Genomic DNA, 144179 nt, shown 5'->3' on the forward strand with positions numbered 1-144179 from the left:
ATTGGCTGCAGTGGTGATGCTTGCTATTAATGTTAAGACACTGCTGCAGCCAAAACATAAAGATCAGAGCAGTCAGGGAGAGCAAATGCTGGACCATAGGAAGATGATTAGCATTTGACTTCACTATGTTATGCCTTTGCAAGACTTTTGGGTCTAGTTTCTTGAAAGTGGAAACCCCTTTTAGTTCTATGGCCATTTTAAGTAGAACTGTTGTAGAGATACATTGTATTTGCCACATATTTTAGATTCTAACATAAAAATAGTTGTCAGATTTATAAAACACTTTTGCAATCACACTATTAAGGAATTTTTGGTTAATGGAAAGTTTACCATCCCGAATATCCATCAATTGATATGCAGTCAAAGTGTTATACTGCGAATTTAAAGGCCAAATAAAAATGATAAAGTGTCTATATATTTTTAAAAGAAGCTTGTATTTTAGGTGTCAGCTAAATTCAAAATCTGCCTTTCAGTGTTGCAGACTTTTGAAAAGATAGATGGTTTATAGTGAAGATGAATGAGGGTTTGCTCACAAGTACTATATTTCTTGATGAATGAGAGTTTTTGTAGATTTCCGTAAACCTCATACTAAAAATAACATTATACATCATATTTAATACTGTTTTTCAATACTGCTTTACTTGGTGATAAATATGCCCTTGTCCAAGGCTGATAACAGCAGAAAAAAAATACATTTTGGCTCTAGGGAACGGACTGCAATGACCATCTTGTGGAGATTTTGACTATGATAGATGAATATAGAAAAAGTTTAAGGTCGGCATTACAACTTCGCATTAGACAGGCAGATGAAATCAAATAAATCACTTTCACTATTTAGTGGTAAAACAGTTGACCAACGTGTGTATCTGACACTCTAGATATCTAATAAATATCTAACTAACAAACATTCCGGTACAAAAACAGTCAAATAACCCATCACTACTAGTGATAGACGAGCCCAGACTGTAAAAGTTTGGATCTGCGCGGGTAACTAGTACTCATGCACCGATCCCAGGCTCGGAGTTCTTAGGGAACTCTGGGTAACTATCTGGATCCGGCCACCCAGGTAATTAAAAAAAGAAAAAGAAAGGAAATAAGAATAAAGCATGCTCCATATACTTACCAGTATCCAGGCGGTGGTAACGCTACTTCCAGGGCCGCTCATCACCCTCATGCATATGCGCTGCTTCCCCCATCCACTGACAGTCCCAGCATCTGTAATTAATTGCAATACTAAAAAGGATAACTGAAGTGAGCACCAATATGTATATACTGTATATATAGAGTGCAAGCCAAAAATACATAATCAACAATGAAGGCTGCACATCAACTAATTTGATAATAGTATAATGCTATAAGCATGCTGAAAAATGCAATGAAAAATGCAATTTGCTAACTAGAAAGTGAAAACGTGAATAATGATATGCATACCTGCCAAGAATATTTGGAAACAAGAGATAGTTAGCAATTGTATTGATCAATGTAACCGAGCCCTAATACCTCGCCAAGATATATCTCTATATTGGGGTCCCTAGCTCTGTGACCCTAACTCTGTGTCATCTCAATGCAATTATAAACTGCTGTGTGTGGAGAGGGGTAACCAAGGACTTACTTATATATAAGATGGAAAAAACATGGCCGAAAGGGGTCAATGCAATTACTAAATATCCTTTTTCCAAATATTCTTGGCATGTATGCATATCATTATTCACGTTTTCACTTTCTAGTTAGCAAATTGCATTTTTCATTGCATTTTTCAGCTGCTTATAGCATTATACTATTATCAAATTAGTTGATATGCAGCCTCATCTTTATTGATTATGTATTTTCGACTTCCACTATATATATATATATATATATATATATATATATATACACACACAAACTTCAGTTATCCTTTTAGTACTATTAAGTTTTTTTCTGAATGTGAACACAGCTCCGCCCCTTTCGGCCATGTTTTTTCCATCTCCTATATAAGTCCTTGATTACCCCTCTCCACACACAGCAGTTTTTAATTGCATTGAGATGACACACAGTTAGGGTCACAGAGTTAGGGACCCCAATATAGAGATATACCTTAGCAAGGTATTAGGGCTCAGTTACTTTGATCAATGCCATTGTTAAATATCTCTTTTTTTCCAAATAGTCTTGGCAGGTATGCATATCACTATTCACGTTTTCACTTTCTAGTTAGCAAATTGTAATTGGTTGCAGTCAGACTGCGCCCTCACCCTGTGTGACAGCATGTCTGACTGCTTGCAATTGCAGATGTTGTGTGTCCCCCTATATTATTGTAAAAATAAATCAATAAATTAGTTTAGGGTTCCCCCATATTAGGATAAAGCATACAGCTACAGGCTACATCCCTAAGCCGTGTGCTTATCTTGGCTGTGTATCAAAATAGACGGACCCCCATGCGGCTTTTTTAAAAATTATTTTAATAAATAATTTTAAAAAATGTCTTGCGGTTACCCCCCCCTTTTATTGATAAACAGACATGATAAAGCCGACAGCTGGGGGCTGGTATTCTCAGGATGGGGAGATCCATGATTATTGAGCCCCTCCCAGCCTAAAAGTAGCAGCCTGCAGCCACCCAGAACTGTTGAATCCATCAGATGTGAAAATTCCAACACTTTACCTGGCTCATCTCAATTGCGCTGGTGTGATGGCAATTGGAATAATAAGGGATTAATGACAGCTCACAGTTGCCACTAAGCCCTAGATTATTAATGGGACGGGTTTATGAGACACCCCTATTACTAATCTGTAAGTGAAAAAAAATAAACACAAAGCGAAAAATTCCTTTATTTGAAATAAAATACAAAAAAACTCCTCTTTCACCTATTAGCCTCAAACACCCAGTTCCGACATAATCCACATGAGCTTCCATGATGACTCTGACTCTGTTACATACTGAAGACACAGCACGCAGGCACAAAACATGTCTATATGCTGTGGGCTTAAGGCAATGACTGACAGCCTCAGTGATGAGTGCTGACGTCACTCAGTTTGTTTGTGGTCACAGCTGGAGGTTCCCCTGGTACCCAACCTGTGACCACAGATAAACTGACCTCAGGTGGCCTCATTTAACTCAGTGACCTCATGCAATCTTCAACTAGGGGTCTTCACAAGTGACATCCTGTCTGCTCGGCTTGACAGCTCAGCCTCAACTTGGGGGTCTTGAAAGGCAACGTCTGTGGGGTGTTAGTAGTCCCTCTTTCTTCCTGGGCAGGATGGTTAACGTTCAGCACTCCTGCTCACATGTCTGAACTCTTCTTCTGTTTGGTGCCAACTCTAACCCTTCTTTGACATCCCAAGCTTTTATATTTTGCTGCTGCACCACTGCTATCACCTGACACCATGTCTCTCTGAATCTGTTCTTCGGAGGAAATGGTTGTGCTGTTCATTCATTTTGGATATTTTTTTCCACTAGCAGAGGACAGTGTTCTCCTACCAGCCTTGTTAGATCTGATGGAATCTGATGGAAGTGGCGGTTATATCCACTTCCTTACGTTGCGCCCATTGCAAAAATGCCCCCTATTACCCTATACACAACTTGTTTTGAGTAGTGATCATGTGACCACTGATATGCATTTTACACGCTTACATTCACGTGCCTGTAGCAGAGTTGAAAGTTACCTCCACAGGGCAGAGTTCATTTATGGTACAGGAGAATACGATGCAGAAACAATGTAACAGCTTTATTAGTTGACAGGAGAAAAAGATGCAATGGAATTGTAAGATCTGATATGTCAACAATATTGCAGGTTCTTGCTGGGCAGCGCAACACTATGTCACCCCTATTACAGACATAAACACAACAAGGAAACTTTGATACACTAATATGGCTGGAAACTACACTACAACCTCTGCTATTCTGGCACCACGGCCACTGTGCTCTGGCTACTGAGGCCTACATTACACCCTATTGAAAGTGTGCAAAGGGACTCAAGGTACCACTATGGAGATCCTAGTCCGCTCCCAGGAGCACAGTTTTGCAGCGTCCAGGTAGCTTATCGGTGTATGCTTCTTAGTCACGGACCCAGAGTGCATCTCGCCTACTGTTGGCATCTTTTTTCTTGATCTCTTCTAACTTTGGACCTCGGAAACTTCACAATCTGGTACTGGCTCGGTGGACACCAGGGCTCTGTCACGGTACGGCTTGCAATGACTTCTACAGCCCGGCATCATACCTGTCACCCAACCACCATTCTCAGATAGTCTCACTGGTAAGGTTTCCTTTCTTAGGTGACCCGACTTATTCTGTTTCTGCCGTAAGCTCTTCTCCCACTCTTTCTCTGCCTCCCGCACTTTTTTGGGCAGGTTTAGTCCAACTGCACAGTTCAGAGGGGAGCGCCAACTCCTCTGGCTAGTCCACAGCAACACAGAACGCAGGGGAGCACTGTCTTTTAAAGGTGTAGCACGTTTAATCGTTCATAGGGGCGACATCCCTACATGCCAACGAGCTGCTGTTCCTAATTCTCTTAATGTTCAGTGAAGAACTACAACCTCTGCTTTACTGAATGAAACAACAAGAGAATCTAGTCAGTACATAACTATAAGTATGAAAAAGATCCAAGAGGGTAATATTTCTCCTTGTGGAGAGTGATGTGTGTAGCATGCCTGGTTGGGGAGCCTTACAAGCCATACAATGCTCCTCTGGGAAATTAGATACGCAAATTCATGATGTCTGCAAATTGAGATTATAGATTGGCTTTTATCCTAAGGGTGCCTTCACACTTTAGCGATGCAGCAGCGATCCGACCAGCGATCTGACCTGGTCAGGATCGCTGCTGCATCGCTACATGGTCGCTGGTGAGCTGTCAAACAGGCAGATCTCACCAGCGACCAGTGACCAGCCGCCAGCCAGCAGCGACGTGCAAGCGACGCTGCGCTTGCACGGAGCCGGCGTCTGGAAGCTGCGGACACTGGTAACTAAGGTAAACATCGGGTATGGTTACCCGATGTTTACATTAGTTACCAGGGCACACCGCTTAGCTTTGCTCTCCTAGCTACAGTACACATCGGGTTAATTAACCCGATGTGTACAGCAGCTACATGTGCAGAGAGCCGGAGCCGGCAGCACAGGCAGCGTGAGAGCTGCGGAGGCTGGTAACTAAGGTAAATATCGGGTAACCACCTTGGTTACCCGATGTTTATCTTGGTTACAGCTTACCGCAGCTGCCAGACGCCGGCTCCTGCTCCCTGCTCGCTTCATTTGTCGCTCTCTCGCTGTCACACACAGCGATCTGTGTGTCACAGTGGGAGAGCGCCTTTGAAGAAAACGAACCAGGGCTGTGTGTAACGAGCAGCGATCTCGCAGCAGGGGCCAGATCGCTGCTCAGTGTCACACACAGCGAGATCGCTAATGAGGTCACTGCTGCGTCACAAAAAGCGTGACTCAGCAGCGATCTCGGCAGCGAGCTCGCTGTGTGTGAAGCACCCCTAAGTCATATGGAAAGGTTTGTTAAAGGGTCGATATTGACTTTTAGGATTGCTACTTCCAATATATGGCAATAGCATTCAATCCCTTTTCCTCTTTGAAGAGATAAATTGCATATATAAGTATGAAAATCGCATATAAATAGTTATGTGATGACCACTGCTGCTGGCAAGTAGAACCGAATCTTGACAGTGATTATAATACACTATTTTAGGACCTGGTATGCTACTAACATAACTACAGAGATAGTAACCCTTAACTTGTCAGATGGCACAATACTTTATTAACATGGACATGTATTACATTATCTGACTAGTTATGGATTATTACATGTGTACAAAATCACAACCTAAGACAGAAATACATTATCATAAACACTAATAGTACAGAAATACATCACCAGGCCCACCAACAGCACAGAAATACAGCGTCGCAACCACCATCAGTACAGGAATACCTCACCAGAACCAACAACAAAACAAATAGATCACCAGAACCACCATCAGTACTTAACTTCATTAGCTGTTCACCACCCTCCTCTTCCTTCTCAGTTCCTGACAGTGCTCTTAACATCGTAACATAATTACAGTCTGTCCCCCATAACCCATTACTTTGATCGGGTGTTTCATGCGCAGTTCTCCTAATCAAGACTTTCAGTTTTCTGAGCCATGTCCTTCTTCAAAAGCTCTGTTATTAGAAACATGCTAATTAATCTGAGTGGAATTGAGTTTGAATCAAATTTTACAAAAATCCACTTTCAACAAAAAAAAATGTTTTTTTTTTATTCAACAAAATACCCTGAATATTCTGTGTGAACAGGCAAATTAGAATTTTGCCTGATCCACCCATCTCTAGTTGTTATATGTATATGTAAATATAGTGATAAGAGTGTACACTTCAGAACAAACACTTGTGGTAGGGCATACTACAGCCTGGCTAATAAAAATATAAAAAACTCACCTTTTCTCTAGACTTAAGGCCCCGTCACACTAAGCAACATCGCTAGCAACATCGCTGGTAACGAACAACTTTTGTGACGTTGCTAGCGATGTTGCTGTGTGTGACATCCAGCAACAACCTGGCCCCTGCTGTGAGGTCGTTGGTTGTTGCTGAATGTCCTGGGCCATTTTTTAGTTGTTGCTCTCCCGCTGTGAAGCACACATCGCTGTGTGTGACAGCGAGACAGCAACAACTAATGTGCAGTGAGCAGGGAGCCAGCTTCTGCTGAGGCTGGTAACCAATGTAAACATCGGGTAACCAAGAAGCCCTGTCCTTGGTTACCCGATATTTACCTTTGATACCAGCCTCCGCCGCTCTCACTGTCAGTGCCGGCTCCTGCTCTGTGCACATGTAGCTGCAGCACACATCAGGTAATTAACCCGATGTGTGCTGTAACTAGGAGAGCAAGGAGCCAGCGCTCAGTGTGCGCTGCTCCCTGCTCTGTGCACATTTAGCTGCAGCACACATCGGGTTAATTAACCTGATGTGTGCTGTAACTAGGAGACTGGGGGCTTGTCACTGGTTGCTGGTGAGCTCACCAGCAACTCGTGTAGCCACGCTCCAGCGATCCCTGCCAGGTCAGGTTGCTGGTGGGATCGCTGGAGCGTCGCAGTGTGACAGCTCACCAGCAACCTCCTAGCAACTTACCAGCGATCCCTATCGTTGTTGGGATCGCTGGTAAGTTGCTGAGTGTGACTGGACCATTAGTGAATAGTCCTTTGTAAAGTCTATTAGAATGGATAAGTTATGTGTCAGTCCTTTGTATTGACCAGAATTATATGCTTGAAACTGAGTATGGCAGCTTCGCTTAATTGTAAAATACCCAAGTTCTTCTGTTCTTATCTCTTAATTATTTTTTTTCCCAAATGCAAGTAGTGTCCCATTGCACTTGTGTCTGAAGCTTCTGTTCAAGTCTATTGTATGCTACAGTACCAAATGCCTTTGCAAAGTCCAGATATAGCACAACAGTTTCATGACCATCATCTAGATTTGCTGTTGCTTCTCAATGAAACCCAGCATGTTGGTGAGACACAGCTTGTATTCCATGTAACTATGCTGGTTGTCAGTTATATTCTGTTAAATTCTCTGCAATGCACTTTTTTGCAGGTCATCCCTTATAAGGCCTTCAAATGCAACGATCAACATATATTAGTTTAACCCTTTGAAAAGAAAGATTTTAATCAACTTTTTTTCATTCTTCAATAACAAACTCTTTTAGAGCCTGGATGCTGGATGAAGAGTGATGGTCAATTGTCTCTTCACAATTCCCCATAGGTGTTCAATTGAGTTCAGATCAGGAGACTTAGCAAGTGAACAGTTTCACCTTATTTTTCTTCAGAAATGCAACATTGGCCTTATTGATGTGTTTTGGATCATTGTCAGGTTGAAAAAGTGCACGTCTACCAATTGCACAGAGTGATCGAGTATCTTCTCTTTCAGTATATGGGAGTACATCTGTGAATTCATGATACTACCAATGAAACACACCCCGACACTAGCAGCACTGTTGCAGCCCCACATTGGGACACTGTCAGAACTAGCATTTACTGTAAGCACCATGCATTTTCTTTGTACTCCTCACATTTGTGATTTAAATACAGTTTTGAATCTATCAGTTCCAAAAACATTTATTTGGGTCTCATCACTCCAAAGTATAGAGTTTCAGTAGTTTTCATATATTTTAGCATGGGCCCTGGCAAATTGTAGGCAGGCTTTTTTGTGTATGGGCTTTAGGAGAGGCTTAATTCATAGAGAATACCCATTCATATGTATCCTCTGCAGTGTATGCTGTATTGAGTCACGGGAAACACATCGGCTTGGCTTTCTACATCTTTAGTAGAGATGAGCCACCACCCTAGTGTTCGTGTTCGAGTTCGGTTCGGTTTGTCGAACGGCGGGTGTGTTCGTCGAACACTTTCGAACACCATTGAAAAGAACAATAATAATAATAATCTTTATTTCTATAGCGCCAACATATTCCGCAGTGCTTTACAATTCAGAAGGATCATATACAAACAAGTAACAGTTATCGAAAATACAATATTTAAAAGGAAAAAAAGACAACCCTGCTCGTGAGAGCTTACAATCTACAGTGAGATGGGGGGGGGGGGCAAGGTGCAAGTGCTTATTTACAATGACAATCCAGCCATCTCAAGAAAATGGGGGATAGATAATGGCTTCGTGGATCAGTTGGCCAGGACCTTGAGATGCATTTGGGTGCCATGGAGTTTGACGCGGGGTATTTATCTGAGAAGTTGTGGAGGGATTAGGTGAAATTAGTTTGGCTAGGGATTGTGATAGGCCGCCCTAAAAAGATGCGTTTTTAGGGTGCGTCTGAAGCTGAGTAAGTTGTGATTCGTCCTAACTTCTTGGGGTAGAGCATTCCAGAGGTTTTGTGCAGCTCGGAAGAAGTCTTGGATTTGGGAGTGGGAGGTTCGAATTAGTGTGGATGTTAGTCGAAAGTCATTTGCAGAGCGTAGAGAACGGGTGGGGTGATAGACAGAAAGGAGGGTGGAGATGTAGGGGGGTGCCGCATTGTGGAGAGCTTTGTGGGTGAGAACAAGCAATTTGAATTGGATCCTGTGATATATGGGCAGCCAGTGCAATGACTGGCACAGAGCAGAGGCATCCGAGTAGCGGTTAGCCAGATAGGTGACCCTGGCTGCTGCATTAAGGATGGACTGTAGAGGCGAGAGTCTAGTTAGGGGGAGACCAATTAATAGAGAGTTACAGTAGTCAAGGCGAGAGTGGATCAGGGCCACGGTGAGGGTTTTTGTCGTTTCCATTGTGAGAAAGGGGCGGATTCTAGAGATGTTCTTGAGATGCAAGCGGCAAGAGCGGGTAAGAGATTGTATGTGGGAGGTGAAGGAGAGATGAGTGTCAAGTAGAACACCCAGACAGCAGGCTTGCTGCCTAGGATTAATGGCAGGCAAACACAAACACATACAAACATGTACAAACACGAGCGCACACACACATATTATGCTCACCTTACCTTCCGATCCATCGCGGGCCTCCTGGGACTTGCAGTTCACCGGCAGAAGATGAGTATCGGGTAAACATTGCGACCGATGCCGGAACTTCCGCTGACAGAGCGCTGACGTCAAAGGCAGGTGCCGCTTACCTCTGATTGGCCGGCGCGCTGCCTTTGAGTAGCGTCTGACAGAGGAAGTTCCTCCCTCGTCGCTATGGTGACCCAATACACGTAGTTAGCCGCTACAGGATGTGTATCGGGTAACCATAGCGACCGATACTGGAACTTCCTCCCTCTGTCAGACACTACTCAAAGGCAGCACGCTGGCCAATCAGAGGCAAGTGGCTCCTGCCTTTGACGTCAGCGCTCTGGCAGCGGAAGTTCTGGCATCAGTCGATATGGTTACTCAATACACATCTTGTACTAGCGAACTGCAAGTCCCAGGAGGCCGGCGATGGAACAGAAAGTAAGGTGAGCATATGTGTGTGTGCGTGTATGTTTGTGTGTGTTTGTGCATGTGTGGAATGGCACAATAGGGGACCAGGATGGGACATTTAACAAGTTGTGGAAGGAATTGTTTGCATTGCAATGATTTCCTATGGGAAATCTTGCTTTGCTAAACGAGTAACTTGGTTAACAAGCACACTCCCAGAACGGATTGTTCTCGTTAACCAAGGTTCCACTGTATTAACATTGAACGACAGTATTACTGTGAAAAGCCAGTTACGCTTTTGGTGATCGAACCGTTATCGAACATAACCTCGAACTATCGAACTTGAAGCTAAGTGTTCACGTTCGTCGAACGACTCGAACATCACCAAAAGCAGGTCGAACTTGAGATTAGCACTTGAGATTGAACACCGCTCATCTCTAATCTTTAGCTAACTGCAGTGAGCTTACATATCTACATACTTCACTTTTTATTCTGTAAAAAAATATTTTCTTTCTCAGGCATTGTGACATTTCTCTTCCATGTGGTGCCATTGCTGATAGCAGGAATTGGAAAGGTTTTTTTTTTTATTAAGCTATGTCCTTTTACAATCAACTGTCTGTTGGACACCTGTATTTATCACATTGTTAAGATCATTAATCCTGCATGTTTCTGTCTGAAATTTCCTCTGTCTTTCAAAATACCTAATGTGATTCATAAGTCCCCCCTGAAGTTATATAATTTGCCGTTTTGCTCTTTTAGAGATTCTTCTCCTTCAATGGTAGTTAATGGCAATTTAGAGTATGAGGTGGAGAGTATCCTGAATTCTTGTGTGGTGAGAGAGTCCTTATCATATCTAGTGCATTGGACAGGCAATGGATCAGAAGAGAGATCCGCGGTTCTGGAGAGTAATAGCAACGTCTACAACCTAATCAATGCCAACTACCTAATCAGGAAGTTTTCCCGCCTTATAGTCAGCGGTGGACGGTGCACTAATGTGTTGTTGCACACAGATGTCTCCTGGCTATACGTACTGATGAAGGTCCGGTTGTGACCGAAACATTTATTTTGGATTGCAGACACCTGTATGATAAATACACCATGTTCCAAATTATTATACAAATTATATTTTTCCCTGATTTTCCTAAATAGTCGGTGCAAATAACAGTAAAGGCTACTTTACACACTGCGATATCGGTCCCGATATCGCTAGTGTGGGTACCCGCCCCCATCTGTTGCGCGACACGGGCATATCGCTGCCCGTGCCGCACAACATCGCCCAGAGCCGTCACACATACTTACCTGTCCGGCGACGTCTCTGTGACCGGCAGCGTGCAGCGTCACAGCAATGTCACTGAAACGTCACTGAACCGCTGCCCAATAGCAGCGGAGGGGCGGAGATGAGCGGGACGTAACATCCCGCCCACCTCCTTCCTTCCGCATAGCGGCCGGGAGGCAGGTAAGGGGAGCTTCCTCGTTCCTGCGGCGTCACACGCAGCGATGTGTGCTGCCGCAGGAACGAGGAACAACTTCGTTACTGCTGCAGTAACGATTTTTAAGAATGGACCCCCGTGTCGCCGATTAGCGATTTTGCACGTTTTTGCAACGATGCAAAATCGCTTATCGGTGTCACACGCAACGGCATCGCTAATGCGGCCGGATGTGCGTCACAAATTTCGTGACCTCAACGACTCCGCATTAGCGATGTCGCAGCGTGTAAAGCCCGCTTAAGTCTAATAAAAGTCATCATCACCCGTTCGAGCATACATCGAACTTCATTGAAGAAACCTCCCAATGATAACAGTATAATCTTCAAAATTAAAAAAAAAACTCAAAATGCACTGTTCCAAATTATTAGCAACAGTAGAGTTTCTAAACATTTTATGTTTTAAAGAACTGAAAATGCTCATTTGTGGAATTTGCAACATTAGGAGGTGACATTCACTGAAATAAAAAGCTATTTAAATCCAAAACATCCTAACAGGCCAAGTTACATGTTAACATAGGAACCCTTCTTTGATATCACCTTCACAATTCTTGCATCCATTGAACTTGAGAGTTTTTGGAGAGTTTCTGCTTGAATTGAATTTTTTTGCATGATGTCAGAATAGCGTCCCAGAGCTGCTGTTTTGATGTGAACTGCCTCCCACCCTCATAGATCTTTTGCTTGATGATACTCCAAAGGTTCTCTATAGGGTTGAGGTCAGGGGAAGATGGTGGCCACACCATGAGTTTATATCCTTTTATGCCCATAGCAGCAAATGACACAGAGGTATTCTTTGCAGCATGAGATGGTGCATTGTCATGCATGAAGATGATTTTGCTCCTGAAAGCACGTATCTTCATTTTGTACCATGGAAGAAAGTTGTCAGTCAGAAACGCTATATACTTTGCCAAGATCATTTTCACACCTTCAGGAACCCTAAAGAGGCCTATCAGATGTGTCATTGGCCATCCATGATTCCGGCCCAAAACATGACTCCTTCACCTCCTTGCTGACGTCGCAGCCTTGTTGGGACATGTTGCCATCCATCTACCATCCACTACTCCATCTATCTGGACCATCCAGGGTTGCTCGACACTCATCAGTAAACAAGACTGTTTGTTTAGTCTTCATGTATGTTTGGGCCACCCTGCAACCGTTTCTGCTTGTGAGCACTGGTTAGGGGTGGCCGAATAGTAGGTTTATGCACCACAGAAAGCCTTTGAAGGATCCTACACCTTGAGGTTTGAGGGACTCCAGAGTAGAGTTGAGCGCGGTTCGTGGTTCGTGGTTCTCCAGTTCGCGGTTCGAGTGATTTTTGGGGGTGTTCTAGATCGAACTAGAACTCGAGCTTTTTGCTAAAGCTCGATAGTTCTAGATATGTTCGAGAACGGTTCTAGCAGCAAAAAGCAGGGCTTTTTACAGCTACAGTGTGCAGGAGCCATCGCTGGCAGCCTGCCAGAAGCTGGTAACCAAGATAAACATCGGGTATCCAAGCAAAGCGCTTTGGTTAGTAACCCCATGTTTATCCTAGTTACGTGCAGGAAGCCCACACTTCCCCGCTCAGCTCACTCCGTCCCCTCCTGCACGCGGCATGTACACATACATACACACACACACACACACTCACACACGTCCCCAGCCATGCAGTCCACGACACTGACGTCTTCCTGTCACTCTGCACACATGGTCCCGCTCGGCTTACCTGCGGTGATGAAGTCCCAACCTCAGCGCTGTCACTGTCCTCCATGGCCGCAGCTTGTCACATCACCTTCTCTCGCTTCCGACCCGAGACTGACTAGCGGTGACATCACGGGCCTCTCGCGATACTTGGCTGTGAAGGTCATTGAACTCAGTGACAAGTGCTGTCGGCAGTGCAGGAGATCAGCGCAGGTAATGTACCTCGCTGACAGCAGCACTTGTCATGCCATGCAGTGACCTGGGCTGACCCATTGATGTTAGCTCAGGTCACTGCACTGGTCTCCCAGCCAATGGGGAACATCCTGCTCTTCATTGACTGGGACAGTGTGGATCGTCATGGCAACCCCTTGGATTACACCAGACCTGGATTTGTTTTTCTTTCTAATAAATTGGTTAAAGAGGGAATGTATTGGGGAGTGTTTTTTCAAATAAAAATGTGTTTGTCGTCTATTTTTTTTATTACTGACTGGGTTGGTGATGTCGGGTATCTGATAGACGCCTGACCTCACCAACCCCAGGGCTTGGTGCCAGGTGACATTACACATCTGGTATTAACCCCATATATTACCCCGTTTGCCACCGCACCAGGGCGCGGGATGAGCTGGGGCGAAGCAACAGGATTGGCACATCTAATGGATGCGCCACTTCTGGGGCGGCTGCGGCCTGCTATTTTTAGGCTGGGGAGAGTCCAATAACCATGGACCTCCCTAGTCTGAGAATATCAGACCACAGCTGTCTGCTTTACCTTGGCTGGTGATCCAATTTTGGGGGACCCCTACGTGTTTTTTTTTTAAATTATTTATTTAATTTAAAATAACAGCGTGGGGTGCCCTCAGTTTTGGATTACCAGCCAAGGTGAGGTTGCCAGCTGTGGTCTGCAGGCTGCAGCCGTCTGCTTTACCCTAGCTGGCTACAAAAATAGGGGGAACCCTACGTCATTTTTTTTTTCATTTTTTTGGCTAAATACAAAGCTAAGCACCCCTTAGTGCCACATGAAAGGCACCAAAGGGTGCAAAATTACAAAATGCAGGAGAGTGGGACATTAAGTGTCTTTCTGCCATTATAATGACAGAAAAGACTGATATGAAGTGCACAAGCACAAGAAAATCACCAGAGTGCTCTACGCTGTGAAAAGCAGTAGAAAATGGCACTGGAGTGAACATGTGACCGCCTCATGTAGGATGAAGCTATGGATCCTGGGTAAATTTATGCATTTACCCTTTTTCAGTTTTTTTGCAGTACACAAAAAAAACGGAAGGCACACGGATGACAAACAGATGACATACGGACCCTCTACGGAACGGAAACGGATGCCACACGGATGCACCCGTGAAAAAAAACGGACTGTTTTTTGCAGACCGCAAAAATGGATCGGTCATAGCCTTATTCTGATCTGCCGTTTATAAACAGCAGGCAGAAATAAGTGAATAACGCCCCCCAGCGTCAGAAAATCTCCGGGGTTTCAGGGCTAGCTGAGACCCTGGAGATCATGATTCAGGACGGTTTTTCTGGTCCCCGCTCACGTGATCACAGGTATACACCGTACACTGATGATCACGTTACAGTAAATGACAGCGCCGGTAAAAAATTATTTATCTCCCATCTGGCATGAACAAACACTTCTCCACTTCTCCACTTTTTCTCCACTTTTTCTCCACTTTTTCTCCATTTTTTCTCCACTTTTTCTCCATTTTTTCTCCATTTTTTCTCCATTTTTTTCTCCACTTTTTCTCCATTTTTTCTCCACTTTTTCTCCACTTTTTCTCTGTTCTTTTTCTATGGTCAGTCTACCCATTAGCTCTGCCATGCATAGTGTAGCTCTACACCTACTGCACATGTTACTTTATGATTGACATCTCTTTCGTACCAGAGCTGTCTAAGCCTACTCTGACCCCATATTTGTCATTACTATATTGTCCTTGTACTGTATTATGACATTTGTATCATGTGTTTCATTTCTTGTTGTGTTGCAATTTTTTTGCTGCATCCCAATTGTACCTCTACATTGTTCGAGTTTATGTTATTGTTCTCTCACTCTTATATGATACTCATTATTGTAATTTTTCATGATTACATGCAGATAAGTCCAATCTGACGAAGGCTCAGGCCGAAACGTCATTTGTAACTTGTTTTGGACAAAAACATATATGCTTATGAAAAATTTTTTTTTCCTAATACGGACCAATAAAGAGTGATTTTGCATTACTATCCGTTGTGACTTACTGACTTTCTGGGAGATTTAGAGTGCCGATGTTACTCACTAATTTTATCTATTATTACCTCTGAGCACCTATATACCAGTGAGAAGAGCTTCCTCTACAGTAGTTCTCCTGATTAGGCATGCCCTTACCTCATGAGCAGGGCATGGCAGCTTTGGTAGCAACTATTATGACATGGACTCTGCTGCTGTGGACCCGGGGAGAGTGAGTGCAGATTCATTGCACCCACACTCCTCACATGAAGGGTCCGCACTCCTAGAAAATGGGGGATACGTTCCCTGAGTGTCTCCCCCCCATATTCTAGACGGTCCAGAGTCGTCGTGGGACCCCTTTATTTTTTTTCTTACAATAAATTGGTGAAAGAGGAAATGTTTTGGGGACTGTTTTTTCAAATAAATTTCTTTTGTCGATTTTTTTTTGTTAGTACTGACAGTTTATGATGTTGGGTATCTAATAGACGCCATGACATCACAAACTGCTGGGCTTGATCTCAGGTGACTTTACAGCTAGTATCAACCCGATTTATTACCCCGTTTGCCACTGCACCAGGGCACGGTATGAGCTGAGGTGAAGCGCCAGGATTGGCGCATCTAGTGGATGCGCCACGTCTGGGGTGCCTGCGGCCTGCTATTTTTAGGCTGTGAAGGCCCAATAACTATGGACCTTCCCACCCTGAGAATACCAGACCACAGCTGTCCGCTTTACCTTGGCTGGTGATCCAATTTGGGGGGGACCCTACTTTTTTTGTGTAATTATTATTTATAAAATAATTATAAAAAAAGAGCCTGGGGGGACCTCCACATTGGATCCCCAACCACGGTAAAGCTGCCAGCTGTGGTTGTCAGGCTACAGCCGTCTGCTTTACCCTAGCTGGCTATCAAAAATGGGGGGACCCAACGTCATTTTTTTTTAACTATTTTTTAAATAGAAAAAATTAATGGGCTTCCCTGTATTTTGATTGCCAACCAAGGTAACGGCAGGCAGATGTGGGTGGCAACCCATAGCTGTCTGCTTTATCTGCGCTGAGAATCAAAAATACCGCGGAGCGCTACGTCATTTTTTTTAAAGATTTATTTTTACAGCACTGTGATGTCCAGCAATCAAAATACAGGGAAGCCCATTTTGTTTTTAGTTATTTAAATAAATAATTAAAAAAAATATATATGGGCTCCCGCTGCATTTTTTGTATTGCTAGCTAAGGGTAATCCAAGCAGCTACTGGCTGCTAACCCCCACTGCTTGGTGTTACCTTCACTGGCAATGGAAAATCCAGGGAAGCATTTTTAATTTTTTTTGCCAAAAAACTACAAAAAAAGGACGTGAGCTTCGCCATATTTTTGTATGCTAGCTAGGTGTCTGGTTGCAGTACCCCGGCCGGTAGTAGAGCAATTATTAAATCTAGTATAGTATATTAAGTGATGCTTCAAGGCATATGATATTTAATGCCAATTGAAACTATCACTGCAATATGATTTTTCAGATACCTGGAGAGTTTTTTTCAATCCATAAGCAAAAAGGTTTTTAATAGAGGCTTAAATTATAAGCAGCAATTTCAGCGTTCTAAGTGCCTTTAAATGAATTGGAAGAAACTGCACTTCAGGATTGTAGTGAGGATTGTAGTGAGGATGAGTTGCCCCAGCTCATCACTTGATGAGCTGGGGCACCTCATCCTCACTACAATCCTCACTAGTGTAGTAGTAGTGACGATTGTAGTGAGGATGAGGTGCCCCAGCTCATCATTTGATGAGCTGGGGCACCTCATCCTCACTACAATCCTCACTAGTGTAGTAGTAGTGACGATTGTAGTGAGGATGAGAGTCACCAGCTCATCACTTGATGAGCTGGGGCACCTCATCCTCACTACAATCCTCACTACAATCGGGAAGCAGCGTGCAGCCTTCACTCCGTGAGAGATCAGTGCTGCTGGCTGTCAACGGTAACAGCGGTAACGCTGACAGACGCGTTACCATAGCAACGGTGCTCTCGGAGCCGCGGTTAGCGGTGACGTCACCCCTAACTGCGTTGCTATGGCAACGGTGATCTCCGTTAATGACCGGCTGTGTCAGCCGGTCCCTAACGGTACGGGGAGTCGACCGTGTGCCAGAGCATGTCGCCGGTACACGGCGATACACATATGTGCACCGTGTACCGGAGAGTGCAATGACAGGTCCTACATGACGCGTCATAGTCATGTGACCAGTCTGTAGACAATGAGATAATAGCCACGTGACTGGTCACATGGCTATTTTGATATCACGATAGGTCCTGCATCGCTGCTGGCAGTGCTGGTCACCGGGAGGATTCAGCGATCATCGGATGGAATAGCGGCAGGAGACAGAGTGCAGGAGGGATCGCGGGGAGGGATCGCAGTTTATTAACTGTTTGTGTACATTTATCATGCATTTTTATGTGTTTGTGATTGCCTCCCATTATAGCCTATTGGTTCGAGTTCCGTTCGTCGAACGTTCGACGAACCGAACTCGAACGAGACCTCCGTTCGACGAACCGAACTCGAGCCGAACCACGACCGGTTCGCTCATCTCTACTCCAGAGGCATTAGCAGCTTAAAATATCTGTTTTCTGGTTTGTAATGGCTTTTAGCAGCTGCTCTCTTAATCTGATGAACTTGTCTGGCAGAAACCTTTCTCATTCTGCCTTTATCAGGACAAACACCTATGTGCTCAGAATCAGCCACAAATCTCTTCACAGTACGATGATCAGGCTTAAGTTTTCGTGAAATATCTAATGTTTTCATCCCTTGTCCATGGCATTGCACTAGTTGATGCTTTTCGGCAGCAGAGAGATCCTTTTTCTTTCCCATGTTACTTGAAAATTGTGGCTCGCTTAATATTGTAGAAGATCCAGTTTTCCGTTTCTTGGGCTCATCTAGCAAATTAATTATCACAGGTATCTGAGATTGATTTCAGTGATTCAAAGAACCCTGAGACATAATACCATCAATGAGTTTCATTGAAGAAAAAAAAAATTAATCACTATGACACTTAAATCCAATTTGCATAATAATTTGGAACATGGTGTATTGGAAATCTTCTTGGAGTGCCAAATAATTCCATCTTTGCAGTTTGTTTCCTGATTATTCCTTTGCTTCTAGATTTTGTACCAAGCTACCATCATGGTTCTGACCTGGCGACCTGACCATTCCTACCAACTTACACCATTGGCTAGCATCTGACTTAGTGGCTCCAGACCAGGGACACTTATGTAAGTATAGTTCACTGTAAAGGGTTAAACGGTAAAGGCCAGAACAACCTCTGGGATCTTGTAAATGACGTAGCTTGAATTAAGCTTGTTCGTGGTAGCAATTTTTAGAGCTGCTAAGTGAGCACTGATAGAGGCACATTATATTATGCCACAGTTGATTTAAAAATCCTCTTTTTGAGGTTTAATTGATTACAGTACAAGCCACAATTCACAGATCATTTTTTTTATTTAGATTGTAACAGACTCATTCAAAGTATAAAAATAAAGTAATACATAAATATTAGAAGACATTAACCATCTGAAATGTACACCAAAACTCACAGTATAGATGAATATATGTAAATAAGTAACTTTAAAAAAACTCTAATGATGACTTGGTGTCATTGCCTCCATAAATTTGACAAACACACAGATGATGTCTGAGCAGAGTAGGATCCGACACGTGGTTTCAGATTCCCGATCCTTTTGTTCGGCACAGAGATGAGCCAGTAGTAGAGTAGCTCTTATTGAGAACACAGGTGAGATATCTGTCGGCTGAACAATCATTCAGCCAATAGTTATCTATTATGTATAGGGTACTTAAGTCATTACCAGAAGTGCCGGGCAGCATCTTATGTCCAATGCGAACAAAAGTATGAAGATCCTGATTCATTAATGTTTTTTCACCAGTTTTCTTCACACCAGTGCCAGCCACCTTTGCCAAAATGGCTGAACATGGGTGGGATGGAGCATGGTTACACCCATTTATCTAATTCATGGAAAGTTATGCCACAGTAGATCTCTATTGAAGGTGCACAGTACTTGTAAGAGGTCCCTAATTCATTAAGTGGAAAGTGACTTTAATGTATTAGGCACATCTAAAAGCCGCTTTACATGCAGCGACCACAACAACAACAACAACAGGATTTCACATTAGCAGGGGGAAATACAAGTTGTATGGTCAGTCTCCAGTAGGTTGGTCATAGATAACTATGAAGGTTGGCCTTAGAGAGCATATAGCTATCCAAAAGATATGCTGAGGTTATATATTTAGCCAGGGCAGACCTGCTCATTTTCAGGAGAGACTAATGGGCAGACAGGTCCAGACCAGAGCATGGGATGCTGCCGATTAGTTGAGATACTGAACTGTAAAGCTTGTGTTAAAAAAATTTAGGACTTTGAAAACTTTAAAAGTAGAAGGAACAAAGCATTTATGGAATTATTCTAAATTAGAAGTTATTTTAATAAAAGTAATGCCCACTTACTCCTATTGGTAGCGTTTCCTGTATTCACTTGCTATACTACTTCTTTACTAACAGGTGAAAAAAGGTGAATACATTAAAATCCACTGTAACAGAAGGAATGGAAATACAGTAAAGCATTAATGCCTGGCGGAGTATGTTGCAGGCTAAGCTCTGATTAGTTTTACATGTAGCATTAATTTTATGAGCCCGATTTAATAATTTGAGGGGTTTTTTGCCAGAGGTTTGGGTTAAACTACCTTGAAATGCTGCAAAAATTTAACACAACGATGTTGTAGAAGTTGCGGAAAGATTTTTAGCGTTGTGGCATTTTCACACCACGTTTGGCCAGTTAAGCTCATTTTCAGACAGGTGAGCTGGTCTGAGGCTAAACAGGGAATGAGCAAGTGTATTCTAAATAGGTGTAAATTACACAAGAAATTAACTCCATTCTTTGGCTGGAGTAACGTTTCTGATGGTGACACATGGCAGATGAAAGATTCCACAAATTAATGAATTAAGCACATCTTTCTGCAGCACGCAATTCGTCAAGACTGGCTTACAAAAGGCTATTCTTGGTTGATGGAGCACTATGTAATGATGTTAGGAGTTGACCATAAAATAGAGGAGGTAGTCAAAAGGAGGCAGTCCACAATAGCAGCAAAAAAGGAAGGTGCCCTATAGACAAAAGTTAACAACACAATGAAACCCAACATTATATAGCCCTAAGACACGGTAACATGAGTAGGAAGAAAAGACTTTAACAAGTGGCTGTATATCTGTATTTTAGTCATGTCATGCTGGAAAATATTCTAAAATGCTGTATATAAGGGTTGACTGATGGTGGACGCAGCTTATAAGGGAGAAACCTAGTGATAGGTTCCCTTTAAGGAAATTGTTAAAGATGGCAAATAGGTATTTATTCACTCCGTAATGTTCTAAATTCAAGATCATATTCCTCAGAATATTGTTGCTTTAAATGTTTCAGTATTATATGGGATAAGAGATGTTCTGGAACGTCTTCACCCTTTGGGCAATCTGTAAGGAAAAAAAAACAGTCCTTAGTTGTAAAATTAAGATAATTTATTTTAAGTACAGTATGGATATCTGTACATCTAGTGTAAAGGTGACATTATTGCGTTATACATGCAACAGCTAAGGACACATTGTATAGAATTCCCTAGTTTCGTAAGTAGCCCTCTGTGGGAAAGCAGCCAAACAAATAGTAAATCTATGCATTTACTGTGGAGGTGGTCTTATATGGCATATAATCATAGATTGTGTGACATTTGTATGTTGCTATTGTACCGCCCTGGATAACCAGGTAGATGTACACATAGACCCCCGCATAACACCAATCCCACATAGGGTTAAATCAGATGACCTGAAACACTAGTCACCCCCCCCAGGGAAGGACAGACACACCAGTGGGCGGGATCAGGTGAATTTGGGAACGCCCACCTAGGGGCCTCTGAGAGCCCGGGGCGGGAAAACAGTCAGAGTCAAGTATCGGTTTCAGTTTGAGTTTGGAGTGAAGGTGAAGCTGACAGGTGCCAGGGTCGGAGCCCTGACACCTTGGCTAGGTGGCAGACGGTAGCCAGAGTCTGCAGGAGACGGGAAGACGGCCGCCGGAGGTGGACCGGGGCAGGGTTGGAGCCCGCCGGTACCGACACCGGAGACCCGACCCGGAAACCGTGTGCACAGAGGGGGTACTTGGACCTGAAGCCAGGACTGGCACCGACGGCCTAGCTAATTAACCAATTGAGGGCAGGATTTTAGGTCCTGTCCCAACCTAAGTCCCGAAAAGTAGACAACAACCCACCAAGAGGCATCGGGCAACTGCCAGGGTCCGTAGATCCCAAGGGTCAACGTCAGACAGGTACAGCTCCCAACCAAAGGACCAGGAGTGGACTCTCGTGTTTCAAAACGGGAAGTCCTATGTAGAACACACTGAGTGCAGAGGAGAGAGACTTTGACTACCAACCCGGGTGTGGGATTAGATACACCCGTCTGCGGTGGCCGGCCACCATCACCTTGGTTTACCATGAGACTTGTGTGCTTTATTCGACCGTGAGTAACATCCCCGGCCTGGCCGCGTGCGCCGACCCCTGCAATTACCATTCTCAGCATAGAGACACTGGGCCCCGGGATATACATCCCTACCCACGGAGGGGTTAACATCCAATTGCTAGCCCAATGTCCCCGGGAGCCCCACAACGGCAGCGGTGGTGCTGCATCTCACCACACACCGTTGGTGGCGTCACAGACATTTTACAACCAATCCCATATAAATACGGCCACCTTTATTCGGAGTGTTCGCGTGACACCCGAGTCCGGAGAACTCCTCGAGCCGTAACGTAGCCCAGTGTCTTCTTCTCCGAGAAAGGGCGCAAAGCTGAAGCCCTGCCCCCTGGGAACAAGGACAGAAGGAAAACCCTGAGGCAGAAATTGAAACTAGCAAGCCGCATCAGAGGACCGCTCCTGAAAAACCAGGGGGCGGGAGAGAATAGCGGCATGTGATCCGAGGAAATAAGAGGCAGGGACACCAGGACTCTGCCATCTTCCGTTCCTGGACACCACCTTGAGAGGAAGTCTGACCGGTCCAGCAACCCGAAGATGGAAGGATTTGCCCCCAGGACTGCCGACTAGGTCGAAGCCCAGACGGAACGGATGTGCCAAAGAATCCAGGCCCAGGCCAACTTTCTACTAAAGAGATAGACGGCCGAGATGCAGGAACTGACTGCAGCTGTCCGGACCCGCAAAGTGGAGATGACCTCAGAGGAGCGGGTAAGCGACCCACGCCCATATGTCCCACCGGGACCGGCCCAACAGGCTGAGGAGCTCGGTCTGCCCCCATCCGCCACGCCACCACTCTCGCTGCCTGTACCTCTAGCTGGCGCCTTGCTCGGTCCACTGCCACAAGCCACGGCAGCAGTACCCGTTCCATCTGCCTGTGAGGACCCGGCAATTGAGCCCTCGGGCCATGAGCACGCCACCTCTCCGGCACCCGTAACAGCCCCGCGAAAGACCAAAGCCCGGAAGACATCCCCTCCGGCCCCGAGCCCGGCCGCACCAGAGATGACATCATCCCCGATCCTGGAGAAGGCAGCGGACTCGATGACGTCGACCCCGGCAATCCGCCCGGTCGCAGCAGAGGCGACGCCTGACTGGAGGTCAGCAAAGATGGCGGCCGCTCCCCAGTACCCGGTCCCCACTGAGGTGCAGCTGGGATGCACCTGCAGGGCAGCAGAGCAGGCCGCGGATCAACGGAGCCCTCTTCCACTTCACGTGAGCCCGGTCGTAGCCGGCAGTGACTGAATAGGATAACTGAAGTGAGCACTAATATATATATTTTCTGAGTGCAAGCCAAAAAAAATACATACTATACAAGGATAAGGCTGCACATCAAACTTAGATAATGGTATAATGCCTCAAGCATATGGAAAAATATTGGAAAATACAATGAAAAAATGCTACTTGCTAACTTGAACATGTGAATAATGAATTGCATACCTGCCAAGAATATTATGAAAAAGGAGATATTTAGCAATCGCATTGATCAATGTAACTGAGCCCCAAGACCTCGTCAAGGTATATCTCTATATTGGGGTCCCTAGCTCTGTGACCCCAACTGTGTGTCATCTCATTGCAATTAAAAACTGCTGTGGGTGGAGAGGGGTAACTAAGGACTGTCTTATATAGGAGATGGAAAAAACATGGCTAAAAGGGGCGGAGCTGTGTTCACATTCAGAAAAAAACTACATATAACTGAATAGGATAACTGAAGTGAGCACTAATATATATATTTTCTGAGTGCAAGCCAAAAAAAATACATACTATACAAGGATAAGGCTGCACATCAAACTTAGATAATGGTATAATGCCTCAAGCATATGGAAAAATATTGGAAAATACAATGAAAAAATGCTACTTGCTAACTTGAACATGTGAATAATGAATTGCATACCTGCCATGAATATTATGAAAAAGGAGATATTTAGCAATCGCATTGATCATGTAATACTATTGTATGTTTTGAGGATTTCGATAGCGTTAGGGCAATGACAGCCAGAGACGAGTTTGTGGTACAAGATGTTTATGATATGTAACCACGGTAGATACACAACGGAAATACACAGTATAACAAACACATGAAAATACCTTTCCGAAACGGAGCGAAGGGGATTCCCGGGGCCACGCACCGGACTCCCCCAGGGAGACCACCAGAGCGAACCCCTATACTGGGACTGTCCGGCAATCAACCCCGGAAGGCCTAAATGCGCCGCAGCCGGGACACAAGGGGCAAGCGGTAAAGTCCAGAAGTGTCCGTACGGGATGAAAGTCCAGAATGGTTATGAACCGGAAGAAACCGGGCAGACGTGCTGACCAAAGACGGCAGACGGAGTCCGGGCACAGTTTGAAGAAACCGGGTGTGGTCCAGAGTCGGTCGGTAGATTTTCAGGAGGATCCAAAGGTAATCAAGTAGCAGCAGCAGCAAAGCAGGAGCACACAGCAAGCAGTATACTCAGGCACTGGACTAGGCTTAGAGGCGGCCTTTTAAGCAGCTGGACAGGAAGTAGGGCAACAGAACATAAAACTCCATGTTAACCGAGGGCAAGCTCTTTCAAAAGAGGACTGGAAAACCCGGAAACCTGACATTACTCCCCCCCCCAGAAACGGCCTCAGGACGGGTCAGGGCCCGGCTTGTCCGGGTACCGTCGATGAAACTGAGCGATCTTCCGGGGTGCTCGAATGTTACCCACCGGTTCCCAGGAATCGTCCTCGGGGGCGTACCCCTGCCAACGTACCAGATACTGAAGCCGACGACGATGGAGCCGGGAGTCAATAATGTCCTCAACCACGAACTGCTCCTCGCCGTCGACCATCACAGGCGGAGGAGGAGGCACGACACGACCATGAAACGTATTGGGAGAGACGGATTTGAGGAGAGAAACATGAAAGACCGGGTGTACCTTTAGATGGTGCGGTAACCGCAGCCGACAGGCCACAGGGCTCACGATCCCGGTGATCTTGAACGGACCGATGAATTTTTGTCCCAGCTTCTGCGAAGGGACACCCAATCTCAGGTTCTTGGTGGATAACCATACAGAGTCCCCTACCTTATACATGGGTGCCGGTTTCCGGTGAGCGTCTGCCGACCTCTTGTAACGCTCCTGAGCTGTAGCCACAGTGTCCTTCAGAACCTCCAGATTTTGTCGTAGCTCTGTCAATCTGTCCTCCACCGCAGGCACTGAGACCGCAACCGGTGACCTAGGCAAAATAGTCGGATGGTAACCCAAGTTAGCAAAGAAGGGCGTTACCTTAGTGGAGCTGCTCTGAGTGTTGTTATACGAGAACTCCGCCAACGGAAGCATCTTTAACCAATCGTCCTGCAGATGGCTGACATAACAGCGAAGGTATTGTTACAGGGTTTGATTGGTCCGTTCGGTTTGCCCATTTGTCTGAGGATGGTATGCAGAAGACAAACAGACATCAATCTGGAGTGCCGTACAAAACCCCTTCCAGAACCTAGACGTGAACTGCACGCCCCGGTCAGAGATGATCTCGTCTGGTACCCCATGCAATCGGAATACGTTCTGGATAACCAGATCCACTGTCTCTGCGGCTGAGGGAAGACCGGCACACGGAATAAAGTGAGCAGCTTTAGTCAACCGATCCACCACCACTAAAATGGTATTGTGACCGTCTGAGACGGGCAACTCCACAATAAAATCCATTGAGATAGACCCCCAAGGGCGAGATGGCACGGGTAACGGTTGGAGGAGTCCTGTAGGAGCCACACGAGGGACCTTGCACCGGGCACAAACCACACATGAGTGGACATAGTCCTTTACGTCCTTTAAACAGGTAGGCCACCAGAAAAAACGGTTCAGAAATTCCTGCGTCTTCTGTACCCCCCTATGACCAGCCAACACGGAGTCATGGACCAACTTGAGAACCCGAAGTCTTACGGCCTCCGGGACATAAATGCGTCGCTCTCTCAACCACACACCATTCCGAAGAACAAGAGTTACATCATTCGGGGGGGCAGCAAGAAATACGTCACCATCATAGGCCAGCTTGATGTCCTTCCACAAGTCCTGGTCCTGGATTACTCCAACGAAATTGGCATCCGATAACACGGTCTGAGACGGGGTTCCAGGCACGGAGTCCACGGCGTGGATTCGGGACAAGGCATCGGCTTTCCCATTACGTGAACCTGGACGGTATGTAACGACAAAATTTAACTGGTTAAGGAATAGGCTCCAACGGGCTTGCCGTGGAGACAGGCACCTGGCAGACTTTCCAGATTACGATGATCTGTGAGTACTATCACTTGCTGCGCGGCTCCCTGTAAGTGGTGTCTCCATTCCTTGAAAGCGGAAATAATCGCTAACAATTCTTTGTCCGCAATGTCATAGTTCCTTTCTGCAGGGGACAACCGGCGGGAAAAGAAAGCACACGGATGTAAGAGACTCTTGTCCCCAGTCCTCTGAGAAAGGATGGCCCCTAATGCGTAGTCGGAAGCGTCGACTTCCACGATAAAGGGAAGTGCGGGATTCGGATGTACCAATATAGGCGCTGAGGTAAAACAAACCTTGAGACGATGGAAGGCTTCCTGGGCCTGGGCGGACCACACAAACTTCTGTCCTTTCTTGGTTAACAGAGTGATGGGACGAACGATCTCTGAAAAATTACGGATAAAACGTCGGTAAAAGTTGGCAAAACCGACAAAGCGTTGTACCTCTTTGATGTTTCCCGGTTCCGGCCAGTCTAGAATTGCTTGTATTTTGCCAGACTCCATGTTCAGTCCCTGAGGAGAGATGACATAACCTAAGAATTGTATCTGTGAGCAATGGAATTCGCATTTCTCCAGTTTGATGTACAGGTGGTTTTCCCTCAGCCGGGTAAGTACGGTCTTGACGTGCTCCTGGTGTTCCTGTAGGGAATCAGAAAAGATTAGGATATCGTCCAGATAAATCACCATGAATTGGTCCATGATATCCCTAAAAATATCGTTAACTAGATGTTGGAAAGCCGCGGGAGCGTTACAAAGTCCAAAAGGCATCACTAGGTACTCAAAATGTCCATACCGACATCGGAACGCGGTCTTCCACTCGTCTCCGGGACGTATGCGGAGTAGATTGTATGCCCCACGGAGGTCCAATTTGGTGAATATTTTTGCCTGTTGGACCCTCTCCAATAGCTCAGGAATCAATGGTAACGGATACCGGTTCCGGATGGTTATTTTATTCAGTTCCCGGTAGTCAATACAGGGTCTTAGAGTCCCCTCTTTCTTTTTCACAAAAAAGATGGGTGCCCCTGCTGGTGAGGTAGACGGACGAATAAATCCCTTAGCTAGACTTTCATCAATGTAGTTTTTTAGTGCTTCTAGCTCAGGTGCCGCCAACGGGTAGACATGACCAAACGGGATCTCCGCCCCTGGGAGTAAGTCTATGGGGCAATCATGCGGTCTATGCGGGGTAAGCCGATCGGCTTTTCTTTTGTCGCATATGTCCGCAAAGTCGTTATACACCGGGGGTAGAACAGGTACCTGTACAGTGCCCTCCGCATTCGGTGTTACTGGAACCGGAACAGTTGGACTAATGGTCAGAATACTCTGCGGTGGGAAGGATATTTCCTTAGTTTCCCAATCGATGACCGGATTTGTAGACCGTAGCCACGGAATACCTAAAATAATCGGAAAATGAGGAGAAGAAATTAGCATGAAAACAAGGGTCTCCTGCTGACCTGGCTTCATGACGCATTCTAGCGGTACGGTTTCCCGATCAACTGGTCCAGAGATTAACGGAGATCCGTCTACCGTCTCCATGGTAACCGGTGAGGCTCTTTGCTGAGTCCGGATACCGTGTTTCCTGGCAAAAGAGGAGTCCATGAAATTTCCCCCTGCCCCAGAATCTATCATTGCAGAGGTAGGTATTAGCTGTCCCTCCCACCGGATCTGAATGGGGAGCGAGCAATGGGTATATTTCCCTTCCGAGTCCTTCGGTGAGGTTGACATTACAGTCAAGGGAAATACCGCATCCAAGTGTCCACTTGCCTCAGAGATATCGGACTCTGCGTCCGTGTTGTCACACTCTGCCATGGCTGCCAATACCTTATTTGGGCGATTCGGACGTTTCGGGCAGTCGATCAAGAAATGGTCCGATTGACCGCAATAGAAACACAAACACTCACGGAGCCGGTGTTCGCGACGTTCATTGGTCTCTCGCTTTTGCAGAGAGTCCACTTGCATAGGAACGTCCTCGGCCTCCCGTGGCGTCCTGAGAGCGGGTTCTCTGGAAGGAAATGCAAAGTTGTTTACACGGTTTACAGCTGCCCATTTTTCCTGTCTACGTTCCGTCAAGCGGGTATCAATACGCACACAGTGCTGGAGAAACAGTTCAAAATCCCCTGGAGATTCAGAACGAGCTAACTCGTCCTTGATGGTACCGGACAACCCCTTTCTGAAAACAGACAATAATGCATTGTTTCCCCAGTCGGTGTCTACCACTAACCTCTTAAATTCAGTGGCGTATTCAACGACAGAACGCTTTCCCTGACGTAAGGAAAGGAGAGCCGATTCAGCGGTAGCACGGCGATTCGGATCATCAAACATCTGCGCCATTGCGGTCAGAAAATCATCTAGGTGATTTAAACGGATGTCCCGGTTCTCTATCATAGGATTAGCCCAAGCCAGTGCTCGTGAGGTTAATAACATAATTATACATAACACTTTGGACCGGTCAGAACGGTAATAATCGGCATGTACATCAAAAAACAGTATACATTGGTTCACAAATCCACGAAACTGACTACGGTCACCATTGAAACGGAATGGGGGTAACCTAGGCATACCGGCAGCTGATACGGACGTAGTGGGGCCGGCTTCCTGAGCCTCCACTCTGACTTGCAAGTCCTGTATAGCCGGACCCAGTACCTGGTGATCATGGCCCAGCTGTGCCTCCACATCTCTAAGTTTAGTCTGCACCACCTCCATCTCCTGCTGCAAGGAGTTAATCATAGAAAAGAGCTGATCTACTCCTCGTGTCTCAGTCATTGCCCCAGCGAAATCCTCTTATGGCCTGAGTATAATGTAATACTATTGTATGTTTTGAGGATTTCGATAGCGTTAGGGCAATGACAGCCAGAGACGAGTTTGTGGTACAAGATGTTTATGATATGTAACCACGGTAGATACACAACGGAAATACACAGTATAACAAACACATGAAAATACCTTTCCGAAACGGAGCGAAGGGGATTCCCGGGGCCACGCACCGGACTCCCCCAGGGAGACCACCAGAGCGAACCCCTATACAGGGACTGTCCGGCAATCAACCCCGGAAGGCCTAAATGCGCCGCAGCCGGGACACAAGGGGCAAGCGGTAAAGTCCAGAAGTGTCCGTACGGGATGAAAGTCCAGAATGGTTATGAACCGGAAGAAACCGGGCAGACGTGCTGACCAAAGACGGCAGACGGAGTCCGGGCACAGTTTGAAGAAACCGGGTGTGGTCCAGAGTCGGTCGGTAGATTTTCAGGAGGATCCAAAGGTAATCAAGTAGCAGCAGCAGCAAAGCAGGAGCACACAGCAAGCAGTATACTCAGGCACTGGACTAGGCTTAGAGGCGGCCTTTTAAGCAGCTGGAAAGGAAGTAGGGCAACAGAACATAAAACTCCATGTTAACCGAGGGCAAGCTCTTTCAAAAGAGGACTGGAAAACCCGGAAACCTGACAGATCAATGTAACTGAGCCCCAAGACCTCGTCAAGGTATATCTCTATATTGGGGTCCCTAGCTCTGTGACCCTAACTGTGTGTCATCTCATTGCAATTAAAAACTGCTGTGGGTGGAGAGGGGTAATCAAGGACTTATATAGGAGATGGAAAAAACATGGCCGAAAGGGGCGGAGCTGTGTTCACATTCAGAAAAAAACTTAATAGTACTAAAAGGATAACTGAAGTGAGCACCAATTTGTATATATATATATATATATATATATATATATATATATATATACAGTTAGGTCCAGAAATATTTGGACAGTGACACAAGTTTTGTTATTTTAGCTGTTTACAAAAACATGTTCAGAAATACAATTATATATATAATATGGGCTGAAAGTGCACACTCCCAGCTGCAATATGAGAGTTTTCACATCCAAATCGGAGAAAGGGTTTAGGAATCATAGCTCTGTAATGCATAGCCTCCTCTTTTTCAAGGGACCAAAAGTAATTGGACAAGGGACTCTAAGGGCTGCAATTAACTCTGAAGGCGTCTCCCTAGTTAACCTGTAATTAATGAAGTAGTTAAAAGGTCTGGGGTTGATTACAGGTGTGTGGTTTTGCATTTGGAAGCTGTTGCTGTGACCAGACAACATGCGGTCTAAGGAACTCTCAATTGAGGTGAAGCAGAACATCCTGAGGCTGAAAAAAAAGAAAAAATCCATCAGAGAGATAGCAGACATGCTTGGAGTAGCAAAATCAACAGTCGGGTACATTCTGAGAAAAAAGGAATTGACTGGTGAGCTTGGGAACTCAAAAAGGCCTGGGCGTCCACGGATGACAACAGTGGTGGATGATCGCCGCATACTTTCTTTGGTGAAGAAGAACCCGTTCACAACATCAACTGAAGTCCAGAACACTCTCAGTGAAGTAGGTGTATCTGTCTCTAAGTCAACAGTAAAGAGAAGACTCCATGAAAGTAAATACAAAGGGTTCACATCTAGATGCAAACCATTCATCAATTCCAAAAATAGACAGGCCAGAGTTAAATTTGCTGAAAAACACCTCATGAAGCCAGCTCAGTTCTGGAAAAGTATTCTATGGACAGATGAGACCAAGATCAACCTGTACCAGAATGATGGGAAGAAAAAAGTTTGGAGAAGAAAGGGAACGGCACATGATCCAAGGCACACCACATCCTCTGTAAAACATGGTGGAGGCAACATGATGGCATGGGCATGCATGGCTTTCAATGGCACTGGGTCACTTGTGTTTATTGATGACATAACAGCAGACAAGAGTAGCCGGATGAATTCTGAAGTGTACCGGGATACACTTTCAGCCCAGATTCAGCCAAATGCCGCAAAGTTGATCGGACGGCGCTTCATAGTACAGATGGACAATGACCCCAAGCATACAGCCACAGCTACCCAGGAGTTCATGAGTGCAAAAAAGTGGAACATTCTGCAATGGCCAAGTCAATCACCAGATCTTAACCCAATTGAGCATGCATTTCACTTGCTCAAATCCAGACTTAAGACGGAAAGACCCACAAACAAGCAAGACCTGAAGGCTGCGGCTGTAAAGGCCTGGCAAAGCATTAAGAAGGAGGAAACCCAGCATTTGGTGATGTCCATGGCTTCCAGACTTAAGGCAGTGATTGCCTCCAAAGGATTTGCAACAAAATATTGAAAACAAAAATATTTTGTTTGGGTTTGGTTTATTTGTCCTCCTAAAATGTGGAGTGTTTGTAAAGAAATGTGTACAATTCCTACAATTTCTATCAGATATTTTTGTTCAAACCTTCAAATTAAACATTACAATCTGCACTTGAATTCTGTTGTAGAGGTTTCATTTCAAATCCAATGTGGTGGCACGCAGAGCCCAACTCGCGAAAATTGTGTCACTGTCCAAATATTTCTGGACCTAACTGTATATATATATAGAGTGCAAGTCAAAAATACATAATCAATAAAGATGAAGGCTGCATATCAACTAATTTGATAATAGTATAATAATAGCCGGCAGTGAGGCCGTCTGGATGATCCAAGCCCCTGAGCAGGAGGAAGCAGTGTGCGGAACCCGTACTCCATATTGGGAGCGGCAGCAGCTGAAGACGGAGATCGCGGCCAGGGAGAAACGGAAGGCCAAAGTACTAAATAGAACATACCGGGAGAAGGAAAACCTCCGGCAGGCAAATTTTCGGGTGCCGGGCCCGACGTTCCAAGGACAGGTCCAGCACTTTAACCCCCAAAAGGGATGGGGCTTTATTTATGAACCGGGCCTGGAGGCCGAGATTTTTGTATCCCGGAGGGATGTGGCCCCCCCATTTGCCTACGGGTCACCCGGATCGTGACCTGGAGCCAGGAGAGCTGGTCTCCTATACCCGGCATTGCGGAGAGAGGGGGTGGGTTGCCCTCGACGTAAAGAAGTGGGGTAGATGGATGAGCAAGTGTGCCCCCACTCCCCTCCGCCGTCTTCAAGCAAGGAAGTTTGTTAAGGTAGCGGTTCCCGGCTACCCCAGTTAATGTTGAACCCCGTTACTGTTTGCAGTTTAATGGACCATGGCTTTCGACTGGAAAGCCAACCCAAAAACTTTTGGGCCTTGTAAATAATTTATGGCTACCCCTCTTGTTCATGTACAAGAAAAGCCACAGTCACTCCATAATTTACCAGGAAAATGTGTGACAATATAGTAAAACCATAGTGATCACAACTCACAACTCCTGGATGGGGACTAGGACAAGTCGTTTATACTTAAATGCAAACAAGAGAAATATACGACGAGAGTCCAGGGTACAAAAGGTGAAAACTTTATTAGATGGATAGGTGCAGGGCGGCACTAACAAGTGTGGACATAGGCAATAGATCTTTAACAGACTGCTGACAAGCCATAAATATCAATACATATATTAGGCAATGATTACATGTGAACCGATATACCTATGTGTACAATCAAGTAATCAACAGTCCACCAGGAAAGCTGCATAAAGTATATGCTATTGCTATAAACGGGTCACAGACCAAAAAAACCCCTGTATGGATCATGGCAATCACATATAATATATATAGAACAATCAAATTCAAAAGGATTGCACAAGGTTTGATTGGGGGAGTATGGAAGGGACCCCAGCGCCCCAAACATCAAGGGGACAGTAGTTGGATAATGCAGCTATTACCTGGAAAAGTGTGGAGATCAGACGGAGCCTGCGTCCAACCCGACGGCCGTTTCGGCTGTGAAGCCTTCGTCAGAGGGCGTGGTACAGTGAGGGGAAGTGTGAGTTAAAAAGGAGGCGTCCGCCAATCGGTGTGGATCACAAAGAATTAGCGTCTCCATGACGCGCGCAATGTCCAGGGCAACCAGGGATGCTTGTCGCGCGTCGCGCCGCCCCCCCGCCTGACATTTCTCATACTCATATGGATAAGAGTGCAGTCACATAGAATATTGTATTATGCATTAGTATTCAGTATTATTTAGGAGTTATAGCTCGAGCCATATCTCATATTAGAAATAAGAATAGAAGTACAATTAAGACTTCAGATAGATGGTAATATCCAACAGGGCAATTACAAAAGGACATATAACAAAATAACAAAAACACCAAGTATTGAAAATGTTATTATACAGAGCCACGGTGTTCCATGTGAATATGCATGTGTGCGCATACAACCCACACACCCATGCATACATAAGCACACCCACACACACACATGTGCTCACACACTTTCTCACGTGTGCGCATGCACACAACACACGTGGTCATACACACACACACACACGCACACACACACGCACACAAACATACACACAAACACACTCTGGGCCACATGCTCACATTGTACACATGCCATACGTGCACGTGGGCATGTGCACACACACATGCGCACTAAACATGTATGCTGCAGATAGAAGATAGAAGGACCCCTTGAAGACAAAAAAGTTGTTTTGTCTTCCAGGGGTCCTTCTATCTGCAGCTCCAGGGAACAGCTATGGGGGCCTCTTTTGCCCCCTCCTATGCCAACCTGTTCCTGGGGCTGTGGGAGAGGGACCTCTTCCTGTCGGATCAGCTGCCGTCGATGGACCGTGTCCTCTTTTGGACACGGTACATCGACGACATCTTTTTGATCTGGCAGGGTACGGAGGCTGAACTCCATGAGTTCATGAAAACTCTCAACTCCAATAATTTGAATATCCGCATCACCTATACCCACCACACGCAGTCCATCGATTTCCTTGATGTTACAGTCAAAAAGGATCTTAATAATACCATTCAAACCGAAATCTATCGGAAAGAGACTGCGGGGAACATGCTATTGCATGCGTCCTCATCCCATCCTGGCCATATGATCCGGTCCATTCCAGTGGGCCAGTTCCTGCAACTCCGTAGGATCTGTTCCACTGATTTGGACTTCGAGAAAAGAGCCGTTGACCTTAAGCAGAGATTTTATGCAAGGGGTTATAGTAGGCGATGTGTCAAGAGAGCCTATAACAGGGCAAGACATTCTACTCGTCATTCCCTGTTATACGCTCCCAAGAGATCTCAAGTATGTGATACTTTAAGATTTGTCACAGATTATCATGGTCAATTTCCAGCGATGAGATCGTGTCTGCAGAAATTTTGGCCCATCTTACAGGCCGATCCGATCTTGGCCAAAATAATTCCAGACAGGCCCATGTTGAGTATCCGGAGATCTAGAAATTTACGCGACCATCTTGTTGCCAGCCACTATGAGGGAGTCGCTCAGCCTTCTCCATTTGGCCCTGTGACCCATCGTACTGGTTGTGCACCCTGTGGCCGGTGTGTAGCCTGTCCAAATGTGGACAGGACCAATTCATTCCCCGACTCCATGGGGGCACATACTTTTTCCATTAAAAAACACATCACCTGTACTACGACGGCGGTGGTCTATTATGCCACCTGCCCCTGCCCCAAAATTTACGTTGGTCTGACGACTAGGCAATTTAAGGTGCGCATTCGTGAGCACATAAATGGGATTATTGCAGCAGCAGATTGCCAAGACATTTCATCTCTAAAAACTATCCCACGTCATTTTAGACAATATCATCAGTCTAATCCAACGTTGTAACGGGTCAGGGGTATCGACCATCTTGACTCTAATATCCGTGGTGGCAAGATTAGCCAGAGACTGGCCAGGATGGAGGCTAGATGGATTTGGACTCTAAAAACTCTTCACCCTATGGGTTTAAATGAAAACATCTCTTATACCTCATTTTTGTGATGGTCGGGGTTTTTTCTTTTTGAGGGGGTTTCTTTTCTTCTGTTTTTATTATTATATATTTATATGTTTTTCTTTTATCATTTTATTAGGAGTCTTCTGCTGGATACGTCCTGCATGTGTTTTCGGTTTATCTATATGTTCGGCCGGAGGACTTTGAATATTCATCAATTTGATATCGCCAGATTGATCAAGAACTATGCTTTGGGATTTAACCCCATAGCGACGGCCTAACGTCTCAAGACGTCGGAAAAAGAGGGTACTTATTCTGTTCCGACGTCTTGAGACGTCAGGCCGGAAAAACCCTGTAGCGCCCCCCAGTGACGAAAAATCTCGGGGGTTTCAGCTACCGGGGGTAGCTGAGACCCCCCAGATTATGAATCGGGGTGTTTTGTATGCACCCCGTTAATGCGATCGCCGGTATACACCGTATACCGGCGACAACATAAAAAAAAAAAATGGCTGGTAAAATTTATTTATTTCTCATCTGACGTGATCAAACATGTCAGATGAGAAATAAATGTGAGCCCTTAGTGCCCCCAAAGCCCCCGGTACCGGAGAAATCCATCCAACCCCCCCCCCCCCCCTCCGGAAAATCCAAGATGGCGCCGACGCGCGCTGAAAACTCCCGCCGCCGCCGCCTCTGCATTCATTTCCCTCCGATCTGAAATGATCAAACATTTCAGATCGGAGGGAAATGTCCCCCTCCTGACCTCTCCTCCGGTACACCGGAGCTCTTTGGTCCCTGGAGCCCCCTCCAGTTCTTCAGAGCCCCCCTCCGGAGCGTGCAAGATGGCGCCGACGCGCGCTGAAAACTGCCGCCGCCGGCTCTGCATTCATTTCCCTCCGATCTGAAATGATCAAACATTTCAGATCGGAGGGAAATGTCCTCCCCCTGACCCCTCCTCCGGTCCACCGGAGCCCTCTGGTCACCGGAGCCCCCTCCGGGTCTCCAGAGCCACCCCCCCTCCCCCGCATTCATTCTGCTCTTTCTGCCGCATGTGACACGTCACATGCGGCAGAAAGGTGTCCCCAGGTCCCCCCAGGTCCCACTAGGTCACCCCCCATCACCCCCCATCACCCCCCCCCCAGCCCCCGGTCATACGTTACCTGTCTGGTGATCCGTCCCGCGATCACGCCGCCTCCTTCTTGAATGCTGACGGCGCATGCGCAGACAGCGGCTGTCAGCTGGATTCCTCCCCCGGTCCACAGTGGAGCAGCCTGTGCATCAGCGACGTCAGTCTTGCAGGGACGCTGACGTCGCTGATGCACAGGCTGCTCCACTGTGGACCGGGGGAGAGTGAGTGCAGTAATCAGCAGTCTCTCCATGTGAGGAGTGTGGTCCTCACATGGAGAGACTGCTGTTCCAGAAAATGGGGGGTACGTTCTGTGAGCGTGCCCCTCATATTCTGGAATGAGGTTACTGCAGGTCACTCTGCCCTAAGTTGGACCGGGGCAGTGTGAGTGCAGTATTCTCAGATTACTGCACCCACACTGCTCATGGAGAGCTTGCTCTTCCAGAAAATGGGGGATACGTTCCCTGAACGTGCCCCCCATATTCTAGAAGATCCAGAGTCGGCGTGGGACCTCACGGATTACAGCGGATTACAGCGACCGTAATTTCTTTATTTTCAATAAATTGGGGAAAGAGAAATGTTTCGGGGAGTTTTTTTTTCAAATAAATTTTTTTTTGTCTTTTTTTTTTTGTCTATTACTTGACTGGGTTAGTGATGTCGGGTATCTGTTTAGATGCCGTGACATCACTAACCCCAGGGCTTGATGCCAGGTGACATTACAGCTGGTATCAACCCCATATATTACCCCGTCTGCCACCGCACCAGGGCGCGGGATGAGCTGGGGCGAAGCGCCAGGATTGGCGCATCTAATGGATGCGCCACTTCTGGGGCGGCTGCGGCCTGCTATTTTTAGGCTGGGAAGAGTCCAATAACCATGGCTCTTCCCACCCTGAGAATACCAGACCCCAGCTGTCCGCTTCACCTTGGCTGGTGATCTAATTTGGGGGGGACCCCACGTTTTTTTTTTTTTTTAAAAAAAACGCCTGGGGAGCCCTCCAAATTGATCACCAGACAAGGTGAAGCTGTCAGCTGTGGTTTGCAGGCTACAGCTGTCTGCTTTACCCTAGCTGGCTATCAAAAATGGGGGGGACCCCACGTCGTTTATTTTAATTATTATTTTTTTGGGGGACTAAATACAAGGCTAGGCACCCTTTAGTGCCACATGAAAGGCACTAAAGGGCGCCAGCTTAGAATATGCAGGGGGTGGGACGTTATATATGTTTGACATGTATCCATTCATCCATTGTAGCATTTTAGGCTGTGCGCCCACAATCGGGATTTGCAGCGTTTTGGGCGCAGAGTGTTTTCCCTGCGTCCATAACGCTGCATTGTGCAGTAGAAGCACAGTGGAAGGATTTTTAGAAATCCCATGCCCAATGTGCTTGCCCAATGTGCTTCTTTTCTCCGCCACATAAACTGACCTGTGGCGCAGCTTCCCGAGCCTCAGCATGTCAATTTATGCTGCGGAGATGAGTGTTCTCTGCAGGTAGCATAGAGCTCCACAGCGGCCTGAACCCAAATCGTGGGCATGGGCAGCTGCGTTCTCCCGTGGACAACACTCACATCTCTGCAGGAGGCTGACACTGTGTACTAGACGCCGTGTCGCTGGCTCATGGCCACATAGCCTAAAAGTGAGACATTGGTTGCTACAGCAACATTTTTGTGAAGTACCTGTGGATTCAAAATGCTTATTATACTCCTGAATAAAATCCAGTTTCCAAAATGGGGTCACTTGTGGGGGGTTTCTAATGTATAGGTACCCAAGGGGCCCTGCAAATGTGACATGGTGCCCGCAATTTATTTCAACTTTTCCAGAATTCAAATGGTGCTGCTTCCATTCCAAGCCCTCCCATTTATCCAAACAGAGGTTTTTGGCCACATGTGGGGTATCCCTGTGCTCATAAGACATTGGATAACAACCTGTTGGGTCCACGGTTTGTTGTTGTCTCTTGAAAAAGTGAGAAATTTGATGCTGAAGCAACATTTTTGTGAAAAAAATGAAAATTTTCAATATGGCAACCTAAGCTTATCAAATTCTGTGAAGTATTCGTGGATTCATACTGCTCACTATACACCTAGATAAAAGCCTTGAGGTGTCTTGTTTCCAGAATGGAGTCACTTGTGGGGGACCTCCACTGTTTAGGCACCTCAGGGGCTCTCCAAATGCAACCTGGCGTCCGCTATTGATTCCAGCCAATTTTGCAGTCAAATGGCACTCCTTCCCTTCCGAGCCCTGCCATGCGCCCAAACAGTTGATTTCCACCACATATAAGGTATCGCCAAACTCAGGAGAAATTGCACAATAAATGTTATGCTGAATTTTTTCCTTTTACTCTTGTAAAAAAAAAAGCTACCTGGTTGAAATAACAATTTTGTGGTAAAATTTTTTTTTTTTTTTTTCATGGCTCAACGTTATAAAATTCTGTGAAGCACCTGGGGGTTCAGGGTACTCACCAAACATCTAGATAAATTCCTTGAGGGGCCTAGTTTCCAAAATGGGGTCACTTGTGTGGGGTTTCTGCTGTTTAGGTACCTTAGGGGTCCTCCAAATGTGACATGGTGCCCGCAATCTTTTTCAGCCAAATTTCCTTTCCAAAATTCAAATATTGCTCCTTTCGTTCCAAGCCCTCCCATTTGTCCAAACAAAGGTTTCAGACCACATGTGAGGTATCACCGCGCTCATAAAAAAGTGGTTAACAAACCTTGAGGTCAAATTTTTGGAATTACCTCTTGAAAAAGTGAGAAAATTGATGCTAAAGCAACATTTTTGAGAAAATTATTAAAATTTTCAATATGACAACGTAACGTTAACAAAATCTGTGAAGTACCTGTGGATCTAAAATGCTCACTATACCCCTAGATAGAGGCCTTGAGGGGTCTAGTTTCCAAAATGGTGTCACTTGTGAGGGGTTTCTTCTGTTTAGGTACCTTAGCGGACCTGTAAATGCAACATGGTGCCCGCAATCTATTTCAGCCAAATTTGCTTTCCAAAATTCAAATATTGCTCCTTCTGTTCCGAGCCCTCCCATTTGTCCAAACAGAGGTTTCTGACCACATGTGGGGTATCGGCGCACTCATAAGAAAGTGGGGAACAAGTTTTGGGGTCCATTTTGTTGTGTTAGTTCTTCTAAAAGTGAATAAATTTGGGTTAGAGCAACATTTTTAGGTAAAATTTAATTTTTGCTTTTTTTCATTCCACATTGCTTTTGTTCATGTGAAGCACCTGAAGGGTTAATAAACTTCTTGAATGTGGTTTTGAGTACTTTGGGGGGTGCAGTTTTTAGAATGGTGTCACTTTTGGGTATTTTCTGTCATCTAGGCCTATTGAAGTCACTTCAAATGTGATGTGGTCCCTAAAAAAATGGTTTTGTAAATTTTGATGTAAAAATGAGAAATCGCTGATAAACTTTGAACCCCTCTAACTTCCTAACAAAAAAAAATTTTGTTTCCAAAATTGTGCTGATGTAAAGTAGACATGTGGGAAATGTTATTTATTAACTATTTTGTGTCACAGAAATCTCTGGTTTAACGGTATAAAAATTCAAAAGTTGAAAATTGCTAAATTTTCAAAATTTTTGCCAATATTCAATTTTTTTCTTCAATAAACGCAAAACATATTGTCCTAAATTTGGTACTAACATGAAGTCCAATATGTGACGAAAAAACAATCTCAGAATCACCGGGATCCGTTGAAGCGTTCCAGAGTTATAACCTCATGAAGTGACACTGGTCAGAATTGCAAAATTTGGTCTGGTCATTAAGGTGAAAATTAGCTCCGTCACTAAGGGGTTAAAGATTGGATATATGCACTTTTTGACCCTTTAGACATAATGTCTAATCTGTAACCTTGGTGTTCTGTGTATGCGTATGTGCATACACGTATGTATGTCCAGCGTATGTGTGTGAGTATATGTGTGTGGTTGGTTGTGTGTTAGTGGGTGTATGTGCACGTACTTGTATGTGCACATATGTGCATGGATGTTCAGGGCAGTGTATGTGTGGATGTATGCCGTGTGTATGTGTGCATATGGACGCATGTATGTGTTACATGAGCACCAGCTCATGTACGAGTGTAATTGTGTGCATGTTTAGTGCGCATGTGTGTGTGCACATGCCCACGTGCACGTATGGCATGTGTACAATGTGAGCATGTGGCCCAGAGTGTGTGTGTGTGTGTGCGCGTGTGTGTGGGTATGACCACGTGTGTTGTGTGCATGCGCACACGTGAGAAAGTGTGTGAGCACATATGTGTGTGTGGGTGTGCTTATGTATGCATGGGTGTGGTGGGTTGTATGCGCACACATGCATATTCACATGGAACACCGTGGCTCTGTATAATAACATTTTCAATACTTGGTGTTTTTTGTTATTTTGTTATATGTCCTTTTGTAATTGCCCTGTTGGATATTACCATCTATCTGAAGTCTTAATTGTACTTCTATTCTTATTTCTAATATGGGATATGGCTCGAGCTATAACTCCTAAATAATACTGAATACTAATGCATAATACAATATTCTATGTGACTGCACTCTTATCCATATGAGTATTTCCATCCCTTATATGGTATTATGGTATATCCCATAATATTATGTTTTGGCCATATACTATTCCTATCCTCTAATATCTCCTATAGCTCCGGCTGATGTATGCACATGCGTGTCATGGGCGCCGGGACGCGGTCGCGGCGCCGAATTACCCTGTGTGACGTCCGCTCGCGTGACTGCCATGTGATGCGCACACGTGGTAGTCATGTGACCGGAAATGTCGGGCGGGGGGGCGGCGCGGCGTGCGACAAGCGTCCCTGGTTGCCCTGGACATTGCACGCGTCATAGAGACGCTAATTCTTTGTGATTTACACCGATTGGCGGACGCCTCCTTTTTAACTCACACTTCCCCTCACTGTACCACGCCCCCTGACGAAGGCTTCACAGCCGAAACGGCCGTCGGGTTGGACGCAGGCTCTGTCTGATCTCCACACTTTTCCAGGTAATAGCTGCATTATCCAACTACTGTCCCCTTGATGTTTGGGGCGCTGGGGTCCCTTCCATACTCCCCCAATCAAACCTTGTGCAATCCTTTTGAATTGATTGTTCTATATATATTATATGTGATTGCCATGATCCATACAGGGGGTTTTTTGGTCTGTGAGCCGTTTATAGCAATAGCATATACTTTATGCAGCTTTCCTGGTGGACTGTTGATTACTTGATTGTACACATAGGTATATCGGTTCACATGTAATCATTTCCTAATATATGTATTGATATTTATGACTTGTCAGCAGTCTGTTAAAGATCTATTGCCTATGTCCACACTTGTTAGTGCCGCCCTGCACCTATCCACCTAATAAAGTTTTCACATTTGTACCCTGGACTCTGGTCGTATATTTCTCTTGTTTGCATTTAAGTATAAACGGCTTGTCCTAGTCCCCATCCAGGAGTTGTGATCACTATCGTTTTACTATATTGTCACACATTTTCCTGGTAAATTATGGAGTGGCTGTGGCTTTTCTTGTATATTAATATTACTGTGTTTTGCACAGGCATTTGTGGTTCAGCCATGGACTATAAGGCTAAAGAAAAAAGTTGGCTGGACCAGGCCAACCAGGTATATGGTGATTTGGAACGCGGTACTCCATCTACAAGTGACCACAATCTTGAGGAAGCATTCCAAGCCATTCAGCAATTACATCTTAAGAGGTCTAAATTATGGTGGAACCACCTATTTTTACAGAGATATACATCTAAAAAATTAATTCCCCGTGGGCTAAGGGTTCGTGTTATTCCTACGTTTTCTATTGATGACACATCATTCATCTCTAGATGGGAAGATGCTTGCAACGCTTGCTGCTCAATCTTTATGGAACTATTGATTGAGTTAAATACTAAAAGCATCACCAGTATTGACAGTAAGTTGGATGAAGCACAGTCTAAATTTAAGGAAGATTGTCCTCCGGATCAAATGTCAGTTTATGACTCCAAGATGGGTGTGTCAAGAAGATACACGACACACAAGCCAGGAAATGAGCTCGAGATCAACGGGACTTCCTTCAGAAGTCAGTCTATTTTTGGAGAGTAGATCCTTCTGGGTCACCCAGGGCTGCTCGTGCCTCCTCTTTTTCATCCCTTTCCTCAATTAGCGACCAATCAGATGCATCATTTCTTCAGTCTAGTATTACCACCCGTTCTGGTATGATGATTGGGAGACCAAGAGAGAATATGACATCCTCTACTAAATTGAATAACTATAGGACCTCTGGCTACAAGCACTCCAATAAAGTGATTAACCTAAGTCCACACATTCTATCTCCTTCTGATATTTCTCTCTTGGAAAGGGGATTCTCCTTCTCACCGACTGCCAGATTTGATAAATTTATAGCCACTAAAGATCTGATTCTGTTTGCTCGCTCCCTAATTTTTAAAAAATATTTTTTTGACACTAATTTACATCAACTTTTTCCTACAGAGGAGGAACAAGTAGCCCTGCGGGACCTTGAGGAGCTCGCCATTGAACACAATTTGTCTGAGGGAGGTAAGATCCCCCCTTCAATACGCCCACGCTCCAGGAGATTCCCTCCACTTTCGTCCTGTGCCAATGTGGAAATGTTTGTTAATTTGGTTTCCAAAGAATTTGATAGTATTCCATCTGGCATTGTACAGGACAATCTCACTCGGCAGGAACGGATTAGGTTGCGGGAGTTGCGGTCCTTGCCTGATGTGCTTTTGAAGCCAGCAGACAAGGGTGGGAACGTTGTCGTCTGGCCAAGGGATCCCTATGAAAAGGAAGCATTGAGACAATTACGGGATAGGGTTTGTTACAAAAAACTGACCTATAATCCCTTGTCTGCTTTTACTACACTGCTTCAGAGATCCCTTAAAGTAGCACTAGACGGCAATGTTGTCACCAAGGAGCTGGCTTTGGCACTTCAGGTTATCGAACCAGCGATTCCCACTCTATACCTCCTGCCGAAGATCCATAAGGATATTAACGTGCCACCAGGGAGACCGATTGTCTCAGGCAGAGGAAATTTCTTGGAGCATGTGAATCGCTGGATCGATACCAAACTTCAGCCACTTGTGGAGGGCCTACCATCCTTCATCAAGGACACTGGCGAGTTCCTTAGGAAGGTCGATGGACTCTGTGTGTGGGGGGTGACACATTACTGGTGACAGGAGACGTTGAATCCCTGTACACCAGTATTAAACACTGTGACGGACTTCAGGCCACTCAATTCTTTTTGGAAATGTCCAATACATCAATGGACATGGTGGCCCTAATAATGGAGTTGTTGGAGTTCACCTTAACTCACAACTTTTTTGTCTTCAAGGGGTCCTTCTATCTGCAGCTCCAGGGAACAGCTATGGGGGCCTCTTTTACCCCCTCCTATGCCAACCTGTTCCTGGGGCTGTGGGAGAGGGACCTCTTCCTGTCGGATCAGCTGCCATCAATGGACAGTGTCCTCTTTTGTACACGGTACATCGACGACATCTTTTTGATCTGGCAGGGTACGGAGGCTGAACTCCATGAGTTCATGAAAACTCTCAACTCCAATAATTTGAATATCCGCATCACCTATACCCACCACATGCAGTCCATCGATTTCCTTGATGTTACAGTCAAAAAGGATCTTAATAATACCATTCAAACCGAAATCTATCGGAAAGAGACTGCGGGGAACATGCTATTGCATGCGACCTCATCCCATCCTGGCTATATGATCCGGTCCATTCCAGTGGGCCAGTTCCTGCGACTCCGTAGGATCTGTTCCACTGATTTGGACTTGGAGAAAAGAGCCGTTGACCTTAAGCAGAGATTTTATGCAAGGGGTTATAGTAGGCGATGTGTCAAGAGAGCCTATAACAGGGCAAGACATTCTACTCGTCATTCCATGTTTTACGCCCCCAAGAGATCTCAAGTATGTGATACTTTAAGATTTGTCACAGATTATCATGGTCAATTTCCAGCGATGAGATCGTGTCTGCAGAAATTTTGGCCCATCTTGCAGGCCGATCCGATCTTGGCCAAAATAATTCCAGACAGGCCCATGTTGAGTATCCGGAGATCTAGAAATTTACGCAACCATCTTGTTGCCAGCCACTATGAGGGAGTCGCTCAGCCTTCTCCATTTGGCCCTGTGACCCCTCGTACTGGTTGTGCACCCTGTGGCCGGTGTGTAGCCTGTCCAAATGTGGACAGGACCAATTCATTCTCCGACTCCATGGGGGCACATACTTTTTCCATTAAAAAACACATCACCTGTACTACGACGGCGGTGGTCTATTATGCCACCTGCCCCTGCCCCAAAATTTACGTTGGTCCGACGACTAGGCAATTTAAGGTGCGCATTCGTGAGCACGTAAATGGGATTATTGCAGCAGCAGATTGCCAAGACATTTCATCTCTAAAAACTATCCCACATCATTTTAGACAATATCATCAGTCTAATCCAACGTTGTTACGGGTCAGGGGTATCGACCATCTTGACTCTAATATCCGTGGTGGCAAGATTAGCCAGAGACTGGCCAGGATGGAGGCTAGATGGATTTGGACTCTAAAAACTCTTCACCCTATGGGTTTAAATGAAAACATCTCTTATACCTCATTTTTGTGATGGTCGTGGTTTTTTCTTTTTGAGGGGGTTTCTTTTCTTCTGTTTTTATTATGATATATTTATATGTTTTTCTTTTATCATTTTATTAGGCGTCTTCTGCTGGATACGTCCTGCATGTGTTTTCGGTTTATCTATATGTTCGGCCGGAGGACTTTGAATATTCATCAATTTGATATCGCCAGATTGATCAAGAACTATGCTTTGGGATTTAAAGATTGGATATATGCACTTTTTGACCCTTTATACATAATGTCTAATCTGTAACCTTGGTGTTCTGTGTATGCGTATGTGCAGACACGTATGTATGTCCAGCGTATGTGTGTGAGTATATGTGTGTGGTTGGTTGTGTGTTAGTGGGTGTATGTGCACGTACTTGTATGTGCACATATGTGCATGGATGTTCAGGGCAGTGTATGTGTGGATGTATGCCGTGTGTATGTGTGCATATGGACGCATGTATGTGTTACATGAGCACCAGCTCATGTACGAGTGTAATTGTGTGCATGTTTAGTGCGCATGTGTGTTTGCACATGCCCACGTGCACGTATGGCATGTGTACAATGTGAGCATGTGGCCCAGAGTGTGTGTGTGTGTGTGTGCGTGTGTGTGTGTGGGTATGTCCACATGTGTTGTGTGCATGCGCACACGTGAGAAAGTGTGTGAGCACATGTGTGTGTGTGGGTGTGCTTATGTATGCATGGGTGTTGTGGGTTGTATGCGCACACATGCATATTCACATGGAACACCGTGGCTCTGTATAATAACATTTTCAATACTTGGTGTTTTTTGTTATTTTGTTATATGTCCTTTTGTAATTGCCCTGTTGGATATTACCATCTATCTGAAGTCTTAATTGTACTTCTATTCTTATTTCTAATATGAGATATGGCTCGAGCTATAACTCCTAAATAATACTGAATACTAATGCATAATACAATATTCTATGTGACTGCACTCTTATCCATATGAGTATTTCCATCCCTTATATGGTATTATGGTATACACCATAATATTATGTTTTGGCCATATACTATTCCTATCCTCTAATACAGTGCCTACAAGTAGTATTCAACCCCCTGCAGATTTAGCAGGTTTGATAAGATGCAAATAAGTTAGAGCCTGCAAACCTCAAACAAGAGCAGGATTTATTAACAGATGCATAAATCTTACAAACCAACAAGTTATGTTGCTCAGTTAAATTTTAATAAATTTTCAACATAAAAGTGTGGGTCAATTATTATTCAACCCCTAGGTTTAATATTTTGTGGCATAACTCTTGTTTGCAATTACAGCTAATAATCGTCTTTTATAAGACCTGATCAGGCCGGCACAGGTCTCTGGAGTTATCTTGGTCCACTCCTCCATGCAGATCTTCTCCAAGTTATCTAGGTTCTTTGGGTGTCTCATGTGGACTTTAATCTTGAGCTCCTTCCACAAGTTTCCAATTGGGTTAAGGTCAGGAGACTGACTAGGCCACTGCAACACCTTGATTTTTTCCCTCTTGAACCAGGCCTTGGTTTTCTTGGCTATGTGCTTTGGGTCGTTGTCTTGTTGGAAGATGAAATGACGACCCATCTTAAGATCCTTGATGGAGGAGCGGAGGTTCTTGGCCAAATTCTCCAGGTAGGCCGTGCTATCCATCTTCCCATTGATGCGGACCAGATGGCCTGGCCCCTTGGCTGAGAAACAGCCCCACAGCATGATACTGCCACCACCATGCTTGACTGTAGGGATGGTATTCTTGGGGTCGTATGCAGTGCCATCCAGTCTCCAAACGTCACGTGTGTGGTTGGCACCAAAGATCTCGATCTTGGTCTCATCAGACCAAAGAACCTTGAACCAGTCTGTCTCAGAGTCCTCCAAGTGATCATGAGCAAACTGTAATGAGCCTTGACATGACGCTTTGAAAGTAAAGGTACCTTACGGGCTCGTCTGGAACGGAGACCATTGCGGTGGAGTACGTTACTTATGGTATTGACTGAAACCAATGTCCCCACTGCCATGAGATCTTCCCGGAGCTCCTTCCTTGTTGTCCTTGGGTTAGCCTTGACTCTTCGGACAAGCCTGGCCTCGGCACGGTGGAAGGCTGTCCAGGCTGTGGAAGGCTAACAGTAGTTCCATAAGCCTTCCACTTCCGGATGATGCTCCCAACAGTGGAGACAGGTAGGCCCAACTCCTTGGAAAGGGTTTTGTACCCCTTGCCAGCCTTGTGACCCTCCACGATCTTGTCTCTGATGGCCTTGGAATGCACCTTTGTCTTTCCCATGTTGACCAAGTATGAGTGCTGTTCACAAGTTTGGGGAGGGTCTTAATTAGTCAGAAAAGGCTGGAAAAAGAGATAATTAATCCAAACATGTGAAGCTCATTGTTCTTTGTGCCTGAAATACTTCTTAATACTTTAGGGGAACCAAACAGAATTCTTGTGGTTTGAGGGGTTGAATAATAAATGACCCTCTGAATAAACTTTTCACAATTTAAAAAAAAAATAAAAAAAGAAATAACATTCTTTTTTGCTGCAGTGCATTTCACACTTCCAGGCTGATCTACAGTCCAAATGTCACAATGCCAAGTTAATTCCGAATGTGTAAACCTGCTAAATCTGCAAGGGGTTGAATACTACTTGTAGGCACTGTATCTCCTATAGCTCCGGCTGATGTATGCACATGCGTGTCATGGGCGCCGGGACGCGGTCGCGGCGCCGCGCCGAATTACCCTGCGTGACGTCCGCTCGCGTGACTGCCATGTGATGCGCACACGTGGTAGTCATGTGATCGGAAATGTCGGGCGGGGGGCAGCGCGGCGCGCGACAAGCGTCCCTGGTTGCCCTGGACATTGCGTGCGTCATGGAGACGCTAATTCTTTGTGATCCACACCGATTGGCGGACGCCTCCTTTTTAACTCACACTTCCCCTCACTGTACCACGCCCCCTGACGAAGGCTTCACAGCCGAAACGGCCGTCGGGTTGGACGCAGGCTCCGTCTGATCTCCACACTTTTCCAGGTAATAGCTGAATTATCCAACTACTGTCCCCTTGATGTTTGGGGCGCTGGGGTCCCTTCCATACTCCCCCAATCAAACCTTGTGCAATCCTCAGCTTTCCTGGTGGACTGTTGATTACTTGATTGTACACATAGGTATATCGGTTCACATGTAATCATTGCCTAATATATGTATTGATATTTATGACTTGTCAGCAGTCTGTTAAAGATCTATTGCCTATGTCCACACTTGTTAGTGCCGCCCTGCACCTATCCACCTAATAAAGTTTTCACCTTTGTATCCTGGACTCTGGTCGTATATTTCTCTTGTTTGCCCTCTTGTTCATGGCAGCCACTGGAGAGGCAGATTGGAAGAAGGGCCTGTGTTAGAGTCGTCCAAGGCCCAGTCACTACCAAAATTGGTGACTAACCTCCAGGCCAGGGGTCCCCGGACTTGGGAACCCGTGACAAGGACTGCCGGGTAATGAACTTTTTACCTGGCCCTTGTGGGTGTCACCTGGACCCGTTCCTGGACTTGGGTAAAGGGGTGTGCACCAGTGTTTAGCGGTGGCACTAGGGAACTGGTTGTTTGGGTGGGAGCAACAAGACGGTGGCCCGGTCCGTCCTGTTCCGTTTGTATGTGCAACGTTTAAGATCTGTGCCTCACGTAAGGGAAGAAATTGTTTACTGTTATTATAATTGTACTCTGTTTTTACCCCTTTTTCTAGTTCCGGTTAAAAATAAATGGTGGTGGTCGGACAGCCCGTGGACGGTCTGAATTCAACCAAGGGGGAATGTAGCTCCCTGGAATACCAGGTAGATGTACACATAGGCCCCCGCATAACACCTATCCCACATAGGGTTAAATCAGCTGACCTGAAACCCTAGCCACCCCCCCAGGGAAGAACAGACACCAGTGGGCGGGACCAGGCGGATAGGGAACGCCCACCTAGGGGTCTGGAGAGCCTGGGGCGGGAAAACAGTCAGAGTCGAGTTTCAGTTTGAGTTTGGAGTGGAGGTGAAGCTGACAGGTGCCAGGGTCGGAGCCCTGACATCTTGGCTAGGTGGCAGACGGTAGCCAGAGTCTGCAGGAGACGGAAAGACAGCTGCTGGAGATCCGAGGTGGACCGGGGCAGGGTTGGAGCTCGCCGGTACTGACACCGGAGAACCGACCCGTAAACCGTGTGCACAGAACGGGTACTTGGACCCTGAAGCCAGGACCGGCACCGACGGCCTAGCTAGTTAACCAATTGAGGGCAGGATTTTAGGTCACAAAAAGTAGACAACCACCCACCGAGAGGGATAGGGCAACCGCCAGGGCCTGTAGATCCCAAGGGTCATCGTCAGACGGGCACGGCTCCCAACCAGAGGACCGGGAGTGGACTCCTGTGTTTCAAACCGGGAAGTCCTACCTACAAAACACACTGAGTGCAGAGGAGAGAAACTTTGACTACCAGCCCAGGTGTGGGATCAGATACACCCGTCTGCGTCGGCCGGCCACCGTCACCTTGGTTTACCACGAGACTTGTGTGCTTTATTCGACCGTGAGTAACATCGCCGGCCCCTGCAATCACCATCCTCAGCATAGAGACACTGGGCCCCGGGACATCCATCCCTACTCATGGAGGGGTTAACATCCAGCTGCCAGCCCAACGTCCCCGGGAGCCCCGCAACGGCAGCGGTGGTGCTGCATCTCACCACACAACGTGGGTGACGTCACAGACATTTTACAACCAATCCCATATAAATATGTCCCCGTTTATTCAGGGTGTCCACGCGACCCCCGGGTCCAGAGAACCCCTCGAGCTGTAACGTAGATCTGGATCCGAGCAGCGCTGGCTGCTGGCACGGGGGCGGCACACCATCACAAATAACACTTCATACAAGTGTTGTCAAAAGAATACTGTATCTGGGATTTGTTCCCCAGATTTATCTCAAATAACTTATATACCAGTTAGGATGATTTTTGGAATCAAGATATATGGTCTGATTAACGAAACGTTGACCTCTTTCCCTTCAAATCCCAAGTATTTGGAGATAAAAAGCTTCTCAAGAAAAGAGACACCTTCTCAGCTGTCCCAGTGAAGAAACCAAAAAGAACTTGACTGTTTGAATGAAACAATCATGCTGTACAAATTACAATATAGACACAAATTGCTCTAAATACAAAAGTTTTTGGAAAGTTCTTCACAGGCAAATAAACTGATAAATCATATACAAATTGTCGGTGCTTATTTTACATGCAGAAATCATCATCAGTGTGTAGACTGTATGATGGAATTGATAGTTTTATTCTTTCACAGTTTGTATTATTGTTTCTTGTTTTTGTCAGGACACGTTTTTTTAATCATCCCAAACCATCTCAATTGGGTTGAGTTAAGGTGGTTGTGGAGGCCATGTCATCTGACACAGCACTCCATCCTATCCCTTTTCGGTTATGTAGCCCTTACAAAGCCTGGAGCTGTGTTTTGGATATAAAACTGTTTCAAAGAAACATTAAATAATTTCCCATAAAAATATAAAATTTTATTAGAGATGTTTAAAAAAAAAAACAAAACAGGAATAAACCTGAGAATAGACAAGCCAAAATATATAGACAAACAAAAATATACTAGAACATAACCATAGGTACAGGACAGGAAAGGGTTAGTTGTCGCAACAATAAGACAAAGAGGCTAAAAAGGCCACAGAGACGCAATGTTAATGCAGCCCTGTATAACCTTGCTACTTCCTCCCTAAAATAGACCCAAATATAGAGGGTGAATATAAAGGGGGGGAGGAATAAAGGAGCATGACTAAGTGTGCAAATCGCATATGTCTGTGAGTGACTGTGCTGTGGGCAGAGTTTCATCGCACATCACAGCCCAGCATCTCGCGCGCTCTCTCCTTCACCGCAGAGTGCTGCAAGCACGAGTGATGCTCCTCCCACAGCCTAGTCACTCACAGAGACTGGGTCCCGCTTCGGTGATGCCGGTTCAGCTTCCTATTCCACAAGTTGAAGTGACATCACCGGACATCAGAGGTCACTGCAGCCTGGGTCATGTGATGGGGATCAGTGGACAGCGATAGCGCCGCTCACAGGCAGAACTGACAACAGAAGGTATTTAGAAAAAGCCTTCTGTCTTTGCTTTACATCGATGTGGCCATTATACTTTATAATACAATGGGATTAATAAATGGCTCTAACAGAGGCGCTGCAAACCAAAGGGTTAAAAAAATAAGAAAAAATATACAGGGATGCACAACCAGTTAGGTGAGCAGTATTTTACTCTTTATCTTCTAAATCCATAGCGGATTCACACAGGAGCGCCTCTCTCTTTTCTTTTTTATTTTGTTTATGCTTTGTAATGGACCACCTCTTTAAATGCCTTCATGATCGTCATCCTCTCTAGCAGTAATATGTACGGTATATATGGAGTAACAGCTTCACAGCAGGCCAATTCAAGTCACTTTTTTTTCTCAAAGGGATCTGTCTCCAATTTTTTTGCTATGCCATATGGAGCAGCATCATGTAGGGTAAGATCCTGACTTCAGCGATGTGTCACTTAAACTGCATTTACAGATAATTGTGAAAGAATGTTGTTAAAGGGACTCTATCAGAATGACTGTTTAAACCAAGTACAGACACTCATGCATCACAGTGGTGCCAATCATTTCAATACACCTTCCCACCTATTTACACCTTTCTCTGGCTCTATGAAGCTAAAGCCATCAATCAAAGAAGAGGGGAGGGTGGAGATAGAAGGAATACAAGCAGGTGGGAAGGTGTATATAAATGATTAGCCCCGCCATGATGTACGAGTGCCTGTACTTGGTTTGAACAGTCATTTTATGCTGACAGAGTCCCTTTAAAAATTCTTGTTTCACAAATATTTTTCAAAGTAACAGACTGAATCTGTGTTCTTTGGGTGAAAAGATTTTTGCATAGTGCAAACAATTATTGTTCTTGGCAGTGCATTGTCCTGTTGTCCAAGTTGTCTTGCACTGGCAAAAACCACAATTACAGAGTGTAATCCCTTCACGGGGCCTCCAATGGCAGTGGTGAAAGACGATTTCCCTGCCGTGGCCATTTAAATTGCGCTGTCACATTTTGACAGCGTGATCTAAGGGGTTAACAGGTGCGGGTGGATCACGCCTGATTGCCGTACATGTCTGCTGTTCAAATCAGCCGACATGTGCAGAGATCACAGCCAGTTCATTGCAGCAGCCGACAGTGATGATCACCCCTTTATGATTTAGGACGTACCGATACGACCTCAGTCATGAAGGGGTTTAGAAATCTCATAGAATCCATGACAAAACTACCTATGTGTGTTTTTTAGAATCTGACATATATGGAGATAAGTTATGCACCTGTATAATTCTATCTTGAGTAAGCCATGGGTCTAATTAGAACTAATAGTGGAGATAAAGATAGACATCTCAGCTTTATAAACTGGCCTTGTATTTTTTTTTCTATGCTCCTTTGTTGCCATATTAAGGACAAATAGTATTCTAAAATAGCATTAAATATCACAAACATTATTAATAATTCCCTGTCAATTTGCATATTACGCTTCAAACCATAAGGCCACCCCTTTCTTTATGGCTCCTTTATCTCTTCACTCTACGTTAGTCAGTATAGTCTCTTCATTAGCAGGGATGCAGAATCTGGACAAATTACATCATCAAAGTGCCTAAAATAGGATGATAGTGTCAAATAAATGACCATAACCATATAAAATTAATAGTTATTCCTTTTCTCTGAACACAATGAATGCTGCTGTTTAGGAGAAAATATAATGGCACAAAACCCTCAAGATTTGTGGAAACAGGAATGATTTCCAGATGTTTCACAATGTGAACCAGGAAGAAGTATCCATAGAAAAGCAGACAAATGCATTTTGCTTTCACAGTGTAAATAGTGACAAATAGTGAGATAAAGTTAGAAGAAATTAGAGGAGTAGTTTCTTACCGTCGTATATCACTAAACGAAACGTATTGTGGCATTCCAGTGCACTTTCTAGGATATCCTTTAGGGTTCGGTAAAACAGTTTGGCTTGCTCCATGCGATCCTGTTTGCTAAAGCCAGCACTGGCGATATTTGACATATCATATAGAGATGCGAGAGGTGTAGCATACTCCGCTATACAGTAATATGGCTGTGTGATGTAAAGAGAAATACAACATGAGTTAAGATAAATGCTGAAGTGCTCAGTCTTCCAGCAGTCATGACATTCATAGGACATTTAAAAGTGAACTACCTGAACCACCACTTTTGTGGAGCATTATGACATTGCACTTAAATCCAATGAGCGATTGATACACTCCTTAGTGAAATTGCAACAAGAAGAAAAAGTAATTTAATTATATACCTTGTATTTTTCCCTATGACTAAGGTTGATGTACAGGGTGGGCCATAAATAAAATAAAGTTGGATCCAAAATGTCCGACTTCAAAATGGCCGCCATGGTCACCACCCATCTTGAAAAGTTTCCCCCCTCTCATATACTAATGAGCCACAAACAGGAAGTTGATATCACCAACTATTCTCATTTTATTTAGGTGTATTCATATAAATGGGCCAGCCTGCAGTACGCTAAAAACGCGTAAGGCGGTGACAGATACAATTTTTAACATGTACTAATAAATTATTCACTTTTTTATCATTACCATTGTGTATGTGCCGAGATTTTTCTTCTTTTTTTGTGTTATTTCTGCCACACTGCGGCTTCGACAACACCCATCGTCTATGTACGAACATGGACTTGTGATATGCAGTGTTTTCAGCTCCCTATCTATCTACTACCTTATAGTCTAGCTACTGAATATTATACCAGCCTACACTTTAATCCCGGTAGTAGGACAACTGTGATGTTCCTTTGTGAAGGCCTCTTCAGTGCGTTTCCCACATGTTAACCAGGTAGAGATTGGAGGCTGTAACAAAGCAATTTGTCTATAATTGCAGGTCTATCCTCTGTAGCGATGATTCCTTCTACTGTTTTGGATGCAATGATAGCTGGAGATTGTTCTGGAAACATATCCAGACTTCTCTTCCATCAAGCACATGTAATTTGTCATTGACAGGCAATTGCAAAGGAAGTTTTTCTCTGAACTTGGTCTAGGTTTTCTATGTTATTTTTAAAATAAGGTTCACAGAACTGAACACAGTATTCCAGATGAAGTCTGATCAAAGAAGAGTAGAGAGGGATAATTACTTCAAATGATATAGTCTCTCCGATTCACTTAATACATCCCAGAACTATGTTTGCCTTTTTTGCTGCTGCATCACGCTGTTGACTCATGTGCAATCTGTGATCTATTAGTATACCCAAGCCTTTTTAACATGTGCTGTTGCTTAGTTCTATTCCTCCCATGCTATAGATGTTATTATCGTTTTTGCTTGCCCAGATGTAGAATTTTACATTTCTCGCTGGTGATTACCATTCTAGTAGCCACTGCCCACTATTCCAGCTTATCTAAATGCTTCTGAATCTTTTCTCTATCTTCTCTAGTGTCAGCTATCCCTACTAGCTTTGCATTATCTGCAAATTTGATTTGTTTACCTACAGTTCCCTTACCTAAATCATGTATACAAATGTTGAACAACACTGGAGCCAAGACAGAGCTTTGTGGTACCCCACTTGAAATACTCTTCCAATTGGATGTGCAACCATATATTACCACTCCTTAAGTATGATCATTGATCTAATAATGAATCCACCTAACTGTAGCCTTATCAATCTCATACTTGATCATTTTGTCAATAAGAAGGCTGCAGTCAATCTAATTGGTAGCAGTGGTCATGTAACACCCCCTGGGTGGTATTAATGCTGACAGGTTGTCTGAAGATGTATTAGTGAGTGCAGATCAGCAGTTCAGGTCCATGAGGTATTATATAAAGAGGATGAAATAAGTATTGCACACATCACCAAACAACTCATTCAATTAACACAGGCAAAGAAATCAAACCATATATGTCCTTAAATAGATGTACAAATATCCATGGAAAGTAATGACACAAGCTGAAATCTATCCATAATTAGAAAGCAATCCTGTCACTTACTGAAAAATAATACAGCTGGTTCAACTAATGGCCAATATAAATGTGTCTCATTACCAAGGTGCCCCACAAAAAAAAATCTCATGATGGGTAAAACTAATGAGCTGTCTCAAGACCTTCGCAACCTTATTGTTGAAAACATACTAATGATATTGGTTACAGAAGAACTTCTAAACTACTGAAGGGGCGAGTGAGCACTGCTGAGGCCATAATCCAAAAGTGCAAAGAACATAATGGCGCTCCCTGCAAGATTTCAGACAAAACAGTGAAAATAATTATCAAAAGATTTGTACAAGTACCAAGGACCACTTATGGTGAGCTACAACAGACACAGAATCAGCAGGTACAATTTTTTCAAAGAAAACGATAAGTAATACACTCAACCTCCAACTTCCATGGCCTACATGCATACTTACCACATAAGACTCCATTGCTGAACAAAAAGCACTTTCAAGCTTGCTTAATGTTTGCTCAACAACATGTAGAGAAGGCTGGGAAATACTGGGAGAATATAGAGTGGTCAGAGAAGAAAAAAGTTGATCTCTTTGGATTCCATTATACACGCTATGTATGAAAACCATGCCTAAAACTCCATACTAACAGTGAAGTTTGGAGGTGGGAACATCATGGAGTGGGGCTGTTTCCAGCATACGGCACTGTAAAACTTTATTTAATTGAAAGAAGGATAGATGGACAAATTTACCTACACATTCTTGATAAAAAGCTACTGCCATCTATCAAGAAGATAACGTTGAAACGAGGGTGGACATTTCAGCAAGACAATGATCCCAAACACACAGCCAAGAAAACTCTCAATTGGTTTCAGAGAAAATAAAGCTGCTAGAATGGCCCAGCAAATCATCTGACCTGAATCAAATTTGAAGAGTGTTTGTGTGGAAGAATGGGCCAAAATCACACCAGAGCAATATTCTTACTCATCACTAAATTTATGGACATCTATGGTTTGATTTCTTTGTTTTGTGGATTGGATGGGTTGTTATCAACATCTGGTGAGAAATTTATGTCAATACCATCTTTAGAAACATATTTACTTAGAAATTTGTTGACGTATAAAATACTTATTTCACATGTTGTATGCATTAAGGATAACTTGTAAAGTGGGAATAGCCTCTTTAAGCTACTTACAAAGAGTATCCAAAAACACTGTAAGATTAATGATAATATAATTTTCACTATAGCTACATGCATACTAACATGAGAGGTACTTAGTTTATAGTTTTGATAAAAATTGTATAAGCCTACTACTGTTATACATTCTGCCAACCAGGAACAATTTGACCTACTTTTGGATGGGACCCTAAATTCTTCCGACTCATCTCCCCACGTGCCTTGGCATCAAATGAACTGTGAATGATAGGGATGTAGGAAAACCTTTACTTCAATTAAAAACAGACATGGAAAGATGAGTGGGTAAAAGGATTCACATCCCTGAAGGTGGCCACAAACCCCAATGTACAGCCCCTTTAAAGATGGCACCAGGAGAACCTTTCAATTAATAGAATTAAAATAATCAAAGAAGAGATGAGTCTTTTTGATTCTCCTTGTACTTTCTTGAGCCCCTTGCACTTCTCTATCTCATAAATTATACTGAATAATTTGTTTGTTTGTTTTTAGTCTAAAAAAGGATTAAAAACATACATAAAATACATAAAGTCTACTTGATTCCTACAGTATGAATAGAATAAATACCAACACTGGTGTAGTTTGGTGTTTACGTCTCATTTTGTTTAATAGGCTTTGCGTAAAGGGCTTTAAGCTATTTATCTCTTAAAAAAGTACTGTATATACAACACATAAATGTTTATAGAATTGGGTGACGTATGCAAACACATGCCATACTTTACAAACATGTGCAACATACATTATATTAAGAAGTCACATTTACGTCATACTTTTGGCAAAATCAAAGTTGTTTTTATACACGTACAAAATTGTTCACTTACATAAAACATAACTTGCCAAACACAATATACAAGAACTTGAAATATTAACCCACAATCCAATAATTGACCCTGAGGAGCTTTGCAAATTAGTTAACAGTCTAAAAGTATTTTGAAAAAGATTTATAACGATTATGAAAAGATTATTTATGAGCTCTAAGCATGCACTGCTTAACGTGTAGCTATAGAAATCAAGGGATACATTCAAGATGCAAATACAAAGCTTAAGTTTATAAAATAGCTGAAAATTAACAAATAGTTGATTAAGATCCAATATTTTATTACTAGCTATTATTGTACAAACCAAATTCCACAAAACTATATTGCTGTGTAAGTTATAAAGTTAACAAGAATGCAATTATTTGGAAATCTCCTTTGGCCCTATTTTATTCAAAACAGAACATAGAACACAGATAAGAAGGGAAAAGTTAGATATTTTTTACATTTAATTTAAAAAAATTAACTAGTTGAAAAATTAATGGGAGCAACACAATTCAAGAATGTTGGGACAGGGTTAACAAAAAGCTAAAAAAGTACTACTACTACTACTGGACCATATATAACAAGCTTCCCCCCCCATTCACCTTTTGTGCCTCCTCTATCTCATCATAGACTGTAAGCTTACGAGCAGGGCCCTCACTCCTCCTGGTATCTTAATTTTGTTATTTTGTATTGTCTCATATTGTCCCCTCTGAATTGTAAAGCGCTGCGGAATATGTTGGCGCTATAGAAATAAAAATTATTATTATTACTACTAATATAAAGCAGATGAAGGGTCACGTGTGTGGCAGAGGCAAAGTTTCTCAGAAGCAAAGATGGTCAGAGGTTCACCAATCTGTGAACAGCGGCATTTAATTTTTGAAAAATGTTCCTCAAAATAAAATAAGACTTTGAATATCCCACCATCTACATTATATAATATAAAGAGATTCAGAAATTCTGAAGAAATCCATGTGCATAAGGGACAAGTCCAATGGTCAATGTTAGATACTTGTGACCTACAGGCCCTCAACAGGCATGGTATTAACCCCTTCACGACCGCGGGCAGTAAAATTACGTCCTATTTTAACGTGACTTAACGACTAGGGACGTAATTTTACTGCCTAAACTTCATTTGATTGCCGTGGCCATAGCAACGTCTTTCAAATTATGTCCCCTGCTGTTTCTTACAGCAGGGGACCTTTGCTTGACCCCAGGGGGGCGGCATCACCACCCCCTATCGACGATCGATGTGATTGGCTGTTCAAATCTGAACCGCCAACCACATCGTTCGCACTAACTTCGGCAAAAATAATGCCCGAATTAGTGCGATACTGTGAGATCCAGCTATGAGATGCCGCAGCTGCTGCAGCATATCATAGGTGGACCTCAAACATGTCGCCCCCAGCCCCTGCAGCACTGATTGGAGCGATCGTGCTATGACGCGCAATCGCTCCAATCAGTGTGCAGTGGGGCGGTCTGATCTGCCGGTGGCCGCCTCCCCAGGCCTGTGCTGGCCTCTGAGCCCTCCCCCAACATGTCTGCAGCGTTCAGTGGCTGGTACTTGTGGTACCACGCCACCGCTGCTGCTGCCGCGCCGCCGTAGCTGAGGTCACTGTTCCTGCTGCACGTGAGTACTGTGCTCACCTTGCAGCCCATGCGCGCTCCCGTGGTGCCCCTGCGCGCTCCCGTGTTAGCCCCTGCCCGTGCCCCCCTGCGATCTGCCCCCCCGACATCCCGATCTGCTCCCCCCCGACATCCCGATCTGCTCCCCCCGCGATCTGACTGCCTCCCCCATTATCTCTATTCTGCTTCTGCAGCTCCCTCTCCGGTCTCCCCCTCTGCTCTCCCCCCTCCTCCTCTGCTCTCCCCCCTCCCCCTCTGCTCTCCCCCCCCCTCTGCTCTCACCCCCCCCCTCCCCCTCTGCTCTCCCCCGACGTCCTCTTACCTGTCCTCACCGGCCCGATCACATCTGCCTCCATCGCTGGGTCCTTCCTGGGCATTCTGCTGATCTGCCTGCTGCTCCTGTAAAGCTGTTCCTCCTGCAGCACTTCTGGTCAGTGATCATCTGGGTACTGTGAGTATAACTTTTTTTTTTTTTTCTGTATCCCCTGTCCATTTTTACACCTCATCCTTCCATGCGTCCCGCTGAGCGCTGATCAGGGATACAGATAACGGATCTGCATCCCTGCTCAATTTTTGGCGTGACTTTTTTCCGTATCCGCAACGCTTTTTGTATCCCATCCGTCCGTGCGTCCCGCCGAGCGCTAATCAGGGATGCACATAACGGATCTGCATCCATGGTCAATTTTTGGCGTGACTTTTTTTTTTATCCCCGACGCTTTTTGTATCGCATCCGACCGTGCGTCCTGCAGCGGCCGATCAGTGCACTGCGTCTGTTCGTTTGAAAAGTCAAATAGCGCTCCTTCTCTTCTGAGCCCCGCCATTTGCCCAAACAATTACTTTACACCACATGTGAGGTATCTACGTACTCAGGAAAAATTTCTCAATACGTTTTATGGTGCATTTTTTCCTGATAGCCTTGTGAAAAAAAAGCTACCTAGTTGAAGCAACCGTTTTGTGGTAAAAAAACAATTTTTTCTTTTCACGGCTCAACGCTATAAACTTCTGTGAAGCCCCCAGGTGTTCAAACTGCTCACCAACCATCTAGAAAAATTATTTGAGGGCTCTAGTTTCCAAAATGGGGTCACTTGTGGGGGAGCTCCATTGTTTAGGCACCTCAGGGGGTCTTCAAACCCGACATGGCATCCGCTAATGAGTGCAGCTAATTTTGCACTCAAAAATTCAAATGGCACTCCTTGCCTTCCGAGCACTGCCGTGTGTCCAAACATTTGATTTCCACCACTTATAAGGTATCTGCGTACTCAGGAGAAAATGCACAATACATTTTATGGTGCATTTTTTCCTGTTACCCTTGTGAAAAAAAAGCTACCTAGTTGAAGCAACCGTTTTGTGTAAAAAAATTTTTTTTTCTTTTCACGGCTCAACGCTATGAACTTCTGTGAAGCCCCCAGGTGTTCAAAGTGCTCACCAAACATCTAGAAAAATTATTTGAGGGCTCTAGTTTCCAAAATGGGGTCACTTGTGGGGGAGCTCCATTGTTTAGGTACCTCAGGGGGTCTTCAAACCCGACATGGCGTCCGCTAATGAGTGCAGCTAATTTTGCGTTCAAAAATTCAAATGGCGCTCCTTCCCTTCCGGGCTCTGCCGTGCGCCCAAACAATTGATTTTTACCACATATGGGGTATCAGCGTACTCTGGAGAACATGCACAAATTGTATTGTGCACTTTCTCTTTTCTCCCTTGTAAAAATGAAAATTTTATGGCTAAAGTAACATTTTTGTGTTAAAAAGTAAAATTTTCATTTTTTCCTTCCACATTGCTTTGGTTCCTGTGAAGCACCTTAAGGGTTAATAAACTTATTGGATGTGGTTTTGAGCAGTGTGAGGGGTGCAGTTTTTAGAATGCGGTCACTTTTGGGTATTTTCTGTCACCTAGGTCTCTCAAAGTCACTTCAAATGTGATGTGGTCCCTAAAAAAAATTTTGTAAATATTTTGTAAATTTTGTTGGAAAAATGAGAAATTGCTGATGACCTTTGACCCGTTCTAACTTCCTAACGAAAAAAAAATTTGTTTCGAAAATTGCGCTGATGTAAAGTAGACAAGTGGGAAATGTTATTTAGTAACTATTTTGTGTGACATATCTCTCAGATTTATGGGCATACATTTTCAAAGTTTGAAAATTGCGAAATTTTCAAAATTTTCGCAAAATTCCCTACATTTTCACAAATAAACGCAAAAAATATCGGCCTAAATTTACCACTGACATAAAGTACAATATGTCACGAAAAAACAATCTCAGAATCGCCAGGATCCGTTGAAGCGTTCCAGAGTTATAACCTGTCAAAGTGACACTGGTCAGAATTGCAAAAAATGGCCCGGTCATTAGGGTGTTTTAGTGGCCGGGGGTGAAGCCAGGGCTGTATTTTGCCTTCGTGCTGCCCTAGGCACTTTAAGTGGCCCCTTAGTGACAACGTAACACTGAGTTTTCGCACACGACATCTGTTTAAGGCAGATCTACTCTGTAAAACACTTGAAAAAGTATCAATGAGAAACGAAGGGCACTAACCCCCCCCCCCAATGGGGATCACCACGGGCACATCAAAACATAGCATGAGTATAAAATATTCCCACCACACCGCCCCCACTTATATACTGTGACTGTCACACTGCCCCTAATAAACTACACACTGCCCTCCCTTATAAATTATACCCACCACACCTTCCTCAATTATGAAATATGATCTGCACATTGACCTCACATCATGCTGCCCCCTCCTCACAATGTCCCATGCATGCTGCCCCCTCCTCACACTGTCCCATGCATGCTGCCCCCTCCTCACAATGTCCCATGCATGCTGCCCCCTCCTCACAATGTCCCATGCATTCTGCCCCCTCCTCCCAATGTCCCATGCATGCTGCCCACTGCTCACAATGTCCCATGCATGCTGCCCCCTCCTCACAATGTCCCATGCATTCTGCCCCCTCCTCCCAATGTCCCATGCATGCTATCCCCTCCTCACAGTGTCCCATGCATGCTGCTCCCTCCTCACAATGTCCCATGCATGCTGCCCCCTCCTCACAATGTCCCATGCATGCTGCCCCCTCCTCACAGTGCCCTATGCATGCTGCTCCCTCCTCACAATGTCCCATGCATGCTGCCCCCTCCTCACAATGTCCCATGCATGCTGCCCCCTCCTCACAATGTCCCATGCATTCTGCCCCCTCCTCCCAATGTCCCATGCATGCTGCCCACTGCTCACAATGTCCCATGCATGCTGCCCCCTCCTCACAATGTCCCATGCATTCTGCCCCCTCCTCCCAATGTCCCATGCATGCTATCCCCTCCTCACAGTGTCCCATGCATGCTGCTCCCTCCTCACAATGTCCCATGCATGCTGCCCCCTCCTCACAATGTCCCATGCATGCTGCCCCCTCCTCACAGTGCCCTATGCATGCTGCTCCCTCCTCACAATGTCCCATGCATGCTGCCCCCTCCTCACAATGTCCCATGCATGCTGCCCCCTCCTCACAGTGTCCCATGCATGCTACTCCCTCCTCACAATGTCCCATGCATGCTGTCCCCCCTCACAATGTCCCATGCATGCTGCTCCCTCCTCACAGTTTCCCATGCATGCTTCTCCCTCCTCACAATGTCCCATGCATGCTGCCCCCTCCTCACAATGTCCCATGCGTGCTGCCCCCTCCTCACAATGTCCCATGAATGCTGCCCCCTCCTCACAATGTCCCATGCATGCTTCCCCCTCCTCACAATGTCCCATGCATGCTTCCCCGTCCTCACAATGTACCATGCATGCTGCCCCCTCCTCACAATATCCCATGCATGCTGCTCCCTCCTCACAGTTTCCCATGCATGCTGTTCCCTCCTCACAATGTCCCATGCATGCTGCCCCTCTCCATGAGCTCCTAATGCTGCCTTCCTCTTTTTCATAATGACACCTCCATGCTGCCCCATTCATCATACTAAGACCACCACACTAACGCTTATGCTGAGACACCCCTCCCACACACACACACACACACACACACACACACACACACACTACCCCACTCTTGATATTGACTCCCCTACATTGCTCCACTCCATACTGAGCCCACACATGCTGCCCCTTCTCCATAATGAGCTCCCAATGCTGCCCCCCTCTCATTCTGAGTCCTTACACTCCCCCGCCATCGATTTTGTCATTGCACTATCCCTCAACCCTTGTCCTCTGTCTCTAGGATTGGCCCCTCTCTCCCATTCCCCCAGCAGCAGCCGCTCTCCCCCACCTTCACCAGCAGCCTCTCCCCCAGCATCAGCCTCTCTCCCTCCAGGCCCCCCAGCATCAACCTCTCTCCCCCAGCTTCCCCCAGCATCAGCCTCTCTGCCCCCAGCATCAGCCTCTCTGCCCCCAGCATCAGCCTCTCTTCTCCCAGCCTCCCTCAGCATCAGCCTCCCTCCTCCCAGCCTCCCCCAGTATCAGCCTCCCTCCTCCCAGCCTCCCCCAGCATCAGCCTCCCCCAGCACCAGCCTCTCTCCTCCCAGCCTCCCCCAGCATCGGCCTCTCTCCTCCCAAACTCTCCCAGCATCAGCCTCCCCCAGCATCAGCCTCTCTCCTCCCAGCCTCCCCCTCTCTCCTCCCAGCCTCCCCCAGCATCAACCTCTCTCCCCCCAGCGTCCCCCAGCTTCAGCCTCTCTCCCCCCAGCCTCCCCCAGCTTCAGCCTCTCTCCCCCAGCTTCCCCCAGCATCAGCCTCTCTCCCCCAGCATCAGCCTCTTTCCCCCAGCTTCCCCCAGCATCAGCCTCTCTCCCCCAGCTTCCCCCAGCATCAGCCTCTCTGCCCCCAGCATCAGCCTCTCTTCTCCCAGCCTCCCCCAGCATCAGCCTCACTTCTCCCAACCTCCCCCAGCATCAGCCCCCCCAGCATCAGCCTCCACCCTCCCAGCCTCCCCCAGCATCAGCCTCCCCACTCCCAGCCTCCCCCCTCACAGCCTCTCCAAGTATCAGCCTCCCTCAGCATCAGCCTCTCTCCCCCCAGCCCCCCAGCATCAACCTCTCTCCCCCCAGCGTCCCCCAGCTTCAGCCTCTCTCCCTTCAGCCTCCCCCAGCTTCAGCCTCTCTCCCCCAGCTTCCCCCAGCATCAGCCTCTCTCCCCCAGCATCAGCCTCTCTCCCCCAGCATCAGCCTCTCTGCCCCCAGCATCAGCCTCTCTTCTCCCAGCCTCCCTCAGCATCAGCCTCCCTCCTCCCAGCCTCCCCCAGCATCAGCCTCCCTCCTCCCAGCCTCCCCCAGCATCAGCCTCCCCCAGCACCAGCCTCTCTCCTCCCAGCCTCCGCCAGCATCAGCCTCTCTAATCCCAAACTCTCCCAGCATCAGCCTATCTCCTCCCAGCCTCCCCCTCTCTCCTCCCAGCCTCCCCCAGCATCAGCCTCCCTCAGCATCAGCCTCTCTCCTCCCAGCCTCCCCCAGCATCAGCCTCCCTCAGCATCAGCCTCTCTCCTCCCAGCCTCCCCCAGCATCAGCCTCCCTCAGCATCAGCCTCCCTCCTCCCAGTTTCCCCCAGCATCAGCCTCCCCCAGCATCAACCTCTCTCCTCCCAGCCTCCCCCAGCATCAGCCTCTCTCCTCCCAGCCTCCCCCAGCATCAGCCTCTCTCCTCCCAGCCTCCCCCAGCATCAGCCTCTCTTCTCCCAGCCTCCCCCAGCATCAGCCTCACTCCTCCTAGCCTCCCCCAGCATCAACCCCCCCAGCATCAGCTTCCACCCTCCCAACCTCCCCCAGCATCAGCCTCCCCCCTCCCAGCCTCCCCCCTCACAGCTTCTCCCAGTATCAGCCTCCCCCAGCATCAGCCTCTCTCCCCCCAGCCCCCCCAGCATCAACCTCTCTCCCCCCAGCGTCCCCCAGTTTCAGCCTCTCTCCCCCCCAGCCTCCCCCAGCTTCAGCCTCTCTCCCCCAACTTCCCCCAGCATCAGCCTCTCTCCCCCAGCTTCCCCCAGCATCAGCCTGTCTCCCCCAGCTTCCCCCAGCATCAGCCTCTCTCCCCCAGCTTCCCCCAGCATCAGCCTCTCTCCCCCAGCTTCCCCCAGCATCAGCCTCTCTCCCCCAGCTTCCCCCAGCATCAGCCTCTCTGCTCCCAGCATCAGCCTCTCTGCCCCCAGCATCAGCCTCTCTTCTCCCAGCCTCCCTCAGCATCAGCCTCCCTCCTCCCAGCCTCCCCCAGCATCAGCCTCCCTCCTCCCAGCCTCCCCCAGCATCAGCCTCCCCCAGCACCAGCCTCTCTCCTCCCAGCCTCCCCCAGCATCAGCCTCTCTCCTCCCAAACTCTCCCAGCATCAGCCTCTCTCCTCCCAGCCTCCCCCTCTCTCCTCCCAGCCTGCCCCAGCATCAGCCTCCCTCAGCATCAGCCTCTCTCCTCCCAGCCTCCCCCAGCATCAGCCTCCCTCCTCCCAGCCTCCCCCAGCATCAGCCTCCCCCAGCATCAGCCTCTCTCCTCCCAGCCTCCCCCAGCATCAGCCTCTCTCCTCCCAGCCTCCCCCAGAATCAGCCTCCCTCAGCATCAGCCTCCCTCCTCCCAGCCTCCCCCAGCGTCAGCCTCCCCCCATCCCAGCCTTCTGCAACATCAGCCTCCCCCCTCCCAGCCTCCCCCAGCATCATACTCTCTCCTCCCAGCCTCCCCCAGTATCAGCTTCTCTCCTCCCACCCCATACGCAGATCTCCAGTCTGCATTAGAGACACCCCCACGCTCCTTATGAATCTTCAGCTCTGCGAGCACTTACCTGCTCCAGGGCCCGCCTTCATCTTCCTGGCTCACGTGAGTATCTTCTTCTGACACCGGCTTCCATCGCGGTGTCCTCTGCGGCGTTCTGCTGTGAGCTCTGCATGTGAAATCCACACAGCATTGGACGCAGCACAGAGGAAGGAGCTGATTGGCGCGCCTGTGACCCCGGAAGTGCAGGCGCCGGCAGTTCCGGGGTCAATCAGCTCTCTGTGCCCGGCCGCCGCAGTTTGTCTGCATTCGCGTCTTAATTGACGCGGATATAAATAAATAAAGGTGCGCCTCTCCCCCCTCCGAAAATACAGCGGATTTAATGAATGTATAAAAAAAATAATTTTTTTTTCTTACTGCTAGAAGGTGCCGCCCCCTGCATCCTGCCGCCCTAGGCACGGGACCACGGGTGCCTAATGGTAAATACGGCCCTGGGTGAAGGGGTTAAAAACAATCATGATTTGGTCTTGCAAATCACTGCATGAGCTCAGGAATACTTCCAGAAATTGCTGTCTGTGAACACAATTCATCGTGTAAGCCACAAATACAAGTTAAAGCTCAATCATGTAAAGAAGAAGCCATATGTGCTAACAACCAGAAATGCTGCTGTTTTGTCTGGGCCAAACCTCATTAAATATGGATTGCGGCAAATTGGAAAACTGTTCTGTGGTCAGATGTAGAGATTAGGGAACCTGAGGTTTGGGTTCGGAAACCGACTATCAAAAAAACAAAGTTCAGGTTCAAAGGTCGAGTGAGTTAAGAGTTCAAACCCCTCAAGCGAGCAGCACTGTGCTTGGGTATGAGTGATGCTCAACCCTGTGCAAGCTACTTGCAGTGTTTGAACTTGGGGTAAAATTAGCATGATCAGATGTAGTGTGCACACACACAAAAAAAAATACCCAATTACAGACTTCCATTAAGGTTCAGATCAAGTCGGGGTCACAATTCGACCTTTATCTAAGGTTTTACTCTTCCCTCAGAACTGAACCTCCAAAGGTTCGCTCATCTCTAATCAGTTGAATCAAAATTTGAAATTCTTTGTGCAAACCATGGTTTCTGTACTCTGCAGATTTGAGGAAAGGGACCATCCAGCTTGTTATCAGCATATAATACAAAAGTCTGCATTTCTGATGGTATGGGTTTGCATTAGTGACTATGGCAGGGCCAGCTTAAACATCTTGAAACGTACGCTCAATGCGGAGTATTTATGTTGGATTTAGAACAAAATACGCTCCCATTCAGTCCACATATCTTTCAAGGAAAGCTTTGCATATTTCTACAAATAAAGCTAAAACAAATAATGTACCCATCACAACAGCTTGATTTTGCAGAAGAAGGGTTTGGGTGTGTGGTGAACTGACATGTAGTCCAGACCTTTCACCAATAGAAAACATTAGATGAATCATGAAACAAAAAAATCCAGCAAAGAAGACTGGACTGTCGAGCAGTGTTGCTGCCATTAATCTCTAAATGAATTAGTTCTTAAATGAATTAGAAAAATGTCTTTCCTTCAACTTCAGATGTGTGATCTATGTTCTTTCGGGAATATAAAATGTCTATATGGGATTTCCAAATCATTGCATTGTTTACATTTTACACATCATCCCAATCATTTTGCAATGGGGTTTGGAGTTGATAACTCACCATCTCTACAATTGTAGTTTGTAAATAAGAGTTTGCGCTGGAAAATGCAAAATGGGTAACAACTGATTTTTAGTTTCCTATAAATTCTAGATCATAACATAAATCTCAAGTTAAAAATGTGGGTGATTTTATTAAAGCGTGAAAAAGAGTGGTAGAAGATAGGGACAGCTTATAAGAATTCTGGAATCCAAATAATATTATAGGTATATTTGCTATTGTGATATGATTTAAAAAAAAAAAATAGAGATATAAAGATGCTACATTAAAAATATTTGTATTAAGGGGTATTGTGATGTTATGAAATTTGTCTTGTTAGACATCATGAAAATAAACTTGTTCTCAATTGACTGGCTTTTTCTATCTGCTTTAATTCACCTGCTATTAGAGTTTTTATCTTACATAGTGTACAGCTTGTAGCCAAGGAAATCGGCCACCAGAGACTCGATTATTCTCAGTGGTTACATTCAAGACTAAGGGGTTAACTCCTGACATGCTAGCCATCCCTCTCCAGCTAATTTATTTTTATATAAACATTAAATGCTGATTTTCCTAACTGTCCCTGACTTATCGGTCCTGCGAAAATCATGATCCACTGCCCCATCATAGGCTTCTACGATCAGCAGTATCAAGAGCAGTTATCCTAATCATTGCAATCAATTTCACAGTTATGTGCTTGATCAAAAGCTATGGTATCCCTACATGTACAGTATAAAAACATTGTAGACCTTAAAACACCATTCCAGTGGAATTATTTCAGCACCAGAGTGGTGCTTTAAAGAAAAGTCTCCTGCATTTAGTGTTATGCTCACCCTCCGGCATTTAAATATTTTTTAAGCGTAGCTCCGGTCCTGTGGTGCCATCTTGTGACTGTAACTTCTGACTGGTAGGAAATAAGATGCTACGTCACAAGCTCCCAGTGTACGTCTATGAGAGCCAGAAAGAGGCCAGAAGGAGGCTCTCATAGAGATGTATTGGGACAGACCAGAGCGATGGCGAAAGAAGATAAGGCTGCCGGAAGATGAGTATAATATAGGAGTCAGGGAACTTAGATAAAAAGCACCAAATATGCTGCTGAACATGAAAGCTCGGAGTAACCCTTGAAATATCGTAAGTACTCTTTCTACCTTTTCTCCATACCCTGAATCCAAGTTATCAATGTGCAAGGATATAAATATGCATATGCTTACACTCTAGAAAGTGTTATTACTCTTTCAATGCATAATGAAAATGTAACATACCCTGTGCTCATCATCCAGTAGGCGATATACATTGTTTTTAAAAACTCTTGCTTTGATGCCAGCTCGGTCTAATTGGAGCGGAGGAATCTCTTTAAAAAATGTTATGCTTTCATCTTCCTCATGTAAGTCATTATATATTTTGCAGCTTAATGGCATTAAGAGATACAACTTCAAAGTTTCTGGAAACCTCAATAAATTGTTGTTTTCTTCATTGAATCGCTTTACCAAACGATTTAAAGCTATAAAACAAATGTGCAATAATCAGATGAAAAGTTAAGAGGCATTGGAAGTTGAGATGAATTATATACTGTAAAGGTTAATATACAGCAACTGATAATCATTTTCTTTTACACCTCAGCCATTGGGTATTATTTGCCAAAAGTCAAATACAGTCATTAAAAATACTAAATATGCTCTCTTTGAATTCAATGGTTTTACTTATGAGGAAATAATTACAAAGGATATACAACGTGTGCAATATGTATTAAGCCTGTTAACAATTTTATAATTAAATTTATTTTTAAAGCTGCGGTTGACATTAATTTCTCACCAGATGTCAGTAACAACCCATCTAAACCACACAAGCAAAGAAATCAAACCATAGATGTCTATAAATGTAGTGATGTGTGATAATGAGAAATTATTCCAGAAAAAAGTATTAGTTACTTAAATTTAGTTAATTCTTCATACACAAGCCTTTGTTGGTGATGACAGTTTCAAGATACCTCATATATGGAGAAACTATTTGCATGCATTGCTTGTTATTTTGGTCCATTCTTCCACACAAGCACTAGTCAAATTTTAATGGTACAGTGGACTCCTATGAAGCCATCTATTCAGAACTAAAGCTTGGTCCAAATTAGGCCACATGTAATGGGGCAGAGATCCCCAGCACACCAGCAAATTTATGCTAAAATAGCGAAAAAAGAAAAGGTGCTGTCATAACCCAGTCAAGAACCAGCCCTCAAGCCAATTAAAATGCTGTGGTGGAACATGACATGTAATGTAAACCTACTTCCTATGTCTTGTCCATACCTTTGGTGTGGGCTTGCAAGCTAAGCTCGGATATTTTCCAACAGAAGATAGCTGAAGTATTCAGCCATCATCTGCTTCTAACAGCTGCATGTGTAGTGATGCTCCATCTGTGGCTGGTAACATGTTAAATGCAATCTCTGACAGAGGCATTTTACACACTCCGGCAGGGGGGGGGGTATTCCACGTGCCTAGCGATGTGCCCGTGCTTTGTTAATGGGGTGCTAGAGGGTTGCCATGACAGTTGGGGCTATGCTGAAGACCCCCGTGCCTGTCATTATGATTCTCCTGTGAAACCAGCAACTAGCTAGCATTCCTAGAGGACCATGGGTTTAGTGATACATAGCAGTAAAAGTGCACTGCTATGTATAGCACAAATGATCAGATGATTGCAAGTTCAAGTCCCCTAAAAGAACTAACAAATACAGAAAAAAGTGAAAAAAGGTTATTTAAAAAAATTACAGACGTTCAAATAAAAAAAAATTAACAAAAACAAAAATTCCTAAAAGTTAAAAATTTTATTCAATATATTTAAAAACTCAATAAGTAGATGTGAGGAGAGCTCTCCAAAAAAACAGGCGAAAAGGAACAAAAAAAGTGAGATAAGCAAGGATCTTGGTAAACCTGAAGGACCCTACTGTTGTCCCTACAGTCTCATCCTACCTTGCCGCGGAGGTTGGCACCCTAATAAACCGCAATTGGCGCCCCCGCTCACCGATGACTCACCCTTAAAGACCATGATGAGTCCCTAAACTGGATCCTATCAGAAATTATCCTCAAAACCAAGTCTGATCAAATAAGTTTTAATAACCAGGCTCAAAAGAGATAACAACGGTGGTGTCCACTATTAATAGGCCATGCTAGATCCTAATAGATACCGCATGCAACAACAAATCAAAATGTCAGGGCTACTGGTGTGCACCACAGCGCCCCACAAAAATGAATTAAAGAGCCCACAATATAGGTTATAAAAACAAAACAAAGATTAGAAAAAATGAAGAGAAAAGCCAAAAATGTAGATGTCATCATTCACAAGTCAACCTCAAAGCGTTTCTCCTGTGTTTCAGGTTCATCAGGAGGCCTGATTGGGGTATAGATGTCCCTGGAAATCCTTGCTTATCTCACTTTTTTTGGTCCTTTTCTCCTGTTTTTTGGAGTGCTCATCTCACATCTACTTATTGAGTTTTTAAATATATTAAATACAATTTGTAACTTTTAAGAATTTTTATTTTTGTTAATTTCCATTGGGATTCCTCCTATATCCTTGATTGTTAGCCAACTAGAAGTTCAAATCACCCACCTTTTGCCCATTAAAAAAAAAGCAATAAAAAATCCACATATTTCATATTGCTGCATTTGAGCCCAATATATCAACATCTAAAATAAATTAATCCGATCTGTAAATGACGTAATGAGAAAATGAGATTGAAATTTAATTTTTGGCCGCAATAAAAATTGCAATTAAAAGCAATAAGAGGCAAACAATACATCGTATCTACCCCAAGATTGTATCAGATAAACGTCTGCTCAGGACACAAAAAATAAGCCCTCACACAGTCACATATCCGAAAAATGTAAAACGTTATGGATCTCGGAAAATGGTGACACAAGCAAAATTGCTTTTTTTTTTTTTTTTACAAACGTCCGCATTTTTTTCATCAGTTAAAAAAAACTATATATGTTTCATATCTGCATACTCGTACTGACCTTGAGAATAATTTTGCATGTACACTGTGGTAGAATGAATGGTGTCATTCAAGAGTACAACTTGTGCTGCCAAGTACAATGCCCCCATGAACTCTCCGCCAGTGACTGTGCAGGGCCGCCAGTTTCTAAATCGGTGAGGCCAGCACTGCACTTTCAATTGTGTGCCTGCTGGTGCCCCATATACTTTAGATCATCAGCCAAATTTGTTGATATTAGCCAACATTAGCCTAATATTTATGGGGGCCTTTTCCCACTGAACTGTATCAGACCTAAAGACTAACGGGGGCTTTACACGCTGCGACATCGCTAGCGATGTCGCTAGCGTTCGCACCCACCCTTGTCATTTGTACATCACGGGCAAATCGCTGCCCGTGGTGGACAAAATCACTAGTACCCATCACACATACTTACCTTCCTAACGACCAGATGTGTGTCATGAATTCCGTGACCCCAACGACATCTCGTTAGCGATGTCGTTGCGTGTAACAGGGCCTTAAGACCTCGATTCATCCTTTACTATTTATTGTCTTATTTTTTTGTCTTGAGGTATTCGTTAACATTTATTGCGTCAAATTCATCAGACTTGAGCACACAGGTTATGAATTTAGTGCAAAGTCAAAAAATGGGCTCCTTTCCTGTGATGAACCGTTTTTTACCACTTTTTGAGCAAAAAACAATTTATTTTTCAAAATGTCACAAAAGGTGCAACATTGGAAAAGCAAGAATAAAACTCCATGAGAGGGCAACTGAAGTAGAGTTTCATCGAACTTTGCAACTTTTTAAAAAAGCACAATTGATGAACTATATAGGATCATTACTTACCTTCTAAAAAGTGGAAAAGAACCAAAAAAGCAGGAGAGCACACATAAAATAGACTTAAACAAGGTGCAAATGGAATAAGGAATTGGGTTAAAACAAAATAAAAGTAAAAAAACCACACAAAACTAGACAAAAAAACGAGCAGAAAGGCAGTCATGATCATAATCCAGATGTTTCGCAAGACTAGATAAGGTTAGATAATATGTTAATCTTAATTTTACTATATACCAGGTCAGCCATCACAGCATATTACATAAGGTTTCCTTACCTGGCAAGACAAACTTTAAATATCCAACATAATAGGACCATGCAAGGCCCTGAGCCACATTCAATTTCTTCGTTTCACTTATTTCAGATATCGTAGCCGGTGTTGGGTCCTACAGGAAAAGACGTTATTAGTACTATTACAACTTTATGATCTATGCATTACTGACAAGTTTAACTGATTTTTGTGGTGTTCTTTACACCTTACATATCACATACATTACTCCAATGGATTATCTGCAATATTAGCAATTTTTTAGCCAGCTGTCGTGAATTATGGTGCTAAGGAAACTAATGGAAGGAAGGGATGGGCAGATCCACGCACAGTGTCCTTCCTGTTCAGAGCTGATGCCTTTAAGTTGACTAACTTAAAAAGCTACTGAACACTAATCTAATGTCACAATGTCACCAATGACACATAAATACTAAAGCTATTTTCCGATGACACCCGCAATATGGGTGTCTATGGTTTGGGCGCAATACCATGAGTTCATGTTGTTACAGTGAGCCAGATGTTGATCACCAAAGGATCCTTAGGGCAATAAAAATGTTAATATTACATCCATGTGAAACTGGTATAATGCGATCACTTTAGACCCGCAACACACATCCGTTTTTTTTGTACATGTGCGGTACGTATTTGCACGTACCGGAGACACGTACACACGGAGACCCATGTTATTCAATGGTAGATGGCGCACACACGTAAAATCACACAAAACGTGTGTCCGTGTGATAAGTACGGGTGTGCGCTTTTCTGCAAGGACGACAAGTCCGATTTTTGCCGGCCGCCCGCAGGCACGGACCCGCTAAAGTCTATGGGTCCGTGCCTGCACGGACCGCACACAGAGTATGTCCGTGTTCAGCACGTTTCGTGCGTGTGTGTTTTTACACTAGCGATCTTATTTTTATTTTTTTAAATTAAATTCAGTATACTTACCTTTTTTTCTGCTGTTCTCAGTCATACTTACATTGGCGCTCGGTTTTTTCTTCCCTCGGCTCATACCGCTCCCCGATCACCAGCGCAGCGAGGAACAGCTGTGCAGAGAATACGTGGCAACAATTACTTTGAATATGCTGGCCGCTCATTAATCAATCTCATATTCCCTGCTTTCCCCACCCACAGACACCTGTGATTGGTTGCAGTCAGACACGCCCCCCACGCTGAGTGACAGGTGTCTCACTGCACCCAATCACAGCAGCCGGTGGGCGTGTCTATACTGTGCAGTAAAATAAATAAATAAATAAATAATTTTAAAAAACGGCGTGCGGTCCCCCCCAATTTTAATACCAGCCAGATAAAGCCATATGGTTGAAGGCTGGTATTCTCAAGATGGGGAGCCCCACGTTATGGGGAGTCCCCCAGCCTAACAATATCAGTCAGCAGCCGCCCAGAATTACCGCCTACATTATATGCGACAGTTCTGGGACTGTACCCGGCTCTTCCCGATTTGCCCTGGTGCATTGGCATTCGGGGTAATAAGGAGTTTTTAGCAGCCCATAGTTGCCAATAAGTCCTAGATTAATCATGTCAGGCGTCTCCCCGAGATACCTTCCATGATTAATCTGTAAATTACAGTAAATAAACACACACACCCGAACAATCCTCTACTAGAAAAAAAAACACTAACAAATTGCCTTGTTCACCAATTTTATAAGCCCGAAAAAGCCCTCCATGTCCGGCGTAATCCAGGATGGTCCAGCGTCGCATCCAGCTGTGCTGCATGAAGGTGACCGGAGCTGCAGAAGACACCGCCGCTCCTGTCAGCTCCACGCAGCTAATGAAGGGAATAGCGCGATCAGCTGTATTCAGCGTTGGCCGCGAGTAACCTCAGTGACAGTCATCACCAAGGCTTTTGTAGGAAGTATTAACTAAAGTTCAGTAGAGGTGCTCAATACTTTTCCCCTATGTCATTTCCCATTATTACACATCACTAAATTATTGGACATCCATGGTTTGATTTTTTTGCCTGTGTGAATGGGATGGGTTGTTACTGACATCTGGGGAGAAATTCATGTCAATAGTACATTTGGAAATATATTTAAATTTGAATATTGATGACATATTCAATACTTATTTCACTTATCTAAAGTGTGTTGGAGATCATTTTCCATTAGGAATGGGCTAAGACTCCTCAGGAACCACTACCAGAAGCTGGTGTATGTCTATGCATCATGATTGCAGCAGATCATAACAGCCAAAGGGTGCTCTAATAAGTACCAAAGACAACTGTCATGAAGGGATTGAATAGCTCTAAAGCGGGCTTTACACACAGCGACATCGCTAGCGATGTCGCTGGTGACAGCACCGGCCCCCGTCAGTTGTGCGTCACAGGCAAATCGCTGCCCATGGCGCACAACATCACTAGGAACAGTCACACATACTTACCTGCCTAGCGACATCGCTGTGGCCGGCGAACCGCCTCTTTTCTAAGGGGGCAGTTCGTGCGGCATCACAGCAGCGTCACTAAGCGGCCGCCTAATAGAAGCGGAGGGGCGGAGATGAGCGGGCCGAACATCCCGCCCACCTCCTTCCTTCTTCATTGCAGGCGGCCGCAGGTAAGATGATGTTCCTCGTTCCTGCGGTGTCACATATAGCGATGTGTGCTGTTGCAGGAACGACGAACAACCTGCATCCTGCAACGATAATCGGGATTAGAACGACCGGACAACGATCAACAATTAGGTGAGTAATTTTGATTATTTATTAAATTTGGTTAACGGTCGTTCGTGCGTTTCACACGCAACAACGTCGCTAAGGAGGCCGGATGTGCGTCACGAATTCCGTGACCCCAACGACATCTCGTTAGTGATGTTGTTGCGTGTAAAGCCCGCTTAAGACTCAGTAGCCATTAAAAGAGGCAGTTGGTGCCAAAATGGCAGAAAGTTTCTAAATTTTGCTAATAAATACTATTTGAAATTAGGGTTGAATACAATTTATTGCAACTGGTCTTATTAAAAAGTAAAGCCATATTTTAAAGGTCTGATTTGTATATCCTCATGGTTGTTGTATTCTGTGAGCCCCAATGGTGAAAATACATGTTTAACTATGGAAGACTTATAGGAGAAACATGATTAAAATACTGTACAGAATTGTGTATATTTATATTATCATTCAAGATAATAACTACACTGTAAGTGGAAAATTAACATGAGAATATTAATAATAATATTTATTTACTTATATAGCGTAATTCCATAGCGCTTTACATACATCAGCAACACCGTCCCCAATGGGTCTTACAATCTAAATTTCCTGTCTGTATGTCTTTGGAGTGTGGGAAGAAAACGGAGAATCTAGAGGAAACCCACCCAAACAAGAGGAGGATATACAGTACAAACTCCTTGCAGATGTTGTCCTTGGTGGGATTTGAACCTAAGATGCTAGCACTACAAAGCAACAATGGTAACCACTGAGCCACCGTGCCACCATGCTGCCCCTAGGTTTACTGTCAATGATAGCAAAGAGATACAGTCATATGAAAAGGTTTGGGCACCCCTATTAATGTTAACTTTTTTTCTTTATAACAATTTGGGTTTTTGCAACAGCTATTTCAGTTTCATATATCTAATAACTGATGGACTGAGTAATATTTCTGGATTGAAATGAGGTTTATTTTACTAACAGAAAATGTGCAATCCGTATTTAAACAAAATTTGACCGGTGCAAAAGTATGGGCACCCTTATCAATTTCTTGATTTGAACACTCCTAACTACTTTTTACTGACTTACTAAACCACTAAATTGGTTATGTAACCTCATTGAGCTTTGAACTTCATAGGCAGGTGTATCCAATCATGAGAAAAGGTATTTAAGGTGGCCACTTGCAAGTTGTTCTCCTATTTGAATCTCCTATGAAGAGTGGCATCATGGGCTCCTCAAAACAACTCTCAAATGATCTGAAAACAAAGATTATTCAACATAGTTGTTCAGGGGAAGGATACAAAAAGTTGTCTCAGAGATTTAACCTGTCAGTTTCCACTGTGAGGAACATAGTAAGGAAATGGAAGAACACAGGTACAGTTTTTGTTAAGCCCAGAAGTGGCAGGCCAAGAAAAATATCAGAAAGGCAGAGAAGAAGAATGGTGAGAACAGTCAAGGAAAATCCACAGACCACCTCCAAAGACCTGCAGCACCATCTTGCTGCAGATGGTGTCAACAATACAGCGCACGTTGGACAAGGAGAAGCTGTATGGGAGAGTGATGCGAAAGAAGCCGTTTCTGCAAGCACGCCACAAACAGAGTCGCCTGAGGTATGCAAAAGCACATTTGGACAAGCCAGTTACATTTTGGAAGAAGGTCCTGTGGACTGATGAAACAAATATTGAGTTGTTTGGTCATATAAAAAGGCGTTATGCATGGAGGCAAAAAAACACGGCATTCCAAGAAAAGCACTTGCTACCCACAGTAAAATTTGGTGGAGGTTCCATCATGCTTTGGGGCTGTGTGGCCAATGCCAGCACCGGGAATCTTGTTAAAGTTGAGGGTCGCATGGATTCAACTCAGTATCAGCAGATTCTTGACAATAATGTGCAAGAATCAGTGACGAAGTTGAAGTTACGCAGGGGATGGATATTTCAGCAAGACAATGATCCAAAAACACCACTCCAAATCTACTCAGGCATTCATGCAGAGGAACAATTACAATGTTCTGGAATGGCCATCCCAGTCCCCAGACCTGAATATCATTGAAAATCTGTGGGATGATTTGAAGCGTGCTGTCCATGCTCGGCGACCATCAAACTTAACTGAACTGGAATTGTTTTGTAAACAGGAATGGTCAAATATACCTTCATCCAGGATCCAGGAACCCATTAAAAGCTACAGGAAGCGACTAGAGGCTGTTATTTTTGCAAAAGGAGGATCTACAAAAAATTAATGTCACTTTTATGTTGAGGTGCCCATACTTTTGCACCGGTCAAATTTTGTTTAAATGCAGATTGCACATTTTCTGTTAGTATAATAAACCTCATTTCAATCCAGAAAGATTACTCAGTCCATCAGTTATTAGATATATGAAAATGAAATAGCTGTTGCAAAAACCCAAATTGTTATAAAGAAAAAAAGTTAACATCAATAGGGGTGCCCAAACTTTTTCATATGACTGTAGGAGATAATTCAGAATAGAACATATATCTAAACATTTTTTAACTGTGGCATGTTCTTCGCTTCTCTTCCACATTGGATACACCTGGAATGTCATTTGTTGTAGCTTCGAAAAGAAAATTAGCCACAACAGCTCAAAAAATGTTGTGCTAATTGGCAAAAAAAACAACAAAAAAAACAATCCATCTTACTGTATATCATAGTTATGAACCTCCTGTATTAATAGAATCATAGAATGGTAGCGTTGGAAGGGACCTCAAGGGCCATCGGGTCCAACCCCCTGCGAATGCAGGCTTTCCTAAATCATCCCACCTATATGTTTATCCACTTTCACTTGAAGATTTCCATTGGTGGAGAGCTCACCACCTCCCATGGTAGCCTGTTCCACTCCCTGACTGCCCTCACTGTCAGAAAGTATTTCCTAATGTCTAACTTGAATCTCCTTCCTTTCAGTTTCATCCCATTGCTTCTTGTACTTCCTTGTGCTAATGAGAATAGGGTTTTTCCCTCTGCACTGTGACTACCTTTCAGATATTTGTAGACCGCTATTAAGTCTCCTCTAAGCATTCTCTTTTTAAACTAAACACCCCTAGTTCTTTTAGCCGTTCTTCATATGACATGGTTTGCAGACCTTCTACCATCTTGATTGCTCTTTCTTGCTCAAATATATCGATGTCTTTCTTGAATTGGAGTGCAAAGAACTGTACACAGTATTCCAGGTGGGGTCTGACCAGGGCAGAGTATAAGGGAATAATTACCTCTCTTGATCTAGATTCAATGCTTGTCTTGATACATCCCAGAATTTTGTTGGCCTTTTTAGCTGCAGCTCCGCACTGTTGGCTCATGTTGAATCTGGGATCCACTATTATGCCCAAGTCCCAAGAATAAGGAAAGCACTACACCTTCTCCGGCTCATGACGATGACTGGCTTTCATAGGCCTAACCTCAAATTCTCACCTTTCCCTAGACAGCTATGATTACATAATTACACTCATTAGTGATTCCCTCCCTCTACTGAGCCCTGAAAAGAGATATCATCCAGTCCTATTCAGTTGGGTTTGTCTCTTCCTGTGGTACAGACTCCTGCTTATTTTGGGGTCTTAATGAATGCTTTGCTTGGTGCTCTAAACCTGATCTCTTATAAATGTACATCATTAGCCTACATTACATGTTGCCCACCAGGAAAGATTTCAAAATGTAAAAGTGGAAATGTTCTCCACCCAACTGGATGGCCCTGTTGGCGATAGGGTCTGTTAAAAGTAAGGGGTCATCATATGTATATTATACTAAAATACCATTATAACATCTATGCATATAAGACTATCCATAATAATGATGTTTAGCAAGGGACAAATAACGTAAATTGTTACATACCTGAAGTCCAAAACACCTGCATAGAAAATTACAGAGAAACAATAACACCACATTCATCATTACTGGCAACGGCTCCTCTTTGTGAAGAATGAAGCAGAAAATGGCAGTAAAGATCATAAAAAATATGTTCCTGGAGCCAACGCTTGCTTGGAATGCCTTAAGGTATTCTCCATTGTACCTTTAAAAAAATCAAAAATTTAAATTTTATTTTATTATTACTATGTTCTCTCAATTTCCGCAAAGTCTCTAGTACTTACAACCCTTCAGTAATGTGCCAAGTTGGAGGAATAAAGTACTGTGCAAAAGTTTTAGGCAGCTGTGGCAAAAAAAATATATATATAAATTTGAGGAAGCCGTTAATTTATTATTTTCAGAAAAAAAAGCAAAATGTACGTTGCGGTTTCTACAGTCTAGGGAACGGTGTATTTTTATTGATGCACATGGGTAAGGTGTAGATTCTATAAATATGTATTTGAATCTCAGATAACTTAGGCACATGCCCTTTATATGAGGCATAGTTTTACATATAGGAGCAATTTACTCTTTAGGCGCATTCTGCCTCTGTTTATGCATATTTGTCAACTTTTGACAGCTATATCTTTGCATTTCCCCTTTCCCCATAATGTATACTTACACAGCATTATTTGTCCTCTTTTACATAGTCTTATAGTTGATATATGAATAAATTTGTCTTGCATTGTATACTCCTTGTTCTTCGTTTTTTTATATCAAGTTGTCTCTTCAGGGAGGAAGAAGACGAACTCTAGTGCCACCTATTGGAAGTAGCAATGCTAAAAGTGAAAAGTGGCCCTTAAATGAGCCTTTTCATATGACCTAGGATTTATGTCAGATTAGAACCTCAATTTGCAGACACGGTGTTTCGAGTGATTGCCCCTCGTCGGTGCAAAGTACGAGGTCTGAGCTGGCTGAATGAGAAGTTATAGTGGGGTCTAAGGGGAAAACTTTTTTCCCTGTGGATACCTGACAAAACAATCTGTCTGCCAGTGAGGAGTCTTATAGCTGCCATGCTCCTCTGTGAAATATATCAAGACAAACACCTGTGTCTTGGTATTAAGACTTTTAGTTTTTCTGTGCACAGCTACTTGTCTTCAGTTTCCAGATGTCTCATGGCTGCCTGTGATTTCTAGGACCCTGCTACCTGTCTGTCTGCAGCTTTTAGTACCTCCGCAATCTGTATCCAGTTTCCATTATGTCTCCTGGCTGCCTGCACCTTCCAGAACCTTGGCTACTTGTGTTCCTGAAGCTTTCAGTAACTCTGCAACTTGTCTAGGGTCTTCAGGATATCTCATGGTTGCCTATGGCTTCCAGTACCCTAGCTACCTGTCTGACTACTGCTTTCAGTATCTCTGCATCCTGTCTCTGTCCTTCACGACAGTGCTTGTCTGTCTTCTGTCCCTCAGCTATTTGTATCCTGCATGCCACACCCGTCTGCTGCACCGATGCCCGTATGCCCCCTCAGACCTTGGCCTTTGAGGATCCACCTCACTTAGTGAGCCTGATAATAAGGAAGCTGTATAACACAAAGTTCTAATAAAAGTTTAAATAATATGGAATACAATCATCTAATACACAAAACATGTCAGAAGAACCCACAAGTACTAAGTGAAAATCTTATTAAATTGCATTTTATAAACAGATCTTCTAATTCTATTTGTGTATACTTCATCTGATGATCAGATATTATAATTCAGTAACTTAGAATATAATACACAGCTACAGCACCAAAACAAAAAAGGACAGCACATATGAAACTACAGTCATTGCACATTGTCTTTCTATATAATAAAAAAGTAAGGAGACACTAAAAGTGCGGTTGGAGAGGTATGAAGAGATCCAAGAGAGGGCGAGATCTCTGACACCAAGGGAAGAGAGGATCTGTAGTAGCAGGGAGTGGTCAACAGTGTCAAAGGCTGAGGATAGGTCTAGAAGTAGGAGTACAGAGAAGTGGTTGTTAGCTTTGGCGGTAAGTAAGTCATTTGTGATTTTAGTCAGGGCAGTTTCAGTGGAATGATGTGGACGGAAGCCGGACTGTAGGTTGTCAAAGAGAGAGTTAGAGGAGAGGTGGGAGGAAAGTTCAGCATGGACGTGCTGTTCCAGGAGTTTTGAGGCAAGTGGGAGTAGCGATATGGGTCGATAGCTGGTAGTAGAGGTTGGGTCGAGGGAAGGTTTCTTTAGGATAGGTGTGACTGTTGCATGCTTAAAGGCAGAAGGGAAGGTACCAGTTGTTAGAGATAGGTTGAAGAGATGGGATAAGGCTGGAATAAGGATAGTGGTGAGGTTGGGGAGGAGGTGGGATGGGATGGGGTCAAGTGCGCATGTGGTGAGGTGTGCTTTTGAGAGAAGATGTGCAAGCTCTCCTTCGGTGATGGTGGGGAGGAAGTTTATGGGGGAGGAGCAGTGGTCTGTTATATGAAGGGGTTGTGGTGGTTCAGCAGAAAAGACTTGTCTGGTTTGGTCGATCTTTTCTTTGAAATATGTGGCAAATTCTTCTGCGGAGATGAGGGAGGTTGGAGGGGGCAGCGGTGGGCGAAGGAGGGAGGTAAAAGTGTTAAATAGCTGTTTGGGGTTGTGTGTTAAAGAGGATATGAGGTTTTTGAAGTAATTCTGTTTAGCAGAGGTAAGGGCCAAGCGAAATGTGTGAATTGTATTTTTGAATGTGGTGAAGTCTTCCTGGGAGTGCGTTTTCTTCCAGCGCCGCTCTGCGGCTCTAGACACTTGCCGTAGTTTTTTAGTGAGGCTGTTGTGCCAGGGTTGTCTATTGATTCGTCTTGCTCTGCCGTTCACAAGAGGAGCGACTGAATCAATAGCTGATGTGAGAGTGGCGTTGTAGAAAATGGTGGCACTGTTTGTGTCGTGGAGTGAAGATATGGAGGACAGCGGTAGGATAGAGTCAGAAAGGGTGTGTATGTTGATGTGTGCAAGGTTTCTGCGGGGGTGTGATACGTGCTGGACAGGGGGGGCAGGTGAGGAGGACAGGGCTGAAAAGGTCAGCAGATGGTGGTCAGATAAGGGGAGAGGGGAGGTAGTGAGGTTAGATAGAGAGCAGAGACGGGTGAAGATAAGGTCTAGTGTGTGGCCATCTTTGTGGGTGGCAGAGGCGGACAACTGAGTTAGACCAAAAGATGAGGCGAGGGAGAGGAGTTTGGAGGCTGCTGACTGGCGGGTGTCAGTAGGGATGTTGAAGTCACCCATGATGATAGTGGGGATGTCGGCAGAGAGAAAGTGTAGAAGCCAGGCAGAGAACTGGTCAATAAAGGCAGTGGTTGGGCCCGGGGGTCTGTATATGACGGCCACTTGGAGGTTGGAGGGAGAATAGATGCGGACAGAGTGCACTTCAAAGGAAGGCAGGACAAGGGAGGGTAGAGGTGGCATTGGGGTGAAGCTGCAGTTGTTAGAAAGGAGGAGGCCCACTCCTCCACCCTGTCTATTGCCAGGGCGAGGAGTGTGGGTGAAGTGGAGGCCACCGTAGCACAGCGCAGCAGGGGAGGCAGTGTTGGATGGTGTCAGCCATGTTTCGGTGAGGGCCAGAAAGGATAGACTGCTAGAGGTAAAGAGGTCGTGAATGAAGTGCAGTTTATTACAGACGGAACGGGCATTCCAGAGCGCTCCAGAGAGAGGGGGCTGCGGAGTGGCAGAGAGGGGAATGGATTTTATGTTGGAGAGGTTGCGGTAGTTACTACTAGATGGGGAGCGATAGGGGGGGTGATAAAGAGGAGTGTCCCATCTGTGGGGGTCCAGGATTGGGAGATATGTCGCCAGCAGTGAGGAGAAGTAGAGAAAGGGAGAGCAGGTGGGAGAAGGAGAGTGGACGGCCTGGTCTGCGCGATACTAGAAGCGATCTGAGGTTTAGGAGCAGGTCAGCAGATGAGAACAGGTGGGGAGGTAAGAGGGAAGGGGAGATGAATATTTGTTTGGAGAGTGCTGGGGTTTGGGGATAGCGAAGGAGAGTGAGGAGGAGTGGAGCAAAAACTGTGAGGGCATAAGTGAACATGGTGCGAATTAGGTTTTCAAGTGGGAATAAGGGGAAGGAACTAAATGCAAGTGAAAGACACACAGTTAAAGAAGTAGAATTCACCTTCTGGTCACTTCTGGGACATTTCTGGTATATTTCTGAGCACTTATGAAGCACTTGTAGAAGTACAAAGACCAAGGTACACAGACATAATGCCCTAAATATATACCAGTCTCATTACACAAGATGAACAGCAGGTGAGCAAGAGAGAAGGAAGCAGATCAAAGGGTTACAATACTTATGGAAACAAACTCACAGAAGAGAAGACAACACATAACTAATTACACAGCAGAGATAGGTCAGTTTAACATACCAATATCAGAAACAGCTTTAAGTGTGAAGACAGAACAGGAGAGTAGATTAGGATCTGTGCAGGAAATTCAGAGGGTCAATTCAAATGAACAGCTTACTGATAGCTAAGGTGGATGCATGTGTGCAAGTGAAGCATCGAGCAACAGAAGTGGTGCAAGAGATCTACTTCGATTACATAAAATCAGGCACACAGTCCACATAGAGTATATCACAAAACTGAGTACACCCCTCACATTTTTTTAAAAATTTTATCTTTTCATGGGATAGCACTGAAGATATGACACTTATACAATGTAAGGTAGTCAGTGTGTAGCTTGTATAACAGTGTAAATTTGGTGTCCTCTTAGTAACTCAACATACAGCCATTAATGTCTAAACTGCTGACAACAAAAATGAGTTCACCCGTCAGAGAAAATGGCCAAATTGTACCCAAAGTGTCAACATTTTGCGTGTCTGGAGACATCCTTGGCCAGTTCAGCATCTTTACCCTCAGATTCTTTACCAAGGCTGTGGTCATCTTGGAGAAATGTTTGGGGTCGTTATGTTGAATACTGCCCTGCGGCCTAGTTTCTGCAAGGAGGAGGATCATGCTCTGCTTCAGTACATCACAGTACATGTTACCATTCATAGTTCCCTCAATGAACTGTAGCTCCCCACAGCACTCATTCAGCCCCAAACGATGACATTCCCACCACCATGCCTAACTGTAGGCAAGACACACTTGTCTTTGTACTCCTCACCTGGTTTCTGCCACAAGCTTGACACTATTTAAACCAAATAAATTTATGTCGATCTCATCAGATCACAGGAGATGGTTTTAGTAATCCATGTCTTTAATCTGCTTGTCTACAGTAAACTGTTTGCGGGATTTCTTGTGCATTATCTTTAGAAGTGGCTTCATTCTGGGATCACAGCAATGCAGGCCAACATGTTGCACAGTGCGGCATATTGTCTGAGCATTGATTGGCTTACTCCCACCCTATTAACCTTTGCAGCAATGCTGGCAGCACTCATACATCTATTTGGAAAAGACAACTTATGTATATGACGCTGAGCATATGCACTCAATTTCTTTAGTCGACCATGGCGAAGCCTGATCTGAGTGGAACCTGTCTTGTTAACCCTTAAACCGCTGTATGGTCTTGGCCATCGTGCTGAAGCTCAGTTTGTCCATTTTTACTTATGTGGTGTACTTACGTTTTGTTGCCAGTGGTTTTGACATTAATGTATATATGTTGAGTTATTTAGAGGGCACACCAAATGGACACTGTTATAGGAGCTGTACACTGACTACTTTAACCCTTTTACCCCAGGGCGATTTTCTGTTTTTCATTTTTGATTTTTCCTCCCCTTCTTCTGAGAGCCACAACTTTTTTATTTTTGTTTCAATCTTGCCATATGAAAGCTTTTTTTATTGTGGGATGAGTTGTACTTTTGAATGAAACCATTAGTTTTACCTTACAAAGTGCTGGAAAATGAGGAAAAATGTAAAATGTGTAGAAATAGTGATAAAAGTGCAATTGCACGATTGTTTTGGAGTTTTTTTATTCACCATATTCACTATATAGTAAAACTGATATGTCAGTATGATGACTCAGGTACGTGTTCGTAGATACCGAACATGTATACTTTTACTTTTATCTATGGGATGAAAAGAAATTCAGAAGTTTGTCCAAAAGAAAAGTAGGGATTTTGTTGCAATTTTCCGAGACCCGTAGTATTCTCATTTTTGGGGATCTGGGGCTCAGTAATGGCCTACCTTTTGCGTCTTGAGGTGGCGTTTTTAATTATACCATTTTTGTGTAGATGCGATGTTTTGATAGCTTGTTATTGCATTTTAAAGAAATGTTGTGGAAACCAAAAAATATAAATTTTAACATTTGGAATTTTTTTTACCATGTTGTGTACCAGTCAGAATAATTGAGTTTATATTTTGACAAATCGAGCATTTCTGAATGCAGCGGTACAAAATGTGTATATTTTTTAACTGTTTTATTTTCAATGGGGCAAAATATACTTTTTAAAACTTTGTTTTTTTACATTTTTTATTAATTTTACTAGTCTTCTTAGGGGACTTTATCACTGCACAATCCGATTGCCTGCTTATTTCTGCTGATCAAAGCAGCAATGCTCTGATCAGCAGAAACGCTCATCTCCTGTGAGTGCTGGCATTCTGTCGGCTCTCACAGGAAGTGAGTCATGGCATCGTCAGGGGTCATCAACTGACCCCTCGCTACCATGGCAACACATTGACGCCCAATGATCGAGTCATGGGGCCCACAATGGTGGCGGGGAAAGATGTCATCTCTGCTGCATCCGTTTAAATTGTGCTGTCAGTGTTTGTAGTTTACAGTGTATGTAAACTTTTGATGTTGCAGAGAGTAATAAAATGCCTTAAAACATTCTCTCTTGTTATTCTGGCATTTGGTAAATATAAATTTATAATTTTGGTTCCTAATCGACCAAAAACGGGAATGGTTTATTCTGATTTCATGTCAGATAGTGAGAAAAACATGCAGATGTGTCTTTTTAGTGCATGTAAACTTCTGGTTTCATTATATATATATATATATATTCACACACACACACACACACACACACACACACACACACACACACACACACACACACTTGTGCAGGATGTATATTTATATTTTGCAGGGCACCTCCCTCTGCCCTAATTAGCAATAAACTATGTAACCATTTTGCTTTTTTGTGTGCTTCTTTTCTGCACATAAAGCATGTTTTGGCGGGAAAAAAGCAGCTGAAAAAATGCGCATTTTTATTGTGCTTTTTCACTTGCATTTTTTCCTACTTCTTTTTGTATTTTTTTTTTAGTCATGGCGATCATGGAGGTTCAGGCTCTGTACCCCCACGATAGCTGATGAGTCTCCAGCTGATGTTAAGCCAGGACCTGGCTTTCACTGCCCGGAGTGGTGCTTACGCTGTCTTTAGCAGTTAACCCCCTAAATGCTGCAATCAGTGCAATCGCAGCATTCGGAAAGCAGGGAGAGAAATAGCTTACCTGTCCCTGGTGATCGGGTCCCTGTAATGCGATTACAGGGACCCAATCACTGCCATGGTAATCCTGGGTCGTCACCATGACAACCCTGGGTTACTGAGCTATGGAGAGCCTCACACAACATGCTGTATGCATGGTGTGTGAGGCAAAGTGCTGCGCTATAATGCTCTGAAGTGATAAAGCATTGCAGGGGATTATAGAAACGCAGGAAATAAACACAGAAAAAATTGACATGCTGCTTCTTTTTTCAGCAACAAAATCTGCAAGGAAAAAAGAAGCAGCGTGTGCACAGCAAGTCAGGATTGTCATACACTTTGCTGGGATGCTTTTTCCTTGCTTTTATTGATTAAAATAAGCAAGCAAAAACGTGAAAAAAAACAGGAAAAAAAACGACACGGAAGTACATAGCCTAAATTCTATTATTATAATTGGGATTTGTCTAGGCAAAAAGCAACTCAAGCACAAAGCAGTTGATCATGGAAACTCACATAGTGGTGTTGATGGGTTCTGGAGAGTAAAAAAATCTCCAGAGCTCTGATACTAAACCCCATTAAACAGCCTTGAGCTTGACTGGAACACAGGTTGTGGAATGGACCTTCTCCGCCATCATCACCTGAACCTACAAATGCACTTATGGCTTAATGGGCACAAATTCCATAAAATTTCTCTCACAAAAGCCAATACTGTTGCATCTACAAATGGAAGGCCATATCTATAATAGCATGCATGGTTTGGGATGGGATGTCCTTCAAGCTCATATAGGTGTGGTGTCAAGTGTTCACATACTTTTGGCTATACAGTGCAAGTTCCTAATGTGTGGGGAACTATTATAAGCCAAGGTGGTACATTAGGAGCCTTGAGGAGCAAACATATGAGCGATCTGATAAAGTGTGTCACAATGCAGATAAGAAAGGAGCAAAACGAGACACCATATATAATATATTAGTTTAACTGAAATATACTGACAATTTCTTAGCTATAGCATTAAAATCTATTGAATTAAAAAGAAGAAAGTAAGCACTAAATGTGCACTACAGCACTAAAAATTCCAAACTGTACTTATTATAAAAATTTGAGATTTTTGGCAAAAAAATTGCAATTTCTTGAGCTACCCCGCCACGTCACAGCAAATTTCTTTGGGGCAGTCCTACTCTAAAATATTTTTATATAAAATGTGCCATACGGCCTAACATGTGAAAAAGTAAAACTGTTCTTAGCAGCACTTACTTGGTGTTTTTCAATCCCATACCCATGACTGAATCATGGCTGTGGGCGGGACAGGCCCAAGAAAATGCTACCTGTCCCGCCCACAGCCATGATTCAGTCATGGGTATGGGACTGAAAAACACCAAGTAAGTGCTGCTAAGAACAGTTCTACTTTTTCATTTGGAATTTTTTTATATAAAAATATTTTAGAGTAGGACTGCCCCAAAGAAATTTGCCGTGACGTGGCGGGGTAGCTCAAAAAATTGCAATTTTTGCCAAAAATCTCATATTTTATTAATAAGTACAGTTTGGCATTTTTAGTGCTGTAGTGCACATTTAGTGTTGGCTTTCTTATTTTTTCTTTATTAAAATATATTTTTTTCTATAATTACCTGGTGTGAATATGAGCAAGCTCTTCAAAAAACTCACATAGGCCGACCATAAAGTGCCAACTTTGGGCAATTGCACAATGAACTCCTATGGCATATGCAATCTGACTCCTTGTGAAATGTACTATTCCAAGTAGGTAGAGAAGAAACGTGCATACAAGAATAAAGAAACAGGCAGCTTTAGCAGCTCGATTTCCTCTTGGTTGTGGAATAATTGAGTCATTCCTTATTACAGGTGTCATCTGAGAGAAAATAAAGTATAAAAAACTGTTATCTTTAGACATAGACACATAACATTTATTCCAGGAGTCATGCAGCTACCATCATTTTACAGGTTTTTAGGTACCTTTAATATTTAATTGATCATTCAAAGTGTGAGAGAACAGAATCCATTCTGTTCTTAAAGTGTCCATTTTGTCTTATAACTGATGTCACAAAGTTCAGCTAACACTGATGTGTGGGGAAGTTTCACATTTCCATTCATGCCGCTATTGCTCTTATTGGTGCATAGTTCAGAGGGAAGTTATCCTTTGTCTGTGACCCTATATAAACTAGTCACATGTACTAAAAAAGGAGAATTCTTTGAGTACACCATTCTAAGTGTGCGCTGTATTGATTTCCCAAGCGTTTGTAAAACAAACCTTATTAATTTGGAGTTCAAAAGGCATAGAAGTAATGTATTTCACTCACAATAGCAATGCGCTCAAAGAACAGATGTGAGACAAAAATGGAGAAATGAGGTATGCTGCAACCTGTTAAAGGGATTGTGTAATCAGAAAACGACATTGTTTAAATCAGGTTTTTGTATTACATGTATTTTGGCAATTGTTGGTGATGTTTTTTTTTTTTCATTTCACAAAAAAAAGTTAGTAATCTTTCAATTTTCTCATTGAACTAGCCAGGTTGTCACAGGTAGGCCCTTACACAAACACCTCCCCCCCTTAATAAGGTGACATCAGCCAAACTACAAAACCCTTGTCACCTCCCTCCAGGGTTGATGTTCACACCAGGGGGGCGGAGCCAGGTGGTTGGCTCTGCCCACCGAGGAGTTCACAGGCCGGAAAAACAGTAGTCGAGTTGAGTTGTGACAGTGAAGTGGAGTGGAGTGAAGTTCAAGGGCAGACCTGCGTCCAAGTCTGCTACAGTCTACAACAGGTGTCTGGGTTGGAGCCCAGTCACCTCTGGCAAGGAGGCAGACAGTGGTGGCCGCCTGCAGGAGCTGGGATTACAGCCGGTGGAACCGTAGGGACCGGGGATGGGCAATGGCCCGCCGGTACCGAACCGGGGAACCGATTGGAAACCGGAGTACCAGGAGGGCTACTCAGACCCAGTACGAGGCCCAGAAAGAACTGGGCTGAGTCAAATCAACTGATTGAGGACTGGACTTTAGACCCTTTCCCACCTAAGACCCGACTGAAGACAACAGCCCATCTAGTAGGGTAGAAAGCCACCGCCCAGGCATAGAGACCCGATGGGCCAACGTCTGCGGGCAAAAAGGGCTCTCCCGGCTCACATCAGGCTGGGGAGCGGACTACCGTTGCTCAGGCATAGGAGTCATGATTTCTACACAAGTGAGGTTCAGGAGAAAGGCGGAAACAACCAACCTGAAAAGGGGAAAAGCGCAGCCGGCTGCGGGCACCGTTCACCATCTTGTTTGGTTTACCAGAGACTCCAGTGTGTTTGTAATAGTGAGTACAACAGTGCCTTCGGGCCGTGCACCGCACCGCACCGACACGCCAGCACCATCCATCCCCCCACCTCAGTACCTCTCTCGGGCCTCCGGGACCATCATTCCCCCTACCCACGAAGGGGTCAACACCAAGCTGCACAACACCTTCCCCGGGAGCCTAGTTAATGGCAGCGGTGGTGTCCATCCATTCACCACAACCCGTGGGTGGCGTCACAAACTCAAATCCCCTCCAAACAACCGCGGCTCCGGCCGTGGACCTCCCCACCGAAGTTCCTACGTGTAACGCCAACCCCCTTTCAGAGCGACATGATCCCCGGGTCCGTGAGGAGCTCGAGCCACCCACCGACGAGCACGGATCCGAGCGGCTCGGCAGCCGTCCGAGCTCCGGGGTGGTACACATCGGACAACATACTGTATGTTATCATACTGTATGTCATCATACCGTGTGAGGGCAACCATAATGTGCAAGGTCTACTGTGGCCCTAATATACAGTGACGGGGACTACTGTGGGGGCCATCATATAGTGTGGGGGCTACAGCGGGCACTATCATACAGTGATAGGGACTACTGTGGGGGCATCATACCATGTGGGGGCTAATATACAGTGTAGACATTACTGTGAGTGATATCACACACTGTGGGTCCATCATACAGTGTAACATGTAACAAGTTTGTGGGTGTAACATGAAAAAATGTTTAAAAGTTCATGGGCTATGAATACCGTACTTTTTCAAGGCACTGTATATAACTGTAATGCAATCTCTTAATATGTTCTGCAAAACTGTCATCTCCAGCTTATTGCGCTGTTTCCTAAAACAACAGGATGTGTCTTGAAAGACTCAGTGGCCAGTGTGAAAATTGCAAGATTCCTAATTTTTAAGACTGTAATATGGATAAAAAAATTAATAAAATAAACATATTGCAAAAAACCCAAACATTTAACACAAAAACCTTATTAAGAGCACCACTCCAGTGGTTTTGTTATTTTTCAGCATTGAAGTAGTGCTTTAAATCTAGGTCCCCTACCCCCAGTATTATACTCATCCTCTGACATCAGCTTTTTTCAGTGTCGCTCCGATCTTGCTGGGCAATCTTGTACAGAAGTTACGTTACAAGCACTCAATACATATCTATGAGAGCTAAAATGAGGCTTTTGTAGACTTGTATTGAGTTGTGACCTCCGGCACAGTGAAACGCTGGAGCTGCCAGCAGGTCACAAATTGGAGACTTGCCAGAGCAGAGGTGATAACAGAAGAAGACGGCAGCAGGTGAGTATAATACTGGGGGCTGGGGTCTTAGATTTAAAGCATCACTCCAGAGGTGATAACAGAAGAAGACGGCAGCAGGTGAGTATAATAATGGGGGCTGCATCCACCGCTGGATCCAGGTAACCTCAGTGACAGCTCAGCTGATCGCGCGGCTGTCTTCAGTTGCTGTGTGAAGCTGACAGGAGCGGCGGTGTATTCTGCTGCTCCTGTCACCTCCATGCAGCAGAGCTGGACGCGACGCTGGAGGTCCGTGGAGTACGCCGGACATGGAGGGCTTTGTCGGGGTTAATAAATTGGTGATGAGGGACTTTGTTATTGTTTTTTATTTCTAATAAAGGATTTTTCGGGTGTGTGTGTTTTTTAACTGTAATTTACAGATTAATCATGGAAGGAATCTCGGGGAGACGCCTGACATGATTAATCTAGGATTTAGTGGCAGCTATGGGCTGCCATTAACTCCTTATTACCCCGATTTGCCAACGCACTAGGGTAAATCGGGAAGAGCCGGGTACAGTCCCAGAACTGTCGCATATAATGTATGCGGCAATTCTGGGCGGCTGCTGACTGATATTGTTAGGCTGGGGGGCTACCCATAACGTGGAGCTCCCCATCCTGAGAATACCAGCCTTCAGCCGTATGGCTTTATCTGGCTGGTATTAAAATTGAGGGGACCGCACGCCGTTTTTTTTAATTATTTATTTATTTATTTTACTGCACAGTATATACACGCCCACCGGCTGCTGTGATTGGGTGCAGTGAGACACCTGTCACTCAGCGTGGGGGCGTGTCTCACTGCAACCAATCATAGGCGCCTGTGGGCGGGGAAAGCAGGGAATATGAGATGGCTGTGTGCAGAGCACAGCACGCCCGCCGGTATAAAGGCTCGGTCACGCTGTGCAGGCCGGCCAATGACTGCAATTCCACAACTAACAGGGCTGTGGCATTGCAGTGGTCTGCCAGCCAATCCCTGCATAAGGCCTTGCTCTCAAAAGAGCGCCAACATGCAGGGATGAAGACCACGAGTACAGCACGAGTATCGCAAAATTACTCGGTACCCGCCAAGTAGCCCGAGTACAGTGATACTCGTGCGAGTACCGAGTAGTGACAAGCATACTCGCTCATCACTACTGAAGATACATTCTCTTTAAATGATTAGGATACAAACTTGTGAAAAGTTCTTTGTCTATATCTGACATTTACTGTATGTTGTGCATGTCGTCCCATTCTGCTGAATATAAGATTTCCAACAGCACACTCCGATATCCAAAGATCAGAAGACAAATGTCTACAGTGACAGAAGTGCTATACCTGAATCAAAAAAGAGAGGGAAAGAATCGCTGTATATAGGGATCAACCAATGAAAACTTTGTTTAATTCACAAGTAATAATTTTATTGATACAACAATTTATACACATAATATCCGCACACTGCACTGTCACTGCAGCCTAAATACCCTATCGTACTCAAAAGTATAGTACTTTATCTGACACCACCATTGGGCAACACCCCATACTTACACCGATCCTGGGACCTCGCACCACTTTAAATCGGACCTCTAGCAGGCGGTAATATTACCTGGTGATTCAATTTGGACAGCAGTGGTTTATTTATTCTCCAATTATTATTCTATAGTTCAAAAACTTGACGTGATAGAGAAAAACTGAGATCATTTCTGGATTCAGCATCCAAAAATTAATTAAGAACAGTTGTCTAACCTAACTCCTAAAAAATTGCGTTCCCCAGTGTTATTGACTGTGGTATATTGATCTTCTACAGCTTTTTTTCTGCTAGTGGCTTGGAGTTATTACATTGTACCAATCAATGGTGGTGTCAGATAAAGTACTATACTTTTGAGTACGATAGGGTATTTAGGCTGCAGTGACAGGCTATATATATATATATGTCCTGCATTATAACCTGCATTGATCACAGAATGATATACTCTGTATAGTCCTACTCAGGATCTTGGTGTTAGTTTCCTGACGTGGAACTTTGTATTGGGCTGTTTGTTGACTATTTGTATTTTAAATGTTTTTAACCCTTTCACTGTCTTGTGCGGATATTATATGTATAGGTTATTGTTTCAATAAAATTATTACTTGTGAATTAAACAAAGTTTTCATTGGTTGATCCCTATATACAGCGATTCTTTCCCTCTCTTTTTGATTCAGTCTTATTATTGCTGATGGTGATCCCAATAGGGGAATGCTGCCCCCTACTTTTTCAATTTAGAAGTGCTATACCTCCATTAAGAAGAAAAGCAAATCCAGCAGACCGCAGGCAGGGATGAATAAAAACGTCAGTTTATTTAAACTTTAAAAATACAGGTATGCGGTATAGGCATCCACGGTAGATAGTAAGACAAACCAACCAACACGTTTCGACAGACAACAGTTTGTGAATAGGGATGATCGAATACTTCGAATATTCGGCTTCACGAATATTTTCCGAATACCTCGCCGCTATTCGACTATGGCACATGGTCGACTCCCCGTTCCTGCATGTGGGCGCTCTTTACAGAGTCAGCTCACATGCAGGGCCTAGCTGTCACAGCCGGTAAATAGCGGCCATCGGTAATCACGTGATTGGAGCACCGTTGCTATGGTAACCCGCCTGTCAGCGGTGACGTCACCGCTTACAGCACCCAGCTTCTGCTCACTCACTGAGTGAATAGACTGCACGGGAGCAGCAGCGTTCTTCCTCCCATGCTGTGCTGTTTGATGTAGCAGAGCTGCATGGGCTGAAGGAGAAAGAAGACAGAAGACCAGGATCGTGGAGGGGTGAGGGGGAGTAATAAACATGGAGTCTCTAAGTATGTCTGTGTATTTATTTCTATTAAAGTATTTTTTCTCTGTGTGGTGTCTTTTTTTTTAACCCTTTATTGGAGATTCTTAATGGACGGGTCAAACTTGCCTGACATTAAGAATCTCTGGCTTAATACTAGCTAGTAAAACAAAGCTAGTATTAACTCATTATTACCCAGCAAGCCACCCGGCTTCAGGGCTGCTGGAGGAGTTGGATACAGCGCCAGATGATGGCGCTTCTACGAAAACGCCATTTTCAGGGGCAGCTGCGGACTGCAATTCGCAGCAGAGGGGCCCAGAAAGCTCAGGCTAACCTGTGCTTCATATTCCAATCCCCAGCTGCCTAGTTGTACCTGGCTGGACACAAAAATGGGGCGAAGCCCACGTCGGGTTTTTTTTTTAATTATTTCATGAAATTCATCAAATAATTACAAAAAGGGCTTCCCTATATTTTTAGTTCCCAGCCGGGTACAAGTAGGCAGCTGGGGGTTGGGGGCAGCCGTAGCTGCCTGCTGTTCCTGGCTAGCATACAAAAATATGGCAAAGCTCATGTCATTTTTTTTTTATTTTTTTGGCAAAAAAAATAAAAAATGCTTGCCTGGATTTTCCATTGCCAGTGAAGGTAACACCAAGCAGTGGGGGTTAGCAGCCAGTAGCTGCTTGGATTACCCTTAGCTAGCAATACAAAAAATGCAGCGGGAGCCCATATATTTTTTTAAAAATTATTTATTTAAATAACTAAAAAAAAAACGGGCTTCCCTGTATTTTGATTGCCTGACATCACAGTACTGTAAAAATAAATCATTTAAAAAAATGATGTAGCGCTCCACGGTATTTTTTATTCTCAGCGCAGATAAAGCAGACAGCTACGGGTTGCCACCCCCATCTGCCTGGCGTTACTTTAGCTGGCAATCAAAATACAAGGAAGCCCATTAATTTTTTTTATTTAAAAAAATAGTTTAAAAAAAAAAATGACGTGGGGTCCCCCCATTTTTGATAGCCAGCTAGGGTAAAGCAGACGGCTGTAGCCTGAAAACCACAGCTGGCAGCTTTACCGTGGTTGGTGATCCAATGCGGAGGTCACCCCAGGCTCTTTTTTTAGAATTATTTTATAAATAATAATAATTACAATAAAAAAGTAGGGTCCCCCCCCAAATTGGATCACCAGCCAAGGTAAAGCGGACAGCTGTGGTCTGGTATTCTCAGGAGTGGGAAGGTCCATAGTTATTGGCCCTTCACAGCCTAAAAATAGCAGGCCGCAGGTGCCCCAAATCTGGCGCTTCACCCCAGCTCATTCCGTACCCTGGTGCAGTGGCAAACAGGGTAATAAATGGGGTTGATACTAGCTGTAAGGTCACCTGACATCAAGCCCAGCAGTTTGTGATGTCATGGCGTCTATAAGATACCCGACATCACAAACTGTCAGTACTAACAAAAAAAATAGACAAAAAAAGTATTTGAAAAAACACTCCCCAAAACATTCCCTCTTTCACCAATTTATTGGAAAGAAAAAAAAAATAAGGGGCTCCCACAACGACTCTGGACCATCTAGAATATGGGGGGACATGCTCAGGGAACGTATCCCCCATTTTCTAGGAGTGCAGACCCTCCATGCGAGGAGTGTGGGTGCAATGAATCTGCACCCACTCTCCCCGGGTCCACAGCAGCAGAGTCCATGTCGTAACTGTTGCTACCAAAGCTGCAATGCCCTGCTCATGAGGTAAGGGCATGCCTAATCAGGAGAACTATTCTACATTTCCAAATATTCGTATTTGCTGATATTATTGCTATTCCACCTACTATATATTGGGGATAGGATCTAGGAGATGGAATACCCCTTTAAGTCCAGTTATGCAGCTGAATGAATACTAAACAACAGAGCTCGCTATTTAGACATGTTTTCTTGTGGCGTATAACGGGCTCTCATGTTTGGTAGTTGTTCAGCAGGGCAACTATAAAATCAAATGCCTCCATTTGGAAATGTAGTATAGCTCTCCTGATCAACTATGTTCCTTACCTCATGAGCAGAGCATTGCAGTAGCTTACAGATGCATGGTTACCACCACTCACTGTGTCTGAACACAGGAAGCTGAGCTGACAGCAGCTCTGTGCATGCGGCAGCGTCTATTGTGAAGGAGGGGGCTGCGGGGGATCAACGCTGCACAGGTACCGTAGAACACCGGGGAACACCGGTGGTGTTATAGGGGGTGAGCTGGCAGGGCCTGGGGAGGAGTTTTCTGTTGTGTGTGTCATGGCACATGCAACAAAAATCAGAGGAGTAGGGTGTAGGGTGAATTTGGCCAGCGCGCTGCTGTGCGCGCGGCCATCTTGGATTTCTGGGAGGTGGTCAGGGGTGGGGGCACTTTGGCGACATTGGGGGACCGGAGGGGACCAGGGAGGAGATTTATCTGCCATCTGACATGTTTGTTCATGCCATATGGGAGATAAATAATTTTTTACCGGCGCTGTTATTTACTGTAACATGATCATCGGTATATGGTGTATACCGGTGATCACGTGAGCGGGGACCGGAAAAAACGGTCGAAATCATGATCTCCAGGGTCTTAGCTACCCCCTGAAACCCCGGAGATTTTCTGACGGTGCAGGGCGCTATTCACTTATTTCTGCCTGCTGTTTATAAATGGCAGATCAAAATAAGGCTACATTCACACGACCGATCCGTTTTTGCGGTCCGCAAAAAAAGGTCCATTTTTTTCACGGGTGCATCCATGTGGCATCCGTTTCCATTCCGTATACGGTCCGTATGTCATCTGTTTGTCATCCGTGTGCCTTCCGTTTTTTTGCGTACTGCAAAAAAACTGAAGGAGGGAAAATACATAAATTTACCCAGGATCCATAGCTTCAACCTACATGAGGCGGTCACATGTTCACTCCAGTGCCATTTTCTACTGCTTTTCACAGTGTAGAGCGCTCTGGTGATTTTCTTGTGCTTGTACACTTCATATCAGTCTTTTCTGTCATTATAATGGCAGAAAGCCACAATGTCCCACTCTCCTGCATTTTGTAATTTTGCACCCTTTGGTGCCTTTCATGTGGCACTAAGGGGTGCTTAGCCTTGTATTTAGCTAAAAAAATAAATACATTTTGAAACTGCTGTGTGAATACTGACTTGAAAAATCCAATAGCTATATGTAAGAGTGAAAATGTGAAAAATGGAATCTGCAGTTTCTGCTATCTCATGTATTCCCCTTACATAGTCATTGGTGTGCATACCTTATCTCCCCATAGTGATGTTTTTTTAGGTTTTTGCACCCAGTTCAGACTTAGAATGGTGTTCCAAACGTTATTCCTTATTGTTAGTAGTTTTTCGTTTGTGAACCCTCCCCAACCACACCTATTGCGAATCCATATCATACGCATAAATAGCCTGGGTCTCAGCTTCCCATACACGGTAAGTTTTTTAACTGCATGAGAGGACACACACAAGCTAGGGACCCCAACGTAGAGAAATACTTTGGCGTAGTGTTGGGGCTCTATTGCATTGATCAATTCAGTAGCTAAATTTCTCTTGATTCATATGTTCATGGCAGTAATGCAGATTCCATTTTTCACATTTTCACTCTTACATATAGCTATTGGATTTTTCAAGTCAGTATTCACACAGCAGTTTCTGCTATTCCATGTATTCCCCTTACATAGTCACTGGTGTGCATACCTTATCTCCCCATAGTGATGTTTTTTAGGTTTTTGCACCCAGTTCAGACTTAGAATGGTGTTCCAAACGTTATTCCTTATTGTTAGTAGTTTTTCGTTTGTGAACCCTCCCCAACCACACCTATTGCCAATCCATATCATACGCATAAATAGCCTGGGTCTCAGCTTCCCATACACGGTAAGTTTTTTAACTGCATGAGAGGACACACACAAGCTAGGGACCCCAACGTAGAGAAATACTTTGGCGTAGTGTTGGGGCTCTATTGCATTGATCAATTCAGTAGCTAAATTTCTCTTGATTCATATGTTCATGGCAGTAATGCAGATTCCATTTTTCACATTTTCACTCTTACATATAGCTATTGGATTTTTCAAGTCAGTATTCACACAGCAGTTTCTGCTATTCCATGTATTCCCCTTACATAGTCACTGGTGTGCATACCTTATCTCCCCATAGTGATGTCTTTTTAGGTTTTTGCACCCAGTTCAGACTTAGAATGGTGTTCCAAACGTTATTCCTTATTGTTAGTAGTTTTTCGTTTGTGAACCCTCCCCAACCACACCTATTGCCAATCCATATCATACGCATAAATAGCCTGGGTCTCAGCTTCCCATACACGGTAAGTTTTTTAACTGCATGAGAGGACACACACAAGCTAGGGACCCCAACGTAGAGAAATACTTTGGCGTAGTGTTGGGGCTCTATTGCATTGATCAATTCAGTAGCTAAATTTCTCTTGATTCATATGTTCATGGCAGTAATGCAGATTCCATTTTTCACATTTTCACTCTTACATATAGCTATTGGATTTTTCAAGTCAGTATTCACACAGCAGTTTCTGCTATTCCATGTATTCCCCTTACATAGTCACTGGTGTGCATACCTTATCTCCCCATAAAAATAGCAGGCCGCCGCTGCACCAGAAGTGGTCCATCCATTAGATGCGCCAATCCTGGCGCTTCGCTCCAGCTCATCCCGTTGCTCTGGTGCGGTGGCAAACAGGGTAATATATGGGGTTAATACCAGATGTGTAATGTCACCTGGCATCAAGCCCTGGGGTTCGTGATGTCAGGCGTCTATCAGATACCCGACATCACCAACCCAGTCAGTAATAAAAAAAATAGACGACAAACATATTTTTATTTGAAAAAACACTCCCCAAAACATTCCCTCTTTCACCAATTGATTAGAAAGAAAAACAAATCCAGGTCTGGTGTAATCCAAGGGGGCCCCATGACGATCCATACCATAGTCATTGTACCAGTCAATGAAGAACAGAATGTTCCATATTGGCTGGGAGAGCAATGCAGTGACCAGAGCTAACATCAATAGGTCAGCCCAGGTCACTGCAGGGCATGACGAGCGCTGATGTCAGGAGGATAGCGAAGTACATTACCTGTAGTGATCACTGCACTCCTGATAGCAGAGCTGTCACTGAGTTCAATGACCGCCGCCTTCACAACTAAGTATCGCGGGTGCCTGTGACGTCACCGTTAGTGACAATCTCGGGTCGGCAGCGAGAGGAGATGAGACAAGCGGCGGCCATGGAGGTCAGTGACAGCACTGACGTCGGGAGGGCAGGACTTCATCACCGCAGGTAAGGAACTTCACTAACCTCCTGAAGGCAGCGTTTGTCATCCCCGCGGCTGCTGTCACTGCAGTGTGGGCAGCTGCGGACACTGTACAGTGCGGGCAGCTGCGGACACCGTACAGTGCGGGCATATACTGACACTGCAGTGTGGGCAGCTGCGGACACTGTACAGTGTGGGCAGCTGCGGACACTGCTGAGCCGGCAGCTGCGGGGCTGGAACTGGAGTGGGACACAGACTGCAGCGGCATCCGACGGAAGTCACACGGAAGTGCTTCTGTGTGGCTTTCGGGGATTTTTGCACACGTAGCCAAAGTAAACATCGGGTTACTAAGAAAAGCACTTTGCTTGGATACCCGATATTTACCCTGGTTACCAGCTTACCGCAGGCTGCCAGCGATGGCTCACTGCACACATAGCTGTAAAAAGCCACGCTTTTGGTGATCGAACCGTTCTCGAACGTAACTCGAACTGTCGAACTTTTAGCAAACCGTTCGAGTTCGTCGAACAACTCGAACACCCCCCAAAATCACTCGAACATGAAATTGGCGAACCTCGAACGTCGCTCATCTCTACTCACCAATAACATCTTTTCATTTGTGTTTAGCCAGCCTAATACCACTGTTTCTATCAGTATCTCATTCTTGGATTTACAATGGGTACAGAAAGTATTCAGACCCCTTTACATTTTTCACTCTGTTTCATTTCAGCCATTTGGTAAATTCAAAAAAGTTCATATTTTTCTCATTAATATACACTCTGCACCCCATCTTGACAGAAAAAAACCCCAGAAATGTAGAAATTTTTGCAAATTTGTTAAACAAGAAAAACTGAAATATCACATGGTCATAAGTATTCAGACCCTTTGCTCAGACACTCATATTTAAGTCACATGCTGTCTATTTCCTTCTGATCCTCCTTGAGATGGTTCTACTCCTTCATTGGAGTCCAGCTGTGTTTAATTGATATAAACTGATAGGACTTGATTTGGAAAGGCACACACCTGTCTATATAAGACCTCACAGCTCACAGTACATATCAGACCAAATGAGAATCATGAGGTCAAAGGAACTGCCCATGGAGATGAGAGACGGAATTGTGGCAAGGCACAGATCTGGCCAAGGTTACAAAATAATTTCAGTAGTACTCAAGGCTCCTAAGAGCACAGTGGCCTCTATAATCCTTTAATGGAAGAAGTTTGGGACCACCAGAACTCTTCCTACACCTGGCCGTCCAGCCAAACTGAGCAATTGTGGGAGAAGAGCCTTATGCGGGTGTCACACGAGACGATCTATCGTGCGATATGTTGTCGGGGTCACGGTTTTTGTGACGCACATGTGGCATCGTTTGCGACGTCATTGCATGTGACACCTCCGAGCGACTCTGAACGTTCGCAAATCGGTTACAAATCGTGTATCGTTGACACGTCGCTCATTTTTAAAAAGTCGTTTATTCTTCTTTGCGCCGGTTGTTCATCATACCCGAGGTAGCACACATCGCTTCGTGTGACACCCCAAGAACGATGAACACAGCTTACCTGCGTCCCGCCGGCAATGCTGAAGTAAGGAGGTGGGCGGGATGTTTACGTCCCGCTCATCTTCGCCCCTCCGCTTCTATTGGCCGCCTGCTGTGTGACGTCGCTGTGACGCCGAATGTCCCACCCCCTTCAGGAAGTGGATTTTCGCCGCCCACAGCGACGTCGCTCAGCAGGTAAGTGCGTGTGATGGGGGTTTAACGACTTTGTGCGCCACAGGCAACTAATTGCCCGTGACGCATAAACGACGGAGGCGGGTGTGATCACTCATACGATCGCAGACAGATCGTACCGTGTGAAACCCGCATTAGTGTGAGAGGTAAAGAAGAACCCCAAGATCACTGTGGCTGAGCTCCAGAGATGCAGTAGGGAGATGGGAGAAAGTTCCACAAAGTCAACTATCACTGCAGCCCTCCACCAGTCGAGCCTTTATGGCAGAGTGGCCCGACGGAAGCCTCTCCACAGCGCAAGACATATGAAAGCCTGCATACAGTTTCCAAAGAACTCATGTTTACTTTGCCCAGCCTCCCTATACAGAGTGGCAGACATACAATACATATCATAACTTCCAGGACTTCTTGCTCTTTTTTACTCTGCAGATAATTCTTAAAGGGAAAGCATTTTCCACCTAAACTGTGAGCAATATGATATCTATTATGATGTCTGATTTCCGTACACCTTGGAATAATAGTGACTTATTATTTTACTCAAGTGCCTCAATTACCTAATTCATAGAGCGATAAGCAAAAAGATTAGCAAGTGGCCGTATCAGTAGTCCATGGCTGTCCTGTAGAGGCCCCTCCTACCTGCCATCATTGTCGGCTATTTTCTGGCTAGTAGGCACAATGCCATCATTAAAAACAAAAAAGTGAGCCGGAGTATGAGATGGTATACATGGAACTTGTGAGATCATGTTCACACTGGCCATGAGACAAAGAGAAACCAAGGAAAAAATTGTGAAAACATACCCTGCTGTAACTAAATAAAAGCATAGTGCATATAAACATAGGGTACTTAGTAAACACTGTTTTTGATCAAAAAAAAGCATAAAGCTATCCCTCCAAACGTCAAGGTGTACCCAGTTGGGATAGTACCTACACTCTCTAATATTATAACCTTACCATGGGTCTAAAATAGGCCTCAATATGGCTAAGGGCTGAGAGTGACCGGGTCCCAACCGGGTTTGTTTTTATGTAGTTTTTTTGTATTCAGTACAAAAAGGGAGTGGCCCCCTTCTCAGCGAGCTGGACATTTCATTCTGTGAATCCCCCTGACTGTGTGTGTCCTGTTGTGACCCGGTCGCTCTCAGCCCTTAGCCACATTGAGGCCTATTTTAGACCCATGGTAAGGTTTTAATATTAGAGAGTGTAGGTACTATCCCAACTGGGTACACCTTGATGTTTGGTGGGATAGCTTTATGCTTTTTTTGATCAAAAACAGTGTTTACTAAGTACCCTTTGTTTATATGCACTATGCTTTTATTTAGTTACAGCAGGGTATGTTTTCACAATTTTTTCCTTGGTTTCTCTTTGTCTCATGGCCAGTGTGAACATGGTCTCACAAGTTCCATGTATACCATCTCATACTCCGGCTCACTTTTTTGCTTTTATGTAGTTTTTTTGTATTCAGTACAAACAGGGAGTGGCCCCCTTCTCAGCGAGCTGGACATTTCATTCTGTGAATTCCCCTGACTGTGTGTGTTCTGTTGGGACCCGGTCGCTCTCAGCCCTTAGCCACATTGAGGCCTATTTTAGACCCATGGTAAGGTTTTAATATTAGAGAGTGTAGGTACTATCCCAACTGGGTACACCTTGATGTTTGGTGGGATAGCTTTATGCTTTTTTTGATCAAAAACAGTGTTTACGAAGTACCCTATGTTTATATGCACTATGCTTTTATTTAGTTACAGCCGGGTATGTTTTCACAATTTTTTCCTTGGTTTCACAATGCCATCATTGTTGTGTTATGTTGTGCCTACTAATCAGAAGAGGTGCTGGGGATGACGGCAGTAAGAAGGTTCAAAGGCCTCTAGACGGCAGCCATAGACTATCAACGTGCTGTTTCATTGTTCTGCAAATCTTGTTGCTCATCTGTAATTAGGCCCCCTTTACACATCCGTGTTTTTGCTACATGTGGTGTCCGTTTCTGCACGTACTGAAGACATGGATACATAGACTCATTACATTCAATTGGTTTGGTCACATGTTCATATATTCACACAGACCGTGTGGAGCAAATGTGTCCATGTGGTCAACACAGCAACATGTCCGTTTCTGGCCAGCAGCACAGATGTCACAAGGACCACACACTGATGTGATCTTTGTGACATCAGTGTCACACATACCAGAGGACAACCAACTGACTGAAAAAAGAGGATTTTTATATTTACCTGTCTCCAGTGCTGCTATCTCTGCCGCTGCTGTTGCGTCTGGGTCCTGCTCATTATGCCTCATGAATATTCACTACACTGACCTCGGATCTGGAAGCAAGTGCAACAGCAATGCCGGAGACAGGTAACTATACAAGTTCATGCTGTCCATGTGCTATCCAGTTGTCACATGGCTAGTACTCAGGTAGCACACAATGAAACACACACACACACACACACACACACACACAGTGATACAGGGATGGCCCACAGAACTCCATAATTGACCGCGCAAAACATTCCTCTTTTACACGGACGTTTGAAGGGGACCTTACATAGTTTCACTAGTAACTCACAGTATATTATTATTTCACACTTTACCAATTTATAGAGTGTGCCGTATACACCTATAATATACATGTTACGCACACAAGTTAATTGGCAGTATTATACATCTCATTCAACCTCAAGTTTACAAATTTCACTTAAAGAAAAGAACAATTTTAAATATTTTCCTGACTAAAAGCTTTATATGTAAAACAGCTGGACTGGTGTCCTTGGGGAACACATCTGCGAAATCTATACAGACAAGCACTGTATAGATAAGATGGATTTGATTGGCTTCCAGATACATTAATATCACAACGGCCTCCTTTGAGTCTAAAAATCTACAGGCGTTCATGTGTATATTTTGCAATAGGGGGAAAAAAACGGTTCCTCTTTGTGAAATCTCTAACACATCTACCGTATGCATGCTGTTTATAATTTCAGGAGCTATAATAATGGGCTGTTATCCATCACATTTCATGGTAAAACATTTCAGAATTGAAATCTTTGTTGTTACAAATGTTATCATATAATGATCCATAACATGGCAAATAGCAAACTTTCAAGACTACTTAATTCATCACATGTAATTCAATGCAATACTGGAATATTCTAAGATTTACACTCAAATCTGGAAAGCCCCTTTAAGTTTCTGGCACACTAAGTGATCTCATAATTATCCATATTATTTCTTAAGGGACACTTTTTTATTTGTCACATTATACAGAGAGTCCTAATTTTCTCTTTTTCTTAAGTCCTACTCATAGTGAAAATTGCAGCAAACATAGCCATTGTCAAAACTAGGGAAAATTTGGAAAACAGTTTAACTATAGAATATCTTATATCAGCGGTGACCAATTAAACCCTTCACCCCCGGGTGATTAACAGATTTTCCGTTTTTGCTCCCCTTCTTCCGAAGGCTGTAACTTTTTTATTTTTCCATGAATCTTGCCATATGAGGACTTATTTTTTGTGGAATGAGTTGTACTTTTAAATGAAACAAATTTTTTACCATATAGTGTACTGGAAAACGGCAAAAAAATTCCAAGTGCGGAAAAAAAGCAAAAAAAAGGGCAATTACACAAAGGTTTTTGAGATATTTGATTCACCTTGATCAATATATGGTAAAACTGATGTGTGGGTGTGATGCCTCAGATCAGTACGAGTTTGTAGACATCAAACATGTATAGGTTTACTGTTATCTAAGGGGTTACAAAATTCAGATGTTTGTCCAAAAAAGTGGTGCACTTTGTTCGCCATTTTCAGAAAAACGTAGCGTTCTCATTTTTCGGGATCCATTCCATAGCTCAGTGACAGCTTATTTTTTGCGTCTCGACCAGACGTTTTTAACGGTACCATTTTTGTGCAGATGCTATGCTTTGATCGCCTGTTATTGCATTTTGTGCAAAATTTTCAGCGACCAAAAAACGTAATTTTGGCGTTTGGAATTTTTTCCCGCTACGTTGTGTACCGATCAGATTAATTGATGTTATATAAATCGGGTATTTCTGAACGCAGAATCAAATGTGTGTATACTTTTTATTTTTTTTAACCCTTTAATTTTCAATGGGGCGAATGAAGGGTGATTTGAACTTTTAGGTTTTTTTATTTTTTTTTTTCATTTTTTAAAACTTTCTTTATTTTATTCTTTTTTTTTAAATTTTACTAGTCCCCATAGGGGACTACAAGGATCAGCAGTCTGATCGCTTGTTCCTTTCTGTAGATCAGAGCAGCATTGCTCTGATCTGCACAAAAGCTGCTCTCCTCTCACACAGCCCCCTGCCAGCTGTAAGAGCTACTGACTCAAGATAGCTACAGAAGTCATCACTTGCCCCTGTGCTACCATGGCAACCATCGACTACACATGATCACGTCACCTGACTTCCGAACGAGCCGAGTGAGTGAGAGCTTACTGCGGCTGCTATGTACACCGCGCTGTCACATTTTGACAATGCGGTGCAAGGAGTGTAGAGTGGATCCACTCATGCTTGATAGCCGCACATGTCACCTGTTCAAATCAGCTGACATGTGCGGAACACACATGTTCCGCCATGGGCAGCCGGCAGTGAGTATACCAACATGAATCATGACATACCCAGTATGTCCAATGTCGGTAAGAGGTTAATTTTCACAAGAGGCCACATGAGAGACCATGACTGGTGTGGAGGGCCGAACGAATAGGCTAAAAGTACTTATGATCAATACAAGTAAAATATATCTTTGTACCGTGTTAGCCAGTAGAGATAAAAAAAAAATTGTTTAAAAGAACTGAGAGTCCTCAGTGGTTGATACCTTTTAATGGCTAACTTTTCAGTTAGCCATTAAAAGGTATCAACCACTGAGGACTCTCAGTTCTTTTAAACATTTTTTTTTATGATCAATAATAATATAATTATTATCTATATTAATATTAATTTTATCACTTAATATTTAGCAGAATTAAGTATGCTGAGATCCCAATATATACAGTATGAGGCCACGTACAGCCCCCTATATACAGTATGAACCCTCACACACTCCCCTATATACAGTATGAACCCTCACACTGCCCTCTATATACAGTATGAGGCTCGCATAGCTCACATTGTATATAGATGAGCTATGTGGGGGCTCACGCTGTATATAGAGAGGCTATATGTGGGCATAGCCTCTCCATATACAATGTAAGCACCCACATAGCTCTTCCATATAGTGTGAGCCCCTATATAGCCCCTCTATATGCAGTGTGAGCTACCACATAGTCTTCTATATACAGAATAGGCCCAAATAGTCTCCTAAATATAGCATGAGTCACACATAGCCTCCTAAAAACAACATGAGCCCTCTCATAGCCCTCTATGTACATAATAAGCCTCACATAGCATCCGATATGCATTATAACCACTAGAGAGCTTCATATATACAGTATGAGGCCCTATATAACCTATCTACAGTATGAGACCCCACATAGCCACCTACATAAATTAACAGACCCATATAGCTGCCTATATACAGTATAAGCCCCACATAGGCTCCAATATTTTATGAGCCGCAGTTAGCCTCATATATAAAGCATTATTGTCATGTGAAGTTAGTTTCATGAAGTATAATTCATATGAAAGCATGACATTTCCCTTTATGTTGATTGATTAGGTATAATCTAAAACAGGGGTCTCAAACATGCAGCCCGCAGACCCCTTGATGATTGTGGCCCAGGCAAAGGGGCATCAACGTCAACGCTTTACTTCAGTTGAATGTGCATCCTTAGACACACATTAAATTGAAATATTTTGCCGGCGAAGCTCTCTGCACAGCTATATCAATGACAGCAGCTGGCCAATCAGAAGCCAGCAGCTGACACCATTCACCGACGTCAGCTAATAGCTTCTGAATAGTTGGTGGCAGGCATTGAGAAGGCTTTGCAAAGAGCTTTTCTCTGCGTGGCACTGACAGTAAATTTAAATTGAATATGCATTTAAGAATGCACATTCAAGTGAAAGAAAGTGTTAATGTCTGCGGACCCCTGGACTTTGCCTTGATCATCAAGGGTTTTACAGTGCCTGTGGGCCACATGTGCACAAAGGAGGACACTGAGGTGCTGGAGGACAGGTGAGAATAATTTTTTTATATATGTATTTGAAAAATCGCATAATAGGACCAACATGGTGCATTAAAACAAGCTGGGGACCTGGATGGGAAAATTACAACAAGAAGGGGACCAGGATGGTGCATTACTACAAGATGAGGACCAAAATCAGGCACATTACTACAAGATGAGGAACAAGATGGTACATTACTACTAAAAGGGGACCAGGATAGGGCATTATTACAAGATTAGAACCAGGATGGGGCATTAAAACAAGATGAAGACCAGGATGGGAACATTACTGCAAGATGAGGACCAGGATGGGACATTACTACAAGAAGGGGACCAGGATATGCCCATTACTACAAGAAGGCGACCAGGATGGGCACTTTACTACAAGGGGACCAGGATGGGCAAATTACTACAAGATGCAGACCAGAATGGGGCATTACTATAAGTTGAGGACCAGGATGGGCAAATTACTTCAATTGAACCAGGATTGGGCATTACTACAAGATGAGGATTAAGATGGGGCACATTACTACAAGAAGGTGACTAAGATGGACACATTACTTCAAGGGGATCTGAATTTTGCATTACTAAAAGATGAGGACCAGAATGGGGCACATTAAATACAAGAAGACGACCATGATGGGCACATTACTACAAAGGGAACAAGATGGGCACATTACAACAAGATGGGGCATTACTATAAGTTGAGAACCAGTATGGGCAAATTACTACAAGGGGACCAGTATTGGGCATTACTTCAAGATGAGAACCAAGATGGGGCACTCATTACCGGGCAGCAGCTGTGTGTCTTCTCTGAGGATGTCACGGCAACAGGGCCCAGTTTCCTGACCCCGGCAGTATCATTTTAATTAATGGCAGTGGTGAGGGAATATTTACAGGGGAGATGTTGTGATGCCACCTGTGGTATGTTGCAAGATAGGTGCTGCCACTGCTGTCCAGTTCCCCTGGGGTTGGTGGTGATGCAGCAGAGTTGGAATAGCTCTCCACAGGTAGAGCTGGGCCCCAGGGCTGTTGGAGTCTGTAATGGCGGTGGGCAGGGCCGGAGATGCAGGCAAAGACCTGGGCAACACAGGAATGCTGTCACAAGGTCTTTACTCACAGTTTAAGAGTTCCAGGTTAGCACGTCTAGACAAATGCTGCCCTTGGAGTGCTGAGTCCTGCTGTGATGGGCCCAAGCCGATCTCGGATAGTTCTCGGATTGAGCCACAACTCTGTACACCCTTCTGTGTTCCTTTCTTGATCGTCTTCCTGTAATGACCTCTCCTGCCTGTCCCGCACTTGCACACACAGACCCAAGCAGGTGTTCTCGGAATTTGTTGGGTGGCCTGAAGCTCAATCCCTTGGCCCGATGTGGTCACTTTTTCACTGGATGTGTGTGGATGAGGCTTCGGCACTTGTAGTAACCTTTGCCTCCGGTTTGCTTGCTGAGTCTTGTAGTTCTCCACTAGTTGAGAGGCCGGTCCCCTTCTGCGGGCAAGTCCTTCCACTCTGGTATGCCGTTTGTAGAACGAGACCATGGGTGTATGTCACACTTCCCGTGGGCTCTAGGACTCTTTCTGCTGTGTGTCTGCACTGATCTGCTGAAGCTCCAGACCACAGGTCTTCACTCTTCCACTCCTGCTTCCTGACTGGCTAACTTTCCAAAGTGTGCTCCCACTAACTAGACTCCACCTACCAGCAGGCTGAAATTACCGTAGTCTGGTGGAATGTTGCTAAATGAGAGTGCAGCTGTGTTTGTGTGTATACCGGTTTGTGACCTCCTCCTTACCCTGAAATTAACTACCACACCTCTGGCTGAGGTGCAGTACCTCTGTGGCGAATGAAGCCTCAGGGGCGCCACAGGCACATTACTACAAGAAGGGGACTAGGATAGGAATATTACTATAGGATGGGGACCAGGATGGCACATTACTACAAGATGGGGACCAGGATGAGGCACATTATTACAACACGTTGGACAAAATGACTATATGGTACTAATTGTAAAACAATATTACTTACAAGTTGGGAATAAAATGTAAAAAAAAAACCTTAAAAAACAAAAAAAAAAAATTCAAAAGAAGGCATGAAAATATTTTTTACTGCTATAATAATAATAATAATAATAATAATTTTATTCATTTATATAGCGCTATTAATTCCACAGTGCTTTACATACATTGGCACAAATGTTATTTTATATATACACTAAATTAAACAAAAAAAGAAATTTTTGTTATCACCACATCCATAACGATCCAAGCTATAAAACTGTATCATAACCCATACGATGAATACAATTAAATAAACAAGGGAAAAATGTTCACAAAAAGTGATCAAAAGGTGTATAGAAAAAAAATCTGGTATCTCTAAAATTGTCATTTTGTGCTGCAAAAAGTGCAGCCTCCCAAATTTAATTAGTTTTCTATGTGCGGCCCATAGACCCAGCTGAGTTTGAGATCCCTGATCTAAAGACTCTTACCTTTAATCCTTTTGTTAATCTGGATTTCTTCACTTGCAGTTGAGCAGAAATAACAATCACTGGGACTGGTTTTCACAGCCTCACACTCAGGTTGGGAAATGAAAGCAAAAGTAAATTTTCAGAAAGGAGGAACTTGCTAAACATGTTATTATCCTTTCTGTATTTGGATTTTTGTGACGTATTAAATTTGCAACTATGGTGATTTTTTTTTTTTTTAAAGCAGAGCTGCTTAAGAATGATTTTTTAAGCCATCTAACAGGTTTTGTTTTTTGTTTTGTGTTTTAGCCTTTTTAACCCTTTCACCATCGAGCCTGTTTTCACCTTCCTGTAATTCTGACCAGTGTCATTTTATGAGTTAATAACTCTGGAAAGCTTCAACAGAATGTTTTTTTCATGACTTATTGTACTACATGTTAGTAGCAAATTTAGGACAATATTTTTTGCATTTATTTGTGAAAATATCAGAAATGTTAGAAATGTTGTGAAAAATTTGCAATTTTTAAACTTTGATTTTTTTTGCCCTTAAACCAGAGAGATATGTCATGCAAAATAGTTAATAAATAACATTTATCAAATATCTATTTTATATTAGCACTTGTGATGAGCGAGCACTAAAGTGCTCAAGTGCTCGTTACTCAAATTGAGTAACGACTTTAATAGAAGTCTATGGGGAACTCAAGAATTTTTCCAGCAGACCCCCTTAGGAGGTCTGAAAGGGCTGGAAACTAGCAGATATGAATGGAAACAGCGTTCAAAATTAATGGGAACTGCATGGGAAAGACGCCTGGACTCATCTCTGACTCGCAGGTTGCTGCTGGAAAGTTAAGGATTAAATGATAAACAAAGAAGCATTGGGTCCCCCCATTTTTGATAACCAGCCTAGGTAAAGTGTAGCGTCCATGGGGCCTTAGGGGTAGTCGTCACTGGGCCAGTGGTTCCTTGGGGTAGCTGTGACTGGCCTGACCCGGTTCCGTGACCCTGTCGGCTACATGAAAAAACAAACAAACAAGTGTCCTATACAGATGGGGATGGAAGGAGGGTGACGGATCCCTGGGAAGCGTGTCACCGGTTGCAGCGGTGACTGGGGTCTCGGCCTCCTCCGCCGCCGACCCTTCCTGCCGACTACGCCAAAGTTGAAACACCCGCCCCAGCGCCGGGGGACTCAAAACTGGGCCGGACTAGTCCGGGCACGTCAACCGTGGCGGGGTCCGGTTCCGTGACCCTGGCTATGTCTTTTGAAGTAAATAAAAGGGGTTTTAAATAAAAGAAAATAAAAATAAAAGAGTTTTTGTCGACTACACCACTTGCGGTGTGCAGCCAGGTTATTTGGGGCCGCCGCTGCAGGTTTCTGCTGGGGCTGATGGAGTGATGCAGCCTGGATGGTTAGAGCCCTCTACAAGCAGGGACAGGCCCCAGCAGTGGATGATGGGGGTTGTAGTGGGAAAACAGTCTATGTGAGTGCACGCCGTCAAGGAAACAGTCCACATCAGTGTTGTAGTTTAACTTACCTTGTTTACTTTGCTGTTGTGGTACCTGAACCCGCAGGTGCCGGTCCCAGGTGTATCTGCTCCCTTTGTTCTCTGTGCCAGCTGTGACCTAGGTTGGCTGTCCTCCGTACACACTTGTTGTTGATGGGCTCCCGTGACCTAGAGCTACTTGAGAACCCCTCTGTTTCTGTCTTGGTCCTATTGCAGGCAGCCTGGACTATTTAAGGGGTTCAGTCCCCGGATCCCTCTTTGCCGCTTGTGCTTCTGACTTTTTGGGTTGGAGATGGACCCTGGAGAGCTTCTCACCCGGCAGAGTTAACAGCTGACCATAAAGTGTCCCACTATCCTAGGGTCTGCACCCTGCCTTGTGCTGAGTCCCGTGAGCATTGGTTCCGAACTTCCACAGGCCGTCCGTGGTACCTTGAGTCTGGTGCTTCAACAGGTAACCCAAGGTGCCTGGAGTCCCGTTCCGTACTCCACAGTTCTCACTCCTTTTACAGAACTCCGTGCTTACTGCAGGTCTTTTCAGTACTTTCCACTTTCTACTACTTCAAACTACTACTCCACTCCTTCTCTATCCTTCACGTCTCCTCACTGACTTGTCGGACAGACTTTCCAACAGACTCTCTCCTCGGACTGCAGACCACTTCCGTCTTTTTCAACTGACCACTGGCCCCTCCCCCTTGCTGGGTCTCTCCCTACAGGCTAGGTGGTACTATCCAATCAGTGCCCTCCCCTTTTACCTGTTACTAGGCAGTCTCCCAGTTTGGTGCTGGTATGTTTGCTCTGGCACGGATATTCCGGAGTTTGGATTTCAACGGATTACATTTGTGGCACCTGGTACTGCAGGGGTGCTACAAAAGCAGACTACTGCAGGCTAGTATTACAAGGCTGGATAGGCCCATGATTATTGGGCCCTTCCCAACTTAAAAATTGCAGTCCACAGCCACCCCAGAATTGGCTCATCACATTAGATGCACCAATTCTAGCTCTTCACCCCGGCTTTTCCTGATTGCCCTAGTGTGTTGGTAAATGAGGTAATATTTTGGGGGGTTGTTGTCAGTTTGTGAATTTTCAGCTGACATCAAGCCCAGGGGTTAGTAATGTAGAGCCGCCTATCAGACACTCCCATTACTTACCCAGTAATTGCAAAGTGAAAAAAACACACCTGCAGGAACAAAATTATTTGAATCTGTACTTCATCCTATGAGCCTAGTTCTCATAGCAAGGCTCCATAGGTCACTCAGAGACTGCACCAGACCCAGGTGCGTTTCTTTACACTTATCAACAGTAAATCTCATTTGCCTAGTATCTGCCCATTCTGATATTTTATCCAGATCATTTTGTAATATTGTACTATTAAGGTCAGTTTTTAATATCCTACATGGTTTGGTGTCATCAGTAAACACTGACACTTTACTATCTATCCCAGCCACAAGGTCATTAATAAGAGATTAAAAAGGATCAGTCCTAGCACAGATACCTGCGGCACCCCACTGCTGACTATAGCTCAATTAGAGAATGTACCATTTATGACTACTATTCTTTCCTATCTTTTAGCCAATTCCTTACTGCAATTTCTTAAGCCAATTACTTACCGCAATTTCTTTAGTCAATTCCTTATCGCAATTGTCGCGGGCGGAAGGGGGGACGCCGCGCTCTCCCTACTGCTCAGGTCCGGCTGCCGCGGCTGCTGCGGCCTGCTGCTGCTCGGTAGCTCGAGCGATGGGCCGGATCCCGGGGACTCTAGCAGCGCTCCTCGCCCGTGAGTGAAAGGGGGTTTGGGTGTGGGGATTGTTTATTGTCCGTGACGCCACCCACGGTTGTGGTGATTTGTTGACACCACCGCTGCTCTGTATGGGGATCCCGGGGACTGATGACAGGGAGCAGCAAAGTTGTTGGTTCTCCCCTCCGTGGGTAGGGGGTTGTTGCCCCAGGGCCCAGTGATGAGGTGGGAGATGCAGGGCTTGGTGGGCGCAGGGACGCGGGGGCAGCGCTGTGCCTTGCGGCACTGTGGTACTCACTCAGCCTGAGACGATGACACAGTTCTCGGTAAAACACACGGCTGGAAAGACGGTTCCCACGGACGGCTGCACTTGCTTTCCCCAGTAGGTGACGGTGACGGTCACTCTTCCTGCACCTAATGTTTCTGTGTTGGTAGCGATGGGTTCCCACCGGTTACCCGCTCGTCGGCTTCAATCTGGGCCGAAGGAGCCCTACTTTGCCCGCAGGCGCTGGCCCTGAGAAACTGGTGCCCTGGCGGTGGCGGTGTCTCTCTCTAACGGTTGGACTGTTGCCTTCAATCGGGACTTGGTGGTTGGGAGACAGTCGTCCCCTTCACTGACGGATTTGGCAAATTCACGGCGACTCCTAGCCTTGCCGGGATCCGAAAGGCCCCTGCCCTGGTGCTGACTGTTCCTCGTATACTGCTCCAAACCGCCGGGTCACCACCCGTCCGCGGTCCTTCCAGCAACCTCCGAGCATTCACCCCTCCAGACAGTCACCGCCGTCTGCTGACCTTGCTGTCTCTCAGTCCGGGGCACACACCTGGACCAGCTTCAGGCTTCACAAGCTGTCACTTTCCCTTTCCTCAGCTACTTGTTTACTCCTCACTCTAGCTCTTCCCTGAGCTGACTGCCCTCTAGCCCTCAGCTAGACTTCAACTCTCTTCAAACTCCAAACTCTATCTGCCTGGTTTTCCCGCCTCCAGAGCTGTGAAGTCCTCGGTGGGTGGAGCCAACCGCCTGGCTCACCCCCTGGTGTGGACACCAGCTCCTGGAGGAAGGCAACAAGGGTTTCTGGTTAGCTTTGGTGTTCCTAACTGGGGTGTAGGGTGTGGTGGTGTGATGACCTGTGACCACTGGCTTTCCCAGGGCGTCACATTCCCCCTTAGCAAAATGCAGACCGTCCGCGGGCTGTCCGTCCAACACTGGTTTTATTTTCTGCAAAATATATAAAAGTGTAAAACGGTAACATATTTACATTTTATTATATCATCCCACAATGGGAGGCACATTTCTTAAACGTTGCAAACGGTTTATGGTTACGGTTTCCGCTCTCTCCCACCCAAGCAACCTGGCCCTGATGCTGCCCCTAAAACCCAGGCAGCACCCCTTGACCCAAGTCCAGCACAAGTTACCCGAGTGGGATCTGTCCTTCCCCTCCAGAGGGTAGCCACCGGTCCCTGTGGTGGCTGGGCCCCAGCCGGCTCTACTGCGGGCCCTCCCTCCAACCTGCCTCTCCGGAGGCGGCAATGCAGAAAACGGTAACGGTAAACAACTATTTACATTCCACTTAACGTTTGTGGTTGCCCTGCAAGTTCACGGGCTTGTCCATGGAAAGTCCTCCATGCAACTTTTTAAACGGTCCCCTCGGGGACAACGGTGCTGGCAACGGCCGGTTTCCTCAATCACGGTAAATCAGGTCAAGCTTCGGTTATTATCTTATCATTTTTCAAACTTTTTCAAACAAAACAACTCACACAGGCTTGTGGTCCCAACGGGGACTGGTGCAGCGGGCATCCACTGCCCTTACTCCGGGTAGTCGGCTTCATCTGAGGGAGGGGGTGCAGAACCCACTCGGCTCTCCTGGCTGCACCTCAGTTTTGCGTCCAGGGCAAACCACCCCCTCTCTCCACAGTGCCGGGTGTACTGCACAATGTCGCCCGGCATTAGGTTACGGCCGGGATGCTCTTCAGGCAGGTGGACATTCACATCCCGCCGGGCTACAAACACTTCGGCCTCCAGGCCCGGTTCATATATAAACCCATAGCCCCGGCGGACATCAAACCGCCTCACCTGCCCCTCGTACAGCGGGCCCCGGACACGGAATGTGGCCTGGCGGAGATTCTCCTTCTCCCTTATTGCTCGGGCCACCAGCTCGGCCTTCTTCCTCTCTCTTTCACCGATCTCCAGGCCCAGCGGTACCGGCTCCCTATCCCAATACGGCGCTGCTGTGAGCTCCGGCGCACGGGTCGGGCCCCGCGGGACATTCTGGACGCTGCCCACTGTCAGGGATCTGGGCGGCGGGTCCCGCGGTGTCTTGGCCTTGGGCGCTGCCTTACAGCAACAACCCAGCGCTACCTCAGCCGAGGTGTGGGGGATGGGCACAGGGGCTTTCCGCTGCTGGGCCTTCGGCTTGGAGCGGGTCATCAGCTCCGGCTCGGGGGACTTCTCGGGGGATGCCTCCGGTTCAGTCTTTGGGGCCTTCCAGGGCAACACCTCCGGTCGACTACGGGCTCCGGCTACAGGTCGGCCCGCCTGGGCGGGCATGCTGGGTATAGCTACCGGTTGCGGTGGTAGCAGGCCTAGTGGCGGGGTCACGGCCTCCGAGACGGGTGGCGAGGGGGGCAGCGGGGGGAGAAGGCTTGGACCGGGTCCCGCAGCCGAGATGACCGGCCCTTCCAGGGCATCGGGGCGTGGGTCACTCACCCTCCCTTCCTCCGCTTCCTCCTCGCGTCTCCGCACGGCCGCTATAACGTCCGCCATGTCGGTCTCCCACTCCTCCATGAGGAGCTGCATCCTGACCTGCAGCCGTTGGTAGAGCTGCGCGGTCCGGATCTCCACCCACGCCGTGGTTCCAGGCGCGGGGGCTACGGTGTCGCGGGACGGCATCCACATGTTGCTGGCGGCCTCTCCCAGGAACGAGATGTCTGCAGAGTCCTGGCGTCCCTGCTTTTATAGCTGCTTTCACATGCAGCCAGCCGCCATCGCGTCCCCCTTAGCTTCTCTTTCTCCACTCCTCTATCGGGGCGGGGTTTTGGCCTTCGCGCCTCTCCTACTCGAGAAGACGCTCGAGCGGGAACTTTTCGCACCAAAGATGGCGACTTCTGAAATTTTTCAGCCGGATACCTCCGGCGGTCACAAGGCGCACCTCTACCCAACGGCAGAGCAGTAAGATACTCTTCGTGACGCCAAGTTGTCAAGGGCGGAGGGGGGGACGCCGCACTCTCCCTACTGCTCGGGTCCGGCTGCCGCGGCCTGCTGCTGCTCGGTGGCTCAAGCGATTGGCCGGATCCCGGGGACTCTAGCGACGCTCCTCGCCCGTGAGTGAAAGGGGTTTTGGGTGTGGGGATTGTTTATTGTCCGTGACGCCACCCACGGTTGTGGTGATTTGTTGACACCACCGCTGCTCTGTATGGGGATCCCGGGGACTGATGACAGGGAGCAGCAAAGTTGTTGGTTCTCCCCTCCGTGGGTAGGGGGTTGTTGCCCCGGGGCCCAGTGATGAGGTGGGAGATGCAGGGCTTGGTGGGCGCAGGGACGCGGGGGCAGCGCTGTGCCTTGCGGCACTGTGGTACTCACTCAGCCTGAGACGATGACACAGTTCTCGGTAAAACACACGGCTGGAAAGACGGTTCCCACGGACGGCTGCACTTGCTTTCCCCAGTAGGTGACGGTGACGGTCACTCTTCCTGCACCTAATGTTTCTGTGTTGGTAGCGATGGGTTCCCACCGGTTACCCGCTCCTCGGCTTTAATCTGGGCCGAAGGAGCCCTACTTTGCCCGCAGGCGCTGGCCCTGAGAAACTGGTGCCCTGGCGGTGGCGGTGTCTCTCTCTAACGGTTGGACTGTTGCCTTCAATCGGGACTTGGTTGTTGGGAGACAGTCGTCCCCTTCACTGACGGATTTGGCAAATTCACGGCGACTCCTAGCCTTGCCGGGATCCGAAAGGCCCCTGCCCTGGTGCTGACTGTTCCTCGTATACTGCTCCAAACCGCCGGGTCACCACCCGTCCGCGGTCCTTCCAGCAACCTCCGAGCAGTCACCCCTCCAGACAGTCACAGCCGTCTGCTGACCTTGCTGTCTCTCAGTCCGGGGCACACACCCGGACCAGCTTCAGGCTTCACAAACTGTCACTTTCCCTTTCCTCAGCTACTTGTTTACTCCTCACTCTAGCTCTTCCCTGAGCTGACTGCCCTCTAGCCCTCAGCTAGACTTCAACTCTCTTCAAACTCCAAACTCTATCTGCCTGGTTTTCCCGCCTCCAGAGCTGTGAATTCCTCGGTGGGTGGAGCCAACCGCCTGGTTCACCCCCTGGTGTGGACACCAGCTCCTGGAGGAGGGCAACAAGGGTTTCTGGTTAGCTTTGGTGTTCCTAACTGGGGTGTAGGGTGTGGTGGTGTGATGACCTGTGACCCCTGGCTTGCCCAGGGCGTCACACAATTATCCACAATTTCTCATTTTTCAAACAAAATTTACAATTGTTTTAGAGACCACATCACATTTGAAGTGACTATGTGATAGAAAATACCAAAACTTGACACCATTCAAAAAATTGCACAACCAAACTGCTCAAAACCACATCCAAAAAGTTTATTAACCCTTCTGGTGCTTCACAGGAACTAAAGTAATGGAAACAAAAAAATAAAAAAAATTACTTTTTGCTGTAACATAAGAAAATGAACCATACAATTTAATGGGCAATTTCTCCTGAATACGATGATATCTATTTTTTCTGAGTACGCTGATATCTGATATGGAAAATTAGTGTTTGGGCACACTGCAGAGCTCGGAAGACAAGGAGCACCATTTGATTTTTGGAAAGCAAAATGAAAATTATCTGAAATCGATATTGGATGCCATGTCGAGTTTGCAACACTCCCTCATGTGCCTAAACAGTGGAAAATCCCCTCAAGTTACCCCATTTTGGAAAATAGACCCCAGAAGTAATTTATCTAGATTAGTGATAGGTGAGCATTCTCAGTATTCGATTGAGTATCGGGGTCCTCAAGATGCCCCATAATTGAACGAGTATCCGAGTACTCAGGCGCCATGTTTGAGTCCCAGCCCCACATGTTTTCAGGATTTTTTTCACTCATTAAACATGAGGGGATTGCTTGACAATTACGGTAATGCTGTATTTATGTTGGCTACTGGCATTACTGTGATTGGTTGGCTGCATAGTGTTATCGGGTCTGTATAAGACCCAGTGGCACCATGCTTTGCGCACTTTACCCTGAATAGTGTACTGAGAGTTTTTGCTGGAACGTTATAGCATCACAGTACCTGCTGGTGCAACCTTAAACCAACAGTCCATTTCAGGGCTACTTTAAATAGATTTAATCATAATACTGCTCTTAAGGGCGCTTTACACGCTACAATATATCTTACGATGTGTTGGTGGGGTCACGTCGTAAGTGACGCACATCCGGCATCGTAAGTTACATTCTAGCATGTAACAGCTATGTGCGATTGCGACTGAACGGTAAAACGTTCATCGCATGCACGTCGTTCAATTCCTAAATATTGAACGTCGGGTTGTTCATCGTACACGGGGTAGCACACATCGCAATGTGTGACACACCGGGAACGATGAACAGATCTTACCTACGTCCTGCGGCTCCCGCCAGCAATGCGTAAGGAAGGAGGTGGGCGGGATGTTTACGCCCCGCTCATCTCCGCCCCTCCGCTTCTATTGGCCAGCTGCCGCGTGACGTCGATGTGATGCTGAACGTCCCTCCCACTCCAGGAAGTGGATGTTTGCCACCCACATCAAGGTCGTATGGACGGGTAAGCGTGTGACGGGGGGTTTCTCGTTTGTGCGACACGTTCAACAAATTGAACGTGCCGCACATACGATGGGGGTGGGTACGATCGCATACGATATTGGATCGTATGGTGTAAAGCAGGATTTAGTCTACAATTAGTATAGGGTTTGCTTTTAAATTATGGATAGTGTATTACAAGCATTTAAGTAGGGTTTATTGTGTAAAAACCCTTGTTCCTGCCACGTACATCTAACAGGCCTTTTCAGGACCAAGTTAAATACATTCTATTCTCTAATAATACCACTGTTACTCTGCAATTAGTGTAGATTTAGTTTCTGTAGTATGCATAGTGTAGGCATTTAGGCAGAATTCATTCATTCATTACAGTCCTTGGTTTTGCCACGTGCAACCAACAGTCCTTTTCTATTTAAATACAGTCTATTATCTAGTAATATTGCTCTTAATCTGCAAATAGGGTAGGGTTACTTTATAGAGTAGGAATAGTGTATGAGAGGCATTTAGGCAGGGTTAATTGCGTTTCAGTCATTGGTGCTGCCATGTGTAACCAACAGTACTTTTCAGGGCTAATTTAAATACATTCTATTCTCTAATTATACCGCTCTTAATCTGCAATTACTGGAAGGTTAGTTTCTGGAGTAGGGATAGTGTTTTAAAGACATTTAGACATGGTTCATAGTGTTACAGTCCTTGGTGCTTCCACAGACCCTAGGCTTTGGAGTTTCCAAGCTTTTCAGGACAAAAATGGATTAAGTATTCAGGACTACCGCAATAGAAGCACTTCCTCTCAGTGTGATGGACCTACTAGCTATGTTTTGCCAGCTTCACTTGGTAGACTTGCATAGATTCTGGAGGAGCAATGGAGGCTGACGACTGTGGAACCCAATGATCTCTAGAAGGTCAGAGCCAGGCACATTGACCTCCGCTCTTGATATGTCTCTGGAGCATTTCTAAAACTTGAGGATTATGTCGATCCGGATAGCCAGCAAAACCAGGTGGTCTAAAGAGGTGGGAAGATCTTGACCTGCTAATTCGTCCTTAATTCTCCTAGACAGACATGAACACCTGGTTGTTCCAGCCTAGTTCAGATGAAAGCGTGTAAATTCGGACGGCATATTGGTCTATTGTCAGATTATCCTGTAGCAGTCTGAGAAGGGAGGATGCTGCAGAAGTCACTCGACTTCAGTGAAGACTTTGCAAAACATGCTTAGGAAGGGCTGCACATCTGTGATGATCAGATCGCTTTTCTCCTACAGAGAATTAATCCAGGCGAGAGCCTCACCACTCAGATGAGACATCAGAAAGGCCAGTTTAGCCCGATCTGAGCAAACTGGTGAAACAGAAGTTCAAAATGCAGCCTGCACTGGTTAAAGAACCCTTGACATTGCTTGGGGTCGCCGTCGAACCGTGGAGGAGCAGACAAATGAGGACCAGATGCAGAAGCAGGGCTTACGGCCGGAGTAGATACTACATGTCGCAAAGGAGAGGAGTTTGGCAGCACTCTGCGGTGTCAAAAAAATCTGTTTTATTTTTCCTATTTGCAGACAGGTGATACAAACATGAGGGAGTGAGGGGGAGCAGAGCACAAGGACGACAGTACCGTTTCGCACCTCTAGGGATGCTTTCACGGGTCCATACAGAAAAATGTATTAACCACTTAAATAGGGTAATTTTTAACTCCACGTGTTACTTGTTAAAAAACAGTTTAAAAACATTCACTGAAAACAGACACTCCTTAGACTAACATTAGAACATAATAAAAAAAAGATTAGATTAGATATTATTCGATATAGTTATCATACCAGGACTAATAATTCAATGACTTATAATCACTTCAATCTAGGTTGTTATCCAAACTTTGTCATTTCAAAAATCTAGATACTACAGACTGGACAGGATCAGATGGAGCTGTCGGTGTCATGGCATTCAGGCAATTGTCTACTGACTGCAAGTAGGACAGAATTCGATCAGGTCAGCTCTTGGTGCAGCCCAAACTGTCACACAAGAGGATGCAGACTCACTGAGCCACGGGACAAGGCTTACCCTGGAGGAGCTTTGCTAAGTGATTACCTCATCTTCACTTGAGCTTCTGATGGTGAAGTTAGGCTTGTGCTGGAAGGTAGCCGCCAGGTACCACTACAAGTGAATTCTCAGTACTGTAGCAACTGACCCCGGGGGTCAGGTAAGCATGTACAGATTCAGGTGCTGGCAGGATGGCTGGAAAAGGTAGGCAGCCTGGTATAGGCAGACATGCTGGTACAGGCAAGCAGGTTGGGACAGGCTGGTACAGACAGGCAGGCTGGTACAGTTGGACAGGCTGGTACTAGCAGAAAGGTACAGACTGGACGACAGGTACTGTCAGGTCGGCAGGATGGCTGGTACGACTGGACGGCAGGTACTGGAACATAGGTACACGTAAGCAGACAGGATACAGACACAGGATATGAGCACAGGATATGGGACCTAACAACAACTAACAAGCATGCATCAAGGAAATGAACACATTGCTCAGATACCTCCAAAAGAGGGAGGATGACTTAAAGAGGTTGTCCACTACTTTTACATTGATGGCCTATCCTTAGGATAGGTCAACAATGTCTGATATGAATGAATGAATTTTGAATTTTATTCATTTATATAGCGCTATTAATTCCACAGCGCTTTACATACATTGGGAACACTGTCCCCATTGGGGCTCACAATCTAGAGTCCCTATCTGTATGTCTTTGGAGTGTGGGAGGAAACCGGAGAACCCGGAGGAAACCCACGCAAACACGGGGAGAACATACAAACTCCTTGCAGATAGTGTCCTTGGTGGGATTTGAACCCAGGACCCCAGCGCTGCAAGACTGTAGTGCTAACCACTGAGCCACCGTGCTGCCCATATGCAAGGGGTCCGACACCTGGAACCCCCCCCACCAATCAGCTGTTCTTAGTACCGCTGCCTGAAATGCTCAGTTCCGGATCTGCCCCATCAACTGATAGTGGCTGCGGTTGGGTATTGCACATCCACCTCCCAGTCAAATCAATAAGAGGTGGATGTGCAGTAGCTGGCCACGGCCACTATCAGAAGATGAGACAGCTTCAGAAATGAGCATGTGTCGCGGGCGGAGGAGGGGACGCCGCGCTCTCCCACTGCTCGGGTCCGGCTGCCGCGGCTGCTGCGGCCTGCTGCTGCTCGGTGGCTCGAGCGACGGGCCGGATCCCGGGGACTCTAGCGGCGCTCCTCGCCCGTGAGTGAAAGGGGATTGGTTGTGGGGATTGTTTATTGTCCGTGACGCCATCCACGGTTGTGGTGATTGTGTGTACACCACCGCTGCTCTGGCTGGGGAACCCGGGAGTGATGGTATGGAGCAGCCAGTTGTTGTTTTGCCCCTCCGTGGGTAGGGGTTGGTGATCCCAGGGCCCGGTGATGTGGTGTTGGATGGTGGACAGGCGGGTATGGGGCCTGTGGAGGTGCAGGGGCGCAGGGGCAGCGCTGTGCCGCACGGCACGGAGGTACTCACTCAGCCAGTAAACACGACACAGTTCTCGGTAAACAAACGGCTGGTTGGACGGGTCCCTCGGACGGTTACGGTGCTGATGTCCCCTGCAGTTGACGGTGACGGTCTCTTCCCTGCACCTATGTGTAGTTGTTTGGTAGCGATGGGTTCCCACCGGTAACCCGCTCCCCAGCTTGGATATGAGCCGGAGGAGCTCCACTCTTGCCCACAGGCGCTGGCCCTGGGAAACTGGTGCCTTGGCGGTGGCGGTGTCTCCCCTTAACGGTTGGACTGTGGCCTTCAATCGGGACTTGGTTGTTGGGAGACAGTCGTCCCCTTCCCTGACGGATTTGGCAAATTATGGCGACTCCTAGCCTTGCCGGGATCCGAAAGGCCCCTGCCCTGGTGCTGACTAATCTTCGTATACCGCTCCGGTACCGCTGGGTCACCACCCGTCCACGGTCCTTTCGGCAACCTCCAATCAGTCTCGCCTGCAGACGGTCACCGCCGTCTGCCAACCTTGCTGTCTCAGTCCGGGGCACACACCCGGACCAACTTCAGGCTTCTTGCTGTCACTTTCTCTTGCTCCTTTACCACTTTCTTCCACTTCACTCCTCACTCAACCTCTTCCCTGAGCTGACTGCAACTGTTTACTCCTTCTACTTCAAACTCCAAACTCTATCTGCCTGGTTTTCCTGCCTCAGGGGCTGTGAACTCCTCGGTGGGTGGAGCCAACCGCCTGGCCCACCCCCTGGTGTGGACATCAGCCCCTGGAGGAAGGCAACAAGGATTTTAGTTTTGACCTAGTGTGTACCTGCAGGGAATGTGGGGTGTGTGTGGTGTTATGACCTGTGACCCCTGGGTTGCCCAGGGCGTCACACATGAACAGCTGATTGACGAAGGTCCAGGAGTCTAATCACGGGCAATCAGATATTGATGACCTATCCTATGGATAGGATAGGTCTTCAATGTAAAAGTAGTGCATAACCTCTTTACGCATCTAGTGTTCTCCAGCCATTGGCTGGGGATGTCGCGAGCGGGGAGGGAGCCGTCGCTGCAGCGCTCTCGCTGGCGCTCGGGTCTGGCGCTGCTGCTGCTGCTCGGTGGCTCGAGCGGTGGGCCGGATCCGGGGACTCGAGCGGCGCTCCTCGCCCGTGAGTGAAAGGGGTGGTTTGGTTTGGGGATTTGGTCCGTGACGCCACCCATGGTTTGTGGTGAGGTTGGGGACACCACCGCTGCTCTGGACGGGGATCCCGGGAGCGATGACAGGGAGCAGCCGAGATGTTTCTCTCCCCTCCGTGGGTAGGGGGTTTTGTTGGTCCCGGGGCCCAGTGATGGTGATTGAAAGGTGAATGGCGGGGTTTGGTGAGGTGCAGGGTCCTGCACCTGTGATGTGTTTTCGGCCCCCGATGGCTTCCCACCGGTAGCCCGCTCCCCAGCGGTATATTTGCCAGAGGAGCCCCTTTTTGCCCGCAGGCTCTGGCCCTGGGAACTCTAGCTGTGGCGGTAGCTGTATTTCCCTTCACGGTTGAGCGGTTGCCTTCAGTCGGGTCTTTGCTGCTGGGAAACCCCTGAGGTTCCCGTCGCTGACGGATTTGACCGGTTTAACGGCGACTCCAAGCCTGGTCGGGGTCCGTAGGCCCTGCCGAATGGTGCTGGCTTCTGTTCGCTCCCCGGTGCGGTACCGGCAGGCCACCGCCCGTCCCCGGTCCTTACGGTTATGCGTCAATCGGCCTCTCCTGCAGATGGTCACCACCGTCTGCCAACCTTACTCTTGGGTGCCCGGGCCACGTACCCGGACATGGTCAGTCGCTCTTGCTCCTCCACTACCACATCACTCTCTTTCCACTCTCTCCCTCAACTCAACTAAAACTTCTCTCTGACCTCCTTTTCCCGCCTCCAGGACTGTGAACTCCTCAGTGGGTGGTGCCAACCACCTGGCCCCACCCCACCTGGTGTGGCCATCAGCCCTTGGAGGGAGGCAACAAGGATTTGCGTGTGTGACTGATGTGCCTAACTGGGGTATGGGGTGTATTGTTGCAGTACCTGTGACGTCTGGGCTTGTCCAGGGCGCCACATTCCCCCTTGGTTAAACGCAGACCGTCCGCGGGCTGCCCGTCCATCACCGGTTTTATTTTGTAACTGTAGAAAAAGGGAGAAACATATAAAACATTTGAACAAAAGCATATTGTAAATCTTCCCTTGCGGGAGGCACTTTCTTAAACGTTGCTAACGGTAGTAAATTTTATTAACGGTAACGGCTTCCGCTCTTCCCCCCACCCAAACAACCTGGCCCTGATGCTGCCCCTAAGAAGTGGGCAGCACCCCTTGCCCCAGTCCATCACCAAGCTGCCCGAGCGGGTACGGTCCCTTTCAGGGGACCCACATCCATAGGGGACCCCTGACCCCTGGAGGATGGCCACCGGTCCAGGTGGTGACCGGGTCCCAGCCTACTCTGCTGCGGGCCCTTCCTCCAATCTGCCTCTCTGGAGGCGGTCACTGAATAAAGCAAATATATTTACATGCCACAAGTTTGTGGTTGCCCTGCAAGTTCTCGGGCGTGTCCGTAAGCAGTTTCTTACACAAACGGTGTAGAAAGTCCCTACGGGGACTAGTTGCCGACAACGGCCGGTTCAATCACGGTTGCAAATCAGATAAACTTCGGTTGATTATTTTTCTTATCATTCGGTTACTTATTCCTACATTCAACAGATCAACGGTACTGGTAGTCCCAACGGGGACAACTTGCAGCGGAGGACCGCTGCCTTCACTGCTCACTTTCATCCTCTTCACCCGGCCCCGGGTGGAAAAACACGGGCACCAGCCCCTCCAGCGCATAGCAGGCGCAACGGGGAAGGGCCGCACGGTATCCATTATTTCCGCTCCGTGGGATGTAAGCGGCCTCCAAGCCATGCAAAGCGACGACTCCCTCGTCCTCCGAGACAGGTTCGGTGTCAGGCCCGGAGAAACTATCGTCCGTTCCTGCGCCAGGCGGGTTGCCGCCAGCTGCCGCAGTCTCCGGGCTCGCCACTCTTTCTGCTGCCGCTACAGGGGGCCGCAAACTGGACGGACCAGCAGTGGTGGGGTGCGCAGGCAGGGAAGATGGTGGCAAGATGGGGGCCAGGGGAAGACCGGGCCCCCCAGCCGCAGTGGCCGGTCCCTCCGGGACATAGGGGAGTGGGTTATTTGCCAGCTCCTCAATCACGGCCTCCATCCCGTACACCCGGGCGACCGCAGCTAGCTACTCCACCTCCGCGGTCCACTGCTCCATCAGCAGACATATCTGACTCTGGTACCGTCAGCAGACCCCTGCCATGTGGGCCCTGATCCATGCCGCTGTTCCGGGCACCGACTCCGGGACCTCTGCGCGGTTGGGTGGGAAGGACATGTCGGCAGCGATATCTTCCAGGAACCGAAATCTTGCAGAGTCCTGGCGTCCCTGCTTCCACAGCTGCGGTTCACATGCGGCCGGACGCCATCCGTACCCCCTTGGTTTCTTTCCGGCACCTCCTCTTCAGGGGCGGAGCTTCGGCTTTCGCGCCTCCACTGCTCGGGAAGACGCTCGAGCGGGGAACTTTTTGCGCCCAAGATGGCGGTTTCTGAAAATTTTCGGCCGGACACCTCCGGCGGGACACAAGGCGCACTTCTACCAGGCGGTAGAACGGTAAGATCCTGTTCGTGACGCCAAGTTGTCGCGGGCGGGGAAGGAGCCGTCGCTGCTGCGCTCTCGCTGGCGCTCGGGTCCGGCGCTGCTGCTCGGTGACTCGAGCGGTGGGCCGGATCTGGGGACTCGAGTTGGGCTCCTCACCCGTGAGTGAAAGGGGTGGTTTGGTTTGGGGATTTGGTCCGTGACGCCACCCACGGTTTGTGGTGAGGTTGGGGACACCACCGCTGCTCTGGACGGGGATCCCGGGAGCGATGACAGGGAGCAGCCGAGATGTTTCTCTCCCCTCCGTGGGTAGGGGGTTTTGGTGGTCCCGGGGCCCGGTGATGGTGACTGAAAGGTGAATGGCGGAGTTTGGTGAGGTGCAGGGTCGCGGGGGCAGCGCGATGCCAGACGGCACGGTGGTACTCACTCAGCCAATAACGTAGACGGAGTCTCTGGTAAAACAAACGGCTGGATGGACGGGTCCCGCAGGCGGCTGCGGTGGTCACTCCCGGTAGGTTGGCGGTGACTGTCTCTCCCTGCACCTGTGATGTGTTTTCGGCCCCGATGGCTTCCCACTGGTAGCCCGCTCCCCAGCGGTGTATTTGCCAGAGGAGCCCCTTTTTGCCCGCAGGCTCTGGCCCTGGGAACTCTAGCTGTGGCGGTAGCTGTATTTCCCTTCACGGTTGAGCGGTTGCCTTCAGTCGGGTCTTTCCTGCTGGGAAACCCCGGAGGTTCCCGTCGCTGACGAATTTGACCGGTTTAACGGCGACTCCAAGCCTGGTTGGGGTCCGTAGGCCCTGCCGAATGGTGCTGGCTTCTCTTCGCTCCCCGGTTCGGTACCGGCGGGCCACCGCCCGTCCCCGGTCCTTATGGTTATGCGTCAATCGGCCTCTCCTGCAGACGATCACCACCATCTGCCAACCTTGCTCTTGGGTGCTCGGGCCACGTACCCGGACACGGTCAGTCGCTCTTGCTCCTCCACTACCACTTCACTCCACTCTCTTTCCACTCTCTCCCTCAACTCAACTAAAACTTCTCTCTGACCTCCTTTTCCCACCTCCAGGACTGTGAACTCCTCAGTGGGTGGGGCCAACCACCTGGCCCCACCCCACCTGGTGTGGCCATCAGCCCCTGGAGGGAGGCAACAAGGATTTGCGTGTGTGACTGATGTGCCTAACCGGGGTGTGGGGTGTGTTGTTGCAGTACCTGTGACGTCCTGGCTTGTCCAGGGCGCCACAGGGACACTAAGCAGAATGTGTGACTCGCCTCTTTAAGAGGTAGGGCGTGTACAAGCTCGCATCCTAAGGCTATGTGCCCACGTGTGTGCGCTCTGCACAGCAGCGTAACATCACTGCATGTGCGCTTCAGAGCGCAGCTGAAAAGCTCCGTTCTGAAGCTTCAGTGACTGCCGATTTCATACGCTCTGGATGCAGCCCCTCACATAGACAGAGCGTGGGCTGCATGCAAAGCGCATGAAAGAAGTGACATGTCACTTTGTCACTTCTTAGAATGCAGCTATTTGGCAGCAGCCGAGGCTCTGCGTTCTAATACGCCACGTGGGCATGGATTATGCACAATCTTCATAGATTGTGCTGGGGACGCAGGACACATGCAGTTACACTGCGGTGCAGATCGCAGCGTAACTGCATGAAAATACGCCACGTGGGCACATAGCCTAAGTGTGCTCCGGGGAGACCTGTGCAGCGTGTGCTGACTTCGGGAGTAGGAAGTGTGATGCCCTGGCAAAACCAGGTAGTCACCGTTAGGCCCCCGCATTACACCATTCCTTCATTAGGAAACACACAACCAACCAGAAAACCTAGTCACCCCCCTTCGGGAAAGATAGACACACCAGTGGGCGTGACCAGGCGGTTGGGACGCGCTCACGCAGGGGTCCAAACAGCCTGAGGCGGGAAAACAGGCAGTGAAGCTTTGGAGTTCAGTTTGGAGAGGAGTGTGGGCTAGAGCAAAGTGTAGCTCCAGTGTGAAGTTCAAGTTGAACGGTACCAGGGTAGGAGCCCTGGTGCCACTGGCTAGGAGACAGACGGTGGTCTCCGTCAGCAGGAGATGAGAAGACGGCTCTTTGGAACCGAGGTGGACCGGAACAGGGTTGTAGCCCACCGGTACCGACACGGGGAACCGACCCGGAAACCGGAGCACAAAGGGGGGTACTTGGACCCTGAAGCCAGGACCAGAACCAAGTGGAACTGGTTAATTAACCAATTGAGGCCAGGACTAGGGGTCCTGTTGCACAAAAGGCCCTCATAGAAGACAACAGCCCACCGATTAGGGATAAGAGGATATCTGCGGGCACGGCTCCTTAGGCCACGTCCAGCCGGGAGCGGACTCCTGAGTTTCACACTAGGAAAGTCCACCTTACACACAGCAGTGCAGGAAAAGGATAGAGACCACCAGCCGGGTGGGGGACCAGAACGCAACTGGCCGCAGCACCGTGTTTACCAGAGACTTGTGTGTTTTACTAACAGTGAGTACACCAGCACCCCCTGCGGTCGCCATCCCCTGCACGCACTAACCGGGTCCCGGGGCCACCATCCCTGCTCACGGAGGGGTTAACAACTTGCTGCACAACATCTCCCCCGGGTGCCCCATAACAGCAGAGGTGGTGTCCCACCTCACCACACAGCATGGGTGGCGTCACGAACTTACTACGGCCTAGCCCGTACATCTATGTCCTTCCCCCATTTATTCGGCGTGTCCGTGGGACCCCCGGATCCGGAGATCCTCGAGCCACCCACTTCGAAGGTCCAGATCCGAGCAGCGGCGGCTGCTGGCACGTGGGCGGCACAGAAGCATGTGCGAGGGTCACAGACACCAAAGAGAGGCCAAAAAAGTGAGTGTGCTGGGGTCCTCGCCTCAGGCACCAGAATTACACCCCTCTACATTTCATACTGGCTGTATTACAATGCAGCCTTGTCATTTTAGCTAGGCCTCGCAGTGAGTGCATAGCCTTTCCCAGTTTGAGAGTCAGAATGTTTTTAAACTTGCACCAGAATTGAATCAGAGTCTCTCCTCTGCGTGTCTTCCATGTGGTATTGCAGGAGTAGGAATCCCACTACCTAACATTTTTAACAGAATGTGTATGAAGCCCTCCTCTATGTCTAATACAGGGTGTATTAAAGTCCCTCTTCCTTCTAAATTTTGCCAGATCTTGCATTGACTGCATAGGCTTTGTGAGTTTCATCATGCCTCCCAACTTATGAAGAAGAGAAATAAAGGTACAAATTATGCAGCAAGCTCGGCGCGCCATGGCAAATTTTTTCCATGATCATAGCCACACCCCAAGCTACACACATTTGGCAGTGAGAAACAATCAACAGATGTCCAGGACTGTTCATGGTAGCATAAAGCCCACAGACATATACGAGTACTTCCATGATAGCATAAAGCCCACATACATATACCTACATAGAATTAAAATAAATGCACATGACTCAGAAATATATTGGCAACAGCCGTGTTGTTTTATTAATGGTTACTGTAATACTATTGTATGTACTGAGGATTTCGATTGCGTTAGGGCAATGACAACCAGAGACGAGTTCTTGGTGCAAAAGATGTTTTATAATATGTAACCGCAATATGTGCACAGAACAAAATATACACAATAATATGTAACCGCAATATGTACACAGAACAGAATATACACAGTAATATGTAACCGCAATATGTACACAGAACAAAATATACACAGTGGAACATAAACACAGTAAATACCTGCTGGGTTTAGAGCAAAGGGGAATTCCCGGGGCCGCGCACTGGACTCCCCCAGGGAGACCGCCAGAAGCGAACCCCTATACAGGGGCTGTCCGGCAATCACCCCAGAAGGCCCAAATGTACAGCAGCCGGGACACAAAAAGGCAACAGAAATAGTCCAAAAAAGTCCGTACGTGATGTGAGTCCTAGGATGGATATGAACGGAAGGGACCGGGCAGAAGTGCCGACCAGAGACGGCAGACAGAGTCCGAGCACAGCTGGATGAGAGGTGAAGTCCAGAGCTGGTGTCAGGTGTTTCAACCGGATCCAAACAGCAATCAGGAGATGAGAGCAGCAGGGCAGGAGTACACAGGAAGCAGTATACTCAGGCAACGAGACTAAGCTTAGGGGTGGGCTTTTAAACAGATGAACAGGAAGTAGGGCAACAGAACAGAAAACTCCATGTTAACAAAGGGCAAGATCCTTCAAAAGAAAACTGGAAATCCCGGAACTCTGACAGTACTCCCCCTCCCCAGAAACGGCCTCAGGACAGATCAGGGCCAGGCTTGTCCGGGTACCTCCGATGAAACTGAGCAACCTTCCGGGGCGCTCGGATGTTACCCACAGGTTCCAAGGAATCGTCCTCGGGGGAGTACCCCTGCCAACGTACCAGATACTGAAGCCGATGCCGATGGAGCCGGGAGTCAATAATGTCCTCAACCACGAACTGCTCCTGGCCATCAACCATCACCGGCGGAGGAGGAGGCACGATACGACCATGAAACGTATGAGGGGAAACTGGTTTTAGCAGAGAAACGTGAAAGGCCGGGTGTACCTTTAAATTGTGCGGCAACCTCAGCCGACAGGCCACAGAGCTCACTATCCCGGTGATCTTAAAAGGACCAATGAATTTCTGCCCCAGCTTCTGCGAAGGAACACCTAATTTCAGATTTTTTGGTGGATAACCACACTGAGTCCCCTACCTTATACATGGGTGCCTGTTTCCGGTGAGTGTCTGCCGACTTCTTGTAACGCTCCTGAGCCGAAGCCAAAGAGTCCTTCAAAATCTCCAGATTCCGTCGTAGCTCCGTCAATCTGTCCTCCACCGCTGGCACCGAAACCACCACCGGTGACCTAGGCAAAATATTCGGATGGTAACCCAAGTTAGCGAAAAAGGGCGTTACCTTAGTGGAGCTGCTCTGAGTGTTGTTATACGAGAACTCCGCCAAAGGAAGCAGCTGCAACCAATCGTCCTGCAGATGGCTGACATAACATCGTAGGTACTGCTCCAGGGTTTGATTAGTCCGTTCGGTTTGTCCATTTGTCTGGGGATGATATGCAGAAGACAAACAGACATCAATATGGAGTGCCGAACAAAACCCTTTCCAGAACTTAGACGTGAACTGCACGCCCCGGTCAGAGATGATCTCATCCGGGACCCCATGCAATCGAAATATATTCTGGATAACCAAATCCACTGTCTCTGCAGCTGAGGGAAGACCGGTACATGGAATAAAGTGAGCAGCCTTTGTCAACCGATCCACCACCACCAAAATGGTATTGTTACCACCTGAGATGGGCAACTCCACAATAAAATCCATTGAGATGGATCCCCAAGGGCGAGATGGTACGGGTAACGGTTGAAGGAGTCCCGTAGGAGCCACACGAGGGACCTTGCACCGGGCACAAACCACACATGAGTGGACATAGTCCTTCACATCCTTTAAACAGGTAGGCCACCAGAAAAAGCGACTCAGAAATTCCTGAGTCTTCTGTACCCCCCTATGACCTGCCAACACGGAGTCATGGACCAACTTGAGAACCCGAAGTCTTACAGCCTCCGGGACATAAATACGTCGCTCTCTCAACCACACACCATTCCGAAGGACAAGAGTCACATCATTCGGGGGGGCAGCAAGAAATACGTCACCATCATAGGCCAGCTTGATGTCCTTCCACAAGTCCTGGTCCCGGATTACTCCAACAAAATTGGCGTCTGATAAAGGAGATGGGACAGGGAGACGGGGTTCCAGGCACGGAGTCCATGGCGTGGATTCGGTACAAGGCATCGGCTTTCCCATTACGTGACCCTGGACGGTATGTAACGATAAAATTAAACTGGTTAAGGAACAGGCTCCAACGGGCTTGCCGTGGAGACAGGCACCTGGCAGATTTAAGGAATTCTAGGTTACGATGGTCTGTGAGAACTATCACTTGTTGCGCTGCTCCCTGTAACTGGTGTCTCCATTCCTTAAAAGCAGAAATAATCGCCAACAATTCCTTGTCCGCAATGTCATAGTTCTTTTCTGCAGGGGACAACCGGCGAGAAAAGAAAGCACACGGGTGCAAGAGACTCTTGTCCCCAGTCCTTTGTGAAAGGATAGCCCCTAATGCATAATGCATAATCGGAAGCATCGACTTCCACAATAAAAGGGAGTGCGGGGTTCGGGTGTATTAGTATTGGTGCTAAGGTAAAACAAACCTTGAGACGATTGAAAGCTTCCTGGGCCTGGGTGGACCACACAAACTTCTGCCCTTTTTTGGTTAACAGAGTGATAGGACGGACGATCTCTGAAAAGTTACGGATAAAGCGTCTGTAAAAGTTAGCAAAACCGACAAAGCGTTGTACCTCCTTGATGTTTCCCGGTTCCGGCCAGTCTAGAATTGCCCGTATCTTGCCAGACTCCATGTTCAGTCCCTGAGGAGAGATGACATATCCTAAAAATTGTATCTTTGAGCAATGGAATTCGCACTTCTCCAGTTTAATATACAGGTGGTTATCCCTCAGACGGGTAAGTACTGTCTTGACGTGCTCCTGGTGTTCCTGTAGGGAATCAGAAAAGATCAAGATATCATCCAGGTAAATCACCATGAACTGGTCCATTATATCCCTAAAAATATCGTTGACTAGGTGTTGGAAAGCCGCTGGGGCGTTACAAAGTCCAAAAGGCATCACTAGATACTCATAATGTCCATACCGACATCTGAACGCTGTTTTCCACTCGTCCCCGGGACGTATGCGGAGTAGATTATATGCCCCATGGAGATCCAATTTAGTAAATATTTTGGCCTGTTGTACTCTTTCCAATAGTTCGGGAATCAACGGTAACGGATACCGGTTCCGGATGGTTATCTTATTTAGTTCCCGGTAGTCGATACAAGGTCTCAGAGTCCCCTCTTTCTTTTTCACGAAAAAGATGGGTGCCCCTGCTGGTGAGGTAGAAGGTCAAATAAATCCCTTGGCTAGGTTTTCATCGATGTAATCTTTTAGTGCTTGTAACTCAGGTGTCGCCAACGGGTAGACATGACCAAACGAGATCTCTGCCCCTGGGAGTAAGTCTATGGGACAATCATACGGTCTATGCGGGGGAAGCCGATCTGCTTTTCTTTTGTCGCATATATCAGCGAAGTCATTATAAACCGGGGGTAGAACAGGTACCTGTACAGTGCCCTCCGCATTCGGTGTTACTGGAACCGGTACAGTTGGACTAATGGTTGGACCACTCTGGGGTGGGAAGGATATTTCTTTAGTCTCCCAATCGATGACTGGATTTGTAGACCGCAGCCAAGGAATTCCTAAAATTATCGGAAAATGGGGAGAAGAAATCAACATGAAAACAAGGGTCTCCTGCTGACCTGGTTTCATCACACATTCAACGGGTAATGTCTCCCGATCAACTGGTCCGGAAACTAATGGAGAACCGTCTACCGCCTCCATGGTAACTGGTGAGGATCTTTGTTGAGTCTGGATACCGTGTTTCCTGGCAAAAGAAGAGTCCATGAAATTTCCCCCTGCCCCAGAGTCTATCATAGCAGATGTAGGAATTAACTGTCCCTGCCACCGTATCTGAATGGGAAGCAAGCAATGGGTGTATTTCCCTTCTGGGTCCTTAGGTGAAGTTGACATCAATGTCGAGGGAAATACCGCATCCAGGTGTAAACTCGCCTCAGAGATATCGGACTCTGCGTCCGTGTTGTCACACTCTGCCATAGCTGCCAGTACCTTATTCGGGCGAGTTGGACGTTTGGGCAGTCAATCAGAAAATGGTCCGATTGACCACAATAGAAACACAACCGCTCACGGAGCCGGTGTTCACGACGTTCGTTGGTCTCTCGCTTTTGTAGAGAGTCCACTTGCATAGGAACATCCTCGGCCTCCCGTGGCGTCTTGTGAGCGGGTTCTCTTGAAGGAAACGCAAAGTTGGTTACCCGGTTTACAGCTGCCCATTTTTCCTGTCGGCGTTCCGTCAAGCGGGTATCGATACGCACACAGTGTTGGAGAAACAGTTCAAAATCCCGTGGAGATTCGGCACGAGCTAACTCGTCCTTGATGGTACCGGACAAACCCTTTCTGAACACTGATAATAGCGCATTATTTCCCCAGTCAGTGTCTACCACTAACCTTTTGAACTCAGTGGCGTATTCGACGACTGACCGCTTTCCCTGACGTAAGGAAAGCAGAGCCGATTCAGCGGTAGCACGGCGATTAGGATCATCAAACATTTGCGCCATTGATGTTAAAAAGTCATCCAGGTTATTTAAACGGATATCACGATTCTCTGTCATAGGATTAGCCCAAGCCAGTGCTCGTGAGGTTAACAACATGATTATACATAACACTTTTGACCGGTCAGACCGGTAATCAGCATGTACATCAAAAAACAGTATACACTGGTTAACAAACCCACGGAACTGACTTCGATCACCACTGAAACGAAATGGGGGTAACCTAGGCATACTGGCAGCTGATACGGACGTAGTGGGAGCGGCTTCCTGAGCCTCCACTCTGGTTTGCAAATCCTGAATAGCCGGACCCAGTACCTGGTGATCATGGCCCAGCTGTACCTCCACATCTCTAAGCTTAGTTTGCACTGCCTCCATCTCCTGCTGCAAGGAGTTAATCATAGAGAAAAGCTGATCTACTCGTGTCTCAGTCATTGCCCCAGCGAAATCCTCTTAGTGGCCTGAGTATAATGTAATACTATTGTATGTACTGAGGATTTCGATTGCGTTAGGGCAATGACAACCAGAGACGAGTTCTTGGTGCAAAAGATGTTTTATAATATGTAACCGCAATATGTGCACAGAACAGAATATACACAATAATATGTAACCGCAATATGTACACAGAACAAAATATACACAGTGGAACATAAACACAGTAAATACCTGCTGGGTTCAGAGCAAAGGGGAATTCCCAGGGCCGCGCACTGGACTCCCCCAGGGAGACCGCCAGAAGCGAACCCCTATACAGGGGCTGTCCGGCAATCACCCCAGAAGGCCCAAATGTACAGCAGCCGGGACACAAAAAGGCAACAGAAATAGTCCAAAAAATGTCCATATGTGATGTGAGTCCTAGGGTGGATATGAACGGAAGGGACCGGGCAGAAGTGCCGACCAGAGACGGCAGACAGAGTCCGAGCACAGTTGGATGAGAGGTGAAGTCCAGAGCTGTTGTCAGGTGTTTCAACCGGATCCAAACAGCAATCAGGAGATGAGAGCAGCAGGGCAGGAGTACACAGGAAGCAGTATACTCAGGAAACTAGACTAAGCTTAGAGGTGGGCTTTTAAACAGATGAACAGGAAGTAGGGCAACAGAACAGAAAACTCCATGTTAACAAACGGCAAGATCCTTCAAAAGAAAACTGGAAATCCCGGAACTCTGACAGTTACGTTAAAATACATAAATTAGAATAAATTAGATAAACTTTCCATTAAATAGATAATCCACAAAATACCAAAAAATACTTCAAAAAATCCTCACGTAAATGAAAAACACCAAAATCCACCCAACAAAAGTTGGGTGATTTTTTCCCATCTAATAAAACAAAACACGACATAAAATAACAAATAAAAGGGGTGATTCTTCTTGCTTCACAGCTGCTTCTGACACCGCTGACCAAAACAGCTGTAATTTATACAAAATGCTTCCCGCTCAAACCAGCTGATAGCCAATCAAATCTATCACATTTGAGCGTGCAACAGGCTGAATAAAACCAGTTCCAGCCTGTTCACGTTAACCGATGACAGTTCAAAAAATTAACCCTTTCTATTCAAAATTAAATTAGAGACTAAATCACATACAAAATTGAATAAACCTGAAAACAAAACTTACATAGAAAAATGTGAGGGGCTCATGCCACCATGTAATCTGCAGGCTAATACGCTCTGGCGATTTTCCATTCATTCATAGTCATAGTAGCTAGAACATTCTCATATTTATGTATCCTCACTAAATGACATGTTGCTTTTTTGTGTCTGTAAGACCGTGTTCTCACGTTGCATAAATACTGCTTTTTGTTTTCTGTAGGTGTCTGTGACGTGCCCACGGGTCTTGGGTTACCAGTCACCGGGCCGCGGTGCTTTTCCTGGGTCTTGCCCAGTTTTGTGACCCCGGCGGTGTCAATAAAGATGGGGGATGGGGATGATGGGAGTTATTGTTCGTGACGCCACCTGTGGTGTGCGGCTATAATGGGAGCCACTGCTGCGGAGGGTCTCTCTCTTCTGGGGCAGATTGTAATGCAACTCGGGTGTTGCAGCTCTCCACAGGTAGAGCTCAGCCCCAGGGAGGATGTTGGGAGTAGTAGTCGCCTATGGCGCAGGGGCGCGATGTTGAGAGCGCCGGCAGTAACGGGACGACACAGAGGGTGCAATTTAAGATCTTTACTCACTGGAAGCACACCGCCGTTGGAGTACCAGACTGCGCTGTGATGGACTTCAGCCGACCCAGGGTACTTCAGAGGTCGAGGCCGGTGTTTCCTTCTGTGCATCTCCTTTTGACAGTTTCTCTCCACCATAACTCCTGGGTCATTGAACGGGTTATGGGTGCCTTCTGCACTCCTCGCGAACCCTGGGATCCCCTTTCTTTCTTAAGAACCCGGGTCAAGCATCCATCTCCAGACCACGGGCCCCGAACCGTCCGTGTCTTTGCTTATCTCCTTCTGTGTGCGACCTGGCACTTGCTGAGCCTGGAGCAGACTGACTACTGAGTGTGATGGCTCCTAACTACCCCTGTTGGTGCTCTGCCTCCTGGGTTCCTGAACTAGTGGGGAAGAGGTCCTATACCTCGTGATGGCCACCCCAGCACCTACCCTAGCCCAGTCCCAGTGGAAGAGCTCCCGTGTTATGTGTTGGTTGAGTGTTGCTGGTTGTTTACCGGTGACGACCTACTCCGTATCCGAGATGAATACTGCATCTCGGGTGAGGTGCAGTACCCTGTGGTGCCTGAAGCCGCAGGGGTGCCACATCTGCACCAAATTACACAATATTTATTTTTTCCGATTATTGCTTTTTTGCTGCACTTTTTATGCCTTTTTTTCTCAATATTTAATACATTTTTGGTGCAGATGTGAAGCTGCATTTTTAAGTATTTTTTACAGTACAGAAAGCTTTGATTCTGCACTTAAAAAAGTAACTGCAGGTTTTCCATGCAATTTTTAAGCTCCGCATAGAAGCCTCCAAAGAAAAATAAAGCGCCAAAACACAGAGTTCAGTGGCGTCTTTTCATCACATCCACTTTGATTGGACAGTTAAACAAAGCAGAATTTCTGTGCAAAAAAAACAGCCTGAAAAATGCTACATGTGAACAAGGATTAAATGTCCAAGCAAAGTGGAGGTGATTTCATGAAATCTCCATCCTCGGTGCATTTGAAGATATTGTTGAACTGTGCACTTTTGGTGTTTTTTGTTTTTTTTCTATAGGTGTCTATGCAGAGCCTGAAAAGAACGCAAGCAAAAAAAAAAATAGCTATTGCTTTTTTCAATGCAGAATCAAAGCTTTTCTGTAGTATTAAACTGCATTAAAAACCAGGGTTCACATCTGCAACAAACGTATCAAATATCAGGCAAAACGCATAAAAAAAGTAGCAAACACGCAATAATCAGAGATTAGTTATCACATTGTGTGATGTGGACACCTAGAGAAAACACGCAGCACTGCGTGTGGCTCAGTGTTAAATTTTTATTACATTTTTTATGGGTTTTGTAGAGAAAAATAATCAATTACACCATGTTTTTACACCATGTACCGAGCCCCATAAATAATCTGATCACTTTGTTGTGTGGGTTGTTACAGGAACAGCAAATATGTCAATTACAGGACACCAATTATGTCCATGTTATTTGCTGATTTGTGATGTTTCTTTATTTATTTTTATTTTTTTATTATTTTAAGTAATTTTATTAGAAGACTTTTTTTAATTATTTTAAGTAATTTTATTAAAAGAAAAATAATTATTTTATTTTCCCTCTAGAATGCAGGACATAGAGATGGACGGCTCTGTATAATGGATCTAAATGTCCAGTGTAATCTGGCTGTGGAGTCAGACTGGACAAGCTAGAGCTCCTCCTGACATGTTTGAAACTGGTTGGTTCAAGTCCCAGGGAGGGATGAAAATACAAAAAAGAAATAATTATTGTAATTATTTTATAGTAATTTTATGGGAACAAAAAGTCTGATTTTTTTTCTTTGCCTCTAGGGACATAGAGATATATTTACAATTTACAAGTGCATCTCAATGAATTGGAATATCATCAAAAAGTGAATTTATTTCCGTAATTCAATACAAAAATGGAAACACATATATTATATAAAGTTATTACAAACAGAGTGATCTATTTCAAGTGTTTATTTCTGTTAATGTTGATGATTATGGCTTACAGCCAATGACAACCTAAAAGTCAATATCTCATGCATCTCTATGTAGCTGAATAATCTGCTTCTGGGTTCCCTACTTGCAGTACAGGTCAAGATTACCAAATCCTCCTATACCTCTCTGTTTTGACAGTGGCTCACTGGTAGAGCTACTGCCTATGGTTACTAGAGATGAGCGAACCGGTCCCGGTTCGGCTCGAGGCGGTTCGCCGAACGGGGGGTCTGGCTCGAGTTCGGCTCGTCGAACGTTCGACGAACCGAACTCGAGCCCATAGGAAACAATGGCAGGCAATCACAAACACAGTAAAACACCTAGAAAACACCCTGAAAGGTGTCCAAAAGGTGACAAACAACTCACAACATAACACAAACACATGGGAAAGTGACAAGGACATATACTCATGTGAAAACAAAACAGCTGGACAAGGAAAAAGAGGGAGACACACAGATATATGAGTATATGCAAAGAAACATCGATTCCATTATTGTGCAACTTGAGCCCTGCTCATTTTAGGCTTCCAATCTGGATAAATTGCCTGAGCTCGCCACGTACGCCTTGAGGATCTTGTCGTGTCCTGCAGCCAGCGTTCTCTCGGAACCTGTCTTCAGTGCTGCTGGGGGTCTGCTGGCAGATAAGCACACGTGTCTGTCCACTGACAATGTGGACCTGGCTCTCAGAGGACTTTTCTTCCCCTGGGTCAGCCAGGGGAGGCGAAAGGCACGCGTATTTTTGAGAGTGCTTCATGCAAAGCATCTTTTTCTTTGTCAAAAGGGGGGCTCAACCGATGCCAGTCAAGTGGGGTGTGTGTGGCCCAGTTAGTGGCAACGAGGGAGACTGTGGTTGGAGTCCCCTCGCTGTGTCTCTAAAAGAACCAAGATGAACAAGTCATGGCTCTCAGAGGACTTTTCTTCCCCTGGGTCAGCCAGGGGACGGGAAAGGCACGCGTATTTTTGAGAGTGCTTCATGCAAAGCATCTTTTTCTTTTTCAAAAGGGGGCTCAACCGATGCCAGTCAAGTGGGGTGTGTGTGGCCCAGTTAGTGGCAACGAGGGAGACTGTGGTTGGAGTCCCCTCGCTGTGTCTCTAAAAGAACCAAGATGAACAAGTCATGGCTCTCAGAGGACTTTTCTTCCCCTGGGTCAGCCAGGGGACGGGAAAGGCACGCGTATTTTTGAGAGTGCTTCATGCAAAGCATCTTTTTCTTTTTCAAAAGGGGGCTCAACCGATGCCAGTCAAGTGGGGTGTGTGTGGCCCAGTTAGTGGCAACGAGGGAGACTGTGGTTGGAGTCCCCTCGCTGTGTCTCTAAAAGAACCAAGATGAACAAGTCATGGCTCTCAGAGGACTTTTCTTCCCCTGGGTCAGCCAGGGGACGGGAAAGGCACGCGTATTTTTGAGAGTGCTTCATGAAAAGCATCTTTTTCTTTGTCAAAAGGGGGGGTCAACCGATGCCAGTCAAGTGGGGTGTGTGTGGCCCAGTTAGTGGCAACGAGGGAGACTGTGGTTGGAGTCCCCTCGCTGTGTCTCTAAAAGAACCAAGATGAACAAGTCATGGCTCTCAGAGGACTTTTCTTCCCCTGGGTCAGCCAGGGGACGGGAAAGGCACGCGTATTTTTGAGAGTGCTTCATGCAAAGCATCTTTTTCTTTGTCAAAAGGGGGGGTCAACCGATGCCAGTCAAGTGGGGTGTGTGTGGCCCAGTTAGTGGCAACGAGGGAGACTGTGGTTGGAGTCCCCTCGCTGTGTCTCTAAAAGAACCAAGATGAACAAGTCATGGCTCTCAGAGGACTTTTCTTCCCCTGGGTCAGCCAGGGGACGGGAAAGGCACGCGTATTTTTGAGAGTGCTTCATGCAAAGCATCTTTTTCTTTTTCAAAAGGGGGCTCAACCGATGCCAGTCAAGTGGGGTGTGTGTGGCCCAGTTAGTGGCAACGAGGGAGACTGTGGTTGGAGTCCCCTCGCTGTGTCTCTAAAAGAACCAAGATGAACAAGTCATGGCTCTCAGAGGACTTTTCTTCCCCTGGGTCAGCCAGGGGACGGGAAAGGCACGCGTATTTTTGAGAGTGCTTCATGCAAAGCATCTTTTTCTTTGTCAAAAGGGGGGGTCAACCGATGCCAGTCAAGTGGGGTGTGTGTGGCCCAGTTAGTGGCAACGAGGGAGACTGTGGTTGGAGTCCCCTCGCTGTGTCTCTAAAAGAACCAAGATGAACAAGTCATGGCTCTCAGAGGACTTTTCTTCCCCTGGGTCAGCCAGGGGACGGGAAAGGCACGCGTATTTTTGAGAGTGCTTCATGCAAAGCATCTTTTTCTTTGTCAAAAGGGGGGGTCAACCGATGCCAGTCAAGTGGGGTGTGTGTGGCCCAGTTAGTGGCAACGAGGGAGACTGTGGTTGGAGTCCCCTCGCTGTGTCTCTAAAAGAACCAAGATGAACAAGTCATGGCTCTCAGAGGACTTTTCTTCCCCTGGGTCAGCCAGGGGACGGGAAAGGCACGCGTATTTTTGAGAGTGCTTCATGCAAAGCATCTTTTTCTTTGTCAAAAGGGGGGGTCAACCGATGCCAGTCAAGTGGGGTGTGTGTGGCCCAGTTAGTGGCAACGAGGGAGACTGTGGTTGGAGTCCCCTCGCTGTGTCTCTAAAAGAACCAAGATGAACAAGTCATGGCTCTCAGAGGACTTTTCTTCCCCTGGGTCAGCCAGGGGACGGGAAAGGCACGCGTATTTTTGAGAGTGCTTCATGCAAAGCATCTTTTTCTTTGTCAAAAGGGGGGGTCAACCGATGCCAGTCAAGTGGGGTGTGTGTGGCCCAGTTAGTGTCAACGAGGGAGACTGTGGTTGGAGTCCCCTCGCTGTGTCTCTAAAAGAACCAAGATGAACAAGTCATGGCTCTCAGAGGACTTTTCTTCCCCTGGGTCAGCCAGGGGACGGGAAAGGCACGCGTATTTTTGAGAGTGCTTCATGCAAAGCATCTTTTTCTTTTTCAAAAGGGGGCTCAACCGATGCCAGTCAAGTGGGGTGTGTGTGGCCCAGTTAGTGGCAACGAGGGAGACTGTGGTTGGAGTCCCCTCGCTGTGTCTCTAAAAGAACCAAGATGAACAAGTCATGGCTCTCAGAGGACTTTTCTTCCCCTGGGTCAGCCAGGGGACGGGAAAGGCACGCGTATTTTTGAGAGTGCTTCATGCAAAGCATCTTTTTCTTTTTCAAAAGGGGGCTCAACCGATGCCAGTCAAGTGGGGTGTGTGTGGCCCAGTTAGTGGCAACGAGGGAGACTGTGGTTGGAGTCCCCTCGCTGTGTCTCTAAAAGAACCAAGATGAACAAGTCATGGCTCTCAGAGGACTTTTCTTCCCCTGGGTCAGCCAGGGGACGGGAAAGGCACGCGTATTTTTGAGAGTGCTTCATGCAAAGCATCTTTTTCTTTGTCAAAAGGGGGGGTCAACCGATGCCAGTCAAGTGGGGTGTGTGTGGCCCAGTTAGTGGCAACGAGGGAGACTGTGGTTGGAGTCCCCTCGCTGTGTCTCTAAAAGAACCAAGATGAACAAGTCATGGCTCTCAGAGGACTTTTCTTCCCCTGGGTCAGCCAGGGGACGGGAAAGGCACGCGTATTTTTGAGAGTGCTTCATGCAAAGCATCTTTTTCTTTTTCAAAAGGGGGCTCAACCGATGCCAGTCAAGTGGGGTGTGTGTGGCCCAGTTAGTGGCAACGAGGGAGACTGTGGTTGGAGTCCCCTCGCTGTGTCTCTAAAAGAACCAAGATGAACAAGTCATGGCTCTCAGAGGACTTTTCTTCCCCTGGGTCAGCCAGGGGACGGGAAAGGCACGCGTATTTTTGAGAGTGCTTCATGCAAAGCATCTTTTTCTTTTTCAAAAGGGGGCTCAACCGATGCCAGTCAAGTGGGGTGTGTGTGGCCCAGTTAGTGGCAACGAGGGAGACTGTGGTTGGAGTCCCCTCGCTGTGTCTCTAAAAGAACCAAGATGAACAAGTCATGGCTCTCAGAGGACTTTTCTTCCCCTGGGTCAGCCAGGGGACGGGAAAGGCACGCGTATTTTTGAGAGTGCTTCATGCAAAGCATCTTTTTCTTTGTCAAAAGGGGGGGTCAACCGATGCCAGTCAAGTGGGGTGTGTGTGGCCCAGTTAGTGGCAACGAGGGAGACTGTGGTTGGAGTCCCCTCGCTGTGTCTCTAAAAGAACCAAGATGAACAAGTCATGGCTCTCAGAGGACTTTTCTTCCCCTGGGTCAGCCAGGGGACGGGAAAGGCACGCGTATTTTTGAGAGTGCTTCATGCAAAGCATCTTTTTCTTTTTCAAAAGGGGGCTCAACCGATGCCAGTCAAGTGGGGTGTGTGTGGCCCAGTTAGTGGCAACGAGGGAGACTGTGGTTGGAGTCCCCTCGCTGTGTCTCTAAAAGAACCAAGATGAACAAGTCATGGCTCTCAGAGGACTTTTCTTCCCCTGGGTCAGCCAGGGGACGGGAAAGGCACGCGTATTTTTGAGAGTGCTTCATGCAAAGCATCTTTTTCTTTTTCAAAAGGGGGCTCAACCGATGCCAGTCAAGTGGGGTGTGTGTGGCCCAGTTAGTGGCAACGAGGGAGACTGTGGTTGGAGTCCCCTCGCTGTGTTTTACATGCTTTTAGAAGGGCATGAAATGGCTTGGAGGTTGACTTTCATCATATGCAAACTGTTGGCTACCAAAATGCTGCCTTTCCAACAACTGTGGTTATAGGCAATGAGGAACATACTGATGAAGATGAGACGCAGATACCCGATTGGGATGACAACTTAAATATTCGGTCAGGGCAAGAAGAAACTCGGTCTGAGGGGTAGGGGAGTGCAAACACAACAATTGATGATTAAGTTCTAGATCACACCTACTGTCAACCCACAGTCAGACACTCGAGGAGGTCAACAGAGGCGGTGGAGGAGGATGCAACCGACGTCGAAGTAACCTGGCGCCTTCCTGGACACAGTCGGAGCACTGGTAGCACGTCTACAACTGCATCCTCAGCCACCACTCTGCCTCTGAGCATTATTCGGGGTGGATCAACAGGTCGCATGGCCTCTAAGCCTTGCCTAGCCAGGTCCTTTTTTGACATAGAAAAAGATCGCCCAAATTATGTGATCTGTAAAATTTGTCATGGTTCTCTTAGTAGAGGTCAAAACCTCAGCAGTTTGACAACTTCTTCCATGAATCGTCACATGAATAAATATCATATGGCCCGATGGGAAGCTCACCGTGCTGCAATGCGGCCTAGCGGAGCGAACCATCCACCGCCTGCCCCTTCCAGTGCATCCGCGCGCTCGTCATCTTCTAGGACTGTGGGGACAGCTGTCACACCTGTTTTTCCACCCACAACTTCCACCACTGTAACCGCAACAGGCAGTTTGCTTGGTAGGTCGTCAGTTGGTTTGGAAGGGGAAACAAGTGAGTGTGTACAGCTCTCTCAGACATCGATAGCACCAACTTTGGATGAAGGCAACATCATGTCTCCGCCTGCACTTTCCTCACAAAGCTGCATTTTTCCAGGGACACCCGACTCAACACCGTCTACACACAGCAGCCAGATCTCTGTCCCTCAGATGTGGTCAAATAAAAGGCCACTTCCTGCGACCCATGACAAAGCGAAGAGGTTGACTCTATCCCTCTGTAAGCTGTTGACTACAGAAATGCTGCCTTTCCGCCTAGTGGACACACAGGATTTTAGAGACCTTATGTCTGTCGCTGTGCCCCAGTACCAGATGCCTAGTCGCCACTACTTCTCTAAGAAAGGTGTGCCCGCGCTACACCAGCATGTCGCACACAACATCACCGCTTCCTTGAGAAACTCTGTGTGTGAACGGGTGCATTTCACCACCGATACTTGGACCAGTAAGCATGGACAGGGACGTTACATGTCGCTGACTGGCCACTGGGTAACTATGGTGATAGATGGTGAAGGGTCTGCTGCACAAGTCTTGCCGTCCCCACGACTTGTGTGTCAATCCTCTGTCTGTCCAAGTTCCGCCACTGCTTCTGCATCCTCCACCTCATCTGGGTCCTCCACCTCCGCCCCAAGCCTGCCTGGTCAGGCCACCAGCGTTCTCACTGCGCAGAAGGAATCACGCACCCCTCATTACTATGCTGGTAGCAGAGCGCAACGGCATCAGGCGGTCTTTAGCTTGACATGTCTTTGAAATAGGAGTCACACAGCGACTGAGTTGTGGGCAGCTCTGGAGACTGATTTTGATAAATGGTTGTCTCCACTCAACCTGCAGCCTGGTAAGGCCGTGTGCGACAATGCTGCAAACCTGGGTGCGGCCCTTCGCCTGGGCAAGGTGACACACGTGCCTTGTATGGCTCACGTGTTTAACCTTGTTGTCCAGCAATTTTTAACACACTATCCCGGCCTAGATGGCCTTCTGACCAGGGCACGGAAACTGTCTGCAGTGCTCACTTCCGCCGTTCAACCGCCGCACCTGAGCGACTTGCATCGCTCCAGAAGTCTTTCGGCCTGCCGGTTCATCGCCTGAAATGCGATGTGGCGACACGCTGGAATTCAACTCTCCACATGTTACAGCGACTGTGGCAGCACCGGCGAGCCCTGGTGCAATACGTCATGATGTATAGCCTGGGCCAACGAGATGCAGAAGTGGGGCAGATCACCCTGATGGAGTGATCTCAGATCAAGGACCTATGCACCCTTCTGCACAGTTTCGACATGGCGACGAATATGTTTAGCGCTGACAATGCCATTATCAGCATGACGATTACAGTCATTTACATGCTGGAGCACACGCTAAACACTATTCGTAGTCAGGGGGTGGGACAACAGGAAGGGGAGGAACTACAGGAGGATTCATATGCGCAAGACACAACAACATCACCAAGGTCCAGACGTTCATCATCACCAACGCGGCAGGCATGGGACCATGGGGGACAGGGATCAACAAGGGCGCATGGTAGCAGGTGAGATGTTGAGGAAGGTGCAGGAGGACATGAAGATATGGAGGACGAACTGTCCATGGACATGGAAGACTCAGCAGATGAGGGGGACCTTGGTCAAATTTCAGTTGAAAGAGGTTGGGGGGAGATGACAGAGGAAGAAAGAACGGTTAGCACCTCTATGCCACAAACACAGCGTGGACTTGGTGCGCATGGCTGCGCAAGACACATGAGTGCCTTCTTGTTGCACTACCTCCAACATGACCCTCGTATTGTCAAAATTAGAAGTGATGATGACTACTGGCTTGCCACACTATTAGATCCCCGGGACAAGTCCAAATTTTGTGACATAATTCCACCCATAGAAAGGGACGCACGTATGCAGGAGTATCAGCAGAAGCTGTTACTCGATCTTAGCTCGGCTTTTCCACCAAACAACCGTGCAGGTGAAGGGAGTGATTCTCCCAGTTGTAACTTGACAAACATGGGACGGCCTCGTCATCTTCAACAGTCTACCCGTACCAGTAGGACCGTATCTGGTGCTGGTAACAGCAATTTTATGGAATCTTTTCATAATTTTTTTAGACCCTCCTTTGCAAGGCCACCAGAGACAACAAGTCTGACACATAGTCAACGGATGGAGAGGATGATACAGGAGTATCTCCA

General features: G+C 46.0%; 1 protein-coding gene across 1 annotated transcript; it reads right to left on the reverse strand.

Moving 5' to 3' along the window:
• Positions 1–20081: 20081 nt before the first annotated feature.
• Positions 20082–108201, reverse strand: STING1 (stimulator of interferon response cGAMP interactor 1). The gene is made up of 7 exons (XM_075342285.1): positions 108113–108201; positions 86800–87038; positions 77835–78012; positions 71358–71466; positions 67532–67770; positions 52276–52462; positions 20082–20728 (listed from the first exon to the last, which is right to left on the reverse strand). Exons 2-7 carry the CDS (start codon positions 87036–87038, stop codon positions 20610–20612), a joined length of 1071 nt encoding a protein of 356 aa, XP_075198400.1. The 5' UTR covers positions 108113–108201; the 3' UTR covers positions 20082–20609.
• Positions 108202–144179: the final 35978 nt, after the last annotated feature.

Source organism: Anomaloglossus baeobatrachus, chromosome 4 (assembly GCF_048569485.1).
Source record: "Anomaloglossus baeobatrachus isolate aAnoBae1 chromosome 4, aAnoBae1.hap1, whole genome shotgun sequence".
Taxonomy (NCBI): domain Eukaryota; kingdom Metazoa; phylum Chordata; class Amphibia; order Anura; family Aromobatidae; genus Anomaloglossus; species Anomaloglossus baeobatrachus.

Excerpts from the sequence above, each read along its gene's own strand:
- STING1 (XM_075342285.1), bottom strand. The coding sequence starts at position 87,038 with ATGACACCTGTAATAAGGAATGACTCAATTATTCCACAACCAAGAGGA. Across the intron at positions 78,013-86,799 it reads CTTGCTCATATTCACACCAG|GTACAATGGAGAATACCTTA; the intron begins GTAATTATAGAA and ends ATTTTTTTAAAG. Across the intron at positions 20,729-52,275 it reads TCGTTTAGTGATATACGACG|ATTGCCCAAAGGGTGAAGAC; the intron begins GTAAGAAACTAC and ends TTTTCCTTACAG.